At 43.8% G+C, this 132,437-nt stretch overlaps 3 protein-coding genes across 6 annotated transcripts; all 3 read right to left on the bottom strand.

The window, feature by feature from the left end:
* Positions 1 to 13,234: 13,234 nt before the first annotated feature.
* LOC118920179 (zinc finger protein 501-like) lies at positions 13,235 to 41,223 on the bottom strand. The gene is made up of 5 exons (XM_036900651.2): positions 41,111 to 41,223; positions 24,999 to 25,086; positions 20,096 to 20,529; positions 17,129 to 17,255; positions 13,235 to 16,089 (listed from the first exon to the last, which is right to left on the bottom strand). The coding sequence occupies exons 3-5, from the start codon at positions 20,123 to 20,125 to the stop codon at positions 14,801 to 14,803; spliced, it is 1,446 nt and encodes a 481-aa protein (XP_036756546.2). The 5' UTR covers positions 20,126 to 20,529; positions 24,999 to 25,086; positions 41,111 to 41,223; the 3' UTR covers positions 13,235 to 14,800.
* Positions 41,224 to 48,347: 7,124 nt separating this feature from the next.
* Positions 48,348 to 73,413, bottom strand: LOC118920161 (zinc finger protein 850-like). Of its 3 annotated transcripts, XM_036900583.2 has the most exons (3): positions 73,197 to 73,413; positions 70,440 to 70,566; positions 48,348 to 52,404 (listed from the first exon to the last, which is right to left on the bottom strand). In XM_036900583.2, exons 1-3 carry the CDS (start codon positions 73,227 to 73,229, stop codon positions 49,466 to 49,468), a joined length of 3,099 nt encoding a protein of 1,032 aa, XP_036756478.2. In that variant the 5' UTR covers positions 73,230 to 73,413; the 3' UTR covers positions 48,348 to 49,465. The 3 variants fall into 3 exon arrangements, with proteins under 3 accessions (XP_036756478.2, XP_036756483.2, XP_036756485.2); XM_036900588.2 differs by lacking the exon at positions 70,440 to 70,566; XM_036900590.2 differs by lacking the exons at positions 70,440 to 70,566; positions 73,197 to 73,413 and adding an exon at positions 59,205 to 59,292.
* A 13,523-nt stretch (positions 73,414 to 86,936) lies between these two features.
* Positions 86,937 to 115,816, bottom strand: LOC130678800 (zinc finger protein 585A-like). 2 transcript variants are annotated; one of them, XM_036900585.2, is made up of 3 exons: positions 115,639 to 115,816; positions 112,939 to 113,065; positions 86,937 to 92,296 (listed from the first exon to the last, which is right to left on the bottom strand). In XM_036900585.2, the coding sequence occupies exons 1-3, from the start codon at positions 115,669 to 115,671 to the stop codon at positions 89,385 to 89,387; spliced, it is 3,072 nt and encodes a 1,023-aa protein (XP_036756480.2). In that variant the 5' UTR covers positions 115,672 to 115,816; the 3' UTR covers positions 86,937 to 89,384. The 2 variants fall into 2 exon arrangements, with proteins under 2 accessions (XP_036756480.2, XP_036756481.2); XM_036900586.2 differs by lacking the exon at positions 115,639 to 115,816 and adding an exon at positions 113,215 to 113,293.
* Between the last annotated feature and the right edge of the window lie 16,621 nt (positions 115,817 to 132,437).

Genomic DNA, 132,437 nt, shown 5'->3' with positions numbered 1-132,437 from the left:
CGTACATGAATAAAAAGAGGAATGCTGGTTAATCAGAATCTTACTTTTTGTTCTGCAAACAAATATTGCATGGTCCACTCAAAGAATTTGTTTTAGGTAAGATTATGGTAAACTTGAAAATTTACTGGTCATCCCACCTAAAGCCTGTCCCTCTTTGTCCTACTTGTGGCCTTCTTGTCCTCCTCTCTGCAGTATTCGGAATTGCTGAAGGACCTCAGTGTCCCTTGAGGTTGCACCTTCCTTGTGGAGGAGACACATTCCTAGACAACGGATGTTCACCTTGTTCAAATCTGACATCGTCAGGAACTTCCAAGATCCAAGGCGGGAAAAGACAAGTTTAAGTCATGCATTCTTGTGCACACACAGGCCAAGAGTCCATCTTTTCATTGGACCATGAGATGCAAAAGCATGGTTGGAAAAAGTGTACTCGGCCTGATCCAAAAAGGTCTAGAAAGTTAAAGAAACTCCCGATAAGGGGTTGACATCCAAAATATATAAAGAGCTCACACAACTCAACACACAAAAAGCAAATAATCCAATTAAAAAATGGGCAGAAGATCTGAACAGACACTTCTCCAAACAAGAAATCCAGATGGCCAACAGGCACATGAGAAGATGCTCCACACCCCTAATCATCAGAGAAATGCAAATTAAAACCACATTGAGATAATAACCTCACAGCAGTTAGGATGGCCACCATCCAAAACACAGACAACAACAAATGCTGGTGAGGATGTGAAGAAAGGGGAACCCTCCTACACTGCTGGTGGGAATGTAAATTAGTTCAACCATTGTGGAAAGCAGTATGGAGGTTTCTCAAAAAACTCAAAATAGAAATACCATTTGACCCAGGAATTCCACTCCTAGGAATTTACCCTAAGAATGCAGCACTCCAGTTTGAAAAAGCAGATGCACCCCTATGTTTATTGCAGCACTATTTACAATAGCCAAGAAATGGAAGCAACCTAAGTGTCCATCAGTAGATGAATGGATAAAGAAGATGTGGTACATATACACAATGGAATACTACTCAGCCATAAGAAAAGGGCAAATCCAATCATTTGCAGCAACATGGATGGAGCTGGAGGGTATTATGCTCAGTGAAATAAGCCAGGCAGAGAAAGACAAGTATCAAATGGTTTCCCTCATCTGTGGAGTATAAGAACAAAGCAAAAACTGAAGGAACAAAACAGCAGCAGACTCACAGAACCCAAGAATGGACTAACAGTTACCAAAGGGAAAGGGACTGGGTAGGGTGGGTGGGAAGGGAGGGATAAGGGGGATTATGATTTGCACACATAATGTAGGGGGGAGCACGGGGAAGGCAGTGTAACAGAGAAGACAAGTAGTGACTCTATAGCATCTTACTATGCTGATGGACAGTGACTGTAATGGGGTATGTGGTGGGGACTTGACAATGGGGGTAATCTAGTAACCACAATGTTGCTCATGTAATTGTCAATGATACCAAAAAAAAAAAAAGAAAATGAAACTTTAAGAGTAAAAAAGAAAATAACAAAAATCTTGAAAAAGTACACTTACTGTTAATAAGAACAATAATTTTCCTAACAGGTTAAAAGAAAAATAACTATTAATATAATGCTTTACAACAGATTTGCTCTTGATACTGCTAAACACAATCTTGCTCAAAGATTTTTTTCAAGTAAAAATTATTAAATTGTGCTTTTGAATAATGTCCTTGACCTCTAGTTTACTAGATAAGACGAGGAGACAGAGTTTTTGCATACTTTTAAGGCTCTTTAAACATTTGGTTTATGTATATAAATATTCACAGATTACATTTTTCAAAGTTCATATATCCTTACCATTTTAACTTTGAATAAGATAAGCTGATTTATTTTAAAAATTGAAGGACATCTCACTAATTTTACCATGTAAAAATAATATTACAGTATTGTAGTTTAAGACTAACATTTAATTTCTAGTAATTTCAAATTTATAAATTGCATACATTGGGTTGATGGGTGAGCTGTTATTATTTATCACAGATTGTTCTATCTCCGGAGGTCAGTGGCTTGACATGAAGTGTCCTCCCTTCTTCCTCAGCCCTCTCTCTTTCTCTGGAATGCTCACGTCGCTTCCCAGCACCAACCTTTCACATGCACTTTTCTCTATTTGAAATTCTCATCCCAACCCTCTACATAGTAAATCTTTTTAGAGTATTCATTTCAAACACAAAAGCATATTCCCAAAGAATCTTTTCTTGAGGCTTCAGACTAAGTCATGTTCACGGGTCATATTTTCTCATATTCACCTAAACTTGACCTTCCAGCATTTATAGTATTGTAAATTGTGTAATAATTTGTATAGATATATGTTTAAAGACCATGTACTAGCTTAAGTATTTTTCAAAACCAAAGTTAGGTTGCCACCTATTGTAAAGCAGACATTATTTTATAGACAATTCAAAAAGAAAAATGCTGTGATAAGGTGCCTTAATGATAGTTTGACATGATAGAGGAGTCAGTCACAATCTTTTGTTACTTTCAAATTGCTTATATTTCTAAGGATTTGGCAGTTTCCCCCATCTCACGTGTCTCAAAGCACTAGGACTAGGATGAAGCCTGTGTAGACTGCAATCTGCATCACAGCTGTTCAGAAACAAGTATAAGATGTATTCAGTAGATAATACTACCCATTTCAGTTGGAATAAAGAAAAGTGTATTTCCTAAGATCACTGAAATGTATTTCGGCCTCAGAGAGCTGGGCCTGCTAGGTCTAACTTACTGCACCACTGAATTTCAGCAGTGAAGGCTTACCTTACCTAATAGACAAATGGACACGTGAATATTTTGCAGAGAACACAAAGTATCAGATCTAGTGACACATGGAGAGAAACTACCTTTTGCCCCAGAAGGAAAAATAGAGCCCGGAGACAAGAGTTGTTTTAACTGAGGAGCACAAAGGGGCTACCAGTCGGGAAACATGTTTCCACAGGTGCAATAGTGTTTAGCAGCTGCGGATTATCAAAGAGCCACATATAAAGCACCAAGATGAAAGGGAGCGAGTAAAGGTGGCAAAGGCACCCTGGGGTCAGGATGCCTGGGTGCCTCTGGCCTCGCCCAAGGTCCCCGGGGGGCTCCGAACGTGTTGCGCTTGCCCCGCGTGCCGGCTGGAGGCGCCCCCTGTGGAGCCACTCGCCAGGCCGAGGCCCAGACAGACCCCTGAGGGCAGCCACGGGTGTGTGACCACGAAAGAACAGTGTTCTCCATGAAGTGGGGAGCCAGAATATGTCGCCCTGAAACCGTCCACTTGAGCACCTCGGTGATAATTTTCAATTCCAGGCACTTAAGAAACAGCACGTACAAGCGTGAATCCCTTTTTTGCCTGAAAGGAGATCAAACTCCCACATGAAAGCTACCCTCCCTGGACCAGGAGGAAGAAGAAATTCCTCTCAGCCCAGAGAAGGCACCAGAGGAACCTGTGAACAAAACTGCCCCCCGTTAGTGTCCCCCAGTACGTCTCCCCACAGTTCGCTGACCTTAGAAGCCTAAAACTGCTTCCCTTTCTCCTGTCATTTCACTACGACCTTATAGTTCTTGCTTGAAAGCGCCATGGAAGTTGGGATTCTGAGCTGCCATTGAGTTACTTTTTGTTTAGCTTTCTCTCAGGTGATGCGCATTGCACACATTAAGAAGCTGCTTGTTTCTCTCCGCTGTTCCGTCTTGATTATCAACCAAGACCCCGGAAGAGGAATAGAGGGGACATCACTGCTTCCCCTGCTCCTGCCGAGGGCAGGCACACCCACTGACACTCTCCCCACCCCCACCCCAAGACTCCGCGTGTCTTGGGGGTGCGCAGGCCGCCGCAGGCGCTGACAGGTCTGGCGACGGCCTCGGCAGCTGTGCGGTGTCTCCGAGCGCCACCCCTCCCCCAGGAAGTCACGCAGAACTCACGTTGTGAATGTTAGGAATGGTGGGGAGAATTTGCTTTTAAATGCTAAAATTCTCCCTGCATTTCCTTTTGAATCACAGCACCTATACCTGCTGTCATTTTCAATGTTTATTCATCTCAGTAGGAAGGAAATACGCCGAATTTCTGAGCCCTGGCGTTTCCCATGGCTGATGACGCTCTCCAGCGGACCCCAGAGTCCCTCCCTCCGAGGCAAGGCCAGGGCGGTTTGTTTTTTCAAACCATGGTGAAAATACACATCACATACGATTTGCCATTTTAGCCACTGATAAGCATAGTTGGTTCGGTAGCATTAAGCGCATTCACACCCTTCTTGTGATGTAAATTCCTTTAGTTCTATTTTTAAAATAACTGGGATTAAAAGGATTAAAACACAGGGTCACAATTTTCCCGGTGTACACTCCCCTTCACTCCGGGCTGCCGTGTGCGCGGTTCCATCGTGTTGGCCCATCTCCTTTCCTCTTTTTAGTGGTGAGGAGGCAGTGCAAGAAATTCAAAAGTGGCCAAATTGCAGCACTGTACGTTTAAGATGATCTACACCCCGAATTGGCCATAAACATGGTCCAGACATTAAAGTTCAGGTGTGTGGAGAAAATGGAAATTTCTGACTAGGATTCCTACCTGGCCTTGACAACGCCCACTGTGCACATAAAGAGCCTGCTTTGCATGCTTACCCGTGTGCGCGGGTCACGGGAGCGCTGGCCCGGGGGAGGGGTGGGGAGGAAACAGCTATTCACGCGGTGCCTCAGTTCCCGGTATATAATTGGCTGGTCATCCGCCCGTCGCCAGAGACCCGCCCACAGAGCTCCTCCCAGGGCTAGAGACGGTGAATCAGAGGGCAGAGAGTCCCGGGAAAGGACCGAGAGAGCCGAGGGGGTGGGCAGAGCAGAGGAGGTATTCACCGTGGGGTGCAGACATCTTGGGGGGTGGAGAGAGGAAGCAGGGGAGACGGGCTGCACAGCCCCAGGGCTGCTGCTCGCAGGAGCAGCAGGGAGACAGAGTCACCAGTGGGCGGCCGCGCTGGGGAGCAGGGGCGAGCGTCACCAGAGCAAAGCCCAAGCTGGGACCACTGAGAACGAACGTGGTGTGGGCCCTTTTTAGTCCCCACGTCTTTATTCAGTCTCATCAAACTCATAAAGAACTTGCCCTGGGCAGGGAACCCCCTCCTCCCAGAGCAACAGTGTGCCTCTGATGAAGCCCTTGCTCTGGAAACCCCAGCATTTATCATCAGTCTTCTCCATGTGCTCCATTTACCTCCCTCTTTTCACCTGATGCCTGTCAGATTGCTCATGGAGGAATTAGATCCCGTGTGGCAAGAGCTGGATCATCCCACATACAAAGAAAGGATGTGCGCAGGCCTGTGCTCCTCTTACCCACCCTTCCCTGACCGCCCCGACATGTCAGAAAAATGTGTCCCTCCTCCTGCTAAAAGCCAAACTGAAGTTAAAAGACTCAGATATAAAGGAAACCAGAATAAAGTTACAAGCTCCAGACACTTCAAAGCAAAGTAAAACGAAGCAAATCCTTAAAAAAAAAAGCTAGAAGGGCGAGCCGACTCCCTCTGTGCTTCAGGAGACACCCACACCTACACCACGGAAGATGTCCTCCCTCTGCCCAAAAAAGTGACATTCTGATCATCAGGGACAGGAAGCGAAAGACAGAGAATTCTGTACAAACAGACCTTGTTAAAAATAATTCTCTTCCTTTCACCGACTGTGGGTTAAAGTGCAATATTTCCAGAATATCTCGCCTGGCTTTAGTACATCTGCGTATCAACAGACGTTCAGAGGTGGAAATAAGTATGGCTTTAGTGTATTTGCATATCCTCAGGGGTGGAGATAAGTTCTTCTCCCTGTCAATGGGTAACCTGGGCAACCGAGGGCGCGTCTGAACCTGAGAGGCTAAGGGGCGGTCCTTGCTTGCTTGCTCCCACTGGAGCTGGAGAGCGAGACGGCCCCCGCCTGCAGCTTGTAAGCAATAAACGGGTTTTAAACTTTATTTCTCCCTTTGACTGATTTCGGTTTTAGAGGTATTTTGCCCCAGGATTTCCTTTCCCCGGACTTACACCATACCAACTGTACTTCCTACGCCTGTACACCTTTTTAAGGAAAATAAGGAAAAATAAGAAAAATACACATATTTTCAAAGGAAGTTCTACAATTTTTTTCATGGACCAGTTCAACATTTATCTAGTTCCAAACACACTCTCATCGTATTGCATTGTACAGGTATGAATGCCCATTTATTGCCCCACTGTTATTTTAGTAAGGAAATCAATATTCTTATCACAGTGTGCGTTGCATCAAGTTTCCATACCTGTTTGTTATTGGACTTTGTTGTGGTAAATACAAAAACTTTCATGTGGTTGTATTTATCAATAATTTTGTGGGTAAAATTGTAGCATTTCCAGACTATCTCGCCTGGCTTTGCTGTATTTGCATATCCTCAGGGGTGTAGAGAAGTTCATCTCCATGTCAATGGGTAATTACCTGGGCAACCGAGGGTGCGTCTGAACCTGAGCGGTTAAAGGGAGGGGCTGGTTGGCCTGCCTGCTTCTTTGGGAGCAGGGGAGCGAGATGGCGCTGGACTGCAGTTTGTAAGCAATCAATAGGTTTCTTAAGTGCCTGGAATTGAAAATTATCACCGAGGTGCTCAAGTAGATCCCGCTTTTGAGGGCCCCGTTCCCCAGGCCACCGGATGTCATTGATGCTGAAATCTCGGTTCTTGGTCCTTCACCCTCTTCTCACTCTACTGGTTCATGGTGGTTAAATTTAGGTGCGTATCAGTAGAGCTCAATACAAGGTTAACTCCCAAACCCGCATCTCCCTCTCGACCTCACTGTCTATTCAGGGCTTCACTCGGTCTAATGGGCAGCACAAACAAGCACGTTCAAAATTGCTGATTTTTCTATTTGCAACTCCATCTTCCTGTAACTAGTGTCTGAGAAGTGCCCTTGCTTTTGATCCTTTTCAATTCTCATCGTATCCAATCCAACCAGACCAGAGAGGAAGAATAATGGCTTTGTAGTACTGCAGACTAACTTTGACCCTCACAACTGAACCAGTCTAAAATGTTGGTGCTCCCAGACCTCAGAAACAGCCCCAGATCCCGTGGTATGAAAGTGAGCAACACCCTGCAAAAAAAGATAACCTCCAGAAATAACTAGAATCTAGCCTGAGGATCTGACCACAGGAGCAAATGAGTTTTTCAGTGTGAGCTGGGAGAAAACTGGATGACTTTTAATTACTTTGATCTAGGAAATTATGTGGGTTGTTCCTGGTCCCTCAGGGACTAGTTATTAAATAGCACCAGGTCTACAGGTGAGCAAGTATCTCAGATTTTGCAGGTCTGTTAGTTTCCCCAGCTTTTCTTTCCGGGTCAACTGAGTGGCTGACTGATCATTAGCATTTTTATGCCTTTTTTTCCCATCAGTCATCTCCTAATTGTTGGTTCCATACTTTGTTTCCCAAAATTGGTAAAGCACAACTTGAATAAACAAACACATAAATGATCTTTCCCCCCTCACTTTGCCCCTCCCCTCCCAGGAGTTAGTGTTTGAAAGTTTATCTTTCCACCAGCAGGTGTCTCCATTCAGCAGTTTCTCCTGGCTTTAGTCAATTCAAAATTTCACCAAGCTTTTCCTGTACTTAGTTCTTCCCAAATCCTCACTCTTTTCTCACAGTTGCAGATATAACTGGCAGTCCCTTTTATAGGAGACAAATCTGTAAACTAGTTTTTGTGTTCAGCTCTCCAACATCCAGTAATTGAAATAAATTTTATACTTTTTAACAACACTGAGGGTAATAATTGGTGGTCAAAATGGTTCAAGTGTTACTAAAGCTGCACAAAAGGATTTCTTTCACATGTTAATGTTTTAAAGCCATTTCAAATAATTTATTCCCTCCCCTAACAGTGGGAGGTGTAAATGGAGGTGTCAAGTTAATGCTTCAAATTAAGATGTGGATTTTGAGAATCTCACTGATACACAGTAAACCTAGGTCAGAGCCTATTTGATTTCCTTTTTTGTGTCTTAAGGCAATAAGAAAAAAAGGTTAGAAGACTGTCCATGTAATTACTTACATAGAGATAATAAGGTGGTGTACTGAGCCTGTGCTGGACTGTGCTAATCCCTCATCTCTCTGGGCTTTTACCATTTGTGGAATTAGTTAAACAGGCAGGAAATTGCTACTAAACCAGCGAATCAGCATGTAGCATGAGGCCAGTTCATTTCATGTTTATATCACCCAATTTCCTCTTCACTAATGTAGCTCATGGTATAAGGCAGAACTTTATCTCCAAATACTACTTGTATCTTCCAGGACTTTAAAACAATTTTTTGAGTGCATAAGAGCCAACTGAATATTAATTACCTTCAGAGGATTTATTAAAAATGTCTGTGTGAAGGAGTATTTGTACTTAATGACGGGGCCTCTTTACTGACTCCAGCCCTCCTCCCCAGTACCTTTTTTAAACATACTCCACAAGTCTTACCTGCCTTTATCGTTCCTTCCAGTAAACAAGTAGTCCTTGCTTATTGGGGGGGATACCTTCTCATTTCTTTGCATTATTAATGACCCATGTAGTCAATAGATTTTTGCAACACTACCACTCAGTCACCTGTCAGTCCTCTAAGGGGCTTAGGCAGCTGCTGCCATTTGCCTGTACTATTTATCAAAATTGGTAAAATGGGTTTTGTTCTACCCTTTATAAAGGTGGTGATTTTGCATTAAAAAAATTTTTTCTCCTCTGTCCAAAACAGGATTCTTTTTACATTATTATTTTTTCCATTTTTAAAATTAAGGTATCCTTGATATACACTCTTGAAACATTGTGGTTACTACATTCACCCCCATATTATCAAGTCCCCCCACACCCCATTGAAGTCACTGTCCATCAGTGTAGTAAGATGCCACAGAGTCACTACTTGTCTTCTCTGTGCTACTAGATGTTAATGTTTTAAAGCCTTTTCAAATAATTCAATAAACACAACTGCCTTTGCCCTTCACCTTAGACTGTCCATGAACACAGACACGTGTCCGTGCACCACCGGGTGATGTGTCTGCTTTACTCATTCTGTCTTTTTGGATAGCCCACACTGTGACTCCAAGCCATCGTGGTTCCATTTAATGACGGTGTGTAATAATTTGTTCCAACTCTAAACATCTGGAATATTACCCAAAGCATAATTCAAATATTCCTTTAGTGCCCTATTGTGGTTTTACTAAAATTCTGATTTTTGTTTTTATTGTGCAAGTAACACAAGGGGGCCTCATCCAATTTCTTTATTCCTTTGAGCTGAATACTCCGATAGTGCTCAAGCTTTCTCTCCTCTCCCGGAGCACAAGCTTCCTCTGCACTACTCCACATATGAGACAAGAAAATTGGGTACTACTCTCAAAATCCCGTTTGATAGCTCATCAGAAAAATGAGATACAACATAGCTTTGGGGTGCAGCTAAAGAAATGAAATTCTTAAAGAGAAGTTTACAGCTGTGCACCCTGACCTTAATGCAGTGGGGGCAGGCAGAGGGAGGAAATACATGACATGGGGAATAGAGAAAAATCCACGAAGCCAAAAATTTAGGATAAAATGGACAGAAATGATGGTAAGACTTGAATCTGGAGTCAGCTACTGTCTAAGAGGGAACATGCCTGAAAAACGATAAAAATGGAAAACTTAGGGACAAAGTATATGCCATTTTGTAACACGAGATTATTTAAATGAAATAAATGTGCACAAACATCCACAGATACCTCACCTTCCTAACGCTCCCCAAAATAGAAGAGGGAACACTTTCTATGAGGCCAGTAAGATGCGTTCTAGAGTTAGCACCCCAGGTCCTGTGGGAGTCCCCCTGCCTGCAGGGCCAGTGTTGTGGCTGGGCTGGTCCTGGTGGTTCTGAGATGATCACAGAATGTGTACTTCAGCCAAAAACCATCACGCAACTTTGGGAAAAAGACCCCTATATCTATGGGTCCTGGAAGTGTGTGTGCCAGGGCACAGGCACACACAGACCGGGGTCTTAAGTTAGGGGGTTCAGGGTTCACTCTTTACAGGTGTGTTAAAGCACAGGTGTTAAGACACTGGAAATGGTGATGTTAGGTGCTCTGGGAGAAGGGTGAGTTCCCTCCCTGGGCCAAGTTTTCTATGAACTTGGTTGGGACCAAAGGGAGGCAAAAAGTTGGGGGATTTTTGATAAGTTTTCACAAATGCCTAGGGTGCCTAACTGGTTTTCTTGGTTTCACTGGAGATGGCTGGTAATTACAGGTATGCTTTGGTTATGTAACTATACTCCTATTATGTTAATGTGTGTGCGCAATTTAAGTAGTAGCTTAAAATCTATACATGCTGAAGTTACTCTACAAGAAGATATGTCAAAGAAATAATCAATCTTCCCATGTTTTCTTCCGCCTGCTACTTCTATAGCTTTTCTTCTTTCTTCCTAATTACAACGAATTCTTAAATAGAATTCGTGCCTCATATCAAATTTACTGAGTATCATAACTCCTCCAAGTGGTAAAGATACCTCAAGATAAATGCTGGGCATAGAAGCCACAGGGCATAAATATGCAAAGAAATAAAAAGCTAACCATTTCAAACAATAAGGCTTCTCTCTCACTTACCAACTTAACATTTCCCTGTATGGCCCCGGAAGATGACTGGTTAGCCAGAGACGGGTAAGATTCCTCAAGGGAGGAACAACCTAAGACAGGCACAGTCGCAGGGTGGTCATCAGGTGAGAAATTGGGGATCAACAGAGGTGAGGCTTAGAACCTCACCCCCCCTGTTCTGAGAGAAATCTTCTGCATATGTGGATGTTTTATTGCCCTTGTCTAGCTTGGATTAACACATAGTCTACAGGCACACACCTGATCATCTACATTTGCTCTCTTACAACACTAAACTATGTTTTCTACCTTTATGTTGTATCTACCTACCACTTCAGCATCTTATTAAAAATAATAAAGAGAGAAATGTGGTATCCACATATAAATCAAGTATAAAAATCAAATGTGTATTCATATTTGAACTGACTGTTTATAGTTCATAATGCATGAGCAAAACCAAAAGTTTCTGTGATGACTGCCCTTGTACTGTTCACCATGTAACTTATTCACTATGTAAGAATTTGTTCTCCATGTAAGAACTTGTTCGTTATGCTTCAGAAGATTGGAGACTGACGAAAATTAGGCTTGGGGTGGATTAATGATTGTGCATTGAGCATTGACTCCCCTATACAGAATTTTATTGTTGTTAACAACCATTTGATCAATAAATATGAGAGATGCCCTAACAACAACAACCAAGAAAAAGTACACACTTCCAATTGTAAAATAAATAAACAACCGGGATGTAATGTATAGCATAAGGAATATAGTCAAAATATTGTAACAACTTGGTATGGTGATAGCTGGTACTTAGAATTATCATGTATATAAATGTTGAATCACTGTGTTGTACACCTGAAACTAATGTAATGTAATACTGTGTGTCAACTACCCTTCAATAAAAAATAATTATCTAAAAAAAAAAAAAGTTGGGGGATTTTTTGGAGCAAAAAGATGGAAGGGTTTCTTCTCATGGCTCAGCCTCTCCTGGCTCACACAGCAGCTCTCCTGCACCGCCTGGGACCCCATCACACACAGCTCCAAGCCCCCTCTCTGCACTCAAGCACGGCTCTGAACCCTGGCTGCCTGGCTCTCCTACCAGCCCTGCACTCAGCCCCCCTCTTGCACTGGGAGGAACTCCGTGGGCAGGTCCCCATGTGGGCATGACCACTACAACATACCAGCAACAAAGGAGAGAATGGGTGTGTCCTCTCCACTCCCACACTGGAGCGGTACTCCCACGACTGACCAGTGGCTCTTTCCCTGGTAAACATCCGTAAATGTGCAGAACACACTCTTACTAACATATACACAAGGGGTGCTATTAAGGCCAGGTGGGAATCCTGGTCAGCGAGTTCCATTTTCCCACAGGGTAATCTACTTTCCTTATGGTTGTTTTTGCCGGGGTATGAGATGAATGTGCTCTGCAATGGATGCCTTTATGCTATAATGTCCTGATACCCAAACCAGACAGAGACGTCCCAGGAAAACTAGGGCCATCTCTTACGAACATGGACAAAAACCCCTCCACGACTGAATCCAGTGACATATATATTAAAAAGGTTGTACATTATGGTTAGGCAGTATTTAAATGCAATTAAGGCACATTATATCAGTAGGTTTAAAAATCCATCACCTCTGTAGGCAGAAGAAAGCATCTGACGGAAGTCCAATCCCATACCATTAAAACAATCAACAAACTGCAAGTAGAGGGGAACATCCTCAGCCAAATTAAGGACATTAATGAAACACCTCAGCTTACCCAGCTTCTTAAGTGGTGAAGTAGGGGATGTGCCCCCCAAGACCAAGAAAAAGGCCGGGAGGGGAATCTCTGCTGTTGCTCTTTGTTGGCACTTCTAGTCAACACAGCCAAGGGTCCGGCCAGGGTAACTAGGCAAGAAAGGATTGGAAAGGAAGAGAAGTTAAAGTATCACTATTCAGTTATAACATGGTCTCCTAGCTAGAAAATCCGAGGAACTGATGAGTTCAGCAAAGTTGAACATGAGACAAAATCAGTGTTCCTGTTATATTTGCTATGAAATGACCTAAAAGAGAGGAAAAAGGACAAAAGAACTGAGGGGACAGGATGAGGTGACCTCTGGGACAGCAGATCCAGGTTACGTGGCACCTTCTTCCAGCACAAGCAGCGGTCACCTCCCCGACCAGACCAGTGCTGTGAAACACAACTGCTCTGGTTCTCGGTGGGAGTCATAGTGTCAAGGTCCCAGTGGCCACTGTGGTGTGTGAGCAGGGAGATTATTTCTACACTTTGAAAAGACCATGTTTCTTGTGTGCAAATTCCCAGCAACTACTGGGCAATATTAACTCGGCATATTCATGCTGTTCCAGTACTTTCTCCACCCATTACATGTCAGCCCTGTATTATCCTAATTAGTTTACATAATTCTAAGTAATTTTCTCAATATTGTTACAAATGTTGCATATCTGGTTTTCCAAATAAAACCACATATCAAATATGTATTTTCAGTTTTGCTGACAAGATGGTAAAATTATAAAACTGGTTTAGGAGGGACTTTTTTTTTTTATAAGCACAACTTGTTTAATTATATTTGGAGATAATTTTAAATAATCCAACACTTACTGTGTTGTTTTCATCATATCTTTTACTATAGCACTGAAATTATGAAAGACTCCTCCTCAGAGAGGGTTAGAAATGGACTCTAATTCTGAGATTATGGAACTTTATGGTTTTATTGATATATGGGATTCTAAGTAAACAGTCCAATAATACAGACATAATCCAGTACTACTGGAGGGCTAGGTTAGACAAGAACAGCCACAGAGGAGGAGGAAAAGGGGTCTTAGGGCTTCATCACACATCTGTCACACATTCTCAAAAAATGGGTAAGCAAATTGTGGTACATCATACATACAGCACTTATTCAGTAACAAAAATTCATATAAGCAATCATAATCTCAAAAAGAATTACACAGCATGAAGCTTTATAAAGCAAACATTTTAGGATTTTTCTGTTACTGTGAGAGAAGTCAAGTCATAGTTGCCTGGAGTTCAGGTGAGGTAAGAGAGAGACTAAAAGAGCTCAGGATAGATACAATGTAAGAAATTACATTATCAGAATTTTGATGCTTTCAAACTACTCATATGGTAAACATGCAGTTTACACGTAACTCGTTCAAATAGAAGGTTAGATTGATTCCATCTGTCTCTCGTGTTCTACATCAAGGATTGGAACTATTAATGAGCAAGGTGATTGTGGGTCACACACACTCCATCCCTGGACCTGAGGACCTACCTCTCTCTCACCTATCCTTTCTTGTCTATGTAGCAATCAGATTCTAAGAATAAACAAAGCTTTCTTTTGAAAAACGGCCTAAAGTACAGGAAGAACACAGGTAAATGTACATACTCTTTCCACAGAGCCACATCCGCTCTAGTTGCCGTTCTCCACCATTGTCATCCAGTGTTTCTGCACAAGTTATGATTTCAGCCTGGCCCCTGTAGTCTTACAACCAGTGACACCAAAAAAACCCAAACTGCACACATGAAGGCACATGATTCCTTTGCAGTACCCTGGGGAACAGCATCCCCACAATAGTGCTCAGCACCTATGAAACTACTTTCTATTTGTGGAGGCACCAGAGGGTTGCCATGACAAATACACCCTCATCCAGGTTACCTCTTGGTCCACAGAAATCCTGGTATCTGGGCCAGAAATTGGAACAACAAAGCCCTGTGGTGCTTTTTCCTTTCTCCTAGGAGGCCTTGGGCAACAATGCAAGTCAGAGAACTGGGAAATGGTAAATCTTTTCAAACTGCAGATCATGCCCTGAATGCAGCTATTCTGAAGGCTACTACTTTGTAATGTTCTCCAGGGAACAGGACAGAGAACAAGACATCTGCCTTCCCTCATCATACAGGGGTGGCCGACAGAACCTGTTAAGTGTAAAGAGGTGAGATGGCCTATAAAAGGCTCCTGAAAGATTCCCACAATCCTAGAACTTAAGGGGGATCCTCGCTGTGGCTGTTCAAGAGGCAGGAGGCTCAACTTCAAGCAAGACGGCTCCCTCACAAAGATGCCCTAGCTCTATTATGTATGCTGAACAAAGACATCCCATGCTCCCTGCAGGACTGTGGCCTCTCCTCTGTTTGGACTCTGGAGCCAAACAAGGTTAGACCTTTAGATGAAATGAGGACTATTCCATTGTTTGTTAAAGTACAGTGGTTGTGAAGTCTTCGTTCATATGGAATTCCTCCCACACTTGTCACATTGACGAGGTCACCTGGTATGAAGCTTTCTGTGCTGAATGATGTGGGAGCTTTGGCTGAAGGACTTCCCACACTCCCCACACTCATAAGGCTTTTCTCCTGTGTGAACTCTGCGGTGCTGGATGAGATTGGACTTTTGGCTAAAGGATTTCTCACACTCATCACACTTATAAGGTCTGGCTCCAGTGTGAATTCTCTGGTGCTGATTGAGAGTAGAGCGGTGGCTGAAGGATTTCCCACATTCCCCACACTCATAAGGCCTTTCTCCAGTGTGGATTCGCAGGTGCTGAACAAGTTTGCATTTGTAGCTGAAGGATTTGCCACATTCACTGCATTTATAAGGCCGTGCTCCACTGTGAATTTTCTGGTGTTGAATGAGGTTGGAGCTTTGGCTGAAGGAATTCCCACATTCACCACACTTATAAGGCCTGGCTCCGGTGTGAACTCTCTGGTGTTTAATGAGCGTAGAACTGTAGCTAAAGGATTTTCTACACTCCCCACACTCATACGGCCTTACTCTGGTGTGGATTTGCAGGTGCTGAACGAGTCTGAATTTGAAGCTGAAGGCTTTCCCACATTCACTGCATTTATAAGGCCGTGCCCCACTGTGAATTCTGTGGTGTTGAATCAGGTTGTAGCTTTGGCTAAAAGATTTCCCACAGTCACTGCACTCATAGGACCTGGCTTCTGTGCGAGCATTCTGGCAATTACTAAGGATAGAACTTTGGTTAAAGGGTTTGTCACAGTCATCACAGTCATAGTAGCTTCCTCTAGTGTGAATTTGCTGATGTTGGAAAAGTTTGTATTCAGAGCTGAGGGATCTGCTACAGTCACTGTACTTGTGATTCTCACCACCCTTGAAGCTGCTGTGGGGCTTTGCCCTCGCCCCTCTGAGAGTGGCCTGATGCTGGAGAAGACTCAGCATGGCCAGGAAGTCCTCCCCAATTTCCCGATAGGTGAAGGGCTTCTCTGATACGTGGAATTTGCAGCTTGTCCCTGATGAGGCCCTGTCTGTCCCAAATAATTTCTCATCGTTGCACTTCTGGTGCTGGTGAAAATTTGGAGTGAGCCAGAAATGGTCTCCACAGGCCTCACAGGTGTGTGATTTCAGCCCAGGATGGGGGCCCTGGTACTCAACCACGCACAAAATGTCTCTCCTGAGCAGGACACACTTCTCACAGGGGTGAGTTTTCTGAACGGGTGGACCTGGATTTGGAGTCTTGTCCAATGCTGACAATTGTTCCACAGAAACACTCTGCACAGGAAATGTCTTCTCATTTTCCATTCCATACCAACAACCTGGAAAGCACAGAAAGGTTGGTGAAATGCATGTTGTCTTTGTGTGGGAGGGGGCAGCCTCACAAAGATGTGTGTCACACACATCACAGAATGAGGGCACAGAGGGCACTGGGATCAGGTTGATAAATTAGGGAGACTGCTTTGCAGCACAAAGACAAACAGGTCTTCTTTCTCTGCCCAAAGCCTACTGTGAGTGACACGTAAGTGCTGCATTGAAGTTTATGTCCAGGCCCAGGAATTTCTGGTGGCAACTGCCTCAATGGTGTTCCAAGACTATTTAAGGATGTGTGTACTCCTCAAAAGGCATTGTAAAAAGTAGGAAGGTGGGGGCAGACAAAGCTCACAAGTGAAAGTAGAAATGAGAAGCTAGGGATATGTCAAGACTGGGGAAATGGGGAGAAAAGAGGGAAGGTAGAAAAGGAAGTGTGGGCACTGGCCTTAGCATCAACATGCTGGTGGACACAGCCCAGGTTATGGAGATGGTGGGGTCACACCCTCCCCCAGCTGCCATTCACCAGGGTCAGGCTTCCTCTGAGCCCATCTTGCCATTGCTGGAGTAAGGTCTGTCCTGTGAAGCACCCAGGACTCTCTCCCTAAACTTCAGAAGAAAACTATATGGTCCCTGGATGATTCAAGTCCTAAGCTGGTATGACAGGACAGCTGAGGGGCTAGCACTGGCCCCGAGCAATTCTGCCCGAGAGACAATGGGAAAACTCAATCTTTAGAAGCAGCCCCTGGCTCTCAAAGGTAGTGTGACTGCAGCTATTGGCACAAACAGGAAGGAATGTGGGGAAATCTGGGCAAAACCCGGGCAGAGGTGCCATGGTTATGGATACAGTTACCCAGAGCAAGGACAAGCAAGGAATGTGGGCTCACCAAGGAACACATTTTAGTTAGGAGTTGCAGGTTCAAGCCCATGGGCCACAGCCCCTAGCCTGAGAACCAGGGCAAGAGGCAGTTCCTACAGTCCCAACGTGAGCACAGCCGCTGGGGAAGAAGGTGGTCTGCCCAGGGCCCTGGGGTGCTGTGAGAGTCTTACCCGGTGAGGTCACGAGTGCAAAGTTCTCCAGCATGACATCATGGTACAGGCATTTCTGAGTCTCCTCAAGGAGCCCCCACTCCTCCCAGGAGAAGTACACAACCACGTCCTCAAAGGTCACGCTGCCCTGGCACGATGGGGACAGATGAAACCACAGACAGCCACTCTCCCAAGGACCCACAGTCCCACCCTCACACCATCACTGTCCTCCCCCCCAGCTCCTCGTTGGGATACCAGGCCCTGGTGCCAATGATGTTCTCTCCGCGGGTTCCAACTACTCCCCGGGTCCAGCCCTTAGCACTATGCCAGTGGGCAGACAGATATAATCTAAGGTTAAGGACTGGCCTGCAGGGGCCTCACTAGCTTCCAGCTGAGCAATTCAATTCCCTTGGGAATCCACCGTGTATGTGCCAGGTACAATCAAATCTAATACCAATCAACTGGGTCACTGGGGCCTGAGCTCACACTCCTCCGCGTGTGCTCACACTCCTCCATGTGCACATCCTGCTCAGTAGTACCCCTCTTACATCTCACAGCCGCCAGCTCCCTTTGCCTCCCAGGTTACCCATCACGTGGCAGTGAGAGCACCTGGCAGTCTAACAGGATCTAGGCACTACAACAGACCTGGGGCACCTCAGGTCCACTATGAAGGCCTCTCAGCCACCCAGAACCACTGTGGATCTCAGATGCCCATGGCCCTGGTCCTTCAACAGTTGCAGCCCTTTTGTGTTTTCACCTACCCTCCTTTAAAACCCAGCACCAACTACCTTCTGTTTGGGTTTATTAAACTGCACTAATTTGTCAGGTCTACCATAAAGTACTACGAAGGGGACAGAGCTTGAACAAAAATAACTTTCTGACAATTTTGGCCACTAAAGAATCATAATCAAGGCAGGTCTGGTTTCCTTTGTGGTTTCTCTCTGTGGCTTATAGTGACTGATAAATGGCTATTTCCCTGTCCTCTTCTTATAAGGATGCTAGTCACACTGGATTAGGGCACAGACTGATAAAACCTTATTTTACCTTATCTCTTGAAACACCCTAACTCCAAATAATTACATCCTGGGGTGCTGGCCATTAGTACTTCAATATGTAAGTTTTAGGGGAAAACAATTCAGCCTGTAACTCGCAGATGCCTGAAACACCCCAGGCTCCACAAAAGGTCACCACGAAATTCTGATGGGATTCAAGCATGGTAAGCAGCACCCCCAGCCTCAGGGTCCACCTTGCCTCAATTACTCCCATGCCTCTGTATCTGTCCCACGTCCACTCTTTCATAGTCCTTGGCTGCCCACTAGATTATCCTCCATCTCCTCCCCTTTTACCACCACCCCTCTCCTCTACCTGACTGAGAGGCCACCTGTTCCAATCAGGTGCCCAAAAAGGAGGCCCAGACCCAGCACACTGCCTCTTCTTCCTGGCCTGACATTGCCACCATGCTCTAATTTCCTTTCCTGAATCTGACGTAAGGCCTCTACCCAGTCCACACAGCAGCCACCACCCATATGAGTCTAATGCTGAACCTGCCTCAAATTTCTAGATTGCTCCATTCAGTATTTTCTGCAACATGTCAGACCCTTGACATGGCCAGAAATGAAACTCCCGACATCCTCAATGGCTATTACTCCCAATACTCATGTCACCAGCCCAGTTAACAGAGCACACATGCCTCAGCTGCCGAGGCAAAAACCTTAAGGGATCATCCTGACTCTTCACATTAGAAAAACTTCTACTTCCATGGCCACAATTTACATCCATCTCAACCGGACTGTTGTGGTAGCTTCCTCCCCAACTGCCCCAATTCGTCCTCTGCAACTAGACGGAACACATTTTATAAGGCTTGGGAATTATCACCGTACGATCCTATTCTCCTTTTGTTCCTACCACCTCCAAGATAGATGCCCAACATCTTATTAGGAGGAAACGGGCTTCTCTGAATACTTCCAGCTCAGCTTCATCTTCAGGCATTTTGCACCTTAGTGGTACCTGCACCTATGACCTCATTTACCAAGTGCTGGAATTAACCTCCAGCCTAGGTCTGACATTTCACAAGAGTGCCAGACTCAAGGGCTGGGAGAATGGCTGGTGAACAGTCCCAGGCCACCACAATCTGGGACCCCCTTACATGTACAGGTTCCCAAAGTGCTCTGACACGGGAACCAGTGGGATGAGTCAGAGGCAGGCAACCATGGTGGGGCTGACTCAGTGGGCTCGTGTCTCTGCTCATCTCTGGAACCAGGAGACCTCACTCTGGCTTAAACTGTGCGATTTAGGCCTGAAGGCTGCCTCCCAGTATTAGCCATGTGACCTGCACGACGACTTAACCTCCCTATGCCTGTAACCAACCCTCTCCAGTCTGTTCCTTTAAACAGCCATTTGGGAAACTTTTATATTCCTCAGATCGTATTTCCCCTTTGCTGGGGCCCTCCAAGGCTCCCAGGGCCCTCAGAATGAAGGTCGTCTGAGAGTCTGGCAATCTCGGGTTCAGGCGCTAAGTACCCCTCCCTGCCCTGCCCAGCCCCCGAGAGATGACTGCACTGCCTCTGGCCTCAGTCCTCAGGGCTGACTCTCCCAACTCCGTCACCTTTAACAGGACTCAATCCTCCTATGCCTGACTTCCACCATCTCGCTGCCAGCCTATTCTTTCTGGATCACTTTCAGAACCCTATGTCACACAATGTCCCTGCTGTGTTCGCAGCCTTCCGTGTCTGCCAGGACACCCAGAATGGAGGCACAACGAACCGCCCACCCGCCAGTCCCAGTGCGCCTCAGCCTCACAGTGCTCCCTGCGGGCGGAAGGCCCACCCAGGTTCCCCGGATGCCCGAGTCCTGCCCCACGCGCCGTCACGCCGGCGCTCAGGACACGGGCCCCGCCCACGAGCGCCTCTCCGTCCCGGACCGCGAGCAGGGCCCGCACTCGGGACCCGAAGGTGGGTGGGGGCGGGAGGCCCGGGGACGGGCAGGTACCTGGGCCGGGCCGCTCAGGGCTGCCGCCATCGGACTCTGTGGACGCAGTGGAGCCCGGAGCTGCCCAGGGGTCCGGTCCCGCCTCTGTGTGGTCTGGACTCCTCCTCCTCTTGTGCCAACTTGGTCCGGCCCCCTCGGTCCTGACCCAGCACTCCCCGGCCGCGGTGCAGAAAACGGGCCAGAGGGCAGTCACGTGGATGCCTGAAGTCCCGCCCCGAAGCGATGGCACACACGCAAACACCCCTTTCCTGGACCTTCATTGGCTCCACACTGACGTCGCTCTGCGTAAGGTCCTCTGGGCAACGCAGTTCTCACAGCTCCATAGGCCCGGGCGAAGGGTGACCCACATGGGAAGGTCCTGGCTCGGATGGCTGGGGAGGGGCTTTGCTCCTTCCTAGGAGGCCATGTCTGGATTCCTGAGGAGTTGCCTGCAACTGATCACTTGTGTTTAGAGCATGTTCCTGGAGGCTACACTATTTCAGATGCCCCCAAAGATTACAAATGAACATGACATTTCAACAGGAGCTGGGAGCTAATAACCCTTTATCTTGATGCTTCTCCTATGTAGCGGCATCCCATCTTGTAGCCTCAGGTGTCTGTGAGTTTCAGGACATTGCTCAGGGACAAGAGATAAAAAAAGACCTCTGCAGGAAGCTCGGAAGAAGGTGACCTCACCTGTTGTACTTTTTTCCAACATCTGAAAGCAGGTGCTATGAGTCGGACCCTGACACAGGGAGAACCTACAACATGCTTGACGAAAATGGAAATGGTTCTAAAGGTTTCAAGGTCTAATCACGATGCACTTACTACTATAGCTAAGTCTTGGATTCTTAACAGAACTACAAGTTTAAAATACAAAGTTCTAACCTGAATTCCACCAAGTTTTAGATCCACCAATTTATGGGAATGCGGACACTCCATGGCATGTGCGCTCACTAGCTTATACAGCTTCAGATGCCGAGCCTTTGTTTTCTTTTGCTAACTTGAACTCACTAACAGACTCGGATCGGGGGATACTCATGCCAGGCCTGAGCACAGCGCACAGAGATGGGAGCACTCTGAAGTGTGCTCGCTCCTGTGCGCAGGTAGTTCAGACTTACTGAGTTTATCTGAATTAAAGTACTGAATAAAACTTATCTGTTCAGTGAGCTTAAGTAAGTGAAGATAATCTTCAAAGATGCTTTGAGGTACTCACTCCTGAACTGGGTTGCCAAAGATCATACTTACTCTCTGAAAATTATTCTAAGTTTCTCTGACAGTACCATGTACACTGAGCACCCGGGAAGGAACGAACTTGCTTGCAAATGCATGTGTGAGTGGACCACCGCATATTTATTAAAAAGTACAAAGGCATCTCCTTTATATGAGATTCCTTGAAAAATACAACAGGTGTACCCAGGATAACTTTTGGGCTCTTAAATTAGGAAACATTTTAAAGGTCGTATTGCCCATGGAAGTGACTAACAGGTCTGATGGCGGCGGGTGATGGAGCCATTCGAAAGGCTACCGAGGCGAGTCGCTGCTCATGAAGACCCCAGGGAAGACATGCAGATTCTCAATCACAGAAGAGAGCCTCGCTCAGAAAGAAAAAGACAGTTGTACAAGAACTATAGGCATACCTCATTTTATTGTGCTTTGCCAATTTTTTTTTTTTACGCATTAAATGTTTGTGGCAACTCTTTAGCACCACCTTTGCAACAGCATCTGCTCACTTCCTATTTGACATGGTGATACGTGATCCTGGATATTACTAGTGTGATTTTCTGACGCTGCCACAAAGATGCCCACCTAAGGTGGCTTACTTAACTGATAAACGTCACGTTCTGACCACACCCAGCAGCCATTCCTCAGGCTCCTTACCTGTGAGATTCATACTTAGGCCGGCCCTGCAACAGCATCTGAGTGAGCAAAAGGTAGAGGCACACATCTCTTTAAGTCAAAAGCTATAAATGATTAGGTTTAGTGAGGAACGCATGTCTAATGCCGAGGCAGGCCAAAAACTAGCCTCTTGCACCAAACAGCCAACACGTGACTGCAAAGTTCTTGAAAGAACTGAAAAGGGATACTCCAATATACTCAAAAATGAAAAAGGCAGAACAGCTTTATTGCTGATACGGAGAAAGTTTCAGTGGTGTGGAGAGATCAAACCAGCCACACTACTTCCCTTGGGCCAAACCGTATCCAGAGCAAGGTCCCAACCCGCTTCAATTCTGTGAAGGCTGAGATGAGGAGGCTGCACAAGTTGGGAGTGAAGTTAGCAGAGCCATGTTCACGAACTTGAAAGAAAGGAGCCATCTCCAAAACATTAAAAGTACAAGACAAGGAGCAAGCACGGATGTAGACACTGCAGCAAGTTGTCTAGAAGAGCTAGCAAAGATAATTAACAAAGGTGGCCACACTAAGCAACAAATTTTCAATGTAGACTCAACAGCCTTACTTTGGAAGATGCCATCTAGACCTTTCATAGGTAGAGTGCAAGTCAGTACCTGGCTTCAAAAGACAGGCTGAACTCTTGTTAGGGACTAACGCACCCTTAAGGCAACTTCAAAGTGAAGACAATGCTCACTGACCATTTCAAAAACCCAAGGGGCCTTCAGAATCACACTAAATCTACTCTACCTGTGCTCTGTCACTGAAACAACAAAGACTGGATGAAAGCTCATCCATTTACAATGTGGTTTACTTAATATTTTAAGCCCTACTCAGACCTGCTGCTCAGAAAAAAGAGATCCCTTTCAAAAATGTGACTGCTCACTGACAATGCACCTGGTCACCCAAGAGCCCTGATGAGATCTACAATGAGAATGTTGTTTCCATGCCTGCTAACACCACGCATCCTGCAGCCCCATGGATTAAGGAGTCATTCCGTCCCTCACGTGTTATTCTCTATGAAACACATTTCTCAAGGTCACTGCCATAGACCATGGTTCCTCTGATGGATCAGGGCAAAGTGAATCGGAATCCTTCTGGATTCAACATGAACAGCAGTTTGGAAGAAGTTGATTCCAACCCTCATGGAGAACACACCGAGGGGTTCAAGACTTCGGTGGAGGAAGTAACAGCAGATGTGGCGGGAAAGGCAAGAGAACTAGAATTAGCAATGGAGCTGAGGATATGTGACTGAATTGCTGCCAATTTCATGAGAACCTTCAACAGAGGAGGAGCTGCTTCTTATGGGTGAGCACAGAAGGTGGTTTCTTGGGATGAAATCTGCTGGTGGATATGCTGTGAAGATTGTTAAAATGACAACAAAGGATTTAAAAGCTACATAAGCTCAGGTGATTAAGCAGTGGCAGGGTTTGAGTGGATTGTCTCCAATTGTTAAGGAAGCTCAACTGTGGAAAAAATGCTATCTAATAGCACTGCAGGCTAGAGGAATTGTTCAGAAAGGAGTCAATCAAATCGGCAAACGCTGTTGCCTTATTTTGAGAACTTGCCACAGCTACCCCAACCTTCAGTAGCCATCAACATTGAGGCAAGAACCTCTACCAATAAGATTATGACGCACTGACTTGTCAAGCGGATGCTAGCATCTTTTTAGCAATAATTAGCAATTAAGTATTTTTAAGGTAAGGCACGTACATTTCCTTAGAAACAATGCAATTGCACACTTAACAGCCTATAGTGTAAACAGAATTTTTATATGCACTGGAGAACCAATTCATGTGGTTTGCTTTAATTGTGATCTTCACTTTACAGCGGTAGTCTGGGCCAGAACCTGCAATATCCCAAAGAAGGCCTGTAGCATTTCTGTTGCGTTTAGCAGAGGTCAGCGTAGGGGAGTGAGATATGCTGCTTTGACACGAGGATTATTTTAAGCTACAGTAAATGACTTTCCAGAGCATCCCTTATCTTCTTAAAGAGCAGAAACCTTTGAGAAATGAGTGCTGGAGTGCTATTTCCTCTCCTGAACAAGATTTTTGGCCTTGAAGGAGACAAAGTGCTGAGACGCACCTGCACAAACTTTAATCCATTGGTTTCCTCAAGCATTTACCTTCCACAGCTCCCAGTTTTTGCCCTGGGAAGTCTAAAATCCTCTAAAAACCTTTCATCTTGGCCAATTCTCAACACATTTACTGTTCTGTTGTTATGAAGCTACAAAGTCCAAGTTCTAACTACCCGTATCCATCACTGACAAAACAATGCAAGTGTTGACAGACCTTTTTTCTCATTAATCTGTCTTTTTAAGTCTAATTTTCAGGGCCACAGCTGGAAAACCTAAGAGTGTAGAGGAAATAAATGTTCTCATTCCTCCCCACCCAAGTGACTTTATCATAATTTATCATTCATAGCAGCCATGTTACCTAATTATACTGGATACAAATACTATTTAGACAATTTAGACATTTATACTCATCAAAGTCCACATGCATCTTCCCAACCCAGCATATTCTCAGTTCATTTTCCCTTCTCTTGAAACATTCTCCACTATGTTTACAAAATAAAAATAAGTATTTTGGGTGTTAGCTTTCTGTCAAACCTCCCCAAACCTGAAAAAGCCACATATTACATTTTCATGAAATTCTCTGAAATATCAACATCACACAATTTGTTGTTGTTGTTTTTAACCATTCAATACTGAATGCAGAATTCCTGGCAGATTAACTGGCATAGTTTATGAGACTACAAATGTAAAAAGAAAAACTTGGTACATTTGTGACTGAATGTTCCATAGAAACTTAGAACCCAGAGGCTGTATTTGGAAAAAGATGCTTTCCTTGCCCAATAGGCAAAGCAGAACCTAGAGATGCGGTTGTGTCTAGTACTAATGGGCACAAAGGAACAGCTGCTGAGAAACGGGAAGGCACAGGCGTTCTTCAGCCAATGGCTTGGGTTCACAAATCAGGGCTCTCCAAAAGGACAAACCAGGAGTGAAGGAGTAAACAGAGCCAAACATGCTCACCAGAATCAGAATCGTGCATCTACTGTGGCTTCACAGGAAGGTCCAGAAGGTAGTCTTGCTGAGAATGTACTGGACTCACTGCTTGTATCTATAAAGAACAGGCAAATGGGAGTCATTAGCCCAGACCGTCAAGCTCAAACACATTATATCAATACTATAGATGCTAACTATATTGCCAATTTTTTTGCCTAAACCTCTCCATCTGCAATATCCCAGGAAAATATGCCTGGAAACTACTCAGGATGCAAGTCATAACAGGGGGATAGTGCCGTGCCCATTCTGTGTTACATTCGGCAACATTAAATCCAACCTGCCAATGGTAAATGATCCCTTCAGAGAAAGAACCAACATGTCAGCAAACCACAACTGATCCACATCTGCGGATCTCAACATCCGCTCCAGTTTGAGATGTAAAGAGTAAAGGAAGGATTTTTCAATGATACCAACTCCATTCTGAGTAGGAAGATAATACCCATATGTAAGAACAGGAACCACTTAAAGGGTATGTTTGAGGCTAGTGTTACTTGAATCAGAGCAAGTGACAAAGAAAGAATACTAGGTCATTATAAGCTCATTATCATCACAACAGAAATCTCCTTGACTCACACATCAAACTTTCGGTTTTAAAACAATAGGTCTTTCTCTGACAAAGCTATCTTGTGTAGTTGTACAATGAAGATTACAATCAACCATCTGTCAGTGAATTTATCAGGCTGCACCCATGTCCCGATGGAGCACTGGGCAACTGGATGGAATCAATATGTTTTCTCCACTATTGGAACCTTCATATCATAATCTTAAATTTTTAAAAACGATCATAATATATACGCAGTTAGCTGTTTTCTCCTAAAAATGGGAAGTTAATTTGTGTTTACTAAACTCCTTTGAATATATATTTTGTTGTATTAGAATTAAATCAACAGTATGGAGGTTCCTCAAAAAACTCAAAATAGAAATACCATTTGACCCAGGAATTCCACTCCTAGGAATTTACGCTAAGAATGCAGGAGTCCAGTTTCAAAAAGACATATGCACCCCTATGTTTTCGCAGCGCTATTTACAATAGCCAAGAAATGGAAGCTACCTAAGTGTCCATCAGTAGATGAATGGACAAAGAAGATGTGGTACATATACACAATGGAATATTATTCAGCTATAAGAAGAAAACAAATCCTACCACTTACAACAACATGGATGGAGCTAGAGGGTATTATGCTCAGTGAAATAAGCCAGGTGGAGAAAGACAAGTACCAAATGATTTCACTCATCTGTGGAGTATAAGAACAAAGAAAAAAACTGAAGGAACAAAACAGCAGCAGACTCACAGAACCCAAGAATGGACTAACAGTTGCCAAAGAGAAAGGGACTGGGGAGGTTAGTGGGAAGGGAAGGAGAAGGGGAATAAGGGACAGTAAGATTAGCATACATAATGCAGGGGTCGGGGCACAGGGAAGGCAGTATAACACAGAAGTAGTGACTCTATAGCATCTTACTATGCTGATGGACAGTGACTGTAATGGGGTATGCGGTGGGGACTTGATTATGGGGGGAATCTAGTAACCACAATGTTGCTCATGTGATTGTATTAAAAAAAGAAATACTATACAACCCAGTAATTCCACTTCTGAATATTTACCCAAAGAAAACAAACACTAACTCAAAAAGATATATGCTCCCCTATGTTTGTGGCAGCATTATATACAATAACCAATATATGCAAGCAATCTAAGTGTCCACTGATAGATGGATAAAAAAATTTGAGATCTATCTATATGTATCTATATACACACACATATACAATACACACACACACACACACACAAATATTACTCAGCTATAAAAAAGAATGAGATCTTGCCTTTCACAAACATGGATGGACCTAGAAAGGTTAATGTTAAGTCCAAGTCAAAGACAAATACAGTATGATTTGCCTTACATATGGAATTAAAAAAATAAAATGAACAAAAAGATTCATAGGGAAAAAGCTGGTAGCTGCCATAAGGGAGAGGGACGGGGTGGATTTTAATTAAGTGTAGGGGATTAAGAGATACAAACTTCCAGTTACAAATTAAATAAAGTGTGGGGATGAAAGGCACAACACAGGAAATGCAATCAATATTGCTGTAACTCTGGTGACAGATGATAACTACACTTACAGTGGTGAGCATTTCGTAACGTATGTAAATTGTCAAATCACTCTATTGTACCCGACTAATATTGTATGTAAACTATAGTTCAATAAAAAAAAAACTAAAAAAAGAGACACCAGTATCCTCTTTCTACCATGTTAAGACACAACAAGGTAGCGGCACAAGAAGGCTGCCACCTGCAAAACAGGAGTTCTCAACAGGAACCAAATCAGTGGGCGCCTAGATCTTAGACTTCCTTCCCTGCTTCCAGAAATGTGAGAAATAAATTTCTGTTCTTTAAGCCACCCAGTCTATGATATTATGATTGAGACAAATTCCTTTTTATTCCTGAGTAGTATTCCATTACATTGATACAGTACAATTTGTTTATCCATTCAGCTATTTTTGAGCAACTTTTGGATTCTTTTCCCTCTTTTGCTGTTAGAAATAAAGCTGCTTGAAACATTTATGTACAAGTCTTTGTATAAACATATGCCTTTTATTTTCTTTGGATAAACACCTAGGAATGGGATGGCTGGGTTGTAGGAAAGAAGCCGTGTAACTTTTAAAAAATACTTCCAAACTGCTTTCTAAAGTGGAATGGCACTTAGAGAGTCCCAGGATACCACGATACAGTGGGGCTACACACCGGTGAAGGGCTGGGACACCTTACACTTACCTGTGCAGGTTCCATTAAGCCCTTCGCAGACTGTTTTAATGGAGAGGTTATAGCTAAATACAATCACGTCAGGCTTGGATGGGTTCAGGTCCCTGTGAACCTGTGCCTGGCCCTTGAGCCAAGTGAACTGGGGTTGGATGTCTGACCTCTGGGCCTCGGTGCTTCACCTTGCTAGCTCTGGGTCCCTGAACTAAGATTCAACCTCCTAGTGCCTCAACGACTTCATCACTCTTCTTCAGTCTGTTCCGTTCAACAAACAGCCTTTGGGAAACTTTTAAAACCTTACTGCAGTGTACCCCCTTTGTTTAAAAATTTCCATAGCTTCTAGAATCCTGACAATGTAGTTAGAACCTTCAGCCTGCTATTTTGGGTGTGACTCCGCCTCAAACTGATCCTCAGAGGCACAACGGACCCCAACTTTCCCAGATATTCCCAGCTCAGTCGCACTTCCAAGCCTTTACACACTGCTGGTCCCTCTGCCTGTAATGAGACAGGGACCATGGGTGTAGTCAGAGCGGGGGGGGGGGGGGGGGCTCCGGAAAAATCAAGGCAGGATATTTGCAGTCAGAGCAGTGTAACCTCATGCAAGGAAACCCCCTACCAAAACTGTTAAACATTCAGCCCTAGAGTCATTCTTCAGTGAGATCAGTTAATATTTCCCAGATAAAGAGGAGTAGCACGTTTCATGCATAAGATTCACTTTAGCATGCTAAAAGGCCCAGGCCTATGTGCTGTCTTTCCTCCTCCTGATCTGATGAGGTTATTTGCATCTGGGCAATTAATAATGGCAAGTAAGCCCAGCCATAAACAACATAGTAAAAGGCAGAAAGGATTCCACCTTAAAGATAAGATTGCATTTTAATACCCAGAAAGTCAAGAAGTAAGATTCTTAACTTACTCTTCAGCAAACAATGCCTCAGCCCACCTTCAGGGCTGGGCAGGTGGCCTTGTTTGTTCTGCTCCCAGACCAAGACGCCGGTATCTCGGGGAGAAATCAGAGCAGGCAGTTCCTTGTGCTCTTAATTTTAAATATTCAGGGACCACTTAACAAGCCCACACCCCTAAGCCTTTTTTCACGTTCTTAAAAATCCTTAAATGCCTATAAACCCCGAGACAACGCACCACCCCGGGCTCTCCTGTCCCCTCCTGGAGCGAGCCGGGGGCTCAGTCCTCTCACTGTCTCTCTCAATAAAAGCCTCTCCCTGGCTCTCCTACTTCGGGTGCTTGCAAAGTTCATTCTTGACTCCGCGAACAGGAACCCCGGCGTCGGTAATCCTCTCCCACACCTACACCCGCCCGCCGGCAGAAACACGGCCCGCCCACGGGCGCCTCTCCGTCCCGGGCCGGGGCCTGGGCAGTGAGGAGGGGGCTCCGCTCGCGGGGCCGGGAGGCCCGGGGCCGGGCAGGTCCCTGCGCCGGGCTCCCCAGCGCGGCCGCCGCCATGAGGGCCTGTGGGCGCAGAGGGGCCGCGCGCGGGCCGGCGGTTCCTACAGTCCCAGTGCCGTTCATCCCGGGAGGCCCCGCGGCCTAGCCTCGCACTCGCCTTTGTGCAGCCGTGTCAATGACTCCTCGGACCTCTCCTCGACCGCGTCACCCAGCCCGACCCAGCGCTCCAAAACTCCAACCCAGACGCACACACCCGAGAAGCCAAAATGACCGCCCGGGCGAGGACGCAGGAAGTCCCGGCCCACGATGGGTGTCCACCCGGAAGAGCCTCTGTTCCGAACCTTCAGTGTCTCTGCGCTACTGCCGTTGGACGCAAAGCATAGCGGGTAATGTAGTTCCTACCGCGTCTGAGGCGGCAGATAAGGGCGTTTCTCTGCTGACCGCCCGCAGAATACTCGCGAGCGGCGCCGGGATCCAGGGTATTAGAAGGGATTTCGTCCCTTCTTAAAGGGACAGAACTCAGGTTTCTAGGGAGTATTGTGTGTTGCCTACCGCTGATCACCCACGTTTGCAGACGTGTTATATCAGATTCCATGAAGTTCAACTTGCTCCCAGAATCTAAACATGTTATTTCAGATGCTCTCAAACACAGATCCAAATTCACATATCATCCCCGAGTCATTCAGACATAAAGTGTGTCCACGGGTAGCAGAATCCACTACACATAACGTTGCAATTCCAATCTACACACTGTGAAGCGTTCAAGTCGGTTTTATCAGTCTCTGTTGTGTCAGGGACAAGAAGAAAAACACTCCAGATAGGGCAATCACAGAAAATCCAGTAGAAGGATGTTGGGCTACCCTCAAGTGGGAATACAAAGGTGGATCCCTGTAGTTACCAAGAAAGTATCTCTCCTGACTATATATAGTAAATTATTACGTCCAATTTGGCAACACTTTCATCCATTTAGTATCTTTTTTGGATAGCCTGATAGTTCCTTTTGCAAATCTGACATCAACCTCAAATGACTTTGGAAGACGCTGTTTTGCATATGAGATAGTGGCTGCAATGGTGAAACGTGTATAAAAAGGGTGCTCTGAACCCCAAAACGCAGGGGATAATTTAAGTCCATGATCTCATGTCGTTGCAAAGTGGCTAGCATTTCCCCTTTGATTACAGGGACTATTCTGCCTGAGGAATCACTATTATCTGAGAAAAACATACAAAACGCAAAGTAGAGAAATTGTCGATAATAACCCGTAGTGATTCAGATATTATGTCACCATTATCTTGAGGGAAATAACTTGAAGGTAAAAACGAGATCGCAGAGAACTTTTAGCAGTGGTCTGAGATGTACAAATAAGCTGATCATGTGACTATAACAATCACTCTGAAGATTTTGTCTCCAAAATATGATTCTTCCGCATTCTTGAAATTAAGCAATACCAGCATTCAAGGAAAGTTAAAGGGGCAGAATTTAAAAATACACAGGGAAGCTTGTCTTGTTTACTCACTGTTCTAACAGGTGATCAGTGAATAAGTGTATCTGGCTTTGAGAACTTATGGCAGATACATTTGGAGACATTAGGACACAAAAAGGACAGAAGACTATCTTCCTGGAGGTTATATTGTATTCAAAGAAGGCACAGGAATCGTGGAAGAAGAAATACCATTATATAGTATGTTAGAATGTGGTAGGCACAATGGGAAGACAGTAAGGTAAATGTGTTTAGAAGTAGAGCACGGTATGTATATTACATAGCACAGTAACGGAGCCCTCTACGATTAAGGGCAAAAAGTTAAAAAAAAAAAAAAGAAGCAAAAATGAAAGAGATAGGGATAACTATGTGGGTATTTTGAGAGTAAGTTCTAGGCAGAGGAAAGTGGCTAGACATGGTGGGGGGAGCCCTGAGAGGCTTTGGACTCCAGCTGAGGTGGCCATTAGCCTGACGTGCTCACTGCAGACATTCTCCGGGTGTGTGGGCGAGAAGCCTCGGCTCTGCCTCTGGGAATCTGCGATGCTCCACTTTGGTGGACTAGGGCCTGGAATCAGGCAGTCTTATTTTTCAAAGAACCATGGTTTTCAAGTTTGATTCCTGGACTTTCACCATCAGCAACACCCGGGGGCTTATTAGAAATGCTCATTCTCATTTCAGAACCCAACCCAGTGAAAAATAGACATTCTGTGGAACAGGTCCTATAATCTGTTTTAATCTTCCAAGTGAGTCTGGTATAAAATCAGATACATTCCATCATACTGTGTGGTTTCTGTGGACCAAGTCTGTCTTTCTTACAATAGGGTTTTTTAATTGATAAAACAAAAGAGGGCATCAGTACAGGTTATTTCCCGATACAAAAGCATTGTATACAATTATGAAGTAGAATGTGAAAAGTCTGTATTTTTACCTTTTGGGAAAAAATGTGTACAGTATAGCCTTCTCTCTTTCCAATTGTGTCTGCACACAAGTGCATCACTGTGTTTGTGTTCAAATATATTCCTTTATATTGTTTTTCTCAGTAAAAATAAAGTCAGACTTTGTATACCAATCCATGTTTTTATTTCCTCACTTAAAACATCATGGCCAACTAAAGGTACTTTCTCATTTTACACCCTATATACCTCCCGATCCTTCCTTCTCTTGAAACCTTGTAGACCTAAAGCTGCCTTCTTTTGAAAGCTGCATTGCATTTTGGCCAGTCAGCTGCTATGAGGCTCATAGCTACTCATCGCCTCTAAGTCCCTGCAGGGTCCCTTCTCCAAGGCCAGAGAAAACTCCTCAGAGGTGACATGAGTCCTTCAGTGCTATTCTAACTTCTCTGAAGTTCCTGCAGGGCATAAAAACCAGACCAGGTAGTGATGGCATAAAGGCTGGGAGGCTGGCAAGCCAGGGGTCAGGTTCAACTTAAATTCTTGATGTGAAGTCCGTGAGGCCTCATCCTGAGCCAAGGGCAGGTGCCAAGATTGCATGGACAAGTACGCAGAGAGAAGCCAGCGGTGCTCAGGTGCCACAGGAGGCGTGTCATCTTCTGGAGTAGGAGGGTGTGGGGCCTCAGCCTCCGGAGGACAAACTTGGGATGCAGTGGCTGGAGGCACCTGTCATGTGTGTGAGGGTGTCTGCTTGGAGCTGGGGGCTGAGGGAGCCCAGCCTGAGGTTTAACACCCCTGCCAGGGTAGGGCTGCTCCGAGATGTCCAGCTCCCTCCACAGGCATGATCTGCTGTCCGGTGCAGGTTTAGAAAGTGCCCTGGCAGGGGCATGGGAGGATGCGACCCCACCCTCTGTCCTGTCCTTCCCTGAAGGACCACAGACCTGCGCTGCACATGGTCCCACACCTGAAAGCAGGAACTCCATGTACTTTGCCACTTTTTGGTCATTTATGGCAGAGGTATGAGTCAGTCTGTTACTGCATCACAACCAGAACCCACAATGCACTTGAAAGGTAACAAAAGCAGATCTGAGTGTTTACAAAACTAAGACTCTATGTAGAGCTTTGTTTATTCTTTGACAAATTGGAGTTAAGTTCTGGAGTCTAACACGTGCATCACAAAATGTACATCTCCGCACCCAATTTCCAGACTTTGATATAATCTGACGAATAGTCACGAGGGATTTCCAGAGCAACACCATCAGGATGCGAGCCAGCACCTCTGAAGGTGAGCCTTTTTAATTTTCTTGCTAGGATGTACCCCACTAGAGTCTAAGAGAAAACATGCAAGGGTTGCAGAGAGTTGGCAACGGAGGGAAAGAGGCACTGCCAGTCGTGGTTATTCCTACTATTAACGAGGTAGGTTCTGACCGCCAGAGAGCATTCAAGTTCAAGGAGCGAACGCAAGATCTCCATGATTCTTACGTCATCCCAAACTGAAAGCGTGCCCTTTGAATAGCTGCCCATTTCCCCATCCCCCCACTGGAGACTGGAGACCACCATGCTCCTCATTAGGTCATATAAGTGGAATCATATAAATCATGTATTTGCCTTGCGGTGTTTGGCTTGTTTCACGTAACACTGTCTTCAAGGTTCACCCATGACATAGCATATTTAAGAATTTTGTGTTTTAAAAGCTGAATATTCCACTGTATGTATACACTACATTTCATGACTCTAGTCATCTCCCAACACACAACTGTGGCTTTTCCACCCCTAGACTATTGTGAATCATGCTACTATAAACATGGGTGAACAAATACGTTTGAGACCCTGCTTTCAATTATTCTGAGTGTACACCTAGCAGCAGAATTGCTGAATCATATAGTAATTCACTGTTTGATCTTCTGAGAACCACTGTGTAATTACTTACACCGGGTTTGTTTTCTTGGCGGTCCAGTGAGCACCATGAGGTCATGACTAGTGTCACTGTTACGCAGGGCTGAATCCTGAGGTCCTTGCAGACCAACCTTGCAGGTATAACCTATGAGCCTACAAATATTGAAAAAGTGATTAAATAAGTGGTGGGATGTTCTAGAGGGAACTTAAAGCCCAGACACCACACACCACACATGGAGCCTTTGGTTTTTTCTGTCTAGTGAGACATGGGTGCCCCTGACAACGAGCACACGGGGGCCGAGTGTCAGGAAGCCTCAAGACGTCAGCACAGAGGTGCTCATCAGCCAGTGGCTTGGGCCCACAACCTTGTTATCAAAAACGGTAACACAGAAGATAGCATGTGAAAGGGGAAAAACATGTTCACCAGGTTCAGAAGGGTGTTGTCACTGATTAACCTCAAAATAAACACGCCACATTAGGGTACCCGTGGGGAGAGAAAGGGTCAACACTTTATAATCTCCATCATACAGCATTCTAGACCATGCAAACCAACCTACTGTAAGGGGAAGTAAGTCAGCCGTTGCCAGGAGGGCATGAAGGGCAGTGAGGGACATTATTAAGGGTACAACGTAACTATAGGGTGGTGGTCAGGCTCATCTGGGCAGGTGATTGTGATGACAGTTTCATGGGTTGTAAGAATTTCAATTTACCAAACTACAGCTTAGTATGCGCAGTTTATTGCATGTCATTTATATCTTATCAAAATTTTGAAAATACGGTTCAAAATAAAAATCTGGATTTCCTGTTTTTGTAAAATCCCCTATATTGACTCCACCATCTCTCTCCTCATGCCCCAGGAGAGGGAGCTGTGCCTCGGTGGTAGCAAATATTTGTGAGCGATCAAAGTTATTTCCACTTTATTAAAAAGGAATGCAGGCTGAGTCACAGAGGCCACATCACTGACCAAGAGATCTCCCTTCTATGCTGGTTTTCCTCCCTGCACAGCAGAAGCCTTGAGATAGGCAGCCCAGAAAGGCTACAGGAACCATAACACCCTTAGATTATTTCCTCTCACAGTGATCTCAGCTACGTAAGATTCAGTTCAGGAGGTTTGACAATTCCTATACCTGCCCATCCTTTATAGGGGTGATGGGAACACTGTGAATGTCCCTTTAAAGAAGTTACACTCCAACTAATCTGCTGCAGTCTCCTCACTCCCTACTAATCCCACATTTCCTTAACATTTATGATTCCCCCTGTACTCTCTCAGCCAGTGGCACTAAAGGATTCTGGACCCCATGGCACACAGTTCTTTTACAGGAGCTGAGGAACAGATTTCATTCATCAGTGCTGAGTACAATGTAAGGGCCCCTGTGAGTAGTTTTACTCTCGGAAGCCCCAGAGGTTGTCACAGGAACTGTGTCCTCTTCAGGTTGACCTCTAAACCTACAAAATAACATGACATCCAAGCTACAAATAAGGACCACGAAGCCATGCAGCTCTTCCTGGGAGCCTTGGATAAGAATACAAATTAGCCCAAAATGAGAGCGCTATATTCTGCCATACTGTCCCACCTGAGGCACACGGGTTTGGGGTCCCAACAAAAGGCAGTCACACCTTCATGCTAGCAGAACTCAGTTTTTCTCAGCAGAACAACTCAAACTGTAAGAAAAAAATGAGAAAGGAGTGAATGCCCAGGCTTCTCACAGATCCTTCCACAAATAGGAGAACATCGAGTTTTACTTTGCAGAACAGTGTGATGGGTGGATGACTGCACACCACAGGCACATTCCAGGGAGTGAAATGGCTGCTTCAACAGAATCGAGAGCGACATGAATCTGGCAGAGTCTGGGCAGCTCAGAGTTTAAGACAGCTCCCACATATCTAAGATTTAGTGGTTAGTCACATGTATGAGATTAAATTCAGGTAGATGGCATCCTCATGAGGGATACTGTCCAGTTATAATGAATGCAAGAAATAGCACATTCCCTATACATTTACATTAATTCCCTAAGCTTCCTATGTGAACTTTTTGGCATTCAGTAAGGTAAGGCCTTCATCCAGTGTGAATTCTCTGGTGTCTTAAGACTGGTGGTGTAAAGAACTGCCTACATCCACTACACTCATAAGGCCTTTCTCCAGTATGAATTCTCTGATGCTGATGGAGCTTAAGCTTTGCCCAAAAGATTTCCTACATTTACTGCACTCCTAAGGCCTTGATTCAGTGTGGACTCTCTGGTAGTTAAAGACACTAAAACTGTAAGTAAAGAACTTCTCACATTCACTGCATTCAGAAGGTGTTTCTCCAGTGTGAATTCTCTGATGCTGAATGAGGTTGGTCTTGTTGCTGCATCATTCCCACATCCGCACACTCCTGAGGCCTTTCTGCAGTGTGGACTCTCCAGTGGTGAGTGAGGTGGTAGTTCTTCCCAAATTCACTACATGGGTAACATCTTTCTCTACTGAAGTCTCCAGTAATGAGTGTGTGTTTACACTTGAAAGCTTTCACACATCCTCTCCAGTAATAATGACTTTTTACAGTATGAAAGTCCACTAGTTTCCCAAGTACACAGCCCGGCTGGATTTTTTTGTCCTGTTTCTTAAGTGGCATTCCTCTAAATTAATTTCATGGAAGCTTCTGTAGAGTGAATGAGCCAACCCAGTTGTTTTTCCCATTATGTGATTTGATCTTTTACACAATCACTGCACAGTTACCATTTCCAATGTCAGTGTTGGAAGTGATTTCTTTCAGGATCTCATTTTTATTTGTTAATTTGTAAGCACATATACACGTGTATATTATAATAAATGCTAAAGTCATAAACCAAAAAGGAAAAAAGAAAGTCCACTAAACACGTGGCACTGCCCCTTGACTTCTCCATGGTGTGAAGTGATGTTGCTGGAGAAATCCTGAGCTGGTCAGGAATCCCTTCCCAACCTCCCCGTAGCTGAGGGGTTTCCATAACACACAGAACATGTAGCTCTTCACAAAGAGGCTTTGCTTCTCAAGTGTTTCTCTCCAACATGCTGCTCCTGGTGCTGTGGAAGGTTTGCAGTCCAGTGAAACAGAATAGCTGCCCACATGCCCAGCAGGTGCGAACTCTGTGCCTGATATGTGTTCCCTGGTGCTCAGTCAAGTGCCAGATGTCTCTCGAGACTGGGCCACTCACCTCCCAGGGATGGGCCATCCGGGCAGACGCACACCTTCAGAGTCCTGGCCTGTGACACTCCCACAGAAACGCTCTGCCCCCTCTCAGCTCCACATCAACGACCTGAAAGGAATGGAATGCTAGGAGCCCATGCTGAGCTTGTGGCAGCTGCCCCTACTGAGTGTGCTCAACAAAGTCAGGATGAACCCACGAATTATTTGCAGAACCAGAGTTTGTTCAGGCTGAATATGGGGCTGCTTTGCTGTACTGGAGAAGAAAAAGCACAGAATGGGGAATGTCTCACAAGCTGAAGGACGTAACTGTGGGGTCTGACATCTGGACGAGAGCACGGTCTACAACCTGTTTTTCTGAAAATCCCTTCCAGGAGGTTCTTGTTTGCTGGTGACACATGAGTGCTGTGTAGAAGGCGATGTCCAGGACCAAGAATATCCAACTGCAACAGAGCAGCTCATGCTCAAGGACTATTTAGAGTCGCCACAGCATGTGGAGATCAGTGTGGGAGAGCCCTGCAGAGGGAGCGCTGAGGAAAGCGGGTGAGATGAGGAGTCCTAGTGGTGAGAGTCATTTCTGCACAGATGTAAGAGCAGAGGTGCTAGGTAGAGTTGACAAGTAGACAAAGTGCCAAAAATGGTGAAAAACAGCAGAAATGAGTTTTGGCTTGGTGTTGGCAAGTGGCATTGGTACCAAGATATTCATCCATTAGAATCGGTTTCTGCTATAATTTGAATACAGCCCTGACATCAGGTGCCACTCCTGAAGACTAACTGGGATCCCCCCGAGCCTGTATTTCTGTGGCTGGATTAACACCGAAGGCTCTCTACCCTACTCCCAAGATGAGCAAATACTGGCACCCAGATGGATACAATTAATAAAGGAAAGACTTTACAAAAGAGCAGCCAGAGCTGGACCAGCAGAACTCAGGCCACGGTGGCCACAGGAGAGAAAATATTACAGAAAACTCTGGGGAAGGATCTTGTAAGAACAGACCGCGGTCCGTGCAATTAGCAGTGATAGCACTTCTGGAACAGGCGGCCGGAGGAAATGCCACCTGCGGGGAGGCGGCAGAACCTGGGGTCTCAGCCAGGGAGAGGCAAGCAAAACAGGAGCAGTCACAGCGATTGCGAGATGCCCGACTCTAAATCTGTCCTCGAGAGGCAGCGGGCAGGTGCTGGGGCTGCTCAGGGTACCTGGTGGTCATTGAGCGTCACCAGCAGTGCCCTTGGTCCTCAACTTGGAAGGACATGCCAGCCTCTGGGGAAAAAGGGAAGAGCAGAGAACTCGTCAGGGCACAGGGGTGGGCATGGGGCCCTTCCCCAGAGAGGGTATAAGGTCAGAGTTCTCGGGGGCCACATCACAGCCTGGATGCCTCTGCGCCTCATCACGGAGAGCCCACTCCTCAGAAGTTCACAGCCATGTCCTCAGAGGTCACAGTGCCCTGTCATGAGGGTGACAGGTGAAACCACAAACAGCCCTTCTCCTGAGTACCCACAATCCATCGCACATTTACCTACCCCGCCCCGGGAGACAAACCAGGCCCTGGTGCAACCTGCCCTGCCATCTCCTCAGGGGCTCACAGGCCACCCAGTCCCGTATCAGAGCATGAGGCAGGCACCCAGTCAGAGGTCTGAGCTGCAGCCCTGGCCCAGATGTCATCCACCCACTCCTGCCAAGCTACTGTCCTGATGTGATCAAAGTTAAGTAAGTCTCAATACCAGGAACTTGGGGCCATCACACAGACTCCCTCCCCAAGCACACTCGCTCTAGATTCCACGTCCCTCACTGCCCTGGGCACCACAGGCACATGCCCACGGCCACGATACCCCGCTGCCCCACAGCACGGGCATCTCCCTGGCCTCTCCACGTTACTTCTGTGTTAGTCACCTCCTCTTAACTGTACCAGTGAGGGTGGAACTCCTGTCCTAGGGTTACAGGGATGGCCAAACACAGGACACCTGACACTGGACAGATACAATCAACAGTTTATTCATAAAATACACTCACAGCCTGGGAGAGAACCCCACACACCTTACAGGGGCACAGGAATGCTGTACACTGGAAAGGAGTCAACAACCAGGGTCTGAGAGATGCAAGTTTTATAGGATCAAGGGATGGAATACAAGCTGGTTCCCTCAGGATGACGCAAATGGGCCAGTAGAGTACTGAAACCCACTTCAAAGGGATAAGCAGCAACTGCTCTGGTTCCCTTGGTAAAAAAGGATGCTTGGCTAGGTGACCTTATCTAAGATTACAGCGTAGGGAGGAGAAACCGCAGACAGGCCCATGTGAGGCGCTCTGGGTTACACCATATGTCAATGCAGCAAATAATAATGGGTCTTAATTTTAGGCCATAAAAACATTGAGTTACTTGGCAAATTCAAGCAGGATCCAATACTACCCCAGAACTCTCAGGCCTCCCACTAGGGGTGGGAACACCTAATCCTATGAAGGTCTCTGCCTGGCTCTGTTCGTGCCTGAGGCCAAGTCACACAGAACCAATTGTGGATCTGATACCCGTGGTCCTGTTCCATTTCTGTGCTGCACTCAGCAACGCCGACCTTCTTTGTCCACCTAACGCCCATTCAAAGCCCCAGCCCCACTTATCGACCACGCAAGTCATAGTTTCTCAGAGACGACCAAATTTGCCCGTGACCGTACCCACCTGGCTGAGTGAAATAACCCAGGCCCCATCAAAGTCCTGACAAAGTCTTAAATCCACACAGTGATGAATATGCAAGGTCTCTGGCTTGAGTGTCATCCTGCCTCCGTCACTCCAATGCCTCTGCATCCATCTCGGTCCACTCTTCTCTTAGAAGCCATGGCCACCTACTTGTCTGTCTGCCACACCTTCCCTGCATGGCCACACAGCTCCTCTTCTGCACTTATGAAGCACAACAGGTTCACTCAAGTACCCAAACAAGATATCAAGTGCTCAGCCCCATCCTCCACTTCATGGCATGTAAAGAGCTTTATGACCCTAACATGAAGATTATACTTCCTAAATGTAACCACAAGTCACTCACGTGAGTCCACACAATAGCTACATTTTGAATGTCCCCAACTTGAACCCCTTTGGATGTCCCAACTTGTGTGTCCAGCTGATTTACCGCCTCCACTCAGTAGTTTCTGAAATACCTCAAACTCAGTATGACCAAAACAAAGCTCCCGATTTTACCAGTGAGTATGACTCATACCACCAAACTTCCGCACCTCAGTCCCTCCATCCCTACAGCTGCAAAGACCAAACACACTGGAGTTAGCCCTGATTTGGTTTCCCTCCCTTACCACCCACATTAGACGAGGTTCCTCTTTTTAAATACATCGAAAATCCAAAGACAAATTCTGAACCACAGCCCTGACCCATTAACCCTCACCTAGACTATGGTCATAGCCTCCACCTTGATCTTCCTCGCTCCTCCCTCAGTCCCACAATCTGTTCTCCATTTTACCATCAGATGGAGCCTGTTTGGATCTTGGTAATATCACCAACCTCCTCTTTTCCGAACCTCCCATTACCTCCTGAATACACGTGCAACTCCTCAGTCATTCCTATCCAGACACCTATGCACTTGTTCTTTGTTCACACCAGAAAAGAGGGCCTGTCAGCACCCCCAGCTCAGTTAAATACTTTAAGTATTTGCACACTCTCCTACCAGCTCCTGCGTTAACATCGCAGCTCCACACTTGTTTACATCGGTTGCCAGGAGTGGGAACACCTTCATGTAAAACCCCAGACATGGACTTAGAAACCTGGGCTTGGGATTTCTCTAGGGTCCCCTGACCCAAGGACTTGGAAAATGGCACGGAAGAGTCCCCGGACACCGCAATCCAGAGAACATCTGAGGAGTCAAGGCCAGTAGGGGATTAGGCCACCCTCTACAAACCCACGTTGGTTCCATAGTGCTTCTGCAACCTTGGAAATCTGTGGGAGGAGGCAAGGCTTAGAAGAATGCGACCGCGGGCAAAGGGGAGTTGATGGGCTCACACCTTCCTGTACGCTTGCCTGGCCACGGAGCCCGCGACCTCGGGCTAAGTGGCTAACTCCGGGCCTCCGCGCTCAGTGTTGCCTTTTACCAGAAGCATGTTCTTGAACAAAGTTTCAACCTCCTAGTGCCTCAATATCTTCATCACCCACCCTGACTCCGTTTTTCCGTTAAACAGCCTTAGGAATCACCTAAGACGCTAACGTCCTGTTCCTTTCTTCTTAGACATAACCCTCAGCCGGCTCTTCCGGGCTCATCTGCGCCTCGCATTGTTCTTTGCAAGCAGAAGGCCGCCCCAGTTTCCCCGGATTCCCGAGTGCTCCCGGCTCGGCCGCACCTCCAGACTCCGCGCGCGCGCGCGCGGGTCCCCCCGCCCGTAACCGGCCCCACGCGCCGTCACGCCGGCGCTCAGGACACGGGCCCCACCCACGAGCGCCTCTACGTTCACGGCCAGGGGCCTGGGCGGCGGTGGTGGGGGCTGGAGGTCCGGGGACGGGCAGGTACCTGGGCCGGGCCCCCCGGCGTGGCCGCCGCCATCGGGCTCCGTGGGCGCAGCGGGGCCGGGCCTCAGACCCGCTTCTCTGCTGAGCGGACGACTCTCTCACGCCCAACCTCTTGTGCCGCCTGATCCCAACTCCGCCCTCCCGCTCCCACGCGCAGCACTGCGGGTCGTCACGAGGGCCGGAAGTACCTCCCGTCGCGACGCACATTCACGGAAGTCCGTCATCCTGAGCCGACGATGGCTCCTCACGCTCGCCTCTTGGCGCACGGGCTTCTGGGTAACGTAGCCCCCGCGCTCCGAAGGCGGTGCCCGGGCGCGCCATCCCCTCCCACCGAGAGCCGTCTGCGGGGCCTCCAGAGGGGAGCGGAGCGAGGTTTCCCTGCCTTAGGGGAGGCGGGGGCTACCCTCCTCGCGAAGTCGGAGAGGCGGCGCTGTTTCACTCCGTAAAGCTCAGCCTGCTCCCAGGGAATAAATATACTGAGAGTCTTCCATACCTGCTTATGGAAATGGCCGTATCGTTCCACAATCATTCAGATATAATCATAACATTTTACATAAGCGTTCACTCTTGGTGCACATTCTATGGGTTTGGACAAATGTATAATCACATGTATCCACCATTATAACATCCTATGGAGAACTTTCACTTATCTAAAAATTCTCTGTGCTTTGCCTGTTGATCCCTCCCTGGGGTGGAAATGCCCAACAATAAGCTTTTGATTGCCAAGCATCCATTTGAAAGACATCCAAACAGAATAAACATATTGCCAGCTAAGTGACACACGACACAGCTACTAGTAAAACAAGTAGGCAAGAAACCAGGCTGTCTCACCCACGAAGTGGCCCTTTATTAAAGTCCTGGGTAACCTAGATAACTGACTACCAGTGACCCTGTTTTTTCCTCCCAGTGCCCTAATCCCAGGTTTTACGTTTTATATTTTCCCAAGTGAACCCATGAAGCCCTAGGCAGCCCACCGTTATAAAGAAAAAAGAACCCTTATAAATAAAAGCAGAACCACAGATTCATGCTCCCTCCCTCTTTCAACTGGTGACCTCCTTGTGTGGCCCTTGAAGGAGCCGTGTTTCCTTCAGAACCTGTGAGTAACAAACCTTGTTTATTTAAAGTTACTCGATGGTTTTGCTGAGGAGCATCCTGCAACATAATCACAAGGGCTGGTTCAGCCACAACACTGGTCTGTGAGGGCTTGCTACAGGTACTACTCTCCGGGTGAGTACCTCAGCCTCAGATGATCGCATCAGTACGGAGACCACTACAAAACGCACCCTCCCTCTCTTCCCCCAACTATTGCTATGCTATTTTGAAAAGGGTCAATGACTACAACTTTCACAGTCCAAGCATCTGAACTCCTTGATGTACAGAACATTTGAATCACATGTTCTTCTCTCTTTGTTGGAAAGTGATTATCATTTTCCAGTAACTGCAAGGACAGCTCTTCATGGGGAACTGAGATTACCTCAAAAAAAGTTTTGAAATGCAATTTTCAGAAATCAGTAATAGAGTTTATGCAGTTATTCAAACACAGGTCAGAAACAGCTGTGTGGATATATCAGGGAACTTTGAAGAAAATTAAGATCATAGAGAATTCCTAGTAGGGCTTTTATTATTGAAAACATTAAGCAATACCAGCTTGGAGGGAGAGTTGAAGAGGACACTTATAGCTGCCAGATTAGTGAAAATGAACAAGAAGCTGAGATGTCAGTTATTCACAGCTCTCACAAATGTTCACTGAGTAAATACTTGGTTTCAAGCACTGCTGTAGGTCAATGGGAGACACCTGGACACAGAAAAGAGAGAAAACCCTGTCCTCATGAAGCTTACATTCTTCAAAGAGCACAGGTAGGTTATATGAAGGAAAATTATGAAATTACAGAGTAAGTTAGCATGCGGTAGTAACAATGAAAACAAGACAAGGTGTGTGTCCTGAGAAATATAGTATGAAATGTAGCATTAACCCAGTAAGGAGGCAGGAGGGGTTCTCCTTAATAAGAGGGCCATTGAGACACTTTAAGGAGATGAGAGATGTGCCATGTGGGTATTTTTTGGGTAAGCTCATGGAAGCAGCAGCAGATGACTGTCTTTAGTGGGTGGAGCACTCGTGGGGTTCAGCAGCAGCACAGGGGGCAGGAGTCTGGGACTCCCAGATGGCTATTCATCTACTTTGCTCACTGTAGACACTCAGGGAATGTGGGTGAAAAAACTTAGGCCTACAATTGTTCACCTTGGTGGACATGCCATGAACTAAGCAGGACTTCATGCAGCCCCCGTTTACCTAGTTTGATTCTTGGATCTTCGCCGTGCCACCTGGGGCCTCATTGGACATGCATCCTCTCGGTTCTGAACCCAAATCAACTGAATCAGGCAATCTGGGATTCAGACCCTAGAAACTGTTGTCTTACGTTCCAGGTGATTAAGATGCACATGAAGAAGATTCCATCCTTCTCCTGTGATTGTGTCCAGGGCGCTGTTTCTTGTAATTAACTTATCAACCTCCAAGACTTTTGCAATGAGGTTGCATGGATGCATCAGTGTACATTTATTTCCTAAAGCTTTTAAATATATACAAATTGTCAAATTTTAATTAAATTAGTACTATAACACGTACTTATAAAAAAGAATATGAATAGTCTCTGATTATTCTAGCTCCTGGAAGAAAACAAAGTTTGCAGTAATAAGATTATTTTAGAACTGTGTCTGCACATATGTGTATCACTCTATGTGTATGTCAGTGAGTTCAAACATATGCTTACACAAGTTTTTCCTAGTAAAAAATCAAGTCACACATTGTATACTGATTCATAAATTGACTTTCTCACCTAATATGTCTTGGACAACCTACAGGTACTCATTTTACAAAAAAAAATACCTCATTATCTCCCATCTTTGTGGACCTAACACTGCCTCTTTGTGAAGCCTGCATTTTGTTTTGTTGTCTGCATGCTCCAGGTTCCCCATGCAGTGGGGCAACTGCTCCCAGCCTACAAATAGCCCCTCGGTTCATCCAGGGCCCCTCCTCCCAAACCATGAGGACGAAACTACTGGAGTTCTTCAGAATTTCTTCTTGGTGGTCAGCTGCTCTCAAAAGTCACCAAGGCTGAGAACCAGGACCAGGTAGTATCTCATGATTGCTAGGAGGTTGGTGACACTGTACTAGACCTAGAAACCAGAACTGCCCCATCCTGATGCTTGGGGTCTGGTTTGGCTGTGGTGCCCAACACAGTGTCCAAAAGGGGCACATTGTGCTGGCTGCAGCTTGCCCTGCAGATCTGCCCGAGATTGTCTCAACATGTGGGACACTGCACTGTTCAGGTGCTAAAGGTGAGCCATCAATTTCTGGAGGGAGAAGCGGGATCTCAGCTGCAAGGTCCAGCAGTGAAGATGGTGTCTCTGGAGGAGGAATCTGGGATTTGGTGGCTGGTGACACCTATGTGCACCAGACCTGTGATGTGATATGGAGGGTCTCCACTCTTTGGGGAGGGGGACTGAAAAAGCCTGGTGGAAAATGTCAGTTTCTATCCCGCCCAAGGAGGCCCCCCCCCCAGAGGACTCATCTACAGTTTCCTGCTACCTGCCTATCTCTCTTGCATCTCTACCCTCTGCTTCCTTGTGCAGGTTTGGAAAGCGTCCTGGAAAGGGGATTCCACCGCAACTGCTGTGCATCTGTCCCTCAAAGGTCACAATCCGGGAAGCAGTCACTGCTGTATTCTGTATAGTTTCATGGTTGGTTATCACAAGAGCCTAAGTCTGACCCTGTTGTCCCATTAAGCTACAACCTACAAACACACTTATAGGAAATAAGAGTAATTCTGAGAGTTTTAAAGCACAACTCTCACTACCATGCTTCTTTTGGACTTTGCAAGTTGGAGTTAAGTTTTGGTTTCTAGCAGTAGAAGCAAATTAGGAAGCCTCAAACTAAATCTTCCCAAGTTCAAAAAAAGATAACATACTTTTGTAGCATTTTTAGACATACCAAATCTGTCTCTTAACTGTATCTCTTTAGATATTGAGCCTCATTATTTACTAATTTGTTGTAGAGAACACATTACATGACAGTTGTGTTAGTCTGCTAGGACTGCCATAACACCATAGACTGCTTGGCTTAAACAGAAATTTACTTTCTCACAGTTCTGGATGCTTGAAGTCTTAGGTGAGGGGTTCAGCAGGTTTGGTGGCCTGAGGCCTCGCTCCTTGGCTTGTGGACGGTCATCTTGCTGTGTCCTATGGTCTTCTCTCTCTCTCTGAGCACATGCCTGATGTCTATTCCTCTTACAAGGAGACCAGTCATAAGAGAGTAGGTTCCCACCCTTAAGGCTTCATTTGACCTACTTAATCCTTAACTTCTCCAAATATGGTCACAGAGGATTATGGCTTCATCATATGAATATTACGTTAATAAATGTTCATGGTAATAAAAGGCAAAGGAATAACTGAAGTTGGGAAGTAAACAGGCAAAGACCATATGATTATTTGAGAGTATCTTCTGGATGCAAATGGCTCACAGTAACTTTTAAGTGATCCATGAAAATAAAATTTTCAAAAGCTGCCCACTATGTATTGTAAATACATTACTTCTGAGAACTAATTAAAACAAGCTTCTAACTAAAACATGTTAGAAGGTGCTGGGAAGCTCATGAGGCTTGCTTAGGCCTGTTCCCTCTTGAAAGGGGAAATTAGTAATAGGTAGTAGTAGAGACATAAAGGCTTTCTCCTCACAACAACTAGAAAGAAACAAAAAGGATAGACTTCCTCCAGGTGTCCACACATGCCACCGGATACTGTGTGCCCTCCCTGAAGTCATCTGGACAGTGCAGGAGCTTGCCCCAGGCCTTTGGAAACAAGGGACGATGGGGCAGCCCTCAAGAGAATTTTTATGGAGATTGTTTTTAGGAAGTGTGGGTAAAATTATAGTATTTCCAGAATATCTCGCCTGGCTTTGGTATATCTGTGTATCAATAGGTGTTCAGAGGTGGAAAGAAGTATTGCATGATTCCTCCGGGGTGGAGAAGTTCATCTCCATATCAGTGGGTAATTACCTGGGCAATGGAGGGCTTATTGTACCTGAGAGGTGAGGGGGGACCCGTTTTGCTTCTGCTGGAGGAGAGATGGGCTGGACTGCAGTAAGCAATTTAAACTTTATTTCTCCCTTTGACTGCTTTCGGTTTCAGAAGTATTTTGCCCTGGGATTTCCTCTCCCCGGACTTACAGTAAGATACCTGGGGATCATTAATCGCAAATGTCTTGCCAGGGGTGCTTCCTGACATCCTTTCCCGGGGAACAGCTCATCATTTACAAGCCTGCTACTGGACTGTGGGTCACATGACCCACCAGGCTAGGCAGTCAGCTTTCCTCCTGTGGACTGTGGCTGGAATAATGACCTATATATAAACTTTTAAGATTTGGTAGGTGAATATGGAAAAGTATGTGTCTTGCAGCAACTCAAAACAAGCCTCCTACGTTCTTTTGCTCTTTACAATTGCCACCAACCAACCTGGAGTGATCTGCCTTTTCTTTGGTCTCTCCCTGTCTTCTGTATATGGTGGCCAGTTTCAGACTACACCCTTGAAATTCCCGAGGCAGTTACAATCGAAGAGAAAATGCTGCAAAAGGAAACCTTGGAATCCTGGTACAGGTTAGTGCTGTTGTTACTTTTATTGATCCTCACAGAGACTAAGGTGAATGCCATCACCACCTGCTATTAGTCAGCAAACTGCTTCCAGGAGCTCTAGTGAGTCACTCAAGATTCGATGGTGTGGAACTAGGAGATTGCAGTGCCCTTCAGCCCCCTTCTGTCTGTGGCAGATGGAAGGGTGCCTTGCCCCAGAATGTCACCACTTGCCAATGAAGACTGCAGGAGCAGCTGATGCACAATGAATGGGCACCTCTTTCAAGGCCCTCGGTAGGGTCACTTCTAATCCCCAATTTTATACAAGAGGAAACTAGCCCACGAGGGTCATTACCTGTGAGCTCCTGTGATATACTCAGGGACCAGATCACTCGGGGAGCCTGATCACTGCCCTCCTCTTTCTCTTCCCACTGGGCTTTGAGTGTGCAGTTCATCCTGATCTGGTCCCCCATATGCTCCACCTCACCAATTATAGACAAGGAAAGCAAGCAAACAATACAAAGCAAGACACTGTGGTGTTACTTAATATCTGAAACTAAGAAACAGATGGAGATTATGTCAATGTGCGTTTGTCTTAAAAATTAGTGGTGTGTCCATTGCATTGTGCATAGCACAAAAAAAGAAAAAGATACATCTTGCAGTACTGAAAAAAATCCATTAAACAAAGTCACTCATATTTAATGAGTGAACTTCTACCATCCATCTTTGTTGCCTCATTGATCTTTCTTGAAGAAAAGGGAAATAGCCAAAGTTCATTTAAAAAATAGGCAAAATGAGCTTTTTACCAAAGGCACTGTGGGATGAGTATTTCTGACCAAGATTCCCACGTGGCCTTAATAGCACCCATTGTCTATATATAATCTGAGCCTGTTTGCACATCTATGGGATATTTACTGGGGGCAAAGTGGCTGACCAGTCATGAGGCTGCCAACCCAGGGTAGGGGTGGTGAGGAAACACCAGTTCTTTCCCCTCCTCTGTTCCTGGTATATTAAGAATCTGCCCATGACCAGGGATGCCCCCGAGTGCCTCTGGTGTGAGGGGCAGGGAGATGAGACAGCGCCATGGAGAGGGAGTTCCAGCAGTGCAGCGGACAGAGCTGGGCAGCTGGTGTTAGTGGCAATGAGAATGGGGAGGGAGCTGAGCGGGCTGCTGGTGCAAGTGAGGAAAGACCGATTCATGAGAATAAACCTCCTTAATTCCCAACTTCTTGCCCTTGCCTTCAGTCTCAATGAATTCACAGGGAACTCTCCCTGGGTGGGGACCCCTCATCCAGGGGCTACAGACATAGAGATAGCAAATACTTATCTGAAAAATGCTTATCAGAAATCCCTTGGGAAACACAAATAAAACGAGATAGTGCTGCAAACTAATTTAAAGAACTATATTAAAAGTGATAAGCCAAACCATGTATTCATTATAAGGCAGAGAAAATGAATTCTCATAAGCTGCTGGTAAGAATTTAAAAATGTACAGTTATTTTAGATCACAATTTGTTATTTTCTTCAAAGGTAAATACATACCCTGTGACTCAGACATTACATTCTTTAAGTTACTGAAAAAAGATGAAATACAACTCAAAATAAAGAACTGTACACAGACGTTTGTACAAGCTTTATTTACAATAGTCAAAAAACTGGAAATAACCCAATGTCTATAAAGATGAATGAATAAATAGTGGTATATCCAAAGACAGCCAAAATAGAAAGTTGAGCTATTTTTGTCATTGATCAAACTCAAATTATGCAACGTAAGTCAGAAAAAAAAGTAAAACATTTAATGATTCAAATCACATAACTCTAGAAAATACAAAGGTATCTATATTAAGGAAAAGTAAACCAGTGTTTATTTGGAGGGCTGTGAAGGGCAGGGAGAGACTACAGAAGGACAGCAGGCAAATAAAGTGATAGATATTATCATTACTGTGAAGATGATGATGTTTTCCCAGGTACATATGTATGTCAAAACATACCAAATACTCTATGTGCAAATTTAGTACATGTAAATTATACCTCAATAAAGCTTTAAAAAAATGGCTCAAGATAAAATCTGTTACACCCCACTCTTTTTGGAAAATACATTTGGTCACACTATATTGACCCCACCCTATCTTCTCATGTCCTGTGTGGTCTTCCCTCAGTGTCAGCAAATACTAATTAGTAGTAAAGGACATTTACACTGGAGTCAACAGGAATGCTGGCTGGGTCACAAAAGCCATGTCTGGACTTTCTCTTTGTTTTCTGCCTATGCAGCAATGTCCTTGAGGGAAACATTGCTGAGAGGCTACAAAAGCTTTAATTTTCTCTGACAATGACTTCAGCTACAAAAGATAAACATGCCAGGAGATCCTGAGATTTAGGTACACACTGGTCCTACAGTCACTGTCACATGACCATCTGTGGATGCCATTAGAAGAGGCACATTCCATTCAGTCTTCTCCAATCACTACTGATTCAGAGTCAGTCATGGTGACCCCTATGTTCTTAAAATCAGTTAATATCACCCATAGAACTGTAGACATCAGGGTTGTAGGACATGGTGAAGATAGCTTTAATAGAAAATGGCAGTGACGTAAGTCTGGCAAGAACCCTGGCAAGGTAGAAACTGCATATGCTTCTCTCATAAGTGAAACCTAAGGGTAATCTCCCTACCGTGGACAACTGGCTATCTGAGTTTGAATTCAGGCATATGGGTCCTCAAGGTTTCTTCCAGTGATGTTACACTGAACAAGGGAATTCCACATTCCTTTGCACATTTAAGTCTTCTCTCTTGTGAACTCTCTGATGACAACGAAGGTTGGAAGTAGAGATAAAGGATTTTCCACATTTGGTGCACTCATAAGGCCTTTCTCCTGTATGAACTCTCTGGTGTATAATAAGGTGGTGTCTTTGGATAAAGGACTTCCCACATTCACTGCACTCATAAAGCCTTTCTCCAGTATGAACTCTTTGGTGTCGAATGAGTGTTGACCTATAGGTAAAAGATTTCCCACATTCACTACACTCATAAGGCTTTGATCCTGAGTGAACTCTCTGATGACAACGGAGGGTAAAAGTAGAGATAAAGGATTTCCCACATTCGCTGCATTCATAAGGCCTTTCTCCTGTGTGAAGCCTCTGGTGTCGAATGAGTGTTGAGCTATGGGTAAAAGATTTTCCACATTCGCTACACTCATAAGGTTTTGATCCTGAGTGAACTCTCTGATGACAACGGAGGGTGTAAACAGAGGTAAAGGATTTCCCACACTCGGTGCATTCATAAGGCCTTTCCCCTGTATGAACTCTCTGGTGTATAAGAAGTTGACTCCTTTGGATAAAGGATTTCCCACATTCACTGCACTTGTAAGGCCTTTCTCCTGTGTGAACTCTTCGGTGTCTTAAGAGTGATGAACTATGGGTAAAAGATTTCCCACATTCGTTACACTCATAAGGCTTTGATCCTGAGTGAACTCTCTGATGATAACGGAGTCCAGAGATAAAAGCAAAAGATTTCTTACATTGATTACACTCATAAGATCTTTTATCTGTATGAAGTCTCTGGTGTTGAGAAAGGTAAGATTTGTATCTAAATGATTTCCCACATTCAGTGCACTCATAAGGCCTTTCTCCAGTGTGAATCCTCTGATGTTCACTCAATTGAGAACTATCCCTAAAGGATTTCCCACATTCACTGCACTCATAAGGTTTTTCTCCTGTGTGAACCATGTAATGATCACGGAGAGTAGAGCTAGAGGTAAAAGATTTTCCACATTCAGTGCACTCATGAGGCCTTTCTCCTGTGTGAATTCTATGGTGTATAACAAGGCGATATCTTTGGGCAAAAGATTTCCCACATTCACTGCATGCATAAGACCTTTCTCCAGTGTGAACTCTCTGATGTCCAGTAAGTGCCAAACTCCTTGTACAAGATTTCTCACCTTCACTACACTCATAGGGCCTTTCTCTATTATGTATCTTGTGATGATACCTGAGGGCAGAGTTAGAGGTAAAAGATTTCCCACATACACTACACTCATAAGGCTTTGATCCTGAATGAACTCTCTGATGATAACGGAGTCCAGAGATAAAGGTAAAAGATTTCCTACATTGACTACATTCGTAAGATCTTTTTCCTGTATGAAGTCTCTGGTGTTGAGAAAAGTAAGATTTGTATCTAAATGATTTCCCACATTCAGTGCACTCATAAGGCCTTTCTCCAGTGTGAATCCTCTGATGTTCACTCAATTGAGAACTATCTCTAAAGGATTTCCCACATTCACTGCACTCATAAGGTTTTTCTCCTGTGTGAACCATCTGATGACAACGGAGGGCATACCTAGAGATAAAAGAGTTCCCACATTCACTGCACTCATGAGGCCTTTCTCCTGTGTGAACTCTCTGGTGTATAAGAAGGCGATATCTTTGAGTAAAAGATTTCCCACATTCACTGCATACATAAGGCCTTTCTCCGGTGTGAACTCTCTGATGTCGAGTGAGTGCCCAACTCCTGGTGAAAGATTTTTCACATTCACTACACTCATAAGGCCTTTCTCTATCATGAGTCTTGTGATGATACCTGAAGGCAGAGGTAGAAGCAAAAGATTTCCCACATTCACTACACACATAAGGCTTCAATCCATTGTGAGCTCCCTGATGATAATGGAGGCCAGAGGGAGAGGTAAAAGATTTCCTACACTGACTACACTCATAAGACCTTTTCCCACTATGACTTCTTTGGTGTTGAATGAAGTAACACTGATGGCTAAAGGATTTCCCACATTCACTGCACTTGTAAGGCCTTTTTCCTGTATGTACTCTCCTGTGTAGAATGAGTTGAGAGCTACTTGTAAAAGCTTTCCCACATTTATTGCACTCAAAAAGCCTTTCTCCTTTGTGTACTCTCTGGTGTAAAATGAATACTGAGCTATTGGTAAAAAATTTCCCACATTTGCTGCACTTGTACTGCCTTGTCCGAGTATGAAATCTTTTATGCTGATGGAAGGTTGTGCTTTGCCTAAAAGATCTGCCACATTCGCCACACATGTGAAGCCTTGAAACAAGGTGCACTCTCTTGTGAATAACAAATGAGGATATATACCTGAATGTTTTCCCACATTCATGGCACACAAAACACTGTCTTCTAGTGTGGACACACTCATCCTGAACAAGTATGTGTTTGGGACCAAAGGTATTCTTATCTTCTTCCCAAGTGTAACAACTTTTTCTGCTTTGTAAAGTTACTCCACACTGGGTGATTTTGTTTGGCTTTTTCCCAGTATGAGTAGCCTGTTGGAGACATCCCAAGGTGGTCAGGAAGTCCTTCCCAACTTTCTCACAGATAAAGGGATTCCCTGACGCATAGAATTTGTAGGTCTTCACAAACAAGGCCCTGTCTATACTGCTTTTGATGGGTTTCTTTTCCATATGCTGCTTCTGGTGTTTTTCAAAGTTTGCAGTAACATAAAATTGTTTCATACATACCCTACAACTGAATACTTGATGGCTGTGTTGTGTTCCCTGGTGCTCAGCCAAAATTTCTCTCAAAACAGGACTCTGCATCTCACAGGGATGGGTTTTCTGGGAAGACAGAGTTGCCTTGGGCGTCCTGGCCTGTGACACTCCCACAAGAAGGTTCTGTTCAAAGGGTGCCTCTGCTTCCTCTGCTCCAGAGCAGCAACCTGAATGCAAAGAAATGCTGGTAAAATACATGACTTTATAGGGAGGAAGCAACCCCATCACAAATGTACAGCTGCCACACCTAGGAATGCATCAGTGGGATGCTCCTCCAGACAAAAGAGTTTGCATCTGGTTGGTAAAGTGGCCACGGGGCATTACTGGGCCTCCATGGCAAAAGGATGGAGAAGATCTCACTGGACATAATAGGTCATAACACAAAGAAGATAGGCATATTCTAAAACCTGCTCTTCTGAAAAATGATTCCTATAATGTATTTCCTGCCAGTGCCGTGAAGATGCATAGAAGCATATTTCTGAACCCAGGAAAAATAAACTGCAATAGAATAGCTGATGTCCAAGGTCAATTTAAAGATGTGTGCATACCTCACAGTACATGTGGAGCAACGCTGCAGAGCAAGAAGGGGCTATGAGGGAAATGGGCAAGACAGGAAATCCAGACAGAGGTTATCCCCGGGATGGAAGCCAGAGTAGAAATGACAAAGTGGTAGAACTGACTAGTCAGCAAACCATTAACAATGGGGAAGGAAAAGTAGAAGTGGGGTGTGGCAGTGGCAGAGCCAACAGCAGACTGGTTAAACATTCATGGTATGATCTTGACACAGGGACCGTAAGTTTAGACAGAGAAGGGTGAGGGCCTCTGGAAGAAGCAAAACTGGGTAATTATGGTCAGAACAATGTAACAGTGTGAAGAGAAACTCCTACTGAAACTCTGTATTAAACATTAAGCAAAGTCAGAGTCACGCAAATTCTTTAGGACAGAAATACCATATTAGGAATATTCAGCAATTTTCAGCAGGATTGGTTAAAACAAGCAAGCAAAAAGCAGCATTCAGGCTGGGACAAATAATAACTAAACACCTCAATTAAACCTAAAGCTAAAAACCCCTAGACAATGCCCAACCATGGCCTTCTCCTGTCCCCTCCTGGTGTGTGCCAAGAGCTCTGTCCTGTCACCTTATCTAAATAAAAGCCCCTTGCTTTCCTACCTTAAGTGTTTGCAAAGTTCATTCTTCGACTCTGCAAACTAGAACCCTGACATCAATCTGAACATGGTCCTGATGTCACAGCCACCCCAGTTTCAAGAGGACAATGTACCTGTAAGTTCAATTTGCAGCCTTTGCTAATCAGAACCCCTACAATCTTTGCCACCCGCTGATAGTGTTACACAATGACTGCATGGCCAGTCCATCCCCAGAGCTAAAACCATCACCCTCCATCCAGCTGGTGACCTCACAACCAACCCAAGGTGAACATCCTCCCCTAGAAAAACCAGCCAATAAAGAATAGAAGTGGTGGCTCCTCCATCAAATGTGTAGATACCAACAAAAAGCTATAAGGAACATGAAAAAAAATCAAGGAATCCTAACATTACCAAAGGAACACACTAAGTTTCTACTAAGTAAATTCCCCCAAACCACAGATCTATGAATTGCTGGACATGGAATGCAAATTAAATGTTTTAAGGAGGCTCAGCCAACTCCAATAGAATACAGACAATTCAGTTAAATCAAGAAAACAATACATGAACAAATCAAGAAGCTTAAAGACAAATTTAGAAAAAAAAAAAACTCTGGAGCTAAAGAAAACAATGAAATGAAAAATTTGACAGATAGCATTAACAGCCAATATGATGAAGCTGGAGAAAAATTTGACGTTGAATCAGGTCATTTCATCATCCAGTCAGAAGAGAAAAAAAAGACTTAAGAAAGCCTATGTAAATTATGAGATGCTATTGTTTACCAAAAAACAAAACAAAACAAAAAAACAGGCCCAAAATGGAGTCAATTATGTTAAGGCCCCACATCGGTAAACCAAATAAATACCTAATCAAACTGCAGTTTCAGCCTCCCCCTACCCTCAGAATGTAACCATTAAACAGCAAAACTGGTATTTCCTGGAAGTGATCCCGATTGACTTCTTCCCCCTTAGGGGCCTAGAACAATACAAGACATTCCTTGCTAATGTTTTATTATGCTGTCTCTGCCTTTAAAAGCCCTTCTGCCACTAGCTCAGTGGAGCTCCTATTTGCTAGACGGGATGCTATCCGATTCATGAATCATTCAAAAAAGCTAATTTGAGTTTTTTAATTATTCAGTTGAATTTTTGTTAACAGATTTGTTGGCATCAGTGGGACCAAAGATGACTTCTAGCAGTTTCATGGCCAATGAGAGATACAGGTGTGGTGCCCCCACAAGCCCTTTTTGGAGTTCACTGTCTTTCTTGCCATTTCCCAGGAACACTGGTTGAGTCCTCTCAGTATGAACTCTGTTTTCTTTGGATGGAGCTCCTGATGTAATTTACTTTTCAGTCCAGGGCTTAGTGGATCAGACTGAGCTGGCAGATGGTTCCACCTAGAAACTGACTCCATAGCCCTTCATTCAGTACACAGTCCCCTAATTGTTTGGAATCTCTTTTCCCAAATCTACTCTGCAGTTCCATCTACCAGGGTTTGCTGGTTTGGTCCTCTCCCCAGTTCCAGTCTGCAGTCCCTATGAACTGGAATCTGCTGGTTCGTTAATGCTGGGAATTGCTGGTGGTGCACACAGCCTCCTCATGGTCAGTTGGCAGTGACATATTTTAGTGATTTCTGGTATGTTGAGGTGCACATGTTTGTCTGTCTTTTGTTTGAGTAAAGGCTATTGCTAACAGGGATCTCAGTAGCCAAAAAACTGTAAAAGTTGGTGAGCATGGGTTGAGTATGTAGTAGCTGTTAGAGTGCTTGCTAACTAAGACTCCTGTGTTAGGATAAATTGGTAATGGAATGGGTTAGAGTGACAGTCGGTCACCTGCCAACCTCAAGAAAATTTCCATGCAATGAAGCACACTGTAAAACATGCACAACCCCTAACTCAGTGGTGCATTTCTTCTAGGTATTAGTTTGGCTCTGAGAAAACCGAAAGCTTAGCAAATGGGATCCTTAAATTCTACAGTCGAGAATACCATCTTCAGGCACACTTACATATTTCATATCAAAAAATTATGATCTCAGAAGCTGTGATTATCTATAGAAATGGTACATTTTTACTAAAAACAACCTAGAGTTACAATGTTCAATATGGTGAACATTCCAATTGCCCAAGATCACACTCAAAATAAGGGTTCTTGAATTAAGTGACAAGAATGAAATACCTGTTTTAATTAATATGTAGAAGCTTCCAAAAGGCTTCATGATTCTAAAATAGTTTCATTAAAAGACTCATTACAGAAGGCTGATAAATACACATAAGGTACCTGAACCATAAGATGGTAAGGACTGGCATGTCCTCTACTTCACTCTCTCCTTCTTTACCTCAGACTCACATTTTACTAACTGAACTGCCTTTCCACTCTGGACACTATTCAACTTACACTTTTAAAAATAAAACTACCTGCGGTTTCAGATGCGTCTCCTCAGGAATCTTTCACCCTTTGGTCAAAGACCAAACTAAGAGCCATTGTTAAAGACTTTCCTAAACCTAGGGAGGAACCCCAGTAGTCTTTGAAGAATTTACAGGCATTATCAGGGCCCATGACACCATGCTGCCAGACTGTTACCAGCTGGTGCGCATGTTGGTGGGACCTGGGAAAGCCAAAAAATGACTGCAGGGGCAGGGGACAAGCATCATGATTGACTTTTCCTCCCTATTACGAAAAATGCCAAGATATAAACAGTATAATAAGAACAAGAGGAACTCCATTTTAAGGTTAAGTTTCCAATTTAAAAACCAGGGATTTAGGAGGTAATATTCCTAATATATTTTATGGTAACCAGACAATAATCAACCCTATCTTAAGGTAAGCAGTCCTAAACGGTATGTTTCCACTGCTTGACGGTAACCACTATTTTAGAGACCAGGACCAACAAATGCCTTGTGTTAAGTTAATCTTACAGAATATCTACAGGACTATGGATGGTGACATAATGTCTCTCATGGAGACATCATGAGACCATGGAACAAGCCTACACCCCTCCCAAACCTCTGCCAACATTTGCCCCATTCTTGAAAGCCTTAAAAGACAGAATCCTAAGTCCTTAAGTGTGCCTGCTCTCTGAGGTCGCCCACACTCCCCTTTCTTCAAGTGTTTACTTTTTGCCTTAAATAAAGACTCCTCACTGCCCAAAGTACTGCATTTTGTCTCTTCAGCTCTTCCAATGTAAGCATTTTTGTCATTTTGCTATATAATCTGGCTTTCTAGACTTAAGCACAAGTCTTCTCTTTCTCCGTATTACTTCAGACAAGTAGGGAAGGACCACTAAGATCTCTGACTTGGGCTCACAAGCTCCTGTCCCCTGGGTGACCCAGACAGGACTGCAGTTGGGCTCACAAGCTCCTGTCCCCTGGGTGATGCAGACAGAACTGCAGTTGGGCTCACAAGCTCCTGTCCCCTGGGTGACCCAGACAGGACTGCAGTTGGGCTCACAAGCTCCTGTCCCCTGGGTGACCCAGACAGGACTGCAGTTGGGCTCACAAGCTCCTGTCCCCTGGGTGATGCAGACAGAACTGCAGTTGCACAATTATGCTCTTTAGTGGGCTGCCCAGAAACCAATCTTTGCCTTTGGGAAATTTTCAGAACATCATCTCACTCCATCCAGTGTTCTGCAGCTCCCCCAAAACCTGGGATAGTAGGGGCTTAGTGCCCACGCTACACAGAGCCAAGCAGACCCTGGATGCCAGGTGGCCCTGGCTTCAGGAGTTGGCAAGGGAGCTGCCCTGGGCTGAGCAGGCGTTCAGTGAGCTTCCTTTCCTCCCTCTTTTCCTGGCTCTCTCCTATCCACTGCCGCTCTCACTTTAATGAATTCCTGTTACCTACACTTGTCCGGCTTGTTTATTCTTTCTCTTGCAGCGTCAAGAACCCTCCCCTGTCCAGGCTGAGGTTTTAACTGGTGCTCAGGGAGACACCTCCCCCGACACGGCTGCCCGATACAGGAAATAAAATGGCAAAACCTTGAGGATAGTATTTGAGATACTTGACCAGAAAGGGCTTGCAAAATAGGTGACCTTTTACAATCCATTCCCAGAGTGTTCCCTGCTGGCACGGACGGCTCTATTACTATAACATGCAAACCAAAGAAAGATCAATCTGTGACAATCTTTAAAGCCTGTTTGGAAGCACTCTTCCTGCATCCTGGGTTTCACACTGTTGCTGCACAGCTGTGTCCCTGGGAGGTGTCTCCCTGTGCACCAGGTAAAACCTCAACCTGGACAGGGGAGGGTTCTTGACTCTGAATAAGAATTCTTGAGCAGGTCAGATGAGGGTAGGTAGGAAGGAATTCATTAAGGCAAGGGCAGCAGGGAATGGCCCAAAGTGCCCTGCAGGCAGCAGAGACCAAAGGGTGCGGAGGGAAGGACAGTTCATTGAATTCCTACTCAGCCTAGGGCAGATTCCTTGCCAACTCCTAGAGCCAGGGTCACCTGGCGTCCTGTGTCCGCTTGGATCTGCACAGCATGGGGACCAGCCCCACCACCCCAGGATCTGGGGGAGCCACAGGGCACAAGAGGGAGTGAGATTACGTTCTGAGAACTTGTGAAAGAAAGGTTTTCAGGCAGGCTACTAAGAGCGGATTGTACATCTGCAGCTCAGTCCAGGTCCCCCAGGTGGTGGGGACTCGCAGGCCCAAGTCTGAGCTCTCAGCAGCGCCTCCCTACTTACTAGGAGTAAAGCAGAAACAGTAAAGACTTGGAAGCACAATGAAATAGGAAAGAGACAAAATGCAATAATTTGAGCAGTGAGAAAGCTTTATTTAAAAGTATGCACTTAAAGAAAGGAAAGTACGGTGTCATCAGAGAGGAGGTGCACCCAAAGGCTTAGGATTCTGTCTTTTAAGGCTTTAGGGAATAGGGAGAAGGGCAGAGGGGGCTTGCTGGGTGCAGGCCTGACTTGTGGCCTCAGGATGTCTCTGTCCCACGAAGGACACTACATCCTCACCAGTCAGTCCTCTGGATTATTGGGTAAGATAAACTCAACAGTGAATTTATTGATCTGGTTCTTTTCCAAGATAGTGGTTTCCTTCAAGCACTGGGAACATATCAGTTAAGACTGCTTGCCCTGCTTTAAAATTGGGTGGTTTATTGTCTGATTACCAAAGAATATGTTAGGAATCTTACCTCCTAAATCTCTGGTCTTTAAAATATAATCTTAGCCTTAAGATAGAGTCCCTCCTGTTCTTACTATACTGTTTATATCTCAGCATTTTTTCATCACAGGCAAGAGAAGTTCATCCTGATGTGTCCCACACTCCTGCCCCAACACAGTGACAGTCACTGCAGCACTGACGAAACTCTGAACCCTGACTTAAGGAAAGGGGATCTGACTAAAGCAGCCATTTTAAAGAACCTGCTGGGCCGCCCTCCAAGGCAGGGAGGGGGATGACTCCCTACCCACAGGCTTCAGGCTGGAGACCCCGGGCTGCCAGGACATTTACCAAGTCCCCGGAAACTCAGGATGGTAAGTTTATCTGCCCCCCTGCAGTAGCCCCTTCCCTGTTCTCCAATAAAAGCCAGCCTGATGGGTGGGGGATTGGCCACGTCGGCAGAGCAACTGCCGGAATGCTGTCCGCCGCTCGGTGCGTGACCCCTAACCAAATTCATTTACTCGCCAAGATGGAACTCTCCAAGTCCAAGTCCTTCCTCGGCCTATCGGTTCCCTCACCATTCAGGGAAAGGCGTTTCTTTCATGTTTCCCCAGGAAATTTTCATAAGTCACCCAAGCTGCTCTAGCTGCCCTAATTCTAACTGGATTGTCCCAAGATAAGGGGGTTAATAAGACAAAATAGGATGGGAGACAAACATGAGTGGACTTACGAGCACAGCCGAACACTCTGAAAGGCCTTTGGACCAAGATCACAAACAAAAGAATGCCAGATGAACACTTACACCAGAACAGCTCCGCAGTCAGAGACCTCAGGTACCAACTGGGCCTCCCACAGGGGGTCCAGCACCAGAAAGGCCTGAGGCCAGGGTCTCATTTGTGATTAACTGGGGGTGCTGAAGAAACAAATTGTCCTCAAAGATCCTACACCAATTTATTACCATTCAATTGAATACCCGTCCAGTAAACTATCAGTAATATTCTTAAACAGACAAAAGGAAAACTGAAATAAAAAAGAATGGAAAACTGGCAACACTGGGGCTGTTTACTACTTTAAAGCCCATTCTCATAGGACAGCAAATCCTTTGGACTAGAAAGGTTTCCACAGTGCAGTGTTAGGCAGGAAAATAGATATAAGCAGGGTGGAAAGAGAATAATGCCAGTAAATCCCACCAGAAAGAGTTAACCAGTTAAAAATAGAAAGCTCAGAAGGCCAGGAGCAACTTGACCCAGATTGTTGAATACTCCTCAGATAAAGAAACCTATCTCAGCCTAGTCTGTGTCTTCACGGTGTCAGTCAGCACAGACCTTTGTAAGACTGACTTTGGCACCTGCTCAAAGGCCCAGCTTCTTCAGGAAGAATTCTATCTTAAAGCTAAGACTGCATTCTAATCAAACAGGCAGTGGTCAGCCCACCTTGGAGGCAGGGCAGACAGTCTTGATGGATACGCATCCAGACAGAAGCTGATATTCTGGAAAGGAATCAAAGCAGTATATTTCTTGTGCTACGTTAAATAAAAGAGGAAAGTTAATGTCTTATCAAAGATGAACATTCTGGGACAATCTGGCTGGTCCACACCTGGCCCTTTGTCATATTCCTGAAAACCGTCAACCATCTATAAAACCCTAGACTCTAAACCCTTAAGGGCACCTCTTCTTTGAGGTAGCCCACACTCCCCTTTCTCCAAGTGTACACGTTTTTGCTTTAAACAAACTTCTCACTGCTCAACTTAGAAAGTTTTGTCTCTGCGCTTTTTCAGTGTCAGTGTTTTTGTTACTTTTGTCATTCTAATTCTCCAAATTTAAGTTCAAACCTTCACTCCCTCTGTTCTATTTCAGATAAGCAGGGAGGGGCTGCTGAGAGCTCAGATCTGGGCTTGCAAATCACCGTCGCCTGGGTGCCCCACATGGACCTGCAGCTCAGGTCATGCTCTTGAGCAGCCTGCCTGAGGCTCCTTTCTTTGTCTCTGGGAAGTTCGCAGAACATGATCTCACTCCGTCCAGTGCTCTGCGGCTCCCCAAATCCTGGGGTGCTGAGGACTCTGTTCCCACGCCGTGCAGATCCAAGCAGACGCTGGACACCAGGTGACACTGGCTTAAGGAGTTAGCAGGGGACGTGCCCCATGCTCAGTAGCAGTTCGATGAACTTCCTTTATCATTTTGCTCTGTCATTCCCTGACGCTCTCGCTTTAACAAATTCCTTCCTCACCTTGTACTCTGACTTCCCTGTGTCTCTGAACTGACCTCTCCCCACAACAGGAGCATTTATTAAAGTTTAGAGAGTATTTCCATCTCAGCCAGTACGAATGACTCTGAGACCTTTCATTGAAATATATTCCTTTTGCTATGTGAGACAGCCCCAGTCAATTTGTTGGGTAGAGACCTTTCAAAATTACAAGGCCTAATACATTTTGCCTACAATGGAGACCTCACATCAGAGTTTCCTGGCCAACCTGAACCTGATTTTTTATGTTCTTTATAATCTGTCCTGGATAGAGAGAAGAATTCCAATATAAGTCCCCTAATTTAATCAAGGTGCCTGATAATCTGGGGGCCACTGTTAATACTGACATTAGGAGAATAAAAAGTACAGAGCTTATAAAAACTCAAAACGGATGTGACTAAACCTCTCCCTAAACAGCCTCAATATCCATTAAAGCCTGAAGCCATACAGGGCCTCCTACCAGTAACAGAAGACCTCACTGCCCAGGGGTTGATTATTCCCTCCAGTAACCTGTGTCCAGAAACCCAACAGAAAGGGATGGAAATCTGACAGGGGCTTGAGCTATCAAAAAAAACAGTTATTCCCTATTTCCCAATTGTTTCAAACCTGTTACACTTTTGTCACAAGTCCCACCTGACTCAAAACAGCACACTGTTGTGGATCTTTGTTCAGCTTTTTAGCATCCCTGAAGACCTAATACCCAATATCTATGTCTTTATTTGGAACAATCAACAATATAGTACCCTACCTGAAGGTAGGTCACCTGGACAGTTATCCCTCAAGGGTTCACTGAGGCTCCTTATTTCTCCGAAGTGCTCCACCAGATTTAAGCACCCTGCAGCTCCCCAGTAAATCCACCCTTTTATAACATGTGGATGACCTCTTGCTATGCTCAGTTACCAAAGAGGTGGTGTAATTCTGGGGGGGACATCCCAGGCAAATACCTTTGCAACTAAAATCAAAGGTAGAAATGAAGTTTATTTCTTACAAGCAGTCATCCACTTCTGCTCCCCTGCTCCCCCTTGTCTCTCGAGGCCAGGCTGCAGAAAAAGAACCCCCCACCCAACCTCTCGGGTCCAGATAAGCCCTCACCTGCCCTTGTAATTACCTGTTCATATGGATATGGACTAGTACTCTCCACCCCCTGCACCTATTGCATGGAGACGCACTAGAGCCTGGCGCAATTTTACCCACAGGTGTCCAAAGAAGATTCCACTTATTTTCATAACAGTTAGCTGAAAAGAGATATAAACTAAAGAAAAATTGCCATTATCTCTGGACACTGTTTATTACATAGGTCATAACCTAAGTGCTGAAGGAATCCAGCTATCTCCAAAAAGGATTAAGCTAATCCAGGAATTTCCGAGGCCCAAAAAAAGCAACAGCTTCATGGATTTCTAGGACTAGCTGACAACTGCAGACTGTGTTCCTATTTTTCCCTATTTGTTTCTCCACTTTATGAACCGACTAAAATTCCAGTCCCTGAACCTTCTCCTGGAAGATACACCTCATCAAGCCTTTATAAAACGAGAACAACACTACAAGAGTTACAGGCTCTAGGGCTACTTTACTATTCAAACCTTTTCACCTTATTTGAACATGAATAAGATAATGAAGCCCTGTGGATGCTTACACAAGAACATGACATCAACAAGGCCCTATTCATAGTAGAGCAAACAACTTGATTCAGCTGCTTATGTGTATCTGAACTGCTTTAAAGATAAAGCCACAGATACAGTGACTAGATAACTCAGCACATCCAACCTCAGAAAATAACATTTGTTTATAAACCCCAATGCTGTCCCAAGTCTTAATTCTGAATTCCATCTCTCTGCAAGCAGACTGACCTCTTATGAGACCCTTCTGCTTTCACCATCTAATCTACAACTTAAATATTGTAATGTCCTTATCCTGCCACATTACTAACCCTGACTGATGAAGGCAAGTCCCATGACTGTGAGATAATAATTTTGTGGGTAAAATTGTAATATTCCAGAATATCTCGCCTGGCCGTATGAACAGGTGTTCCTGAGGGGTGGAGAGAAGTAGTTCAGCTCATCTCCGTATCAGTGGGTAATTACCTGGGTGACCGAGGGCATGTCTGAACCTGAGAGGTTGGGAGGAGGTCTCCCTTGCTTTTGCAGGAGTAGGAAAGAGACACCCCCAGACCGCAATCTGTAAGCAATAAACAGGTTTTAAACTTTATTTCTCCCTTTGACTGATTTTGGTTTTAGAGGTATTTTGCCCCAGGATTTCCTCTTCCCGGACTTACAAATGTCCTGTTTCATGATACCGTGTTCTGATTTGAGTCATCCCACTGACTAATCCTGATCTAATTTTGTCTGTGGATGGGTCATACCGTAAAAATAAAAAAAGGGCATTTCCAGGTTGCTTATCCTGTTACCACCCCAACAAGCAGAGTTCTATTCCCTTACCAGAGAATGCCAGTTATCAAAAGGGCCAAGTGTTGACATTTATACTTTATGCTTTGAGGGCTGCTCATGATTTTGGAATGTTATGGAAACAAAATGGGTTTTCTCCTGTCCACTGAACCCCGCTCAAAAATGGAGTACAAGGAAATGAACTTACTGCTAATCTTTACCTTCTGAAATTGCTGTCATCAAAACAGGCTCACACTAAAAAGACTGAACTAGATATCGAGGACATGCTCTAGCTGACCTTGACTGCAGACAGCAGCAACAGAATCTGTAAAGGTTGTGGCATAAGTAGAGAAATTCCATTCTGCTTCTACAAAAAATGACCTCTTTTTGCCAGACTTTTGGTCTCCTGGTGTCCTTGCAACATGGCAACAGTCTACTTCTGAATGAGAAAAATTCAGATGGGCAAATAAGAGTTGCAAATTCAATGAACAGTCAGGGCTATGGGAAACCCAAGATGGCTACTTGGTTCTTGACTCCCCAGCGAATCTCCTATTTCAGTTTTTACATTCACCCACAAGATAAATTTAAGATGACTTAAATGATAAACACTGATGGGAAGACTTCTATAAAATTCTAAAAGCACTTTATCATCAATGTCTAACCTGTCAGGTCAATAATACTAGAAAAGCCATTTTTGTTCCCAGGGGCCTTGAACCTCCTCCCTCTGGACTCTGAACACCTGCAGCTATACTTCATTCAACTGCCGGATCATCATATTCTTGTTATTGTATGTATGTTTTTCAGAGCAGTTGAAAACTTTTGCTGCTGCAAGGGTGATTCCTTTGCAGTGCCAAAGAAATTGTTAGAAAATGTGTTTCCCACTTGGGGCATACCTTCCATAATTTCCAGCAATCAAGGCATCTACTTCACTGGGCGAATCACACAAGCCCTTGCAGCATCTTACTACACTGCTGGGACAGTAACTGCAATGGGGTACGGGGGGAGACTCAATAATATGGGTGAATGTAGTAACGACATTGTTTTTCATGTGAAACCTTCCTAAGAGTGTATATCAATAATATCTTTAAAAAAAAAATCACACAAGCCTTCAGGAAAGGCTTGCAAACCTCTAGGAATTATCACTGCCCCTATCGCCCTTAACTGTTAGCCAAGGTTGAGAGAACTAATGGGATCCTAAAATCTCTAAGACTGCTGAACCACTGGACTCCTTTGGCCTAAGGTACTGCCTCTGGCCCTGCTGGCTATTCACAGTGACCCCACTGGGGAAGATGAATTCACCCCATACGACACAGTCACTGTTAGACTGTTTACTGGCATACAACTTTCTGTTGATCCCTTGTTATCCCATGCTTGTATCCTAAACAGATGAAAGAAACTTTCCTTGATCTCAACTCAAATGAACCCACGTCACAATCTGGAGCCTGGCAAGGGGGTATTTTGGAAATATCATCAGGAAAAAACAGCTTTTGAGTCCTACTGGAAAGGACCTTATCAAGTGCCCCTGACCACTGACAATGCCACAAAACTAGAGGGCAGTGTGCATTAGATACACACCTAGGCCCCACCTGACACTGTTTCTGTACACACAGATGCTGGAGACTTCTAGATTCAACTGACAAGGATGAGAAGCTGACATTGAGACTGCCTCTGGCCAAGATGCTGGATCAGCCTCATACTTAAACCAAGCATTATACAGTTCCTTCTCTTTCCTTCCTTTACTTTGGCATCGGTCTGGAAAGATAAAACCCTCACCCATTATGTCCAGGCTGTTAGGTGGGGGTGATCACCCGGACTGCTGGATTTGTCAGCAAGGATTCTCATCTGCCCACACTGAGACCCTCTGCTTCTCCCCGGGAATAGTTTCTCTGCTACTCCAAATGTCACTGCACACTACAACTGACCACCCTGAAGTCTCTCGCCAAGTTCCACTTTTACAGCCAGAACAACCTGTGCCTTGTTTTTGCCTTTCTTTGATTATTACTCTGTACCCAATTAGAAATATTTATGTAAATCTTAGTACATTTGCACTCCCATGTTCTCATGATTATCTAGATCAGATGTGCTCCTACTCACTAAGAGATCTTACCAGCAGTACCCATCTTTGCAAGATAATTTAGAACTCATTCTTTGAGCTATGAGATTTTTTTCCCCCATATGCATTAAAAACCTAACTAATCCTTGGTTTCAACAGGAAAATGACAATCCTTGTGAATGAATCCATTAACAGCACCACCTTATCAGGAATAGTTTGTGCTCCAGCAGGGTTTGTCTTTGTGCTGGTTACCATTCTTCTTGGGCTTATGAATTCCCTGATAGCTGGTACACAGCTGGGCAATGCCTCTTGGGTTATGTGACTGTGTCACTAACTTTCACAAGCAAAGTAAGACAAATCTTTGGTTGTGTCACCTGGGTTTACTTTATAGACTTAAAAGAAACCTACCAAGAGACATTAACTCGGGATTTGCTTCCTTTGGCGGGGTCATACTTGTCTGGTTAGGAGTATATGTGAATAAGAATATGACCAGAAACCTCTCTTTAAATATTGAAGATAACACAGAATTCACTGCTAAGACAAAAGCTACCTAACAAATCCTTAGATTCTCTGGCCAAAGTTGTTCTTAATAAAATAGCTCTTAATTATCTTTTAGCTGAGCAATGAGATGTCTGCTGTGGCCAACACAACCTGCTGTACTTGGATTAATCCTTCTGGGGATGTTGAAACTCAACTGCGTAAGATCACAGAACAAGCCACTTGGCTTAAAATGGTGACTCCTTCCATTGGGTCTTTCTTTGACTTACTTGATTTTGATTGGTTTGGATCTCAGGGACCATGACTCCAAAGCGTACCTGAAATATTGAGAATTACCCTACTTATCATCATAAAAATCTCTCTAGCATGTTGTATTCTCTCAAAAGCATTAAATACATGTTCACATCCATTAACCACCAAGCAAGTGATCTCCCTGAGACCGAAATGTCATGAAATGGCTAAGAGGTATATGGAAAATTGCTCTTCCTCGTTAATCATAGGGAAATGTAAATGGAAACCACAATGAGATATTATCTCACATCTCTTAAGATGGTTATAATAAAAGAGACAATAAATAAGTGTTGGCAAAGGTGGAGAAATAACGAAACCCTTGCATGCAATTGGTAGGAATGTAAAATGGTGCAGGTATTATGAACGAGAGTGTGGAAGTTCCTCAAATATTTCAAAATAGAACTACCATATAATCTAGCAACCCCACTTATTGGTATATATCCAAAGGAAATGAAATCAGAATGCTAAAGACAGAATCTGCCCTCTCATGTTCAGTGCAGCATTATTCATAATTTACAAGACAGGGAAACAATCTTAGTGTCCATTGATGAATGGACAGATTAAAAAGGGGTAGCAAAAGTAGTTCTAAGAGGGAAGTTTATAGTGACATGGGCCTACTTCAAGAAATGAGAGAAATCTCAATCTAACCATCCCCCCCCAAAGGAGCTAGAAAAAGAACAAAGCCCAAAGTCAATAGAAGTAATTAAGATCAGAGCAGAAGTTTAATGAAATAGACTAAAATAACCATTGAGAAGACCAATGAAACTAACAGATAGCTCTGAAAAAATGAGCAAAATTGATAAATCTTTAGCTGATGCATCAAGAAAAAAAGAGGACTCAAGTAACTAAAATAGGAAATTAAAGTGTAGTTGCAACTAGCACCACAGAAATACAAATGATCGAAAGAGACTACTATGAAAAATCATATGCCAACAAACAGGACATAGTACAAGAAATGGATAAATTTCTAGAAACATGCAATCTTCTAAGCCTGAACCAGGAAGAAACAGACAATGTGGACAGACTGATTATGTAATGAAATAGAACCAGTAATCAAAATATTCCCAACAAAAAAAAAAATACAGGACCAGATGACTTCACAGATGAATTCTACCAAATATTTAAAGATTTAATACCTATCCTTCTCAAACTTCTCCAAAAAAATTGAGGAAGGAAAGTTTCTAAATTGATTTTTATAAGGCTAGCATCACTCTACCAAAAACAAGGACACTACAAAGAAACTTTTTAAAAAATTACAGACCATTATCACTGATGAACATAAATGTAACCTTAACAGAATACTAACAATCAAATTCAAAAATACATTAAAAGGATTATTCACCATGATCAAGTGGGATTTATTCCAGGGATTCAAGGATGGTTCAACATCTGAAAAATCAATGAGTTACACCACATTAACAAAATGATGGTTAAAAACCACATGATCATCTCAAAAGGCAAAGAAAGCATTTGACAAAATTCAACATTCATTCCTGATAAAAACTCTCAGCAAAGTGCGTATAGAAGGAACTTACCACAACATAATAAAGGTCATACATGGCAAACCCACAACTAATGTCACACTCAATGATGAAAAGCTCAAAGTTTTTTCTATAAAATCAGGAACAAGGCAAGAATGCCCACTCTCACCACTTTTATTCAACATAGTACTGGAATCCTAGCCACAGCAATTAGACAGGAAATTAAAAGGAATCCAAATTAGAAAGAAGTAAAATTGTCACTATTTGCAGATGACATGATAAACACATAAAAAACCCAAAAACTCCACCCAAAAACTATTAGAACTAAAGAACATTAAGTTGCCAGACATAAGAATCAATATACAGAAATCAGTTGTATTTCTATATATTAACAACAGATTAGCAGAGGGAGAAAAGTCAAGAAAACAATCCTATTTATAATTGCTTCAATATACCTAGGAATAAATTCAAGGAGGTGAGAGACCGGTATGCTTAATGACATAAGACACTGATGAAGGAAATTAACGATGTCACAAATAAATGGGAAGATATTCCATGCTCATAGATAGGATTAATATTGTTAATATGTCCATATTACCCAGAGCAATCTACAGATTCAATGCAATCCCTAATAAAATACCAATGAAATTTTTCACAGAACTAGAGCAAATAATCCTAAAATTTGTATGGAACCACAAAGAACCCCAAATAGCCAGAGTAATCTTGGGCCAAAACGAAGTTAGCAGTATTATGCCTTTTGATTCCAAACTATTCTACAAAGCTAAAGTAATCAAAACAGCATGGTACTGGAAAAAAAATAGACACAGAAGATCAATGGAACAGAATAGAGAGCCCAGAAATAAACCCACAGTTATATGGTCCAAATCTACAAAAAGGAGGCAAAAATACACAGTGGGGAAAAGACAGCCTCTTCAATAAATGATGTTGGGAAAACTGGACAGCAGTATGCAAAAGAATGACACTGGACCACTGTCTTACACCATACACAAAAATAAACTTAAAATGTATTAAAGACAAAAAATAAATAAATAACAGGCAGTAAATGCTTGAACATTGGCATTAGTAAATTTTTCTGGGTATGTCTCCCCGGGCAAGGGAAACAAAAGCAAAAATAAACAAGTAGGACTACACTAAGGTTAAAAAAAAAACCTCTGTAAGCAAAACAAAGATCTTGCATCAACAAAATGAAAAGGCGAAAGATATATTATGTGACAAGGGGTTAATATCCAAAATATATAAAAAACCCACACAATAGAACACTTCTTTTTCATATGTCAATTTAAAAATTTGATTAAAATGGGGGGGGGGGGAACTCATACAACTCAGCACCAGAAAACCAAACAAATTAAAAAGTGGCCAGATGACCTAAATAGACATTTTTCCAAGATGGCCAACAGACACATGAAAAGATGTTCAACATTACTAATCATCAGGGAAATGCAAATCAAAGCCACAATGAGTTATCACTTTATACCAATCAGAGTGGCTACTATCAAAAATGTAAGAAAAAACAACTGTTGGCAAGGATATGGAGAAAAGGGAGCCCTCCTACACTGATGGTAGGAAATTTAAATTGGTGCAACCACTATGGAAAACAGTATGGAGATTCCTCAAAAAATTAAAAATAGAAAGATCATACAGTCTAGTAATTCCATTTCTGGGTATTTATCCAAAGAAAATGAAAACACTAAGTCAAAAAAATATATGTTCCCTTATGTTTACCACAGCATTTATTTATAATAGTCAAGATGAATAAAGATGTGGGACATATATACACTGGAATATTATTCTGCCATAAAAGTATGAAATCTTGTCATTTCGCAACAACATGGATGAACCAGAGAGTATTATGCTAAGTGAAGTAAGTCAGAGGAAGACAAATACCAGATGATTTCACTTATATGTGGAATCTAAAACATAAAATAGACTCATAAAATAGAAATAGACTCATAAACCTGGTAGTTGTCATACATAGGGAAAGTGTGTGGGGAGACAGGTGAAATAGTTGAAGGGGATGAAGAAGTACAAACTTCCATATGAAAATTTTTTTAAACTGTGGTGTGCGCACACACACGGACTATTATTTGGACTTGAAAAAGATGGAAATCCTGCCATACAGGATTAACATGTATGAACCTAGAGGGCAGTATGTGAAGTGAAATAAACCAGTCAGAGAAAGAAAAACACTGTATGGTATCATGTACATGTGCAATGTCACACACACAAAAATTGAAATCAGAGAAACAGAGCAGAATGCCAGGGGATGTGGGGAGAAGGGGAGTTGGTGAAAAAGTAAAACCTTCATTTATAAGGTGAATGAGTTCATAAGATCTAATGTACAACATGAGCACAGTTAATAACACTGTATTTTACACTTGAAATTTACTAGGAAAGTGTATCTTAAGTGTTCTTGCCAAAATATAAGTAACAATATGAAGTGATGGAAGTGTTCATTAACTTGATTATGGAATTATTTTGACATACACACGTTGAATCATCACATCATACATGTTAAGTAGACATAATTTTATATATCTACAATGCTGAAACAAACAAAAAAAGAACTCTATACCGAACACTACAAACTGTGCAGGTGGGTCTTGAAAGATAGCCCAGGGTTCAGGTAATTAGCGACCATGACAATGCCTAATTCCAGGTACAGGGAGGCCATACATGTCAGCTAAAGAAGGGAGCAAAGCCTGTTTTACAAAAGAGCCATGGAGGTGGACACATTCACCAAGCCACAGAGAGAGTAAGCAAGGTGGAGCCAGACTTACTGTAAACCTACTGACCTCAAATTCTTTACCATCAGTACAGCAGGTATTACGGTGCAGGGAACAGTGCAAACAACACAGCAACGGAGAAACTACCCAGAAAGCATGGGAAGCAAGAAGTGCCCACATTCCACATGTGAAAAGTAAGAGCACCCGCCCTGGGAAAAGTGGGTGGGGCAGGATACAGAGCCTAGGACAGGGGACTGGAAAGGTATCAAGTCTTACCCAGGGAGGATAACAGTGAAAAGTTCTCCAGCATCACCTCGCAGTACAAGTGCCTCTGAACCTCATCAAGGAGCCTCCATTCCTCCCAGGAGAAGTACACGGCCACATCCTCAAAGGTCAAATGGTCCTATCAACATGGGGGCAGATGAAACCATGAACTTTCTCTGAGAATCCACAGTCCATCCCTTCACACTCATCCACCTCTAGAGCTCCCCACTTCAGAGGTACCAGGCCTCGATGGCATTGGTGCCCAGTCTCTCCTCAGCATCCCATTAATCACTGTGTTCAGCCCTCTGCAGTAACAGGCATGGGGACGATACATGCCATCCAAGCTCTGGGCCTGGCTTGCAGGGCTCCATCCTTCCTGCCACAAAATTCCCCTGGGGTCTCCCAGCCTGTGCCTTCAAGACACAACCAAATGTGAGCTCATGTTTGACCCGAGTCCCCACTACCAGGGCTGCGGGCTTTCAGTGCGCACTGCCTATGTGTGTGCACATCATTCTGTACAGTCTGCCTCTCTAACACCTTCCGTCCCCACAGTTGCACTCTCAGAGCTGTTAGATTCCTACTTTACAATATAGGCATCTCCCTGGACCCACCCATGTACTTGGCACATGGCACCCAGAGAGCACTTTGGCAAACTCAAAACACAACCCATTAGCCTCCCAGATCTCTGAGGGATCACAACACCACAGAAAGCCTCCACTGTTAAGGCCTTCCCACTGGCCTCAGATCCTTGCTTCAATATTACCACCAAGAACTACATGTGAAATACAAATGCCCACGACAATCTTCTATTTCAGAGCTGGACTTTCTGTCCCCTCAACAGTCACAACCCTCCTCTTCATTCAACCTTCTTTAAAACTCTAACCCTTATAGGCAAAACGACTGTCCCAAATGACAACTATTCACCAAATCTTATTCACCAGCAAGACTGAAACACCCCAGACCCCATCAGAGCTCACAACAAAGTTCCGATGAATCCAAACAGTACTGAATTAGCAAGAGGCCTGCCTTCAGTGTCATCATGCCTCCATTAACCCTCTGCCTCCAAAGCCGTTCCCACAATCACTTCTCTCCATCGCCTATATTCCATGAGGTGCCAAGGAAGAGAACCACTCCCTGGCATGATCCCTGGTCTTTCTGGCCCAGTAACAGCATCACCACTGTAACCTGCATACCACTTCCTAAATGTGACCCACAGTCCCACCCCAGTCCTCACAACGGCTAACACTTCTGAAAGTCTCCTTCCTGAAACCCCCGATTTCTAGAGCTGGGTTTCCATCAGCCCATCTGCAGTCTCTACTCACTGTTCTCTGAGTCATCTCAGACTAACAGGTCCAAAACAGAAGTTCTGATATTCCCAAGGAAAAATAACCTATCAACAACTTGCACATCCCAGCTGATGGAGCATTCATCTCTTTAACTGCTAGGCCCAAAAGACCTTATGTCATACCTAACCTCTCTCATTCTTTCTCTCACCTACAATATCCAAAAATCTACTTGGGCCTTATAAAAAAATGGACCTAGGACCCAAACTTTCTTCCACCTCCATGGCCACAACTACGGTCCATCAGCACTCATGTGGACTATACCGCTGACTCCTCCTGTGATCCCCGCCTAATCCCTAACACCATTAGTCTGTTCTCTTTTCTGAAGCCAGATAGAGCAGACTAAAAACTGGGTAATAATCAGACAGAAAAAGCCTTATCTGTTCATCCTTTTAGAGGAATGGAATATAATTGGAAAACACAAAGCACCTAGACGGGATCGCCTACTCCCTCTTCTCCAAACCTACTATTACCTCCGTACCAGAAGCCAAATGTGATAGACATCCACAATCAGACCTGATTACTGACACTCACTCTTTGTTCCCAACAGAAAGAATGCAGATTGGCTGCCTGTCTCAGGTTAGGCACACCGCCAAGCATCTGCACAAGCAGGTAACTGTTAAAACAGTTTTACACCTGTTTACATTAGCTGACAGGAATGGGTAAACCTCCACTTAACCCTTGGCCTGGACTCAGGGACCCTGGACTTGACGCATCCCCAGCCTCCCCACCCCACCCAGGAGCCGCGAAAATTTCAAGAACATCAAGGTACCAAATGCTAGACACCATACGGGTGGCGTCGAGACAAGTATGGGCCTGGGACACCCGCTCCTCCCTCGCGTAGGTCCCCTACGTGTTTACGATGATCAGAATCCGTGGGAGGACAAAGACGGCGGGGACCGGGTTTCGTGACAACCGGGTACCTGTATCCCCGCCCAGCCCTTGAACCAGGTGACCTCAGTTACCTGACTCTGTGCCTCAGTCCCCAGCGCTGCCCTTACCAGCCCCGTGCCCTTGGATGAGGACGCGACTCCCTGTGCCTCACCCTCCTCACAACCCCTACTCCAGTCTGTTCCCTCTCTGGGCAGCTTTTGGGGAACGTAAAACCAAGGCTCCGGGGTCCTCAGAAGGGAGACAAAGCCCTCTGCCCGCCAGTCCCGGCGCACCTCCGCCTCACAGTGCTCCCTGCAGGCGGAAGGCCGACCCAGGTTCCCCGGATTCCCGAGTCTTCCCGGCTCGGCCGCACCTCCGGCCTCCGGGCGCGCGGGTCCTCCCGCCCGTAACCGGCCCCACGCGCCGTCACGCCGGCGCTCAGGACACGGGCCCCGCCCACGGGCGCCTCTACGTTCCGGACTGTGAGCAGGGCCCGCACTCGGGGCCCGAGGCTGGGTGGGTGGGGGCGGGAGGCCCGGGGACGGGCAGGTACCTGAGCCGGGCCGCTCAGCGCGGCCACCGCCATCGGGCTCCGTGGGCGCGGCGGTCCCGATCCCGGCCCTGGCGCGGGACCCGCGGGCGGCGTCGCCAGGCCTCCTCCTGCACTGAAGGGTTCGCTCAGCTCGGCCCCACCAGGCGCTCCGCAGCCAGACGCCCCGAAACGCTGCCAAGATGGCAGCCACGAGGACGGGCCGGAAGTCCCGCCCCGACGCCGAGAATTCTCACGGAAGTGACTGTTCCCTGATCTCTCACGGTGTCAGCCGGGCGCTTGGCCCCCTGGGACAGGGGCGCTCCCATCCCGACCAACCAGGGCATTGGGCCGCGCCACGCCAGGGGGCGCGCGGAAGCGGAGGTCCCACCGGAGGGAGGGAGGGGCTTTGCTCTTTGTGAACTGCGGCGGAGACCTAATTTCAGGTTTCTTGCAACCCAGTCTGCTCTCCGAAGATAGTATCGTTTGAGGTGCTCTCCGTTCTGTTCTAAAAGGCCGTATCACTCCATGGGGTCATTCAGACGTAAAATAATTCCACGCCTATTTTGGACACATGATCTTACTGGTCTTCAACCGCATGTAGCCCGAGGTGATAGTCATTGCTTGACTTACATTGTGATTGGCTCGGAATCAGAGGAAAGTCTATACAGGGCGGTGACAGGAAAGAAAGAAGAGGGCTCTTATGAGTTAGGTGGACAAGCAGGAATTCTAAATCTGGTTCCTATGGAAAACCTCTCTATTGCTTGCGGAGTCAGTATGTCCTATCCATTGAAGAATATTTTCATGTATATAATATTTCTTACTACATCTCCTAAGACATACTCAATTTGTTTTAGTGAACGGACACCTATCTCAAACAGAGACCGACTTGACTGATGCCATGCTGGCTTAGGTCAGTCACAGTCGTGTGTGCAAAGGGAGTAGCTGAACACCAGATAAAGGGGGCATCTAAAGACCATGATCTCATGCCTTTGCTGGTGAGTAGTTATCACTCTCCAGTGATTGCAGGTACAGTTCCTCATGGGGAATTGAGATCATATCAGAAAAACTTTTGGAATGCAGGTTTCACAAAGTTTTAATAATGCTGATGTAGTTATTCAAAGACAGTATCAGAAATAGCTATGGGGAAACACCAGAAGATAATGAAGAAGGTGAACACCTCAGAGAATTTGGAGGTAGGGCTGTTGTTCTTGAAAAGATCAAGCAACACCAGCTTGGTGAAAGTGTTGAAATGGACGTTTAGAGCAGGTGAATTTCTAAAAATGAACAAGAACTTGAGTGTCATGTCTTTTCACAGCTCTGAGAAGTGTTCATTGAGCAAACACTCAGAATCAGGTACTGTTGTAGGTGCCTGAGAGATATGACACCTGAATGCCCCTTGCTCAGACAGCTTATTATACTCTTCATTGAATACAAGCAGGAAACATGAAGAAAAAAGTGTGTAAAAAGATAGTAAATCATAATTTGATATTTAAAAAGTCCAGCGACTCCTCTAAGTATCATCAAAGTCATATATGAGTTTGACTTAAGGTGCAATTTATCCTGAGGCAAAACTGCTCGCCTACTATGAACCTGTGAAACCAAACAGTACTGCTTTCAAAAATCAGTGGTGAAACAGGGCAGAAATAGACATTCCCATTCCAAGAGGGGTAAATAGGAAATGGAGAGAGGGGTCCCAAGCAAGCCCATAACTTAGCAAGGCAGACTTCACATGAGCTCATGGCTCATGAATGGTCCTCGGCTCCAGTGCTCTGCCTCCCAGACCCACTGGGTCGGGGGTCCTGTCCCTGCAGCTCTAGTGGCTGAGAGTCCCGCCCCCAGGGCTGTGCCTAGTGGGATCCCCATACCAAGGGCACCAACTGGTTCTGTTAGGTAGAAAGGTAGACATAAGCAGGTGGAGGGAGAGTAAAGCCCACTAAAAGGGACTCAAAGAGTTAACCAGATAAAACCAGAGAGCCAGAAAAGATTCACAGTTATTTAGTTGAAGTTTCAAGGAGTAGGAGTTACTTGGAATGTCCAAACATTCCCCAGATTTAAAAAAAGCAACATACCTGCATGAGAAGTCTCCAAGCACAGACTCCCCAGATAAAAAAAGTAAAACATCCAAAGACAGTCACAGAAGCCATCAGAGCAGCCCCTGTCTTCTTTTCTTACCGATCAGACCAGGCCTCCAAGGCCAAAGGTAGTCGATCAAGGAATTCTCTGTCCTGCCAAAAAACCCATAGAAAGAAACCTCACAGTAAGCAGCCTGCCTTTGTCTACCTTGACTCTGGCCGGCTCTTCCCTTGGAGTATATTCAAATAAAACTTTCGTTTTGCTTTGCTATTGTGTCTCTGCCTTTCAATTCTTTGTCGGGGTGGGGACAAGAACCAAGGAGAATGAACTCAACCGCATAGAGTTCCACCCACAGGACACTGCGATGTGAGGACCTCTGCCAAGTTCCAGGCAATTTCCAGCACATTTTGCCACCTTTTGAGCTCGGCCATGTCCTCTTCAAGACTTCAAAACAAGATCCACACTTCAGCTGGATAACTGGCAGCTTTTTCATGGGTGCTATGTCTCAGCCCTAGTGTTACTGAGTGGTTATATATTAAACATAATCTTAATTACCTCAGATCACATTATGTTACGCTACACTACACCAAAGTGATACTGGGGTTCTTGTTCACGGAGTCAAAGAATGAACTTCACAAACACTCAAGGTAGAAGAGCAAAGGAGAGGCTTTTATTTAGAGAGAAAGTGAGAGGACAGAGCTCCTGGCTCATGCCAGGAGGTGACAAGAGAGTCTGTGGTGGTACATTGTCTAGGGGACTTAGCAGCTGAGGATTTTTAGGAATGTGGTAAAGGTCTAGGGGTGCACACTTGTTAAGTGTTCCCAGAATGCTCATTTTTGATGAGTGACAGAAGAAATATGCTGCTCCGATTCTTTCTCAGGAGAGCGGCTTCCCTCTGGAAGCATATCAATTAAGGCTGCTTGTCCTGCCCTCAAGGTGGGCTGGATTGTTGTCAATTTGCTAAAGAGTATGATAAGAATCTCATTTCTTAACTTCTTGGGCTGTTAATAGCTGGGCTTGCTTATTAAATTATTTGCCCAGGTTGCAGATTAGTTGATTAAGGTTAGAGAAGGAAAAACAGCATATAAGTAAAAATAAGCTTGGCCTTTTAGCAGGCTAAGGTAAATTTCACAGTGTCATGATCTAATTGCCCAGTGAGGTCATGGGCTATGCCGAGATACTTCTCTTCATCTGGGGAACATTCAAACGTTCCAGGCCAAGTGGCTCCTGGCCTGTTGAGCTTTAACTGATCTCACTGAAGAATGCCTATATTCCTAGTTTGGTATCTTTACCCTAAAGAATTAGTGTGACTCTGACTTTGCGTAATGCTTAACATGGAGTTTCGGTAGGGACTTCTTTGCACCTTGTTACATTGCTCTGACTGTAATTATCCCCCTTTGCTTTTTTCTGGAGGCCCTCACCCTACTCTGCCTAAATGCACGGTCCCTGTCTCAAAAGCATACTATGTGACATATCATATCATCTTGTGGTATTCTATCTATGCTACATTACATATTTTCCTGCATCATACCATATGTTATATAAGAATAATTTGTATAATATTCCTTAATGTGCTCTGTGTTCTCCCCATGAGTCCTACATTCCTTATGAGTACACTGGCTTCATCTAGGGGAGTAACACAGAGTACACAGTCTCTGGCTCATATTTTACAAAGGGCATTTTCTACCTCAGTAGTTCTTAATACTTGGTGTAGGTACTCACAGCCCAGAGAACTAACAAAGGGGACATAGGTTCAGGCTCACTACAATAGGAGAAACCTGGTGTGTACCTTTTTAAAATGTCATCACTTAATTTTATTTCTCCCAGAGCTTGGGGACCTTAGCCACAGGCCACTCACTGTGATGATCTCATGCTGTTTTGAACCACTGGCCACAAGAGAAACACATCCTGAAAAACTCTTCCAGCTCCAAAAGGAATTCCACTTCACTCAGTGTTACCAAAGTCACAATGACAGAAAATGCCACATGGGCAGAAGGGACAGAAAGTGTAAAGTCATGGAGATGGCACAGACCAACCTGGGGGATTCAAGAACTTGGGGTCCGCCTTCTGCCTGCAGGAAATAAATGTGTGAAGTGGAGTTGACTGTGGAACAGCGGACTGAGAATGTCCCTTACCTTAGAAACTGCTGTCCAGGGGATTAAGCTACACAACATCTTTCTTGAGCTGTTTGGTAGGATGCTTACCTGGAACTCTAAAGAATTTGCTGAATGAAGAGGGGGGCCCTAACCGAGGATCCAGACAGAACCCGCTACCAGGGCAGGCCCAGAACTCACCCTAAAAGACCCAGAGTAAGACTTTCTTCATTATCAGGCTCAGATTCCCCCCCACACCCACAGTGAGGAGCTTATCTGCCATTTTTTGACTGTGGAAGCTAGGAACAAGCATGATAATCCACATATGCACTAACAACCACAGACCAAATCATGCAAACCCCCCTGAACACACCCCTTTCCCTATGAATAAACAGTTATGCTGACCCATAAAAGTTCCTGTACCCAGTGCTTTGGGAGACAAATTTTACACAACCTTCTGTCTCTTTATTTGGCTGCTGTGCTTACAATAAAACTCTCCCTGCAGAAGACCAGTGTCCCTGTGACTGGCTTTCTGATGCACATGGGCACACACCCAGCTTGGCTCAGAAACACTCTGAGGCTTTTAGAATCCATGGAGAGTTTGGATCAAGGTGGGGTCTCTCTACATTAGGGTTTTAAAACTTACACAAGGCTGTTTAATGAAAGGACAGAGAGGAGAGGGTTCATGAGTATATTTTGAGGCACAAGGACATAGAATCGTGGCTCAAGATCACATAGCTGATAAGAGGGGACACTGAAGCACAGATTAATTAGGCAGCCAGCACGAGGTCGCCTGGCTGCAGGCCAGAGAAGAATCTAGGGAGGCATGAGCCCACTGAATACTGTCATGGTCACATTCCCCTAATGTCTGCCTGTTTGCACAGGTTCACAAGGCTGCAGAAGCACTTATGGAACCCACACAAGCAAGTGGAAACTGTACAAAAACCTCACTGGCCCATAACCCTGACGGCATGTTTTCTACATTGTGGTTTCCTGGGGATCTAAATATCATTTCCCCAGTGCTGGAGTCTGGGAACACTGGAGACACCCATGACCAGGGCATGACCTCACTGTCAAGCTTGATATATATGTTCCTATTTCTTGCAAACAGGATAAACATGCATGGAGGGGTCTATTTGGAACTTGTATTTGAGATGCGCCGATGCTCAGGTAGAAGTTAGTTTGGGGTGTTAAGGAAAACACAGTATCCTTTGATGTGGGAACAAATAGTAGGGGTGCAGGAGTCACAGACAGAGTGGCTTCCTGAGAAGTTGGATGTCCATGCTGGAGATCAGACGTGATGTAGAGAATGGGTGATACGTGTCTGGAATATGCAGTGCTCCAGGACTGGGTTCATATTTATGAATTGTACTTTAAAATTAAGAAGTACAATTTCATGCTGAAAGCTGACATTTCTATACCTGAGAATCCACTTAAAATCATGTGAAGTATTAAAATAATTATGGGGGAAAAAGATGGCACTGTGAGAAGTAAGGCAGAAACCTCTTCCCCAAATCACATAAAACATGAAAATACAGAAAATACAAATAATCCTGAAAAAGTGACCCAAACACTGCAGAACAGACTGCCTACACCTGGGGATAAAGGGAAGACCTCGCAGAAAAGGGTGAAGTAGCAAAGCCACAATCTGGCAGGTCCCACGCCCTCCCCCTCCCCCAACCCCATCTCACAAGTGAGAGGAAGAGAAGTGGAGTGGGGAGGGAGTGGAAGCCCACACCTGCTGAAGCCCTGGAGATCTGCCCCAGGAGCATGAGCCCACATTACATGGTGCTCTGGAGATTAGTGGGGTTGGAAAGCAAGCACAGGTGGAATACTCCGACACTGAGACTCCAGCCAACTTGTGGAGAACAGGTATGCACTATTGGCAAACAGGAAAAGCAACCAGAAGTCCAGTGGCTGTGTCTACACCAGTAATGACATATTGATACCCTTCTGACATGGGCAGAGGTCCAATATAATCTACCTGATGAGGGGTATTAGCCCCTTAACTATTATCCCATGTTGCTGTGGGACTCAGTGTAAGTCCCTTTAGATCACACAGTGCAGTCTTGCTGGGCTCTGCTGACATATTCAAAGGTTAAAGGCAGGCCCCAGATAGACTACAGCCCACGTCTTCTGTCCCAAATGCTACAAGTGTTGATATAACCATTGGGCCACATCAGATGTAGGCTTTCCTTCTAGCCAACATATCTGGGCCAATTCATCTGCTTGTTTCCTGGGGATGCCAGCAGCAAATGACCTGTCACATGATATACTGTAACAGTTTTAGTCTGAACAGAGGCCTTTAAGTCTTGCTACAATACTTGCACCCAAAGGGGTCGGTGACTACCCATCCAGTTGGCATGGTACTATGTTGGCACTCACAGAGTAAAGCCTTGTCAGATGGCCCAGCTGTCAGTGTAGACAACTAGCGGGGACTTCTGGGTGATCACAAGACACACAGCCCACAACTCTGCCCACTGGCTGCTCTTCCCCTCCCCACCCCCATCCATATTGTCTCAGTCTGAGGATGGAAAGCTATGGCTGTCCATTTTGGGGGCTGCCCACGGCTGCAGCCATCTGTGTACCATGCATCTTCGGGTATAGGGGCTCTTCCCTCCTGATAAGGGCTTTCTGCTACTAATGTCTCTAAAGCAAATTCTTCCTGCCTTTCATTGGTATGTGTCACTGGCCCCAGTAAGGACTGTAGTTCTTCACTAAGGGGCTAGAAGAGAGGATGTTACACTGCTGTAGGTACATGCCCCACTAGGCCAGTGTACGTGTCTGTGCCACGCCTCTCCATGGGTTTTGAGTCCAGTCTCATACCCACCCCACAATGGGATAGGTGGTTATTACCTTTATTCGGACTATTCCAGTGATGGGCTCTGTAGCCAGCAAGGCATGGTACACAGCAGCCAGTTGCTTTTCTGTCAAGTTGTACCAGACCTCTGCCCATTTCCAGAGCTGTGACCAGAATCCAACAGGTTGGCGAGTTTGTTCAAGCCACTGCCAGAGACCCCAGCCATAACCGTCCTCAGTCACATGAATGTCCAGCTCACAGGGCCTTGATGGGTCTATCACACTCAAGGCCTGCACGGCCTTGACTGCCCACTTTGCCATAGTAAAGGCAGATGTACATGTCCCATCCCAGTCCCACCTGACACCATCTCATACCAAACAGTATAAGGGCTTCAGAATTTGTGCCAAGTGTGAGATAAACACTCTCCCTAGCCTAAAAGACCCCAAAACTTCAGTTATAATGCTACCATTGTAGGGATAAGGAAGGCCTAGACTTTATGATCCTTTCTCCTGTAGATATTGCAGCAATCTAGGTGATGTACCTTCCAGATCTTCAAAAGAATCAGATGTGAACATAATGCCATCAATACAATGACACAGCCATACCACTGGCAGTTTCTCCCATGTAGTCAAGTCCTGGGCTACAAGTTCACGACAGATGATGGGGCTCTGGGGGTATCCCTGTGGGAGGACAATGAACGTCCACTGCCGGCCTTCCCACATGAAGACAAACTCTGACTGACTTTCCTGTGCTATGTCAATGGGAAAGAAGGCATTAGCAAGGTCCACAGCATGCTGATACGTCCCCAGTTCAAGACTGAGGGTGTCCAGGCGGGCTGCTATACAGGGGACAGCAGCATGCAGAAGGGGTGTGTGGCTTTATTCAATTCTCTGTAATCTACGGTCATGTGCCAGTACCAATCTGGCTTTTTCACTGGCCACACTGGGGAATGAAAAGGACTATCATTGGGCTTTATAATACCCACCTTCTCCAGGTCCTGGAGGCTTTCTCCAATTTCTTTACAACATCTAGGTAATTTGTATTTCTTGGTATTGTCACCTCCTATAGCAACAAGGAAATCTAAAGGCAGGTGCCTAGCATGTCCCTTCACAACTGCCTTTACCACAAATCCTCAGTCTGAGCTCACATGCAGTGGTCTGTAACTGTAGGCCCTGTGGGATATCTATCCCCAAAATATATCCGGGGATGGGAGAGATAAACACAGTACACTCCTTTGGGGGTAGAGGCCCTATTCCCAACAGCATTCAGGCTTGTTTCACTCTGATAGCCTTACCCCCATGTCCATCTATAACAGCAGGGGTCCCAGAAAACTGATCAGGTTGCCATAAATCAGTGAGCGCTCAGCTCCTGTGTCCACCAGAGCCAGGCCATACTGTACATTCACTGGGGACCAATGAATTGATATTTTGACATGTGGCCTCCGGTCCCCACCCAGTTCCCCAGGGTGGGTGCTTTGACCCTCGCCTCAGCCACACTATCGCTCAGTCATCTTTCTGTGAGGATCCAGGTGGGGTTGGCTCACTCTCCAACAGGATGTCCTGTAGACAGATAGGATGGACTTGGGGCTTTGTCTCTGGCCTTCATTTCTAAATCCTTACCTTAGCCAACTGCCAAAACCACTGTTCCAGCTTCAATTTTTGCCACAGCTCCCGTAAGATTTGACTTCCTATCCAATTTCTCTTTATCTGCTCCTGCCTATCAAATAAACCCGCATCTGGGTCCTTGTGACTCTCACGGGACCCTTTACAGCCTTCCACTCAGGGGCAGACCGCACTCCCTTCCACGCCCGCACGCCTTCCACCTTCCACCTCCCAAACCCGCCAGTGTGGGTAACCTCATCTAAGGGTCGCCCTAAGCGGTGGGCAAGAGTGGCCACTGGGGGCCCAAAGAGGGGTGGGGGAGCCATCTGAGGCACGGCACCCCTCTTCTCTAAGGTCAATCGCTCCTCGTCCGGGCCACGGTTTCCTGGTTTATAAATGACGTTTTCAAGCCCAACTCCCGTGTAACACCTGTTGGATCTTGGCGCACGTCTGCCACCTAGTGGGGAAAGGTGGTAAGTCACCCTATTGGGCCATCAGCCAATCCAAGAGGGAGAGGCTCCCTGGGGTCTCAGGTGTATTCTGTAATCGCTGCTACAGGGCAGCATGAGTTGTCAGGAACCCAAATTTCCCACCTCTAACCTGGACAAAATAATCTCATCTACCCCTACATCCCAAAGGTGCAGGAGCCAGGCTCACATGAACTGAGAGTTTCTGCCAAAACCAGGAGCCAAAATCCACCAGCTCGGCCTGAGTACAGAGGCGGCGCTGAAGTGCTCCACGACCTGGGGAGGGGCTGCCCCTCCCGCGGGGGAGCCCTCGGTTGCTCTTTCTTTCCTACTTCACTACTGGGAGGGGTTTCGGTAGCGGAGGGGCTGGTGCCTCTGGCACCGCTCCAGGCCCCTCTCCCACCACCTCCGGAGCCGACGGCGCCGCGCAGCCTGCGTTCTCACGCCGCTCCTTCCCTCGCTGCCGTTGGATCTGCCCCTCCCTCCACCGCTCCTTCCCTCGCTGCCGTTGGATCTGCCCCTCCCTCCACAGCTCCGTGCCGTGGCGTCATCTCAATCATCCACGCGTTTTTTACCTCCTCCAGGCACCTCACAGCCGGCATTCTCAGGCTGCTCGCAGGAAGACATTCTCCTCCCTTGTGGCCTCTCTTCCCACTCCGGGAAATGGCCCACCCACGGTCGCTCCCTTTCTTTGAGGAGTTCTGTTCTGCGGAGGGCCTCCGCCACTTCCTTTGGCCCCACCTCCACTCCCCACAGGCCTGGGGGGGAGCGCACACCTCTAGGAGGCAAGCGACCTTGGACCAAATGTCCACTGGGGGACCCCCAGGTATCTCCCACCCTTAGGGGCAGCCCACTGAGGCACCCCTCCCACGAGGGCAGCTTGTTCTTTTTTTTCAGTATGCAGCAAATACTGCTGACTATGCCAAATGCTCTCACCTGAGGGTTTCAGTCCAGAGCAAGTTTGCTCTGGATTCGGTGAGACCAAAAAATGACAATGGAATGTTGGGAGTAAAAAGCAGCTCACACCAAGCTTTACTCGCACAGTGGTAGGTCGAATGCTAGAACCCCATCTGCCTCTGCCTCTTCCCCAGCCCCTGCTCTCTTCTCTAGGACCTGCTCTTTGCACTGTGGTAGATCTTTCTGTAGCAATACCGGCAGTAACGGCTGATTGCCAACGGGTATACAAGCATGTGCCTGCACAGTAGGCTAAGCATTACATCTGCACACATATACAACGGAGATTAGGATCAGGTGAGAATCCTGGCTGTGGAACTCCCATTCTCCTTACATTCATAATGGCCATAGTTATTCTAGGATTCTAGGTTGTAATTCCCCTTAAGTCCAGGGACCAGCAGTTTGGTAGGACCCATCTGTGAATGGATTTTTAATCCATATTTTAGTCCAACCCTATCTGGTCACAAATGAAGTGTAAACCACATTTCCATCCAACTACATCTCACCACAAATGGGGTGTGATTCCCATTTCTGTCCAATCATAGGGTCTCCAACATGATGATTATTTAGCCAACTTCTCAGGACACAAACTTAAGATTTTGCCATTTTTGCTAGATAGTCACAGCCTCCAGACCCACAGTTTGTTTTTTACCACAAAAAGGTGGCATGTTTGACTAGAACTAAAAGGCCACATTAGCTAAAGGTTTGGGTTCCTCAGAGCCAGATCTAAGAGAGACGTGCCCATGGGTTGGGGATTGTGCATGTTTTACAGTGCACTCTGTTGCACAAAAATTGCCTTGAGACTGATGGGTGATCTAGCGTTGATCTAACCCATTCTGTGACCAACTTAATCCTCTCACAGGAGTCTTATTGAGGTGGTAAGTACTCTAATAGCTCTCAAATCCTCGACCCATGACCACCATTTATTTTACTTTTTGTCCTCCAAGATCCCCTCTGGCAGTAGCCTTTTTTACATATGACAAATGTGCACTTAGCAATACCACCCAGAAGTAACATATAGGGACATGTACACAGAGGCAAGAAAGCTTTTCAAGTTACTAATATTTGTGAAGATTTTATTTACCCAAGTTCTAATTTCTAAATGGTTGAACATTGTGTCCTCCACCACCTAGGGCTGAGGTTGATCTAATTCTGAGTGACCACCATTTGAGCAGCTAAGACAGGGACACCTATCTTATCATCAGATTCACACAAATGGTTTGACAATGCTTCTGTTACGGGTTGAGTCTGTTCTCCTAGACCCTTGCCCCTGACACGACAAAGACTTGGAAGGCAGAGACACAGCTGCAAAGCAGTGAAAGCACCTGAACACACTCCAAGGGAGGAGTGGGTCGGGTCAAGACAAAGGCCTCAAACTGTTAGGTGGGGCGCTTATACATTGCATTCTGGCTGAAGCACCTCTTTGATTGTTAAGGTGGGGTTATCTGATTGATGGGTCCACCTGTATAGCCATACCTCTCAGTGCTCATGTCCTTTCCTTTGATGAGGCATGTTTTGGGCAGTTCTTAAATTTTCTTTGCACCCATGTTGGGATTAGGTTGAGACCAGTTTGGCCTGGTTCTGACAGGCAAAGTTATTTCCCCATAAATCCTTTGTTGTCTTCTGTAAGTCCGGGGAGAGGAAATCCCGGGGCAAAATACCTCTAAAAACCAAAAAAAATCAGTCAAAGGGAAAAATACAGTTTAAAACCCGTTTACTGCTTATGAACTGCAGTCCAGCGCCGTCTCTCTCCCCTGCTCTGGAAGGAAACAAGACAGCAAGCAAGCCTCTCCCTTAAACTCTCAGGTTCAGACACACCCTCGGTATGGAGATGAACTTTCCACCCCCTGAGGATATGCAAATGAACTAAAGCCATACTTCTCTCCACCCGTGAGCGTCTGTTGATATGCAGATGTACTAAAGCCCGAGGAGACATTCTGGAAATATTACAATTTTACCCACGTCTTCACATGGGACTCCCTACTTGGGCAGTTTGAGTGATTTTTTCCTTGACGTTTTACCCTCTGCTTTCCCTTCCCCTGGCTGCTCATGTCTAACACTTCTACAGTCTCCAGTTAGATTACTGCTTCCTTTCTAATTTCAATTCCTCCTGCAGTTGCCTAACACTTGCTTTAGCTCCTAGTGTGGCTTTGGCTGCTAACAAAGCTGCTGTGAGGAGGGGCCATCCTACAGCTGCAGCATTGACCTGGCTTTTGCTACCGTGTGCAGGACTTGCCCTGGGCCCTCTCTTTTATCCACTTTCCCTGACAAGTTGGACGTTGAGGCAGAGGATGCTACCTACCTTTTCCTAACTGCAATTCCTTCTGCAGAAGGGCAAATTTCCTTCTTGGCTGATAGCTCAGCTTTTGTGGTATGTCTGCAGAGGCCACTACAGTTATTACCGCCCTTTTGCAATCCTTTCCCATGCATGCTACTTTCATGGTCTGCAAAAGACTTTCCAGTCCCACCCGACTTTTGGGGGGCATTCCTGTGCTCATGTGGTGGGCCACATTCACCTAATAGGCCACCCACTGCATACCACGTGGAAGGGGCGGCAACCCCGGGATTTCCCCTGGGGGTGCTCTCCCCTTACTCATCACTGGCTTTCTTGGGTCCCTATTTGGGCAATTGTTCCATGAATTTCCCTAGGAGATGTAAAAGAAAAGTCCCCAAAACTGACAGGCCAAAGGACGACTCAGACAAGTGCAGCTCAGCAGCAAGCAAATGAGTTTTATTAAGGGCTTACTTATGAAGCGGTGGGTGACATTTAGGCAGTTGCTATACCAAAGTCACCACTCACTGCCCATCATATAGCATTTTATCCAAGACCAGGGAAGGAGCAGAAGAGCATGGAGCCCCTCCTTGCACTTCCAGGGACTTGTAAACACCCTGGCAGCCCAGGGGTCTCCAGCCTGCAGGCTGCAGCAGGGAAGTCACCCCTCTCCCTGCCTTGGAGTGCAGCCCAGCAGTTTGTCCTTTAAAATGGCTACTTTAGTCAAACCGGCTCTCCTTTGGTCATCACCTATTTTACAATAAGGAACACAAATCTTACACCAGCGTTATTTCCCATAGTCAAAATCTAGAAATAACCCAAGCTCCCATGAACAGCTGGATAAACTGTAGTATATAAAAAATACTACTAGGAAAAAAGCTACTCACACAGCACCATTGATGAATCTGAAAGTACTTACGACAAAGAAAAATTAAACAGCTTATGATTTCAATCATATGAATTCATGAAAAGGCAAATGTACCTACTTATTGTAAGGGAAAGTGAACCAATGTTTACCTGGAGAAGTGAGGAGGGCATGGAGATTATAAAAGGACATGAGGTAGATCTACTATGGTCATTATAAGGACTATGGTGGTGGTTTCGGTGGTTCATACTTATGTCAAAAGTTAGTAAATTGTACCTATTAAACATAGGCAGATTGGTATATATGTTAAAACATGCACATTAGTACATGTAAATTAGAACACAATAAAGCTTTAAGAACTGGCCCAAGATTTTAAAAAATCCATCCCACTCCTTTTGGAAAATAGATTTGGCAACACTATGTTCACTGTACCCTGTCTCCTTAAGCCTCAACATCACGACTGCCTGAGTGGTAGCAAAAAAAAAAACCAACATGGAAGCAATGAAGAACACTTCCACCTGATTCCACGAGAATGCTGCCTGGGTCACCAGAGCCAAGTCTGGACTCCAGATCCCCCTTTCTATTCCTTTTTCTGCTGTGCATTAATAGCCTTAAGGCAAGCACTGAGAAACTATGGGAATTCACAAAACCTTTCAATTATTTATTACTTCCTCTGAATGACTTCAGCTACATGATAAACATGCCCAGAAGTCCAAGATTTGTGTATAACCTGATCCTGCACAAATCATTGCCAAAGACACTTTTTTGGATGATTTTTATTGAAATATAGTTCACATACAATATTATATTGTACAAGTTTACAACATAGTGATTTGGCAGGAGTCTCATTAAATGCTCATCCCAACTAGGGTAATTAGTATCTTCCAACATAGAAAGATGTTACAGAGCTCTTAACTATATTCTCTATGCTATACTTTCACCCCAAGATCTATATTGAGCTTTTGTGCTTTATCCCTTTCACCTGTTTCACACACATACCCCAACATCTCGCTTCACATTAGTGACCAGTCGATTCTCACCATCTACAAATCTGTTGCTGTTTTGTTCATTTTGCTTTTTTAGACTGCACATATAAGTGAAATAATATAGCATTTGGTTTTCTCTATTTGGCTTATTCCACTCAGCACAATACCCTCTAGGTCCATCTGTTGTTGCAAATATCAAGGAATTCCTTTATTATGGCTGAATAATATTCCATTGTGTATATGCACCACCTCTTCTTTATCCACATATTGATAGACATTTTAGTTGCTTCCATATGTTGGCTACTGTCAATAATGTGGCAATAAACATAAAAGTGCGTGTCTTTTCAAATCACAGGTTTTGTTTTCCTCAGACTCATAGAAGTGAAATTACTGGATCTGTGGTATTTCTATTTTTAGTTTTTCTATGAACCTCCATACTGTTTCCCATCGTAGTTGCACCAATTTACATTCCCACCATAGTGCAGGAGGATTCTCCCTCTGCTCTACCCTTGCCAACACTTGTCTTTTGACAGCAGTCATTGTGATCGGTGTAAGTAGGTATTTCATTGTGGCTTTGACTTGCATTTGGTGATATGGAGCATCTATTCATGTACTTGTCAGTTTGTACATCTCACTTGGAAAAAAGTCTATTCAGGTCCTCTACCCACCTTTCAATTGTGTTGTTTGAGGGTTTTTTTGGTGTTGAGTCTGTAATTTCTTTATGTATTTTGGATGTTAGATCCTTAACAGATATCATTTGCAAATATATTCCACAAGATTCCTGTTCTTGTCTCCTTCCCAAGCCATCTGTGTATCATTTCAGTATTTATAGCTGAGGGAGAAGTCTGAACTTTTTAATAGCTTGGTATTACATTTTTTAATTTTAAAATTTAGGTCCTTCCTTTTCTTAGGAGCTGGAACAGAACCAAGTTTGTTTGGGGTAAAAACTGTATTTGGATGCACTTTTAGGAGAGGCACATTCCATCAAGCTGACTGCAGTTTGCTCCACTCCCTATTAAGCCAGTGTTTCTGGACCAATTCTGTTTTCTCCTGAACCCAACAGTCTTATAACCAATGAACATATTCCAGTGAACTGTGGACAGCAGAGCACATGGCTCTTTGTAGACATGGGGAAGATGTCCCCTCAACAACACTGGCATACCTGCATTATCTCCTTTGAGTAAGGAAAAAAACTTATGCCACTCTCAGAAGCAACTGAGGTTCTCACACTTATCACCTCCTCAGAGTCATCTCTGAGATTCCTAAAACACAAAACATCTAGGCCTCAAATGAAAACCAGAAAGTATTGCAGTCTTTTCTAGGAGGCTGTGAGCAGAAATGCAAATTTGGTTAACACTGGCAAGTTATATTCTGCAATCATACTGTATCTACTTAGGCAGAGAGAACCTGAGGCTCCTAACAAGTTATTTGCCCCTCCATGATTGTAGAGTCCAAAAGTGTTGATAAACTACATACTCAGCAAGTAGAACATTCAAGGCTAAACAGGACTTAAAGAATAAGGCCTTGATTAGTATATAAACCAAAGTAATGTGTGGCAGGCAGTTCTCAAATTCATGACACTGAGACTGGAAAAATTAACCACAAGTATCACAGAAGACCAACATGTCAGTAAAAAATGTAGTCATGCTCTGCAAGCTGCCAGCTGAACTCACAATATTCTTTGGGACAACAATGACCCAGGTCCATGCCCAAAGTAGTCCAATGTCCAGGAAGGAGGGAAAGCTGAAGCCCTAAGAGCTCAGGTTATTCATGATTTCTTCTAATACGTGAGAGAACAGAGTTCAGCTTCCCCAAATACACTGGGGTGGTGACGAATGGACACCATGTGGTCTTGTCAGGTGGCAGAGGTGTAATGGCCTGGGTCACAAAAACAAGCAATCTGGGAAGCAAATCTGGGAAGAGCCCTGGACAGGTTAAGAAAGTACAAGGTGGTTTTTTTTTTTTTTGAGCTTACCATGTAACTGAAACTTATGGGGAGTCACTCAACTCATATGCATGAGATACAATTCAGATCGAAGGCTCCTGTTTCACCTGATGTGGTTTATACTGAACAGGAAATTGTCCATTCCCTGTACATCTAAGGATTTTCTCCATTATGAACTTTTTGATGTTGAGAAAGGGTATATTTCCGTATAAAAGATTTCCCACATTCTTGGCAGTCATAAGGCTTTTCTCCAGTGTGACATCTCTGGTGTACAGTGAGTGCTGATTTAGAACTAAAGGATTTCCCACATTCACTGCACTCATAAGGCCTTTCTCCACTGTGAATTCTCTGGTGTAGAGTGAACGGTGATTTAGCAATAAAGGATTTCCCACATTCACTGCACTTGTAAGGCCTTTCCCCAGTGTGAATTCTCTGATGTACAGTGAATGCTGATTTAAACCTAAAGGATTTGCCACATTCACTGCAGTCGTAAGGCCTTTCTCCAGTGTGACATCTCTGGTGTAGAGTCAATGTTGTTTTATTTCTAAAGGATTTCCCACATTGACTGCACTCAAAAGGCCTTTCTCCACTGTGCAGTTTGTGATGATACCTGAAACTGGAATTAAGGGCAAAAGATTTCCCACATTCACTGCACACGTAAGGCCTTTCCCCAGTGTGACCTCTCTGGTGTTCACTCAATTTGGATCTTTTCCCAAAGGATTTCCCACATTCACTGCACTCATAAGGCCACTCTCCACTGTGCATTTTATGATGATAACGGAGACTGGAACTATGGGCAAAAGATTTCCCACATTCAGTGCACACATGAAGCTTTTCTCCAGCATGACTTCTCTGGTGGTGCCTGAATTGAGATTTACCGTTAAAGGATTTTCCACATTTGATGCACTCAAAAGGCTTTTCTCCAATGTGAACTCTCTGGTGATAATGGAGTTTGGACGTAGAGATAAAAGACTTCCCACACTTATCACAGGCATAAGGTCTCTCTCCCTTGTGAACTCTCTGATGATAACGAAGATTGTAAGGAGAGGTAAGACGCTTTCCACATTCACTGCATTCATAAGGTCTATTCCCTGCATGACCTCTACGATGACAAGAGAGGGTGGCACTCCTGGCAAAAGATTTCCCACATTCACTGCACACATAAGGTCTTTCTCCTGTGTGAATTCTCTGATGTTGAATCAGGGAGTACCTTCTATTAAAAAATTTCCCACATTCATTGCAGTGAAAAGGACTTTCTCCCCTGTGAACTCTCTGATGACAAGCAAGCCCAGAGGAAGAGGTAAAAGATCTCCCACAGGTACTACACTCATAAGATCTTTCCCTATTATGAGTTTTCTGGTGCAATGACAGGTAGGATTTATGGCGAAATGATTTCCCACATTCACTACACTCATGAGGCCTTTGTACAGTGTGCACTCTGTGATGATAACGGAGGCTGGAACTATAGGGAAAAGACTTCCCACATTCACTGCATTTGTAAGGTCTTTTCCCTGCATGAACTCTCTGATGGACCCAGAGGGTGGAGCTACAGACAAAAGATTTCCCACATTCAGTGCACACATAAGGCCTTTCTCCTGTGTGAACTCGCTTATGCTGAATGAATGATGACAATTGAAGAAAGGACTTCCCACATTCACTACACTTATAAGGTCTTTCCCCTGAGTGAATTCTCTGGTGTAAAATGAGGGTATTTCTTCTGATGAATGATTTCCCACATTCAGTGCACTCAAAAGGTTTCTCTCCTGAGTGCACTCTCTGATGAATTTCAAACTCATACCTAAAAATAAAACATTTCCCACATACAGTGCATTCATAAGGCCTTTCTCCTGTATGACTTCTCTGATGATAACGGAGGCTGGAGCGAGAAATAAAAGATTTATCACATTCGCTACACTCATATGGCCTTTCTCCTGAGTGAGTTCTTAGGTGTATAATGAGGCTATTTCTTCGGGTAAAAGACTTCCCACACTTACTACACTCATGAGGCCTTTCTCCAGTGTGAACTCTCTGATGATAAAAGAGGTCAGACCTAGAGATAAAAGACTTCCCACAACCACTGCACTTATAATAAGGCCTTTCTCCTGTGTGAGATCTTTGATGATAATGGAGGGCAGAAACAGAGGTGAAAAATTCTGCACAGTCACTACATTTGTAAGACCCTTTCTCAGTTTGAACTTTCCTATGTGGAATGAACACTGAGCTATGGCTAACCGATTCCTTACATTCACTACACACATAACTGTTTTCTCCACTGTGCCATTTCTGGGTATGAATGAGGACAGATTTGTGGCTTAAGGATCTCCCACATTTGCTGCACTTGTATTGCCTGGGCCCAGAATGAATCTTTTCATGTTGACTGAGGGTTAAGCTTTGCCTAATGGATCTTTCACATTCACCATACTCTTGATGGCCTTTTCCAGTGTGCACTCTGTGGTGTACAATAAATGAGGATTTGTCCCTGAATGTTTTCCCACATTCACTACAAACAAAACACTGTTTTCCAGTGGGGATATCCTGGCCTCGAACAAGTGTATCTGTGGGGTTGAAGGTTTTCTTGCATTCTCCCCAGATGTATTGACTTTTCCTGTTCTGTAAAGCAGCCCCACCCTGGGTGATTCCATTTGGCTTCTCCCCGGAATCACTGGCCTGTTGTTGCAGATGTCCCAAGCTGGTTGGGAAGTCCTTCTCTACCTCTCCATAGGTAAAAGGCTTCCCTGACTTAGGAAATCCACAGCTAATCACAGACAAGGACCTTTCCTCAGTGTCTCCGAAGGGTTTCTCTTTCATATGCCGCTCCTGGTGCCTTTGCAAGTTCATACTGAAATAAAATCGCTTTGCACATGCCCCACACCTCAACAGTTTCTGACTGTATTGTGTTCCCTGGTCAGCAAAGTGGAAAATGTCTCTCAAGACAGGACCACACATCTCACAGGGGTGGGTCTTCCGGGAAGATGGAGCTGCCTTGGGAATCCTGGCCTTTGACTGTTGTACACAAATGCTCTGTTCAAAGGGTGCATCTGCATCCTCTGCTCTACAGCAGCAACCTGAACACAAAGAAATGCTGGTGAAGTACATGTTAATTGAAAGAAGGAGCGAGCCTGCTGTACAAATATGAATTGGTCTTAACTATGCATGAATGTTTGGGATGCAGTTCAAGAAAACAGAATTGACATTCAGTTGGCAGGAACAGCTGGCTGCTATTACTGGGACCAGAGGTCACAGAATGGTGCAGATCTCATCACAGCAAGGAGACAGAATATGACACAAGGAACAGAGGCAGGTTGTTATAATTCATTTTACTGCCAACAACCTTCTTGCAAGACATTTTCTATTGCTGACAGGAGCCTAGGTAGAAGTGTAGAACCAACCCCTTTAAAATAGTTTGACTAAATGAGCTAACATTCATGGTCAGTTGCCAGAAACATGAAATACCAAAGCACAACACGAGGGCTAGTGTTAGAGAGTACCACAGAAAGAGGGGTGAGATGTGAAGTACAGAGAGAGAGAGATTAATCCTGGAAGTAACAGTAGAAGTGATGACAACAGAAGTGACAGCAATCGCAAACTGGCAAACTGCCAAAAGTGGGGAAGGAAAGGTGGAAAAGACATGTGGCTACAAAAATGGCATGAAAACTGTGACTGAATAAATCCAAAGAAATAAGGAAAACATGTAAAAACAAAAAGAAATTTTCAACAGAAAGAAAAAACAAAAAATAACCAGATATTACACTGATGCAGAACACAAAGTCTGGAATGAAACAGTAACAGCTTGAACCAAGTCAATCAACCAAAAGAATGAATCTGAAATCAAAGGTAGGTCCTGTGAAATCATCCAAAGAAGAAAAAAAGAACTAAAGAGAATGAGGAAAGCCTAAAGAATTACTGCATACCATAAAACAAGAGTATCTGCATTATAGGAGCCTTTGAAGGAAAAGAGAAAAAGGGGCAGAAAGCTAATTTAAAGAAATAATGGATGAAAACTTCCTAATTTGGGGAGAAAAAGTGGACATCCAGGAACATGATGCCCCTCAGAGCCAAAGCAGAATCACTCGACAGACAAATTTTCCAAGACACATAAAATTCAAGCAGCAATGGCAGGAAAATTTGAAAGCTACAAGAAAAAAGAACCTCATACTATACAAAGGAAGCTTCATAAAGATTTGAGCAATTTTCTTAGCTGATACATTGTATCACAGAGTATCACGGAGTAGTGGGTTGTGTTCTGAATGATAAAGAAAAAAATGCAAATCAATAATGTACCAGCAAAGCTATCCTACAGAAAAGAGACTTTCCCAAACAGAAGTTGAGGTCATCACTACTTGACCAACCAAGGACCTCCAACCAAGAATCCTCTACCTAGAAAGATTACCATTTAAATTTGAAGCAGGTATTAAACAATTTTCAGATTTAAAAAAATGTTGAAAGAATTCACCACCAATAAGCCAGTCTTACAAATTATGTTAAAGGGAATGCTGTAGATGGAAGTGGCCCTAAGGCAAAATAGCTTTATCAGTGAAAATAAAAACCCACAGTAAGAGTAGTAGACCAACTAATTACCAAGCAAGTAAGAAATTTAAAAAGCAAAATCAACTATACACAAAATCAGTCAAGGGATACACAAAAGCAGAACATAACATATAATACAAAAAAATGTAGACAAAGAAGAAGAAAAAAATTACCTTTAGATTGTGTTTGAAATAAAACAATCAGCAATTTAAGATAGACTATTATATAGTAAGAAAGCTATCCTTGAACCTTTGGTAAACTGCAAATTTAAAGCCTATAACACACACACACACACGCACACACACACACATTAAATAAGTAAATAAACAGAAATCCAATTAAAACAAAGAAAATCATCAATAACAAGTGAAGAGTATAAGAGAGGAAGAAAGGAACAGAGAGGAGCTATAAAAAAAAGCCAGAAAACAATTAATAGAATTGCAATAAGTATATATCAATAATCACCTTATATGTAAATGCACTGAGTACACCAATCAAAAGACAGAGTGGCAGAATGGAAAAGGAAATAACACCCATCTATATGCTGCCTACAAGAGACTCATTTCAGACCCAAAGACATACACAGACCAGAAGTGAAGAGATGGAAAAAGACATTTCATGCAAATAGGAGAAAAAAGCAGGAGTAGCAATACTTCTATCAGACAAAATAGATTTCAAAACAAAGAAAGTAATGAAAGACAAAGAAGGGAATTACATAATACTAAAGGGATCAGTCCAAAAAGAAGATATGACCATTATAAATACCTAGGCACTCAACATAGGAACACCTAAATATTTAAAACAAAATACTAATAGAATTCAAGGGGGAAACAGATTGCAACACATTCATTTTAGGAGACTTTAACACACTACTCACACCAATAGATCAACCAGACAGAAAATAAATAAAGAAACAGAGGCACTGAACAATACATTAAATCAAATGGACTTAATGGGTATCTACAGAACACTCCACACAAAAGCCACAGGATACACATTTTACTTAAGTGTACGTTCTCCAGAATGTATTATATACTAGGCACAATAAAAGCCTTACCAAATTAAAAAAGACTGGAATTGTATTAAGCAGATTCTCAGACCAAAACAGTATGAAATTAGAAATAAATTACACAAGGACAACAAAAATACTTACAAACACATGGAGACTAAACAGTATGCTTCTAAATAACAGATCAATGAACAAATTAAAACAGAAATCAAGCAACACATGGAGACAAATGAAAACAAAAACAATAAAAGCCTAAAATCTGTGGGATTTGGCAAAGGCAATTCTAAAGAGGAAAGTACATAGCAGTACGGGCTTACCTCAAGAAACAAGAACAATCCCAAATAAAAAGACTAAAACCACAATTTAAAAAAATAGAAAAAGAAGAACAAATGAAACCCAAGTCAGTAGAAAGAGGGACATAATAAAGATCAGAGAAGAAATTAATAAAATAGAATGAAACAATAGAAAAAAATCAGTGAAACCAGGAGTAGATTCTTTGAGAAAATAAAAATAGAAAAACCCCTAGCCAGACTTACCAAGAAAAAAATAGGGTACACAGGGTGGAGCCAAGATGGCGGTGTGAGTAGGACAGTGGGAACCTCCTCCCAAAAACATATATATTTTTGAGGCGGAGCCAAGATGGCGGCGTGAGTAGAGCAGCGGAAATCTCCTCCCAAAACCACATATATCTATAAAAATAAAACAAAGACAACCCTTCCTACAATAAAGACCAGAGGACACAGGACAATATCCAGACCAAATCCACACCTGCGAGAACCCAGCACCTTGCAAAGGGGGTAAAATAGAAGCTCTGGCCAGGCGGGACCCGAGGGCCCCTCCCCCCAGCTCCCGGCGGGAGAAGAGCAGGCAGAGCGGGAGGGAGACCGAGCCCAGGACTGCCGAGCACCCAGCCCCCGCCATCCGGGCCAGAGCGCAGACACAGCGCGTGCGCAGGGCCCTGGATACTAGGGAACCAGGGCAGCAAGAACAGTCAGCAGGTACCGGAGGCCTGGTGCTGGAGGACATAAGAAAAGTAAGCGGCCATTTTTTGTTGTCGTTGTTGTTTTGTTGAGGTGAGTGCTTTTTGGACGACTTAAAGGGATAGGGACCCCAATACTAGGGAAACAGGGCAGCAAGACCGGTGAGCGGATGCCTGAGGCTGGCGCTGGAGAATAAAGAAAAACGAGCAGCCATTATTTATTTATTTATTTACTTATTTTATTTTTTTATTTTTTTTTTTGTGGTCGTTGTTTTGTTTTGGCGGGGGCAGGGGGGGACACTTAATCCAGAGGTAGGGAATCCGGGGATCTCTGGGCACCCTAAACCCCTGGGCTGCAGGGAGCAGGGAGGCCCCTTACGGAGATAAATAGCCTCCCAGCAGCTCCTGCTCCAACGCGACTCCACCATTTTGGAGTAGCTGCCCGAGCCAGGCCACGCCCACAGCAACAGCGGAGATTAACTCCATAGCAGCCGGGCAGGAAGCAGAAGCCCTGTCTGCGCGCAGCTGCGCAGCACAAGCCACTAGAGGCCGCTGTTCTCCCAGGAGAGGAGGGCCACAAACCAACAAGAAAGGAAGTCCTTCCAGCCGTCACTCGTCCCAGCTCTGCAGACTATTCCTATCACCATGAAAAGGCAAAGCTACAGGCAGACAAAGATCACAGAGACAACACCAGAGAAGGAGACAGACCTAACCAGTCTTCCTGACAAAGAATTCAAAATAAGAATCATAAACATGCTGACAGAGATGCAGAGAAATACGCAAGAGAAATGGGATGAAGTCCGGAGGGAGATCACAGATGCCAGAAAGGAGATTACAGGAATGAAACAAACTCTGGATGGGTTTATAAGCAGAATGGATAAGATGCAAGAGGCCATTGATGGAACTGAAACCAGAGAACAGGAACGCATAGAAGCTGACATAGAGAGAAAGAGATAAAAGGATCTCCCAGAATGAGACAATATTAAGAGAACTGTGTGGCCAATCCAAAAGGAATAATATCCGTATTATAGGGGTACCAGAAGAAGAAGAGAGAGGAAAAGGGATGGAAAGTATCTTGGAAGAAATAATTGTTGAAAACTTCCCCAAACTGGGGGAGGAAATAATTGAACAGACCATGGAAATACACAGAACCCCCAACAGAAAGGATCCAAGGAGGACAAAACCAAGACACATAATAATTAAAATGCAAAGATCAAGGAAAAGGAAAGAGTTTTAAAGGCAGCTAGACAGAAAAAGGTCACCTATAAAGGAAAACCCATCAGGCTAACATCAGACTTCTCGACAGAAACCCTACAGGCCAGAAGAGAATGGCATGATATATTTAATACAATGAAACAGAAGGGCCTTGAACCAAGGATACTGTATCCAGCACGACTATCATTTAAATATAATGGCAGGATTAAACAATTCTCAGATAAGCAAAACCTGAGGGAATTTGCTTCCCACAAACCACCTCTACAGGACATCTTACAGGGACTGCTCTAGATGGGAGCACTCCTGGAAAGAGCACAGAACAAAACACCCAACATATGAAGAATGGAAGAGGAGGAATACGAAGGGAGAGAAGAAAAGAATCTCCAGACAGTGTATATAACAGCTCAATAAGCGAGCTAAGTTAGGCAGTAAGATACTAAAGAGGCTAACCTTGAACCTTTGGTAACCACGAATTTAAAGCCTGCAATGGCAATAAGTACATATCTTTCAATAGTCACCCTAAATGTTAATGGGTTGAATGCACCAATCAAAAGACACAGAGTAACAGAATGGATAAAAAAGCAAGACCCATCTATATGTTGCTTACAAGACACTCACCTCAAACCCAAAGACATGTAAAGACTAAAAGTCAAGGAATAGAAAAACATATTTCAGGCAAACAACAGCGAGAAGAAAGCAGGGGTTGCAGTACTAATATCAGACAAAATAGACTTCAAAACAAAGAAAGTAACAAGAGATAAAGAAGGACACTACATAATGATAAACGGCTTAGTACAACAAGAGGATATAACCATTCTAAATATATATGCACCAAACACAGGAGCACCAGCATTTGTGAAACAAATACTAACAGAACTAAAGGGGGAAATAGACTGCAATGCATTCATTCTAGGAGACTTCAACACACCACTCACCCCAAAGGATAGATCCACTGGGCAGAAAATAAGTAAGGACACAGAAGCACTGAACAACACAATAGAGCAGATGGACCTAACAGACATCTATAGAACTCTACATCCAAAATCAACAGGATATACATTCTTCTCAAGTTCACATGGAACATTCTCCAGAATAGACCACATACTAGGCCACAAAAAGAGCCTCAGCAAAATCCAAAATACTGAAATTCTACCAACCAACTTTTCAGACCACAAAGGTATAAAACTAGAAATAAATTCTACAAAGAAAACAAAAACGCTCACAAACACATGGAGGCTTAACAACATGCTCCTAAATAATCAATGGATCAACGAAACAAATTAAAATAGAGAGCAAGGAATATATAGAAACAAATGACAACAATAACACAAAGCCCCAACTTCTGTGGGACGCAGCAAAAGCAGTCTTATGAGGAAAGTATATAGCGATCAAGGAACACTTGAAGAAGCAAGAACAATCCCAAATGAATAGTATAACATCACAATTATCGAAACTGGAAAAAGAAGAACAAATGAGGCCTAAAGTCTGCAGAAGGAGGGACATAATAAAGATCAGAGAAGAAATAAACAAAATTGAAAAGAATAAAACAGTAGCAAAAATCAATGAAACCAAGAGCTGGTTCTTCGAGAAAATAAACAAAATAGATAAGCCTCTAGCCAAACTTATTAAGAGAAAAAGAGAATCAACACAAATCAACAGAATCACAAATGAGAACAGAAAAATCATGACAGATTCCACAGAAATACAAAGAATTATTAAAGACTACTATGAAAACCTACATGCAAACAAGATGGAAAACCTAGAAGAAATGGACAAATTCCTAGAAAAATACAACCTTCCAAGACTGACCAAGGAAGAAACACAAAAGTTAAACAAACCAATTACAAGCAAAGAAATTGAAACGGTAATCAAAAAACTACCCAAGAACAAAACACCCGGGCAGGACGGATTTACCTCGGAATTTTATCAGACACACAGAGAAGACATAATACCCATTCTCCTTAGACTTTTCCAAAAAATAGAAGAGGAGGGAATACTCCCAAACTCATTCTATGAAGTCAACATCACCCTAATACCAAAACCAGGCAAAGACCCCCCCAAAAAAGAAAACTACAGACCAATATCCCTGATGAACGTAGATGCAAAAATACTCAACAAAATATTAGCAAACCGAAATCAAAACTACATCAAAAGGATCATACACCATGACCAAGTGGGATTCATCCCAGGGATGCAAGGATGGTACAACATTCGAAAATCCATCAACATCATCCACCACATCAACAAAAAGAAAGACAAAAACCACATGATCATCTCCATAGATGCTGAAAAAGCATTTGACAAAATTCAACATCCATTCATGATAAAAACTCTCAGCAAAATGGGAATAGAGGGCAAGTACCTCAACATAATAAAGGCCATATATCATAAACCCACAGCCAACATTATACTGAACAGCGAGAAGCTGATAGCTTTTCCTCTGCGATCGGGAACTAGACAGGGATGCCCACTCTCCCCACTGCTATTTAACATAGTACTGGAGGTCCTAGCCATGGCTATCAGAGAAAACAAAGAAATACAAGGAATCCAGATTGGTAAAGAAGAAGTTAAACTGTCACTATTTGCAGATGACATGATATTGTACATAAAAAACCCTAAAGACTCCACCCCAAAATTACTAGAACTGATATTGGAATACAGCAAGGTTGCAGGACACAAAATTCACACACAGAAATCTGTAGCTTTCCTATACACTAACAATGAACTAATAGAAAGAGAAATCAGGAAAACAATTCCATTCACAATTGCATCAAAAATACCTACGAATAAATCTAACCAAAGAAGTGAATGACCTATACTCTGAAAACTACAAGTCACTCTTAAGAGAAATTAAAGGGGACACTAACAAATGGAAACTCATCCCATACTCATGGCTAGGAAGAATTAATATCGTCAAAATGGCCATCCTGCCCAAAGCAATATACAGATTTGATGCAATCCCTATCAAATTACCAACAGCATTCTTCAATGAACTGGAACAAATAGTTCAAAAATTCATATGGAAACACCAAAGACCCCGAATAGCCAAAGCAATCCTGAGAAGGAAGAATAAAGTGGGGGGATCCCACTCCCCAACTTCAAGCTCTACTATAAAGTCATAGTAATCAAGACAGTTTGGTACTGGCACAAGAACAGAGCCACAGACCAATGGAACAGACTAGAGACTACAGACATTAACCCAAACATATATGGTCAATTAATATTTGTTAAAGGAGCCATGGACATACAATGTCGAAATGACAGTGTCCTCAACAGATGGTGCTGGCAAAACTGGACAGCTACATGTAGGAGAATGAAACTGGACCATTGTCTAACCCCATATACAAAAGTAAATTCAAAATGGATCAAAGACCTGAATGTAAGCCATGAAACCATTAAACTCATGGAAAAAAACATAGGTAAAAACCTCCTAGACATAAGCATGAGTGATCTCTTCGTGAACATATCTCCCCAGGCAAGGAAAACAACAGCAAAAATGAACAAGTGGGACTATATTAAGCTGAAAAGCTTCTGTACAGCAAAAGACAACATCAATAGAACAAAAAGGATCCCTACAGTATGGGAGAATATATTTGAAAATGACACATCCGATAAAGGCTTGACGTCCAGAATATATAAAGAGCTCACACGCCTCAACAAACAAAAAACAAATAACTCAATTAAAAAATGGGCAGAGGAACTGAACATACAGTTCTCCAAAAAAGAAATACAGATGGCCAACAGACACATGAAAAGATGCTCCACATCACTAATTATCAGAGAAATGCAAATTAAAACTACAATGAGGTATCACCTCACATCAGTAAGGATGGCGGCCATCCAAAAGACAAACAACAACAAATGTTGGCAAGGCTGTGGAGAAAGGGGAACCCTCCTACACTGCTGGTGGGAATGTAAACTAGTTCAACCATTGTGGAAAGCAGTATGGAGGTTCATCAAAATGCTCAAAACAGACTTACCATTTGACCCAGGAATTCCACTCCTAGGAATTTACCCTAGGAACGCAGCAATCAAGTTTGAGAAAGACCAATGCGCCCCTATTTTTATCGCAGCACTATTTACAATAGCCAAGAATTGGAAACAACCTAAATGTCCATCGGTGGATGAATGGATAAAGAAGATGTGGTACATATACACAATGGAATACTACTCAGCCATAAGAAGAGGGCAAATCCTACCATTTGCAGCAACATGAATGGAGCTGGAGGGTATTATGCTCAGTGAAATAAGCCAAGTGGAGAAAGAGAAATACCAAATGATTTTACTCATCTGTGGAGTATAAGAACAAAGGAAAAACTGAAGGAACAAAACAGCAGCGGAATCACAGAACCCAAGAATGGACTAACAGGTACCAAAGGGAAAGGGACTGGGGAGGATGGGTGGGTAGGGAGGGATAAGGGGTGGGGAGGAAGAAGGGGGGTATTAAGATCAGCATGCATGGGGGGGTGGGAGAAAGGGGAGGGCTGTACAACACAGAGAAGACAAGTAGTGATTCTACAACATTTAGCTATGCTGATGGACAGTGACTGTAAAGCGGTTTATAGCGGGGACCTGGTATAGGGGAGAGCCTAGTAAACATAATATTCTTCATGTAAGTGTAGATTAAAGATAAAAAAAAAAAAAAGAAAGAAAGAAAAGGGGGATTACTCCATGATAGGATAAAACTAACTGTAAATCAACGATTAATGCATGCTTTAAATGTCCTTAACTTTGATCACTTAAAGGGTGTCAGATGATTGGCTATGGAGGTACACTTTTCTGATAATATTCCTTTCTCTTAAAAAAAAAAGCAGTTCCTGTGTGGTGACCTCCAATGAGTTCTACACAATGGTATAAAGGGCAGATCAAAGTGTGGGCAAAGGGTCTGTTTGTGTTTATACAGAGGATCAAAGCCTAATTTGGCTACCCAGAAAATGAACTAAGATACAATATGAAGAAGAACTTCCAACATCAACACTCTGTGGAAGAGTCATACCAGAAGATGATCATCAAAACACCTCAGCAAAGATCCACACACTGCTACAGGTGTAGATGCACTCATACCACCGGTTTCCGGACTTGCCATTGGAATGAAGGAGGAGATATCTAAGCTGGCTTGTGCATACAGTAAAACAACAAATTTGACGGGATCTACACTGTTGGAACTCAACCAAGAATTAGGAGAAGTGCAGGTTCTAGCGCTCCAAAATCTTACAACTACAGACTATCTACTGTTAAAATAACATATGGGATGTGAACAGTTCCCAGGAATGGGCTGTTTTAATTTGTCTGATTTCTCTCAGACTGTTCAAGTACAGTTGGACAATATCCATCATATCATAGACAAATTTTCACAAATGCCTAGGGTGCCTAACTGGTTTTCTTGGCCTCACTGGAGATGGCTGGTAATTATAGATCTGCTTTGGTTATGTAACTGTATTCCTATTGTGTTAATGTGTGTGTGCAATTTAATTAGTAGTTTAAAACCTATACATGCTGAAATTACTCTACAAGAAGATATGTCAAAGAAATAATCAATCTTCCCATGTTTTCTTCCGTCTGCTACTTCTATAGCTTTTCTTCTTCCTTCCTAATTACAACCCTTAAATAGAATTCGTGCCTCATATCGAATTTACCGAGTATCATAATTCCTCCAAGTGCTAAAGATACCTCAAGACAGATGCTGGGCACAGAAGCCACAGGGCATAAGTCTGCAAAGAAGTAAAAAGCTAACCTTTTCAAACAATATGGCTTCTCTCTCACTTACCAACTTTACATCTCCCTGTATGGCCCCGGAAGATGACTGGTTAGCCAGAGACGGGTAAGATTCCTCAAGGGAGGAACAACCTAAGACAGGCACAGTCGCAGGGGGAACATCAGGTGAGAAATTGGGTATCAACAGAGGTGAGGCTTAGAACCTCTCCCCGCCTGTTTTGAGAGAAATCTTCTGCATCCGTGGATGTTTTATTGCCCTTGTATAGCTTGGATTAACACATAGTCTACACGCACACACCTGATCATCTACATTTGCTCTCTTACAACACTAAACTAAGTTTTCTACCTTTATCTTACATCTACCTACCACTTCAGCATTAAAAAAAATAATAATAATAATAAAGGGAGAAATGTGGGATCCACATAGAAATCAAGTATAAAAAGCAAATGAGTATTCATATTTGACCTGATTGTTTATAGTTCATAATGCGTGATCAAAACCAAATGTTTCTGTGATGACTGCCCTTGCACTGTTCACCAAGTAAGAACTTATTCACTATGTAAGAATTTGTTCACCATGTAAGAACTTGTTCGTTATACTTTAGAAGATTGGAGACTGTTGAGAATTAGGCTTGGGGTTAATTAATGATTGTGCATTGAGTCCCCTATACAGAATTTTATTGCTGTTAACAACCACTTGATCAATAAATATAAGATATGCCCTCTCAAAAAAAAAAAATATATATATATATATATATATTTTTTTTTTTGAAAATACAACAAATAGAACTAATCCTAAAAGAGAGACCAGAAGACACAGGAGAACAGCCAGACTACATCCACACCTGTGAGAACCCACCGCCAAGTGAAAGGGGTAAGATACAAGCCGCAGCCCGGCAGGACCCGAGGCCCCTCACCCCAGCTCCCGGCGGGAGGAGAGGAGTCGGAGAGGGGAGGGAGAGGGAGCCCAGGACTGCTAAACACCCAGCACTAGTCATCCACACCAGCGTGCAGACACAGTGCATGTGTGGGGTGCTGGATACTAGGGAAACAGGACAGTAAGACCTTTGAGCAGGTCCCGAAGCCGGCACCCATGGGACAAAGAAAAGCAAGTGCTTTTTGAAAGTCTTAAAGGAACAGGAACCCCACTGCTGGACTGAAGCATCCTGGGTCACAGTCCAGCGGCTGAAAATTCCAGGTAACTCCGGGCGCACTAACCCCCTGGGCAACAGCTCTGAGACCCCTCACGGAGGTAAACAGCCAAACAGCCCCCCTTCCATTACCCCTCTGGGGCCCCCCCATAGCACAGCAGCAGCAACCTGAGGCTGGCCACGCCCACAGCAAGGGAGCTTCCTCCACACAGGCCGGGTAAGATACAGAGACCCAGTCTACACACAATTGCCCAATACAAGCCACTAGGGGTTGCAGTTGCCCCAGTAAAGAAAGGCCAGGAGCAAGTGGAAAGACTTGGCTCTCCCAGCTGACAGACGAGTCAATAGCTCACCATTGCACCTGTCAACATGAAAAGGCAAAAAAATTTGATCCAGACAAGACTAACCCAGACAGCTTTGACATCTTCTACATCATCCCCTGAGAAGGAACCTGGGGACATAGATTTAACCAGTTTTCCTAAAAAAGAATTCAAAACAAACGTCATAACCATGCTGATGGACTTGGAGAGAAATATGCAAGAACTAAGGAGGGAGAATACAGAAATAAAACAAGCTCTGTAAGGACTTCAAAAAAGAATGGACGAGACGCAAGAGACCATTAATGGACTAGAAAACAGAGAACAGGAACGCAGAGAAGCTGATGCAGAGAGAGATAAAAGGATCTCCAGGAATGAAAGAAATTTAAGAGAACTGTGTGACCAATCGAAACGGAACAGTATCCGCATTATAGGGGTACCAAAAGAAGAGAGAGAGGAAAAGAGATGGAAAGTATCTTAGAAGAAATAATTGCTGAAAACTTCCCCAAACTAGAGGAGTAAATGGTCTCTCAGACCACAGAGGTACACAGAACTCCCATGACAAGGGATCCACGAAGGGCAACACCAAGACACATAATAATTAAAATGGCAAAGATCAAAGACAAGGACAGAGTACTAAAGGCAGCCAGAGAGAAAAAAAAAAGGTCACCTACAAAGGAAAACCCATCAGGCTATCATCAGACTTCTCAACAGAAACCCTACAGGCCAGAAGAGAATGGCATGATATACTGAATGCAATGAAACAGAAGGGCCTCGAACCAAGACTACTGTATCCAGCACGAATATCATTTAAATATGAAGGAGGGATTAAACAATTCCCAGACAAGCAAAAGTTGAGGGAATTTGCCTCCCACAAACCACCTCTACAGGGCATCCTACAGGGACTGCTCTAGATGGTAGCACTCCTAAAAGGAGCACAGAACAAAACACCCAACACATGAAGAAGGGAGGAGGAGGAAAAACAAGGGAGAGTAATAAAGAATCATCAGACCATGTTTATAATAGCTCAATAAGCGAGTTAAGTTAGACAGTAAGATAGTAAAGAAGCTAACCTTGAACCTTTGGTAACCACAAACTTAAAGCCTGCAATGGCAATAAGTACATACCGTTCAATAATCACCCTAAATGTAAATGGACTGAACGCACCAATCAGAAGACACAGAGTAATAGAATGGATAAAAAAGCAAGACCCATCCATATGATGCTTACAAGAGACTCACCTCAAACCCAAAGACATGCACAGACTTAAAGTCAAGGGATGGAAAAAGATATTTCATGCAAACAACAGAGAGAAAAAAGCAGGTGTTGCAATACTAGTATCAGACAAAATAGACTTCAAAATAAAGAACGTAACAAAAGATAAAGAAAGACATTACATAATGAAAAAGGGCTTAGTCCAACAAGAGGATATAACCATTATAAATATATATGCACCCAATACAGGAGCACCAACATATGTGAAACAAATACTAACAGAATTAAAAGAGGAAACAGAATGCAATGCATTCATTCTGGGAGACTTCAACACACCACTCACTCCAAAGTACAGATCCACCAGACAGAAAATAAGTAAGGACACAGAGGCACTGAACAACACACTAGAACAGATGGACCTAATAGACATATACAGAACTCTACATCCAAAAACAACAGGATACACATTCTTCTCAAGTGCACATGGAACATTCTCCAGAATAGACCACATACTAGGCCACAAAAAGAGCCTCAGTAAATTCCAAAAGATTGAAATCCTACGAATCAACTTTTCAGACCACAAAAGCATAAAACTAGAAATAAATTGTACAAAAAAAGCAAAAAGGCTCACAAACACATGGCAGCTTAACAACACGCTCCTAAATAATCAATGGATCAATGACCAAATCAAAATGGAGATCCAGCAATATATGGAAACAAACGACAACAACAACTCAAAGCCCCAAATACTGTGGGATACAGCAAAAGCAGTCTTAAGAGGAAAGTATATAGCAATCAAGGTGTATTTAAAGAAGGAAGAACAATCCCAAATGAATGGTCTAATGTCACAATTATCGAAATTGGAAAAAGAAGAACAAATGAGACCTAAGGTCAGCAGACGGGGGGACATAATAAAGATCAGAGAAGAAATAAATAAAATTGAGAAAAAAAAAACAATAGCAAAAATCATGAAACCAAGAGCTGGTTATTCGAGAAAATGAACAAAATAGATAAGCCTCTAGCATGACTTATTAAGAGAAAAAGAGAGTCAACACAAATCAACAGAATCAGAAACAAGAAAGGAAAAATCGCGACGGACCCCACAGAAATACAAAGAATTATTAGAGAATACTATGATAACCTATATGCTAACAAGCTGGGAAATCTGGAAGTAATGGACAACTTCCTAGAAAAATACAACCTTCCAAGACTGACCCAGAAAGAAACAGAAAATCTAAACAGACCAATTACCAGCAACGAAATTGAAGCGGTAATCAAAAAACTACTGAAGAACAAAACCCCCGGGCCAGATGGATTTACCTCGGAATTTTATCAAACATACAGAGAAGACATAATACCCATTCTCCTTAAAGTTTTCCAAAAAATAGAAGAGGAGGGAATACTCCCAAACTCATTCTAAGAAGCCAACATCACCCTACTACCAAAAACAGGCAAAGACCCCACCCAAAAAAGAAAACTACAGACCAATATCCCTGATGAACGTAGATGCAAAAATACTCAACAAAATATTAGCAAACCAAATTCAAAACTACATCAAAAGGATCATACACCATGACCAAGTGGGATTCATCCCAGGGATGCAAGGATGGTACAACATTCGAAAATCCATCAACATCATCCACCACATCAACAAAAAGAAAGACAAAAACCACATGATCATCTCCATAGATGCTGAAAAAGCATTTGACAAAATTCAACATCCATTCATGATAAAAACTCTCAGCAAAATGGGAATAGAGGGCAAGTACCTCAACATAATAAAGGCCATCTATGATAAACCCACAGCCAACATTATATTGAACAGCGAGAAGCTGAAAGCATTTCCTCTGAGATCAGGAACTAGACAGGGATGCCCACTCTCTCCACTGTTATTTAACATAGTACTGGAGGTCCTAGCCACGGGAATTAGACAAAACAAAGAAATACAAGGAGTCCAGATTGGTAAAGAAAAAGTTAAACTGTCACTATTTGCAGATGACATGATATTGTACATAAAAAAACCCTAAAGACTCCACTCCGAAAATACTAGAGCTAATATCGGAATTCAGCAAAGTTGCCGGATACAAAATTAACACACAGAAATCTGTGGCTTTCCTATACACTAACAATAAACTAATAGAAAGAGAAATCAGGGAGACAATTCCATTCACAATAGCATCAAAAAGAATAAAATACCTAGGAATAACCCTAACCAAGGAAGTGATAGACCAATACCCTGAAAACTATAAGACACTCTTAAGAGAAATTAAAGAGGTCACTAACAAATGGAAACTCATCCAATGCTCCTGGCTAGGAAGAATTAATATCATCAAAATGGCCATCCTGCCCAAAGCAATATACAGATTTGATGCAATCCCTATCAAACTACCAACAGCATTCTTCAATGAATTGGAACAAATAGTTCAAAAATTCATATGGAAACACCAAAGACCCCGAATAGCTAAAGCAATCCTGAGAAAGAAGAATAAAGTGGGGGGATCTCACTCCCCAACTTCAAGCTCTACTAAAAAGCCACAGTAATCAAGACAATTTGGTACTGGCACAAGAACAGAGCCACAGACCAATGGAACAGAATAGAGACTTCAAACATTAACCCAAACATATATGGTCAACTAATATTCGATAAAGGGGCCATGGACATACAATGGGGAAATGACAATCTCTTCAACAGATGGTGCTGGCAAAACTGGACAGCTACATGTAAGAGAATGAAACTGGATCACTGTCTAACCCCAAACACAAAAGTAAATTCGAAATGGATCAAAGACCTGAATGTAAGTCATGAAACCATAAAACTCTTAGAAAAAAACAAGCAAAAATCTCTTAGACATAAACATGAGTGACCTCTTCTTGAACATATCTCCCCAGGCAAGGGAAACAAATGCAAAAATGAACAAATGGGACTATATCAAGCTAAAAAGCTTCTGTACAACAAAGGACACCATCAATAGAACAAAAAGGTATCCTACAGTATGGGAGAATATATTCGAAAATGACAGATCCAATAAAGGGTTGACATCCAAAATATATAAAGAGCTCACACACCTCAACAAACAAAAAGCAAAAAATCCAATTAAAAAATGGGCAGAGGAGCTGAATAGACAGTTCTCTAAAGAAGAAATTCAGATGTCCAACAGACACATGAAAAGATGCTCCACATCGCTTGTCATCAGAGAAATGCAAATTAAAACCACAATGAGATATCACCTCACACCAGTAAGGATGGACAACATCCAAAAGACAGATAACAACACATGTTGGTGAGGATATGAAGAAAAGGGAACCCTCCTACACTGCTGGTGGAAATGCAAATTAGTTCAACCATTGTGGAAAGCAGTATGGAGGTTCCTCAAAAAGGTCAAAATAGAAATACCATTTGACCCGGGAATTCCACTTCTAGGAATTTACCCTAGGAATGCAGCAGCCCAGTTTGAAAAAGACAGATGCACCCCTAAGTTTATCACAGCACTATTTACAATAGCCAAGAAATGGAAGCAACCTAAATGTCCATCAGTAGATGAATGGATAAAGAAGATGTGGTACATTTACACAATGGAGTATTATTCAGCCATTAAGAAGAAAACAGATCCTACCAATTGCAACAACATGGATGGAGCTAGAGGGTATTATGCTCAGTGAAATAAGCCAGGCGGCGAAAGACAAGTACCAAATGATTTCACTCATGGGTGGAGTATAAGAACAAAGGAAAACTGAAGGAACAAAACAGCAGCAGAATCACAGAACCCAAGAATGGACTAACAGTTACCAAAGGGAAAGGGACTGGGAAGGACAGGTGGGATGGGAGGGATAAGGGCGGGAAAAAAAGAAAGGGGGCATTATGATTAGCATGTATAGTGGGGGGATGGCACGGGGAGGGCTGTGCAACACAGAGAAGACACGTAGTGATTTTACAGGATCTTACTAAGTTGATGGACAGTGACTGTCAATGGGGATGTGGGGGGGACTTGATGAGGGGGGGAGCCTAGTAAACAGAATGTCCTTCATGTAATTGTAGATTAATGATACCAAAATAAAATTTAAAAAAAAATAGGGTACACACACATAAAGAGAATAAAAAATGAAGCAATAATCACAACAGATACTGCAGAAATAGAAATAATTATTAGACAGTACTATGAAAAATTATGTCAATAAATTTGACAACCTAGAAGGAACGGACAACATTATAGAAAAATACAAATTTCCAAGACTGACCCAGGAAGAAACATAAAACCTGAACAGACCAATTATCAGCAATGAAATCAAATTGGTAATCAACTCCCCAAAACAAAAACCCACGACCAGACAGCTTCAATGCCAAATTCCACCACACATTTAAAGTAGAGCTAGTACATCCTCCTTACAGCATTTCAAAGAGTAGAAGAGAAGGGAATACTTTCAAAATAATTCTATGAGGCCAGCATCACTCTAATACCAAAATGAGACAAAGACACCACAAAAATAGAAAAGTAAAGACCAATATACCTGATGAACATAGATTAAAAAATCCTCAAATAATTACCAAACTGAATCCAAAAATACATCAAAAAGATCACCCATCATGACCAAGTGGGATTTATTCCAAGGATGGTACAATATTCATAAATCAGTCAGTATCATACACCACATTAACAAAAAGGATAAAAACCACATGGATCATCTCAATAGATGCTGAAAAACCATTTGACAAAATTCAACATCCATTCATGATAAGAACAAAATGGGTATAGAGGGAAAGTACCGCAACATAATAGAAGCCATATATAATAAACCCACAGCCAACATCATATTTAACAGCAAAAAGCTGAAAATCTTAAATCTAAGAATGGGAAAAAGACAAGGATGCCCACACACTATGCGACTTAGTACTAGAGGTCCTAGCCACAGAAATCAGGCAACACAAAGAGATAAAAGGCATCCAAGTTGGTAAAGAAGAAGTTAAACTCTATTTGCAGACGACATGAGATTATACTTAGAAAACCCTGAAGAATCCACCAAGAAACTACTAGAACTAAAACTTACAATTGCATCAAAAAGAATAAAATACTAAGGAACAAACCTAATCAAGGAAGTGGAAGACCTATACTCTTAAAACTACAAGACACACATGACAGAAATTAAAGAAGACACCAACAAATGGAAATACATCCTGTGCTCACGGACAGGAAGAATTAATTATGGTTACAATGGCAATCCTGCCTAAACCAATCTACAGATTCAATGCAATCCTTACGAAAATACCAACAGCATTCTTCAACAAATAGTTCTAAATCCGTATGGAACCACGAAACACACTGAATAGCCAAAGCAATCATGGAAAGGAAGAATAAAGCAGGGGGGATTGTGCTCCCCAACTTAAAGCTCTCCTACAAAAGCCACAGTAATCAAAATAATTTCATAATGGCACAAGAACAGACCCATAGATAAATGGCAAAGAGTAGACAGCCCAGATATAAATCCAAGCATATATGGCCAATTAATATATGATAAAGGAGCCATGAGAATACAATGGCGAAATAACAGCCTCTTCAACAACTGGTGTTGGCAAAACTGGACAGCTACATACAAGAGAATGAAACTTGATTATTGTTTAACCCTGTACACAAAGTAAACCTAAAATGGATTAAAGACCTGAATGTAAGTCATGACACCATAAAACTCTTAGAAGAAAACATAGGCAAAAATCTCTTGAATATAAGGATGAGGAATTTTTTCCTGGACACATCTCCTCAGGCAAGGGAAACAAAAAAATCAACAAGTGCACTACATCAAACTAAAAAGCTTCTGTACAGCAAAGGACACCATCAGTGGAACAAAAAGGCATCTTACAGTATGGAAGAATATATTCATAAATGACATATCTGACAAGGGGTTGAATCCAAAATACATAAAAAGCTCACGCAACTCAACAAACAAAAAGCAAATAACCCTATTAAAAAATGGGCAGAGGATCTGAACAGACACTTCTCCAAAGAAAAATTCAGATGGCCAACAGGCATCTGAAAAGATGCTCCACACCGCTAATCATCAGAGAAATGCAAATTAAAACCACAATGAGATATCACCTCACACCAGTTAGGATCACCACCACTCAAGAGACAAACAACAACAAATGTTGGCGAGGATGTGGAGAAAGGGGAACTCTCCTACACTGCTGGTGGGGATGTAAATTAGTTCAACCATTGTGGAAAGCAGTATGGAGGTTCCTAAAAAAAAAAAAAAGAAAAGAAATACCATTTGACCCCGGAATTCCACTCCTAGGAATTTACCCTAAGAATGCAGGAGCCCAGTTTGAAAGAGACGTATGACCCCTATGTTTATCACAGTATTATTTACAATAGCCAATAAATGGAAGCAAACTAAATGTCCAGCAGTAGATAAATGGATAAAGAAGATGTGATACATATACACAATGGAATATTATTCAGCCATAAGAAGAAAACAAATCCTACCATTTGCAACAACATGGATGGAGCTAGAGGGCATTATGCTCAGTGAAATAAGCCCAGCGGAGAAAGGCAAGTACCAAATGATTTCACTCACCTGTGGAGTATAAGAACAAAGAAAAAAACTGAAGGAACGAAACAGCAGCAGACTCACAGAATCCAAGAATGGACTAACAGTTACCAAACGGAAAGGGACTGGGGAGGATGGGTGGGGTGGGATAAGGGGGTGGGGGAAAGGGGGGGCATTACTACTAGCAGACATAATGTGGGGGGGCACGGGGAGAGCTGTACAACACAGAGAAGACAAGTAGTGATTCTATAGCATCTTACTACGCTGATGGACAGTGACTGTAATGGGGTATGTTGGGGGGACCTGGTGATGGGGGGAGTCTAGTAACCATAATGTCGCTCATGTAATTGTAGATTAATGATACCAAAATAATAAATAAATAAATAAACAAGTTCTGAGGATGTATAGTACATTGAGTGCAGTTAATAATATTATATTCTTGAAATTTACTGAGATCTTAAGCATTCCTACCAAAGAAAATAATAATAATGAGAAGTTCATAAAGTGAGGATGCTTAATTAACTCCACATAGCATTCACTTCATAATGTATATATATCAAATCATCACTTTGCAAAATGCAGTATGTATAATCTTTACCTTCCCAAGGCTGGGAATAAAAGCACAAAAGAAAACAGAGCTCAACACTCCAAACTGCCTAGGAGGACACAGAAAGGCAGCCCATGGTTCAGGTGGCCACAATGCCTGCGGGAAGGGCCCTGGCATGCATGAAGAAATGTCAACTAACTTGGGATACAGAAATGATATGGATCTGAACACACTGACCCAGACCGAGAGCAAGCGCGGTGGAATCCACTGAGCTCTCTGCAACACTAATGCTCCTCAACCCTTTCCTAACAGGGTTCAGTACTGCAGGCATTGGGGCTGCAGGGGAGAGGAGAGGGAAGGGCAAACAAGCCAGCCCTAGCAACACAGCAACCAGTCACAAAACTGGGGAAGCAGTGCATGTGGTCCACAGGTGACAAGGTTTGAAGGGGGTCATGGTAGAGCCTAGTTCAGGTCACTGGTGAGGCTGAGTCTTACCCAGTGAGGATATAAGTCCAAAGTTCTCCAGCATCACATGGTGGTACAGGTGTCTCTGGGCGCCATCAAGGAGCCTCCATTCCTCCCAGGAGAAGTACACGGCCACGTCATCAAAGGTCACACTGCCCTATTATGATGCGGACAGATGAAACCACGAACGTTCTCTGATGTCCCACAATGCATCTCGCCACACACCTGCCCCACACTCCTCCTTCAGAGCTCCCCGCCTCAGAGGGATTCCAGGCCCAGGGGTGACAGATCCCCACCCGCCCTAACCTGGGTCTCTTTCTTCACTGTGTTCAGCCCTTGTCAACATCAGGCTGAGTGGGCACAGAGATGTATCCCAACTCCAGTCCTGGCTTATAGGGTCCTATTCCTACTGTCAATCAATTCCCTTGGGGGTCGCTGGACTGCGACTCCAAGACACCACCAAACGTGAGCACGTACTTCACCCTTCGGTCCCCAGCACCAGGGTCCTGTGGCGCTCAGATCATGCTTCTTCTTGCCATGCACATCATCCTGTGGACTGAACCTCGCTCACACCTTTAGTCCTCATAGCAAACCTCGCTCACACCTTTAGTCCTCATAGCTGTACTCCCTCAGCTATGCATTTGGGCAAAGCCCTCAAATGCTGCTGTGCAGGCTTCCTCTACACCTCTGATCCTTGTTGTAATATTAGCCACCCAGAACCATATGTGAATTACAGATGCCCATGGGTCACTTCCCACTGTGCTGGACTTACTGTCGCCTTGGTAAGTGGCCACCATCCTCATCTCTCCATTCAATCTCCTTTTATAACCCAGCCCTGAGGGTCTCTATCAGGCACAGTGACTCTCACACATGACCACATCTACCCAAACCTACACACCATCACAACTGAACACCCCAAACCCCAAAACCTCACCACAGAATTCTGGGGAAGCTGTACATTAGTGAAATAGCAGGAGCTCTGGCCTGCGAGTCATCTTGTCTCAACTACTCCTCTGCCTCCTCTGTCACATCAAGGCCACTCATCCCCCGGACGCCTGAGTCATGGGCAAGGCATTCTCTGTCCCATGTGGTTACCACAGTCACTTCTCTCTTTCACCTGTGTCTTGTGCCCACAACCCTGACCAAGTGCAAAGGAAGAAAAGTCACTCCTCACCATGCACTCTTCTGACCACCTAAGGCACTACCACCATGACCCGTATGCCCCACCTGAATGGGAGCCACAGCGCCTCCCTGGTCCACACGATGGACAGCACCTTTGGATGCCTCTGTCCCGGACCCTCCTCTCCAGATTTCCAGACCTGCGTATCCAGCTACCCACTTGAGGTCCCCACTCACTGTTCTCTGAAACATCGTAGACTCTTAACAGGACCAAAACAAAAGTTCTGATATTCTCAAGGAAAATTAGCCTACCATTCAACTTCCCCATTCCAGTTGATAAAGCTTCCTTCCCATCGACTGAGGGAAGCAGAAGCACTGGGGTCATCCCAGACTGTTCCTTTCTTTTCCTCACCTATACACCCAAAAACCTATGGGACCCTTCTTTAAAAAGTCCAACCTTCCACACACCCCTACGGCCACCACTCTGGTCCACCAAAACTTATCTGGATTGCAGCAGTAGCTTCCTTCTGGGCTCCCTACCTGTTCCCTTAACCCGACGTATCTTCTCTGCAGCCAGATGGAGCCTACTAAAGATTCGGTAAGACCAACCCCTTCCTGTTACTCAAATCTCACATTATTTCCTTAATAGGTGCCCAAATTTTCACAGCCACGTAACAGGCTTTCTTCTTGACCACCAGCCTCTCTTCCCAACAGAAAGGATCCGATTGGCTGCACCCTGTCTCCAGATTTGTAACACCTCAAAGCATTTGCACAAGCAGGTAACTGTTCCTTATATGGTCTTTTCCACACTTGTTTACATTAGCTGACAGGAATGGGAAAACCTCCATGTAATGCTTGGCCTAGACTCAGGGACCCTGGGCTTGACGCATCCCCAGCCTCCCCACCCCCACCCAAGAGCTGCGAAAATCACAAGTGAAGATCATCAAGACACCAAATACCAGACACAATACGGGTGGCGTCAAGGTATGGGCCTGGGAACCCGCTCCTCCCTCGTGTAGGTCCTCTAGGTGCTTTTATAACTATCACAACCCGTGGGAAGACAAGGACAGCCAAGGCCGGGTTTCGTGACATCAGGTGTACCTGTATCCCCACCCCAGCCTATATAGCCTGGTGGCCTCGATCAAACTGACTGACTCTGTGCCTCAGTCCCCAGCGCTGCCCTTACCAGCCCCGTGCCCTTGGATGAGGACCCGACTCCCTGTGCCTCACCCTCCTCACAACCCCTACTCCAGTCTGTTCCCTCTCTGGGCAGCTTTTGGGGAACGTAAAACCAAGGCTCCGGGGTCCTCAGAAGGGAGACAAAGCCCTCTGCCCGCCAGTCCCGGCGCACCTCCGCCTCACAGTGCTCCCTGCAGGCGGAAGGCCGACCCAGGTTCCCCGGATTCCCGAGTCTTCCCGGCTCGGCCGCACCTCCGGCCTCCGGGCGCGCGGGTCCTCCCGCCCGTAACCGGCCCCACGCGCCGTCACGCCGGCGCTCAGGACACGGGCCCCGCCCACGGGCGCCTCTACGTTCCGGACTGTGAGCAGGGCCCGCACTCGGGGCCCGAGGGTGGGTGGGTGGGGACGGGAGACCCGGGAACGGGCATGTACCTGAGCCGGGCCGCTCAGCGCGGCCACCGCCATCGGGCTCCGTGGGCGCGGCGGTCCCGATCCCGGCCCTGGCTCGGGACCCGCGGGCGGCGTCGCCAGGCCTCCTCCTGCACTGAAGGGTTCGCTCAGCTCGGCCCCACCAGGCGCTCCGCAACCAGACGCCCCGAAACGCTGCCAAGATGGCAGCCACGAGGACGGGCCGGAAGTCCCGCCCCGACGCCGAGAATTCTCACGGAAGTGACTGTTCCCTGATCTCTCACGGGGTCAGCCGGGCGCTTGGCCCCCTGGGACAGGGGCGCTCCCATCCCGACCTACCAGGACATTGGGCCGCGCCACGCCAGGGGGCGCGCGGAAGCGGCGGTCCCACCGGAGGGAGGGAGGGGCTTTGCTCTTTGTGAACTGCGGCGGAGACCTAATTTCAGGTTTCTTGCAACCCAGTCTGCTCTCCGAAGATAGTATCGTTTGAGGTGCTCTCCGTTCTGTTCTAAAAGGCCGTATCACTCCATGGGGTCATTCAGACGTAAAATAATTCCACGCCTATTTTGGACACATGATCTTACTGGTCTTCAACCGCATGTAGCCCGAGGTGATAGTCATTGCTTGACTTACATTGTGATTGGCTCGGAATCAGAGGAAAGTCTATACAGGGCGGTGACAGGAAAGAAAGAAGAGGACTCTTTTGAGTTAGGTGGACAAGCAGGAATTCTACCTCTGGTTCCCATAGAAAACCTCTTTATTGCTTGCAGAGTCAGTGATTGTGTCCTATCCATTGATGAATAATTTCTTTTTTTTTTTTAATTGAGGCATTGTGGGTAAAATTGTATTATTTCCAGAATATCTCGCCTGGCTTTACTACATCTGCATGTCGGTAGGCATTGGGATGGAGAGAAGTATGGCGTTAGTGTATTTGCATATCCTTAGGGGTGGAGAGAACTGCATGTCCATATGAATGTGTAATTACTTGGGCAATGGTAATTACCTGACAGGTGAGGGGAGGGGCCGGTTTTGCTTCTGCTGGAGCAGGAAATACAGAAGTCCCCGGACTGCAGTTTGTAAGCAATAAACGGGTCTTAAACTTTATTTCTCCCTTTGACCAATTTTGTTTTTATAGGTATTTTGCCCTGATATTTTCTTTCCCCGGACTTACGGGTGTTTGGGGAGCGTTGTGTATTTTCCTCGGTGCTTGTCCCTGCCACGACAAAGAATTGAAGGACAGAGACACAGTAGTGAAGCAGAGTAAAAGTTTTATTTAAAGTTACTTAAAGAAACAAGAAGTGCAGCAGGCAACCTCAGCAAGGACAGGTACCCTGAAAGGCTGGAGAAAGTTTAAAAGTGTACACACTTAGAAAGTATGGGTGAACTCAGAGAAAGGAGGGCCCCCTGAAAGGCTGAAAAGAGAGAGTTTAAAGTTAAAAGGTTATGCACTTACAAAGTGTGGGCAACCTTAGAGAGAAGGCCCTGAAAGGCTTGAGGTTCCCCCTTTTAAGGATTCTTTAGGAATGTGACTAAGGGTTGGGGGTGCAGACTTGTTAACTGGTCCCTGAATACACAGAATTAACACAAGGAACTTTCTGCTCTGATTTCCCCCCGGGGATACCCGTGTCTTGGTCTGGGGGCATATCAAACAAGACTGCCTGACCAGTCCCCAAGGTGGGCTGAGTTATTGTCTGTTTGCTAAAGAGTAAGTTAAGAATTTTACATTTTTAATTTCCTCGGTATTAAAATACAACCTTTAAGATGGAATCCTTCCTGCCTTTCACTATGCTGTTTACTGCTGGGCCTGCATGCTATAATAGTTGCCTAGGTTACCAACTATTTAATTAGGGCAGGAAGGAGAAAAAAAAGCAGCATAGTAAAGGTAAAAAAATAAGCTGGGCATGCATGATTAACACAATAAAGACATGGGCTATGCTTAGGTACCCTCCCTTATCTGGGGAATATTCAAACATACCAGGGACCAAGTTGCTCCTGGCTTTTTGAGCTTTAATTGATTAATTTTGGATCTTTTTAGTGGACTTTCTGGCCTTTTTCTCTTTCCACCCCACTCATATCTATTTTCCTGCCTAACACAAGTATCACTGATACACACTCTAATTGGTGCTGAGGTTGATGTTTGCAGAGTAGAAGAATGAACTTAGCTAACACTCAAGGTAGGAGAGCCAGAGGGAGACTTTTACTGAGAGATACAGTGAGAGGACAGAGCTCCTGGCTTAGGCCAGGAGGGGACAAGACAGCCTGTAGTGGTGCGTTGTCTGGGGGTTTTATAGGCAGTTGAGGATTTTTGGGAATGTGAAAAAAAGCTTAGGGGTGTGGACTTGTTAAGTGGTCCCTGAATATTTAGAATTAACACAAGAAACTTCTTGCTCTGATTTCTTCCCAAGATACAAGCATCTTGGTCTGGGAGCACAACAAACAAGGCCACCTGCCCAGCCCCCAAGGTGGTCCGAGGTACTGTATGCTAAAGAGTAAGTTAAGAATCTTACTTCGGGAGGTGGAGCCAAGATGGTGGCATGAGTAGGACAGTGGGAATCTCCTCCCAAAAACATATATATTTTTGAAAGTACAACAAATACAAGTATCCTTAAAAGAGAGACCAGAAGATACAGGACAAAAGCCAGAACTACATCTACACCTGCAAGAACCCAGTGCCTTGCGAAGGGGGTAAGATGCAAGCTGCGGCCCAGCAGGACCTGAGCGCCCCTCACCCCAGCTCCTGGTGGGAGGAGAGGAGTCGGAGCGGGGAGGGAGAGGGAGCCCAGGACTGCTCAATATCCAGCCCTAGACAACCACACCCGGAGCACAGACACACAGTGCAAGGAGTGTGGGAAACTAGTGAACTGGGACAGTAAAACCTGCGAGAGGGTCCCAACAGCTGATGCCCCTGAGACAAAGAAAAGCGAGTGCTTTTTGAAAGTCTTAAAGGGACAGGGACCCCACAGCTGGATGTAAGCATCCCAGGACAGTTAGCCCAGCGGCTGGGAATCCTGGGGAACTCTGGATGCCCTAACCCCCTGGGCAGCAGCGCAGCTCTGAGACCCCTCACAGAGATAAACAGCCCCCTGCCTGTTCCCCCTCTGGCATGGCCCCGCCATAGCAGAGCAGCGACCTGAGGCTGGCCATGGCCACAGCAAGGGAGCTTCCTCCATAGCCACTGGGCAAGAAACAGAGACCCAGTCTACACGCAACTGCCCAACACAAGATGCTAGGGGTCACCACTGTCCCAGGAAAGAAAGGCCAGGAGGAAGTGGAAAGGGTCTTGGTACTCCCAGCTGACTGATGAGTCAACAGCATGCCACTGCATCTATCAACATGAAAAGGCAGAAGAATTTGATACAGACCAGACTAACCCAGACATCCTCCACATCCTCCCCTGAGAAAGAATCTAAGGATATAGATTTAACCACCATTCCTGAAAAAGAATTCAAAATAAAAGTAATAGCCAAGCTGATGGACTTGCAGAAAAATATGCAAGAGCTAAGGAGGGAGAATACAGAAATAAAACAATCTCTGGAAGGACTTCAAAGCAGAATGGACGAGATGCAAGAGACCATTAATGGACTAGAAATCAGAGAATAGGAACGCAGAGAAGCTGATGCAGAGAGAGATAAAAGGATCTCCAGGAATGAAAGAATATTAAGAGAACTGTGTGACCAATCGAAACGGAACAATATTCACATTATAAGAGTACCAGAAGGAGAAGAGAAAAAGGGATAGAAAATGTCTTTGAAGAAATAATTGCTGAAAACTTCGACAAACTGGGGGAGGAAATGGCCTCTCAGACCACAAAAGCACACAGAACTCCCATAACAAGGGACCCAAGGAGGGTAACACCAAGACACATAATAATAAAAATGGCAAAGATCAAAGACAAGGACAGAGTACTAAAGGCAGCCAGAGAGAAAAAAAAGGTCACCTACAAAGGAAAACCCATCAGGCTATCATCAGACTTCTCAACAGAAACCTTACAGGCTGGAAGAAAATGGCATGATATATTTAATGCAATGAAACAGAAGGGCCTTGAACCAAGAATGCTGTAAAAAGCATGATTATCATTTAAATATGAAGGAGGGATTTAAAAATTCCCAGACAAAAAAAGGTGACAGAATTTGCCTCCCACAAACCACCCTGACAGGGTATCTTAGAGGGACTGCTCAAGATGGGAGCACTCCAAAAAACAGCACAGAACAAAACACCTGACATATGAAGAATGAAGGAGGAGGAATAAGAAGGGAGAGAAATAAAGAATCATCAGACAGTGTTAATAATAGCTCAATAAGTGAGTTAAGTTAGACAGTAAGATAGTAAAGAAGCTAACCTTGAACCTTTGGTAACCACAAACTTAAAGCCTGCAATGGCAATGAGTACATATCTTTCAATAATCACCCTAAATGTAAATGGACTGAATGCACCAATCAAAAGACACAGAGTAAGAAATGGATAGAAAAGGAAGACCCATCTATATGCTGCTTACAAGACACTCACCTCAAACCCAAAGACATGCACAGATTAAAAGTCAAGGGATGGAAAAAGATATTTCATGCAAACAACAGGGAGAAAAAAGCAGGTGTTGCAGTACTAGTATCAGACAAAATAGACTTCAAAACAAAGAAAGTAACAAGAGATAAAGAAGGACATTACATAATGAAAAAGGGCTCAGTCCAACGAGAGGATATAACCATTATAAATGTATATGCACCCAATACAGGAGCACCAACATATGTGAAACAAATACTAACAGAATTAAAGGAGGAAACAATGCAATGCATTCATTCTGGGAGACTTCAACACACCACTCTCTCCAAAGGACAGATCCACCAGACAGAAAATAAGTAAGGACACAGAGGCACTGAACAACACACTAGAACAGATGGACCTAATAGACATATACAGAACTCTACATCCAAAAACAACAGGATACACATTCTTCTCAAGTGCACATGGAACATTCTCCAGAATAGACCACATACTAGGCCACAAAAAGAGCCTCAGTAAATTCCAAAAGACTGAAATTCTACCAACTAACTTTTCAGACCACAAAGGTATAAAACTAGACATAAATTGTACAAAGAAAGCAAAAAGGCTCACAAACACATGGGGGCTTAACAACATGCTCCTAAATAATCAATGGATCAACAACCAAATTAAAATGGAGATCCAGCAATATATGGAAACAAATGACAACAACAACACAAAGCCCCAACTTCTGTGGGACGCAGAGAAATCAGTCTTAAGAGGAAAGTATATAGCAATCCAGGCATATTTAAAGAAAGAAGAACAATACCAAATGATTAGCTTGATGTCACAATTATTGAAATTGGAAAAAGAAGAACAAATGAGGCCTAAGGTCAGCAGAAGGAGGGACATAATAAAGATCAGAGAAGAAATAAAATTGTGAAAAATAAAACAATAGAAAAAAATCAATGAAACCAAGAGCTGGTTCTTCGAGAGAATAAATGAAATAGATAACCCTCTAGTCAGACTTATTAAGCGAAAAAGAGAATCAACACACATCAACAAAATCAGAAATGAGAAAGGAAAAATCACGATGGACCCCACAGAAATATGAAGAATTATTAGAGAATACTATGATAACCTATATGCTAACAAGCTGGAAAACCTTGGAGAAATGGACAACTTCCTAGAAAAATACAACCTTCCAAGACTGACCCAGAAAGAAACAGAAAATCTAAACAGACCAATTACCAGCAATGAAATTGAAGCGGTAATCAAAAAACTACCCAAGAACAAAACCCCTGGGACAGATGGATTTACTGCGGAATTTTATCAGACATACAGAAAAGACATAATACCCATTCTCCTTAAAGTTTTCCAAAAAATAGAAGAAGAGGGAATACTCCCAAACTCATTCGATGAAGCCAACATCACCCTAATACCAAAACCAGGCAAAGACCCCAACAAAAAAGAAAACTACAGACCAATATCCCTGATGAATGTAGATGCAAAAATACTGAACAAAATATTAGCAAACCGAATTCAAAAATACATCAAAAGGACCATACACGATGACCAAGTGGGATTCATCCCAGGGATGCAAGGATGGTACAACATTCAAAAATCCATCAACATCATCCACCATATCAACAAAAAGAACAAAAACCACATGATCATCTCCATAGATGCTGAAAAAGCATTTGACAAAATTCAACACTCATTGATGATAAAAACTCTCAACAAAATGGGTATAGAGGGCAAGTACCTCAACATACTAAAGGCCATCTATGATAAACCCACAGCCAACATTATATTGAACAGCGAGAAGCTGAAAGCATTTCCTCTGAGATCGGGAACTAGACAGGGATGCCCACTCTCCCCACTGTTATTTAACATAGTACTGGAGGTCCTAGCCATGGCAATCATACAAAACAAAGAAATACAAGGAATCCAGATCAGTAAAGAAGAAGTTAAAGTGTCACTATTTGCAGATGACATGATACTGTACATAAAAAACCCTAAAGACTCTACTCCAAAACTACTAGAGCTAATATCGGAATTCAGCAAAGTTGCAGGAAACAAAATTAACACACAGAAATCTGTGGCTTTCCTATACACTAACAATGAACTAAAAGAAAGAGAAATCATATGTAGGAGGCGGAGCCAACATGGCGGCGTGAGTAGGACAGTGGGAATCTCCTCCCAAAAACATATATACTTTTGAAAATACAACAAACACAACTAGCCCTAAAAGAGAGACCAGAAGACGCAGGACAGTGGCCAGACTGCAGCTACACCAGCGAGAGCCCAGCGACTGGTGAAAGGGGTGAGATACAAGCCCCGGCCCTGCGGGACCCGAGCGCCCCTCCCCCCAGCTCCCGGCGGGAGAAGAGCAGGCAGAGCGGGAGGGAGACGGAGCCCAGGACTGCCGAGCACCCAGCCCCCGCCATCCGGGCCAGAGCGCAGACACAGTATATGCCCAGGGGGCCCTGGATACTGGGGGAACAGGGAGTAAGACCTCTGAGCGGGTGCTGAAGCTGATGCCCCTGTGACAAAGAAAAGCGGGGGCTTTTTGAAAGTCTTAAAGGGACAGGGACTTAACAGCTTGACGGAAACAACCCAGGTCACAGTACAGCAGCTGGAAATTACAGGGAAAACCGGGTGCACTAACCCCCTGGGCAACAGCTCTGAGACCCCTCACGGAGGCAAACAGTCAAGCAGCCCCCCCATCCATCACCCCACCGGGCGCTGTGAAAGCAGAGAAGTAGCCTGAGACAAATTCCACCCACAGAAAGGGAAATTTCTCCCTCCCGGCCAGGCAAGACACAAAGACCCAGTCTACACGCAATTACCCAACACAAGCCACTAGGGGTCGCAGTTGCCCCAGTAAAGAAAGGCCAGTAGTAAGTGAAAATTTTGGCCCTCCCAGCTGACAGTCAATAGCACCTGTCAACATGAAAAGGCAAAAAAATATGATCCAGACAAGACTAACCCAGACAGCTTCAGCATCTGCTACATCTTTCCCTGAGAAGGAATCTGGGGAGATAGATTTAGCCAGTCTACCTGAAAAAGAATTCAAAACAAAAGTCATAACCATGCTGATGGACTTGCAGAGAAATATGCAAGAACTAAGGAAGGAGAATTCAGAAATAAAACAAGCTCTGGAAGGACTTCAAAACAGAATGGATGAGATGCAAGAGACCATTAATGGACTAGAAAACAGAGAACAGGAAAGAAGAGAAGCTGATGCAGAGAGAGATAAAAGGATCTCCAGGAATGAAAGAATTTTAAGAGAGCTGAGTGATCAATCTAAAAGGAATAATATAAGAATCATAGGCATTCCAGAAGAAGTAGAGAGAGAAAAGGGGATAGAAAATGTCTTTGAAGAAATAATTGCTGAAAATTTCCCCAAACTAGGGGAAGAAATGGCCTCTCAGACCACAGAGGTACACAGAACTCCCATGACAAGGGATCCAAGGAGGGCAACACCAAGACACATAATAATTAAAATGGCAAAGATCAAAGACAAGGACAAAGTATTACAAGCAGCCAGAGAGAAAAAAAAGGTTACCTACAAAGGAAAACCCATCAGGCTATCATCAGACTTCTCAACAGAAACCCTACAGGCCAGAAGAGAATGGCATGATATACTTAATGCAATGAAACAGAAGGGCCTCGAACCAAGACTACTGTATCCAGCACGAATATCATTTAAATATGAAGGAGGGATTAAACAATTCCCAGACAAGCAAAAGTTGAGGGAATTTGCCTCCCACAAACCACCTCTACAGGGCATCCTACAGGGACTGCTCTAGATGGGAGCACTCCTAACAAGAGCACACAACAAAACACCCAACATATGAAGAAGGGAGGAGGAGGAATAAGAAGGGAGAGAAATAAAGAATCATCAGATTGTGTTTATAATAGCTCAACAAGCGAGTTAAGTTAGACAGTAAGACAGTAAAGAAGCTAACCCTAAACCTTTGGTAACCACAAACTTAAAGCCTGCAATGGCAATAAATTCATACCTTTCAATAATCACCCTAAATGTAAATGGACTGAATGCACCAATCAAAAGACACAGAGTAATAGAATGGATAAAAAAGCAAGATCCATCCATATGCTGCTTACAAGAGACTCACCTCAAACCCAAAGATGCGCACAGACTTAAAGTCAAGGGATGGAAAAAGATATTTCAAGCAAACAACAGAGAGAAGAAAGCAGGTGTTGCAATTCTGGTATCAGACAAAACAGACTTCAAAATAAAGAAAGTAACAAAAGACAAAGAAGGACATTACATAATGATAAAGGGCTCAGTCCATCAAGAGGATATAACCATTATAAATATATATGCACCCAATACAGGAGCACCAACATACCTGAAACAAATATTAACAGAACTAAAGGAGGAAATAGAATGCAATGCATTCATTCTAGGAGACTTCAACACACCACTCACTCCAAAGGACAGATCCACCAGACAGAAAATAAGTAAGGACACAGAGGCACTGAACAACACACTAGAACAGATGGACCTAATAGACATCTACAGAACTCTACATCCAAAAGCAACAGGATACACGTTCTTTTCAAGTGCACATGGAACATTCTCCAGAATAGACCACATACTAGGACACAAAAAGAGCCTCAGTAAATTCCAAAAGATTGAAATCCTACCAACCAACTTTTCAGACCACAAAGGCATTAAACTAGAAATAAACTGTTCAAAGAAAGCAAAAAGGCTCACAAACACATGGAGGCTAAACAACACGCTCCTAAATAATCAATGGATCAATGACCAAATCAAAATGGAGATCCAGCAATATATGGAAACAAATGACAACAACAACACTAAGCCCCAACTTCTGTGGGACGCAGCAAAAGCAGTCTTAAGAGGAAAGTATATAGCACTCCAAGCATATTTAAAAAAGGAAGAGCAATCCCAAATGAACGGTCTAATGTCACAACTATCAAAATTGGAAAAAGAAGAACAAATGAGGCCTAAGGTCAGCAGAAGGAGGGACATAATAAAGATCAGAGAAGAAATAAATAAAATTGAGAAGAATAAAACAATAGCAAAAATCAATGAAACTAAGAGCTGGTTCTTCGAGAAAATAAACAAAATAGATAAGCCTCTAGCCAGACTTATTAAGAGGAAAAGAGAGTCAACACAAATCAACAGTATCAGAAATGAGAAAGGAAAAATCACAACAGATCCCGCAGAAATACAAAGAATTATTAGAGACTACTATGAAAACCTATATGCTAACAAGCAGGGAAACCTAGGAGAAATGGACAACTTCCTAGAAAAATACAACCTTCCAAGACTGACCCAAAAAGAAACAGAAAATATAAACAGACCAATTACCAGCAACGAAATTGAAGCGGTAATCAAAAAACTACCAAAGAACAAAACCCCCGGGCCAGATGGATTTACCTCGGAATTTTATCAGACATACAGGGAAGACATAATACCCATTCTCCTTAAAGTTTTCCAAGAAATAGAAGAGGAGGGGATACTCCCAAACTCATTCTATGAAGCTAACATCACCCTAATACCAAAACCAGGCAAAGACACCACCAAAAAAGAAAACTACAGACCAATATCCCTGATGAACGTAGACGCAAAAATACTCAACAAAATTTTAGCAAACCGAATTCAAAAATACATCAAAACCATCGTACACCATGACCAAGTGGGATTCATCCCAGGGATGCAAGGATGGCACAACATTCGAAAGTCCATCAATATCATCCACCACATCAACAAAAAGAAAGACAAAAACCACATGATCATCTCCATAGATGCTGAAAAAGCATTTGACAAAGTTCAACATCCATTCATGATAAAAACTCTCAGCAAAATGGGAATAGAGGGCAAGTACCTCAACATAATAAATGCCATCTATGAAAAACCCACAGCCAACATTATATTGAATAGCGAGAAGCTGAAAGCATTTCCGCTGAGATCGGGAACTAGACGGGGATGCCCACTCTCCCCACTGTTATTTAACATAGTACTGGAGGTCCTAGCCACGGCAATCAGACAAAACAAAAAAATACAAGGAATCCAGATTGGCAAAGAAGAAGTCAAACTGTCACTATTTGCAGATGACATGATACTGTACATAAAAAACCCTAAAGACTCCACCCCAGAACTACTAGAACTGATATCGGAATACAGCAAAGTTGCAGGATACAAAATCAACACACAGAAATCTGTGGCTTTCCTATATACCAACAATGAACCAACAGAAAGAGAAATCAGGAAAACAACTCCATTCACAATTGCATCAAAAAAAATAAAATACCTAGGAATAAACCTAACCAAAGAAGTGAAAGACTTATATTCTGAAAACTACAAGTCACTCTTAAAAGAAATTAAAGGGGACACTAACAGATGGAAACGCATCCCATGCTCATGGCTAGGAAGAATTAATATCGTCAAAATGGCCATCCTGCCCAAGGCAATATACAGATTTGATGCAATCCCTATGAAACTACCAGCAACATTCTTCAATGAACTGGAACAAATAATTCAAAAATTCATATGGAAACACCAAAGACCCCGAATAGCCAAAGCAATCCTGAGAAAGAAGAATAAAGTAGGGGGGATCTCACTCCCCAACTTCAAGCTCTATTATAAAGCCATAGTAATCAAGACAATTTGGTACTGGCACAAGAACAGAGCCACAGACCAATGGAACAGACTAGACAATCCAGACATTAACTCAGACATATATGGTCAATTAATATTTGATAAAGGAGCCATGGACATACAATGGCGAAATGACAGTCTCTTCAACAGATGGTGCTGGCAAAACTGGACAGCTACATGTAGGAAAATGAAACTGGACCATCGTCTAACCCCATATACAAAAGTAAACTCAAAATGGATCAAAGACCTGAATGTAAGTCATGAAACCATTAAACTCTTGGAAGAAAACATAGGCACAAACCTCTTAGACATAAACATGAGTGACCTCTTCTTGAACATATCTCCCCGGGCAAGGAAAACAACAGCAAAAATGAACAAGTGGGACTATATTAAGCTGAAAAGCTTCTGTACAGCAAAAGACACCATCAATAGAACAAAAAAGAACCCTACAGTATGGGAGAATATCTTTGAAAATGACACATCCGATAAAGGCTTGACGTCCAGAATATATAAAGAGCTCACACGCCTCAACAAACAAAAAACAAATAACCCAATTAAAAAATGGGCAAAGGAACTGAACAGACGGTTCTCCAAAAAAGAAATACAGATGGCCAACAGACACAGGAAAAGATGCTCCACATCGCTAATTATCAGAGAAATGCAAATTAAAACTACAATGAGGTATCACCTCACACCAGTAAGGATGGCTGCCATCCAAAAGACAAACAACAACAAATGTTGGCAAGGCTGTGGAGAAAGGGGAACCCTCCTACACTGCTGGTGGGAATGTAAGTTAGTTCAACCATTGTGGAAAGCAGTATGGAGGTACATCAAAATGCTCAAAACAGACTTACCATTTGACCCAGGAATTGCACTCCTAGGAATTTACCCTAAGAATGCAGCAATCAAGTATGAGAAAGATCTGTGCACCCCTATGTTTATCGTAGCACTATTTACAATAGCCAAGAATTGGAAGCAACCTAAATGTCCATCGATAGATGAATGGATAAAGAAGATGTGGTACATATACACAATGGAATACTACTCAGCCATAAGAAAAGGGCAAATCCAACCATTTGCAGCAACATGGATGGAGCTGGAGGGTATTTTGCTCAGTGAAACAAGCCAAGCAGAGAAAGAGAAATACCAAATGATTTCACTCATCTGTGGAATATAAGAACAAAGGAAAAACTGAAGGAACAAAACAGCAGCAGAATCACAGAACTCAAGAATGGACTAACAGGTACCAAAGGGAAAGGGACTGGGGAGGATGGGTGGGTAGGGAGGGATAAGGGGGGGAGAAGTAGGGGGGTATTAAGATTAGCATCCATAGCGGGGTGGGAGAAAGGGGAGGGCTGTACAACACAGAGAAGACAAGCAGTGATTCTACAACATTTTGCTATGCTGATGGACAGGGACTGTAAAGGGGTTTATAGGGGAGACCTGGTATAGGGGAGAGCCTAGTAAACAAAGTATTCGTCATGTAAGTGTAGATTAATGATTAAAAAAAAAATGCAGTTCCTATGTGGTGACCTCTAATGAGTTCTACACAATGATATAAAGGACATATAAAAGTGTAGGCAAAGGGTCTGTTTGTGTTTATACAGAGGATCAAAGCCTAATTTGGCTACCCCGAAAATGAACTAAGATACGATATGAAAGAGAACTTCCAACATCAGCACTCTCGGGAAGACTCATGCCAGAAGATGATCATCAAAACACCCCAACAAAGATCCACGCACTGCTACAGCTGTAGATGCACTCATCCCACCAGTTCCTGGACTTGCCATGGGAATGAGGAAGGAGATATCTAAGCTGGCCTGTGCATACAGTAAAACAACAAATTTGACTGGATCTATACTGTTGGAACTCAACCAAGAATTAGGAGAAGTGCAAATTGTAGCGCTCCAAAATCTTACAACTACAGACTATTTACTGTTAAAAGAACATATGGGATGTGAACAGTGCCCAGGAATGGGTTGTTTTAATTTGTCTGATTTTTCTCAAACTATTCAAATTCAGTTAGATAATAACCATCATATCATTGATAAGTTTTCACAAATGCCTAGGGTGCCTAACTGGTTTTCTTGGTTTCACTGGAGATGGCTGGTAATTACAGGTATGCTTTGGTTATGTAACTATACTCCTATTATGTTAATGTGTGTGCGCAATTTAAGTAGTAGCTTAAAATCTATACATGCTGAAGTTACTCTACAAGAAGATATGTCAAAGAAATAATCAATCTTCCCATGTTTTCTCCCGCCTGCTACTTCTATAGCTTTTCTTCTTCCTTCCTAATTACAACGAATTATTAAATAGAATTCGTGCCTCATATCAAATTTACCGAGTATCATAACTCCTCCAAGTGGTAAAGATACCTCAAGACAAATGCTGGGCATAGAAGCCACAGGGCATAAATATGCAAAGAAATAAAAAGCTAACCATTTCAAACAATAAGGCTTCTCTCTCACTTACCAACCTAACATTTCCCTGTATGGCCCCGGAAGATGACTGGTTAGCCATAGACGGGTAAGATTCCTCAAGGGAGGAACAACCTAAGACAGGCACAGTCACAGGGGGGTCATCAGGTGAGAAATTGGGGATCAACAGAGGTGAGGCTTAGAACCTCACCCTCCCTGTTCTGAGAGAAATCTTCTGCATATGTGGATGTTTTATTGCCCTTGTCTAGCTTGGATTAACACATAGTCTACAGGCACACACCTGATCATCTACATTTGCTCTCTTACAACACTAAACTATGTTTTCTACCTTTATGTTGTATCTACCTACCACTTCAGCATTTTATTAAAAATAATAAAGAGAGAAATGTGGTATCCACATATAAATCAAGTATAAAAATCAAATGTGTATTCATATTTGAACTGACTGTTTATAGTTCATAATGCATGAGCAAAACCAAAAGTTTCTGTGATGACTGCCCTTGTACTGTTCACCATGTAACTTATTCACTATGTAAGAATTTGTTCTCCATGTAAGAACTTGTTCGTTATGCTTCAGAAGATTGGAGACTGACGAAAATTAGGCTTGGGGTGGATTAATGATTGTGCATTGAGCATTGACTCCCCTATACAGAATTTTATTGTTGTTAACAACCATTTGATCAATAAATATGAGAGATGCCCTAACAACAACAACCAAAAAAAAAGTACACACTTCCAATTGTAAAATAAATAAGTAACCGGGATGTAATGTGTAGCATAAGGAATATAGTCAAAATATTGTAACAACTTGGTATGGTGATAGCTGGTACCTAGAATTATCATGTATATAAATGTTGAATCACTGTGTTGTACACCTGAAACTAATGTAATGTAATACTGTGTGTCAACTACCCTTCAATAAAAAATAATTATCTAAAAAAAAAAAAAAAAAAAAAAGAAAGAGAAATCAGGAAAACAATTCCATTCACAATTGTATCAAAAAGAATAAAATACCTAGGAATAAACCTAACCAAGAAAGTGAAAGACCTATACCCTGAAAACTATAAGACACTCTTAAGAGAAATTAAAGAGGACACTAACAAATGGAAACACATCCCATGCTCATGGCTAGGTAAAATTAATGTTGTCAAAATGGCCATCGTGCCCAAAACAATATACAGATTTGATGCAATCCCTATCAAATTACCAACAGCATTCTTCAATGAACTGGAACAAATAGTTCAAAAATTCATATGGAAACACCAAAGACCCCGAATAGCCAAAGCAATCCTGAGAAGGAAGAATAAAGTGGGGGGATCCCACTCCCTAACTTCAAGCTCTACTACAAAGCCACAGTAATCAAGACAATTTGCTACTGGCACAAGAACAGAGCCACAGACCAGTGGAACAGAATAGAGACTCCAGACATTAACCCAAACATATATGATAAATTAATATATGATAAAGGAGCCATGGACATACAATGGGGAAATGACAGTCTCTTCAACAGATGGTGCTGGCAAAACTGGACAGCTACATGTAAAAGAATGAAACTGGATCACTGTCTAACCCCATACACAAAAGTAAATTTGAAATGGGTCAAAGACTTGAATGTAAGTTGTGAAACCATAAAACTCTTAGAAAGAAACATAGGCAAAAATCTGTTAGACATAAACATGAGTGACCTCTTCTTAAACATATCTCCCCAGGCAAGGGAAAGAAAAGCAAAAATGAACAAGTAGGACTATATCATGCTGAAAAGCTTCTGTAAAGCAAAGGACATGATCAATAGAACAAAAAGGTATCCTACAGTATGGGAGAATATATTCATAAATGACAGATGTGATAAAGGGTTGACATCCAAAATATATAAAGAGCTCACACACCTCAACAAACAAAAAGCAAATAATCCAATTAAAAAATGGGCAGAGGAACTAAATAGACAGTTCTCTAAAGAAGAAATTAATTCAGATGGCCAACAGACACATAAAAAGATGTTCCACATCTCTTGTCATCAGAGAAATGCAAATTAAAACCACAATGAGATATCACCTCACACCAGTAAGGATGGACAACATCCAAAAGACAGATAACAACACATGTTGGTGAGGATATGAAGAAAAGGGAACCCTCCTACACTGCTGGTGGAAATGCAAATTAGTTCAACCATTGTGGAAAGCAGTATGGAGGTTCCTCAAAAAGGTCAAAATAGAAATACCATTTGACCCGGGAATTCCACTTCTAGGAATTTACCCTAGGAATGCAGCAGCCCAGTTTGAAAAAGACAGATGCACCCCTAAGTTTATCACAGCACTATTTACAATAGCCAAGAAATGGAAGCAACCTAAATGTCCATCAGTAGATGAATGGATAAAGAAGATGTGGTACATTTACACAATGGAGTATTATTCAGCCATTAAGAAGAAAACAGATCCTACCAATTGCAACAACATGGATGGAGCTAGAGGGTATTATGCTCAGTGAAATAAGCCAGGCGGAGAAAGACAAGTACCAAATTATTTCACTCATATGTGGAATATAAGAACAAAGGAAAAACAGAAGGAACAAAACAGCAGCAGAATCACAGAACCCAAGAATGGACTAACGGTTACCAAAGGGAAAGGGACTGGGGAGGATGGGTGGGAAGGGAGGGATAAGGGTGGGGAAAAAGAAAGGGGGCATTACGATTAGCATGTATAGTGTTGGGGGGGTACGGGGAGGCTGTGCAACACAGAGAAGACAGGTGGTGATTATACAGCATCTTGCTACGCTGATGGACAGTGATTGTAGTGGGGTTTGTGGGGACTTGGTGACGGGCGGGAGCCTGGTAAACATAGTGTTCTTCATATAATTGTAGATTAATGATAGCAAAAAAAAAAAAAAAAAGAATCTTACTTCTTAACTTCCTGAGTGTTAAAATGCAATCTTTAAGGTGGAATCCTTCATGCCTTTTACTATGCTGTTCATAGCTGGGTCTGCATGCTAAATTAGCTGCCCAAATTGCAAATCACCTCATCAGATCTGAAGGAAAAAGACAGCACATAGGCCTGGGCCTTTTAGCGTGCTAAAGTGAATCTTACACATGATTCCAAATGATTAGCCTAATAAAAACATGTGCTACTCTTCTTTATCTGGGGAATATTAAGTGATCTCAGTGAAGAATGACTCTAGAACTTAATGTTTAACATAGAGTTTTGGTAGGGGGTTTTCTTGCATGTGGTTACATTGCTCTGACTGCAAATACCCTG

The sequence above is a fragment of the Manis pentadactyla genome (genome assembly GCF_030020395.1).
Source record: "Manis pentadactyla isolate mManPen7 chromosome 15 unlocalized genomic scaffold, mManPen7.hap1 SUPER_15_unloc_1, whole genome shotgun sequence".
Taxonomy (NCBI): Eukaryota; Metazoa; Chordata; class Mammalia; order Pholidota; family Manidae; genus Manis; species Manis pentadactyla.
The sequence above is the reverse complement of the archived record's forward strand: the minus strand, read 5'-3'. Positions and strand labels throughout refer to the sequence as shown.

Bases quoted from the DNA above. Each gene is read 5' to 3' on its own strand.
- LOC118920161 (XM_036900583.2), bottom strand. From the start codon at position 73,229: ATGGCGGTGGCCGCGCTGAGCGGCCCGGCTCAG. The intron at 70,567-73,196 runs GTACCTGCCCGT...CCATGTTGATAG, and splicing joins CGCTGAGCGGCCCGGCTCAG to GACCATTTGACCTTTGAGGA. The intron at 52,405-70,439 runs GTAAGACTTGAT...CTTTGCATTCAG, and splicing joins TTCACTGTTATCCTCCCTGG to GTTGCTGCTCTGGAGCAGAG.
- LOC130678800 (XM_036900585.2), bottom strand. From the start codon at position 115,671: ATGGCGGTGGCCGCGCTGAGCGGCCCGGCTCAG. The intron at 113,066-115,638 runs GTACATGCCCGT...GCATCATAATAG, and splicing joins CGCTGAGCGGCCCGGCTCAG to GGCAGTGTGACCTTTGATGA. The intron at 92,297-112,938 runs GTAAGACTCAGC...CTTTGTGTTCAG, and splicing joins TGGACTTATATCCTCACTGG to GTTGCTGCTGTAGAGCAGAG.
- LOC118920179 (XM_036900651.2), bottom strand. From the start codon at position 20,125: ATGGCGGCAGCCCTGAGCGGCCCGGCCCAG. The intron at 17,256-20,095 runs GTACCTGCCCGT...CCATCGTGCCAG, and splicing joins CCCTGAGCGGCCCGGCCCAG to GGCAGCGTGACCTTTGAGGA. The intron at 16,090-17,128 runs GTAAGACTCTCA...TGTGCTTTCCAG, and splicing joins TGCACTCGTGACCTCACCGG to GTTGTTGGTATGGAATGGAA.